Source organism: Phyllobates terribilis, unplaced genomic scaffold (genome assembly GCF_046119375.1).
Source record: "Phyllobates terribilis strain yellow unplaced genomic scaffold, ASM4611937v1 Scaffold_2__4_contigs__length_985480577, whole genome shotgun sequence".
Lineage (NCBI taxonomy): Eukaryota > Metazoa > Chordata > Amphibia > Anura > Dendrobatidae > Phyllobates > Phyllobates terribilis.
In genome coordinates this window covers 700,070,247-700,214,425 of record NW_027362762.1, presented here as the reverse complement: position 1 = coordinate 700,214,425, position 144,179 = coordinate 700,070,247, and the positions used below count along the sequence as shown (strand labels likewise).

At 43.9% G+C, this 144,179-nt stretch overlaps 2 protein-coding genes across 2 annotated transcripts; one reads left to right on the top strand and one right to left on the bottom strand.

Annotated features, from left to right (window-relative positions):
* Positions 1 to 31,970: 31,970 nt before the first annotated feature.
* Positions 31,971 to 55,190, top strand: LOC141225824 (uncharacterized). The gene is made up of 6 exons (XM_073667104.1): positions 31,971 to 32,151; positions 34,937 to 35,541; positions 38,087 to 38,227; positions 38,891 to 38,952; positions 41,887 to 42,150; positions 53,477 to 55,190. The coding sequence occupies exons 1-6, from the start codon at positions 32,048 to 32,050 to the stop codon at positions 53,516 to 53,518; spliced, it is 1,218 nt and encodes a 405-aa protein (XP_073523205.1). The 5' UTR covers positions 31,971 to 32,047; the 3' UTR covers positions 53,519 to 55,190.
* Positions 55,191 to 73,319: 18,129 nt separating this feature from the next.
* LOC141225840 (omega-hydroxyceramide transacylase-like) lies at positions 73,320 to 140,582 on the bottom strand. Its single transcript, XM_073667105.1, has 5 exons — positions 139,975 to 140,582; positions 128,744 to 128,976; positions 86,038 to 86,103; positions 80,464 to 80,673; positions 73,320 to 73,918 (listed from the first exon to the last, which is right to left on the bottom strand). Exons 1-5 carry the CDS (start codon positions 140,165 to 140,167, stop codon positions 73,736 to 73,738), a joined length of 885 nt encoding a protein of 294 aa, XP_073523206.1. The 5' UTR covers positions 140,168 to 140,582; the 3' UTR covers positions 73,320 to 73,735.
* Between the last annotated feature and the right edge of the window lie 3,597 nt (positions 140,583 to 144,179).

Here is a 144,179-nt window from a genome sequence, read left to right as displayed (position 1 = left end):
TCTGCCTCCCAAAAATCGGAATAGAGAGCGATCAAAAAATGTCACGTGCCTGAAAATGGCACCAATAACAACGTCAACTCATCCCGCAAAAAACATGACATCACATGACTGTCTGCCAAAATCTGGAAAAATTATAGCTCTCAAAATATGGCGATGCAAAAACTAGATTTTACAAAAAATGCGTCTTTTAGTGTGTGACAGCTGTCAGTCATAAAAACCCCATATGATTCTGGTATCACTGTAATCGCACCGACCCGAAGAATAAAGTCGTCTAATCACTTATACCGCACGAGGAACGGCGTAAAAAACAAACTCTCGTGTTAGGGTTGGGCTAGGGTTAGGGCTAGGGTTAGGGCTGGGTTTGGGGTTAGGGTTGGGGTTAGGGTTGTGATGGGGTTGGGATTTTTTTCAAAAGTAAGAAAAAAAGATGACGATATGGCGAATAGTGTTGAGCGCAAGTGCTCGCTACTTGAGTTTGCATCGGGTGCTCGGGTATGCATTGAGTATCGTGGGTATTTGAGTGACATGCTCGAGACTCCGCCCCATATGCTTCGCGGCCAAAAAAACTTTGCGGGGATTGCCTGCCATGCACGAGTGATCCCCGCATGTTTTTTTTTGGGTGTCTGATAACCGTGAAAAATGCGGGGCAGGGACTCGAGCATGTCACTCGAGCACACGCAGTACATGGTGCATACCTGAGTACCCGAAGCAAACTCCAGTAGCGAGCACTTGCGCTCAAGACTAATGACAACTTATTCAATATGATGATCTAATGTTATCAAATTCTGTGTCATACCTCTGGGTTCAAAATGTTCACTATACACCTTAATAAAATCCTTGAGGGGTATAATTTCCAAAATGGGGTCACTTGTGGGGGAGCTCCACTGTTTAGGCACATCAGGGGCTCTCCAAATGCGACATGGTGTCCGCTAACAAATTGAATGGAAAATCGGCTCAAATTGTTAGCGAACGCCATGTTGCGTTTGGAGAGCCCCTGCGTGCCTAAACATTGGAGCTCCCCCACAAGTGACCCCATTTTGGTAACTAGACCCCCCAAGGCACCTATCTAGATGCATAGTGAGCACTTGGAACCCCCAGGTGCTTCACAAATTGATTCGTAAAAATGGAAAAGTATTTTTTTTCCCACTTTTTCATTTTTACGAATCAATTTGTGAAGCACCTGGGGGTTCCAAGTTCTCACTATGCATCTAGATAGGTGCCTTGGGGGGTCTAGTTTCCAAAATGGGGTCACTTGTGGGGGAGCTCCAATGTTTGGGCACACAGGGACTCTCCAAATGCAACATGGTGTCCGCTAACAATTTGAGCCGATTTTCCATTCAATTTGTTAGCGGACACCATGTTGCATTTGGAGAGTCCCTGTGTGCCCAAACATTGGAGCTCCCCCACAAGTGACCCAATTTTAGAAACTAAACCCCCCAAGACACCTATCTAGATGCATAGTGAGCACTTGGAACCCCTAGGTGCTTCACAAATTGATTCGTAAAAATGAAAAAGTGTTTTTTTTTTTCACTTTTTCATTTTTACGAATCAATTTGTGAAGCACCTGGCGGTTCCAAGTGCTCACTATGCATCTAGATAGGTGCCTTGGGGGGTCTAGTTTCCAAAATGGGGTCACTTGTGGGGGAGCTCCAATGTTTAAGCACACAGGGGCTCTCCAAACGCAACATGGTGTCCGCTAACAATTTGAGCCGATTTTCCATTCAATTTGTTAGCGGACACCATGTTGCATTTGGAGAGTCCCTGTGTGCCCAAACATTGGAGCTCCTCCACAAGTGACCCCATTTTGGAAACTAGACCCCCCAAGGCACCTATCTAGATGCATAGTGAGCACTTGGAACCCCTAGGTGCTTCACAAATTGATTCGTAAAAATGAAAAAGTGTTTTTTTTTTCCCTTTTTCATTTTTACGAATCAATTTGTGAAGCACTTGGGGGTTCCAAGTGCTCACTATGCATCTAGATAGGTGCCTTGGGGGGTCTAGTTTCCAAAATGGGGTCACTTGTGGGGGAGCTCCAATGTTTGGGCACACAGGGGCTCTCCAAACGCAACATGGTGTCTGCTAACAATTTGAGCCGATTTTCCATTCAATTTGTTAGCGGACACCATGTTGCATTTGGAGAGTTCCTGTGTGCCCAAACATTGGAGCTCCCCCACAAGTGACCCAATTTTGGAAACTAGACCCCCCAAGGCACCTATCTAGATGCATAGTGAGCACTTGGAACCCCTAGGTGCTTCACAAATTGATTCGTAAAAATGAAAAAGTAAAAAAAAAAACACTTTTTCATTTTTACAAATCAATTTGTGAAGCACCTGGGGGTTCCAAGTGCTCACTATGCATCTACATAGGTGCCTTGGGGGGTCTAGTTTCCAAAATGGGGTCACTTGTGGGGGAGCTCCAATGTTTAGGCACATCAGGGGCTCTCCAAATGCAACATGGCGTCTGCTAATTATTCAAGCAAATTTTGCAATCAAAAAGTCAAATGGCGCTCCTTCCCTTCCGAGCCCTGCCGTGCGCCCAAACAGTGTTTATTCCCCACATATGGGGTATCTGCGTGCCGAGGGGAAATTGCACAACAAATTTTGGGGTCCATTTTTTCCTGTTACCCCTGTGAAAATAAAAAAAATTGGGTCTAAAGTAACATTTTTGTGAAAAAAGTTAAATGTTCATTTTTTTCTTCCACATTCCAAAAATTCCTGTGAAGCACCTGAAGGGTTAATAAAGTTCTTGAATGTGGTTTTGAGCACCTTGAGGGGTGCAGTTTTTAGAATGGTGTCACTTTTGGGTATTTTCTGTCATAAAGACCTCTCAAAGTGACTTCAAATGTGATGTGGTCCCTAAAAAAATGGTTTTGTAAATTTTGTTGGAAAAATGAGAAATCGCTGGTCAACTTTTAACCCTTATAGCTCCCTAACAAAAAAAAATTTGGGTTACAAAATTGTGCTGATGTAAAGTAGACATGTGGGAAATGTTATTTATTAACTATTTTGTTTGACATATCTCTCTGATTTAAGGGCATAAAAATTCAAAATTTGAAAATTGCAAAATTTTTAAAATTTTTGCCAAATTTCCATTTTTTTCACAAATAAACGCAAGTGATATAGAAGAAATTTTACCACAATCATGAAGTACAATATGTCACGAAAAAACAATCTCAGAATCAGGGGGATCCGTTGAAGCGTTCCAGAGTAATTACCTCATAAAATGACAGTGGTCAGACTTGTAAAAATTGGCCTGGTCATTAACGTGCAAACCACCCTCGGGGGTTAAGGGGTTAAAGGGAGTTTGCCACCCTCAAACTGAAATTGAACTATTTATACTTTCACATAGGGAACTTAAGCCCCATGAAATTCATACTTGTACTATAGAATTTAGTAAATGTGTTTTTATAGAAAAACAGTTGTATTACATATATAAATGAGGAGGCTTTGGTGCATCCTTGGCATTCACAAGGGCTCAGTGCAACTTTTTACCCTCTTAATTTCAGTACTCCACCCTCCTCTTATGTCTGATGTAGCCAAGCACCTGCATACACAGTGTCAGTGTGTACAGTGGCTGAGTTCTCATCCCCCTGTCCTGTGTATAGCAGATGCTCCATGCACACAGGTTTACAAAGCTGAGGTGACTGATTCTGACAGGAGTGGGATAAGAAGGCACGCAACGCCAGTGTATGTGCGCTCTGATCTCCTTCTTCTGTGTATAGCTGCTGCTGCTGCTATGTGATCATGTGTGTAGTGAGTGGCTGCTATACACAGAGGAGGATGAGAGAACTCATATGCTGACATGCAGGTAGTGATCGCATGCACACAGCGTCAGTGTTATGGGTTTACCGCTACAGAGAGGACCCAGAAGACCGCAGCGTCTGATTCCTCCCATTCCTGCACTCAATAGAAGCCTTTCGCCTTCATATTAAATGGTGCAGGTTTCTTTCAGCAGTGCAGGGTTAATCTGCTAAGTGGTGAGCTCCTGGAAGCTTACTTTCTTTTAGCCTCTCAGCTGTCCAGTGTTAGCCACTCCCCCCTCCTATATATTCTGGGCTCTGGCTTGGAGTCATTGTCAGAGCTAGCATTTGCTGCATGGCTAACGGAGGGAGATGACTACTTATGAGAAGGAGAGTTGGAGGAATTATTTTTGACAGTTGTTTAGTTTGTATGCATGGAAATTCCTTATTCCTTCTCCATTTTAGTTTATCCCCCTACCTTCACACCCCGGTGCTTTCCTCTGGTATATGGGAGCGAATATTTCTTGTGCCTGCAGTTTTCTGTTAACACCTGTCTGTGTTGCCTTGTTTTTCGGGTTGGTGTACTATGGTGCACAGTAGCACCCCTCTTCCCCGGGTGGGGGAGGTGAACAGACGGAGGGCTTACTCAGGAGTTAGGGCAAGGGTGGAGGCCCCGGCATCCTCACCTTCAGAGGTATCCCGGGAAATAGGGCAAGCTAGGGCGCCCCCTAATGTTAGGGACAGGGTAGCAGCCCCTGATCCCTGTTCACCCGACAGCTGTGTTGTGACATTAGCACTGACCGAAACCGTTTTTTCTGATCCATAATGGATCCTATTTCAGCTCTTACAGGGCAACTGTAGCAACTCAGCCTGGAGGTGGCAGACTTACGCACTGTAGTTTTGCAGAGCCCTAAGACGTCAGGTTTGGGGACCGTTACGCCCAGGCAACCCCTAGTGGAGCCCAAGATCGCTTTGCCTGAGAGGTTCTTTGAGGGGCGTGACATGTTTGTAGTATTCAGGGAAGCCTGTAAGCTATACTTCCGGCTACATACTACCTCCTCAGCTACCGAGGAACAACGGGTGGGGATAGTAATCTCGCTCCTTCAGGGGGACCCCAAAGGATTGGCTTTTTCTCTATTGCCCGACTCCCAGTCGCCCCGGACGGTGGAGGAATATTTTCTAGTGCTAGGTCATATATATGACGACCTCGACTGTGTCTCCCTGGCCGAGTCCACGCTACGTCAGCTTCAGCAGAGAGATCGGCCGGCAGAGGAATATTGCTCCGAGTTTCAAAGGTGGTCCACTGACACTAAGTGGAATGACCCCGCATTCTGTAGCCAGTTTTTTCAAGGGCTATCTGCGAGGTTATTGGATGCCCTTGACTCCAGCCTCCCTTGAAGCAGCCATGTCTCTGGCAATCTGGGTTGATCGCCATCTTCGCCAGAGACACAAAAAGATACCCCAATATGTTACAGGTCCAGAGCCAAGGGAACCCTGGTCTGAACCAGCTGAGGAGCCCATGCAGTTTGGTGGGGCAACTTGTTCAGGGGATCTAACTGGAGTTCAGCGTAAAAGGGGAGTGTGTTATTGCTGTGGGAGGAAGGGTCATTACTTAGGCTCTTGTCCTTCCTTACCTCACCGTAAGCAGCCGTCTTACCTCACCGTAAACAGCCGCCGGAAAACTAAGGAGCTGGGTTGCGGGGATGTTAGCAACCTGGGTGTACATGTCTCCTCCGTGGGAAGGTCACGGCTGAAATTCATGTGGGCAAAAATAAGGCATTTCTGCCTTTTTGGACAGTGGGGTGGGGTTTAATTTGATTGACGCCAGGTTCATCCAGGTCCTGGGACTCAAACCACAAACACTACCGAGACTCATACCCATAATTGCCATCCACTCCGCACATCTGAGCCAGGGGTATTTTTCACGAGTCATCCAAGGGTTACATCTACAGGTAGAGATTGTGGGAGCAAAATGTTTTTCAAAACTGGATCTCAGGGGGGAATATAACCTCATTCATATTAAAGAGGGGGAAGAGTGGAAAACGGCCTTCAATACGCCTGAGGGTCACAATGAGAACCTTATGATGCCATTTGGGTTGACAAATGCTGCCGCCGTTTTTCAGCATTTTGTAAATTAAATTTTTAGCCACCTGGCAGGTAGATTTGTGGTGATCTATCTTGACAACATTTTAATTTATTCACCTGACCTTGAGTCACATTAGGTACATGTCAGGCAGGTCTTACAGATACTCAGAGACAATAAATTATTTGTCAAACCAGAAAAATGCATGTTCTAGGTTGAGGAGATCCCTTTTCTAGGTTATATTTTATCGTCCACCGGTTTTCACATGGATCCGGCTAAAATTCGGGCGGTACTGGATTGAGATCATCCTGAGGATTTAAAGGCGTTACAAAGGTTTTTGGGTTTCGCCAACCACTACCGCAAGTTCATCAAAAACTTTTCGGTAGTAGCTAAACCTCTTATGGATATGACCAGGAAAGGGACAGACTTTTTCAAATGGTCTAATCTGGCCAGGGAAGCATTTAATACCTTAACCCCTTTACAACCCAAGGTGGTTTGCACGTTAATGACCCGGCCAATTTTTACAATTCTGACCACAGTCACTTTATGAGGTAATTACTCTGGAACGCTTCAACGGATCCCCCTGATTCTGAGAATGTTTTTTCGTGACATATTTTGCTTCATGACAGTGGTAAAATTTCTTCGATATCACTTGCGTTTATTTGTGAAAAAAATGGAAATTTGGCGAAAATTTAGAAAATTTAGCAATTTTCCAAATTTGAATTTTTATGCCCTTAAATCAGAGAGATATGTCAAACAAAATAATTAATAAATAACATTTTCCACATGTCTACTTTACATCAGCACAATTTTGGAACCAAAATTTTTTTTTACTGGGGAGCTATAAGGGTTAAAAGTTGACCAGCGATTTCTCATTTTTCCAACAAAATTTACAAAACCATTTTTTTAGGGACCACATCATATTTAAAGTCACTTTGAGGGGTCTTTATGACAGAAAATACCCAAAAGTGACACCATTCTAAAAACTGCACCCCTCAAGGTGCTCAAAACCACATTCAACAACTTTATTAACCCTTCAGGTGCTTCACAGGAATTTTTGGAATGTGGAAGAAAAAAAATTAACATTTAACTTTTTTCACAAAAATGTTACTTTAGACCCAATTTTTTTATTTTCGCAGGGGTAACAGGAAAAAATGGACCCCAAAATTTGTTGAGCAAGCAGATACCCCATATGTGGGGAAAAACCACTGTTTGGGTGCACGGCAGGGTTCGGAAGTGAAGGAGCGCCATTTGACTTTTTGAATGTAAAATTTGCTTGAATAATTAGCGGACGCCATGTTGCATTTGGGGAGCCCCTGATGTGCCTAAACAGTGGAAACCCCCCACAAGTGACACCATTTTGGGAACTTATCTAGATGTGTGGTGAGCACCTTGAACCCCCAGGTGCTTCACAAAAGTTTATAACATTGAGCCATAAAAATAAAATTTTCACATTTTTCCGACAAAAATGTTTTTCAGCCCCCACTTTTGCATTTTCATAAGGGTAACAGGAGAAATTGCATCATGCAGTTTGTTGTGAAATTTCTCCCGAGTAAGCAGATACCCTATATGTGGGGGAAAACCACTGTTTGGGCGCACGGCAGAGTTCAGAAGGGAAGGAGCACTGTGTGACTTTTTGAACAAAAAATCAGCTGGAATCGAGAGCGTACGTCATGTCGCGTTTGGAGAGCCCCTGATGTGCCTAAATAGTGGAAACCCCACACAAGTGACCCCATTTTGGAAACTACACCCCTCAACGATTTTATCAAGGGGTATAGTGAACATTTTGAACCCAGAGGTACGACACAGAATTTGATGACATTAGGTCATCATATTGCATAAGTTGGCAAGTGCTCAATACTTGAGTTTGCATCGGGTACTCAGGTATGCACCATGTATCACGGGTGCTCAAGTGAAATGCTCGAGTCCCCGCCCGCATGTTTCATGGTTATTAGACACCCCCAAAAAAAACATGCGGGGATCGCTCGTGCATGGCAGGCAATCCCCGCGAGTTTTTTTTGGCCGCGAAGCATATGGGGCGGAGACTCGAGCACCCGCGATACTCAATGCATACCCGAGCACCCGATGCAAACTCAAGTAGCGAGCACTTGCGTTCAACACTAGTTGCCATATCATCATCTTTTTTTTTTTTGTACTTTTGAAAAAAAAAAAACCCTAACCCAACCCTAAACCTACCCTAGCCCAACCCTAACCCCAACCCTAACATTAGCACAACCCTAACCCCAACCCCAGCCCTAGCGTTTATTTTTTACGCCGTTCCTAGTGCGGTATAAGTGATTAGACGACCTTATTTTTCAGGTCGGTGCGAATACAGAGATACCAGAATCATATCGGGTTTTTATGACTGACAGCTGTCAAACACTAAAAGACACATCGCCACATAGTTTTTTCATCGCCATATTTTGAGAGCTATAATTTTTCCATATTTTGGCTGACAGAGTCATGTGATGGTTTGTTTTTTGCGGGATGAGTTGACATTTTTATTGGTGCCATTTTCAGGCACGTGACATTTTTTGATCGCTTTCTATTCCAGCTTTTGGGAGGCAGAATAAACAAAAACCAATAATTTAGGAATTGTTTTTTTTTTACATTTTTTATTCTACTCCGCTGTGGTAAAATTGATAAGGTAGCTTTATTCCTCCGGTCAGTACATTTACAGCGGTACCACATTTATATCGTTTTTATATGTTTTGGCGATTTTACACAATAAAAGCTATTTTATAGAAAAAATTATTTTTTTGCATCGCTTTATTCTGAGAGCTATAACTTTTTGATTTTTCGGAAGATGGAGCTGTATGGTGGCTTTTTTTTTGCGGGACAAGATGACATTTTCAGCGGTACCATTTTTATTTATATTCGTCTTTTTGATCGCGTGTTATTCTATTTTTTGTTTGGCGGTATGATGATAAAGCATTGTTTTTTGCTCTGTTTTTTTTTTTTTTACCGTGTTCACTGAAGGGGTTAACTAGTGGGACATTTTTATAGGTCAGGTCGTTCCGGACGCGGCGATACCAAATATGTGTACTTTTATTGCTTTTTTTTTTTTCATAATAATATTTATTGATGGATACATTATATTTTATTTTTGGTGGATTATTTATTTATTTATTTTTTTAAATATTTTTTAAATTTTTTTTTTTTCTTTTCTTTCACTATCTTACATTTTTTTTTACTTTTTTACTTTGTCCCACTATGGGACTTTCACTTTTTTTATTGTGATCGCCTGCATAGCATAGGGATGGAGCACCATCCCTGTGCCATGCAGGCAGTTAGCGCTGCACAGTGAGAAGATTGTTTGGTCATGCACTGCGCATGACCAAAAAATCTTCCTGTTGTCTGGTGACCCGGATGTTGTCATGACGACATCGGGTCATCATGGCAACACCCGGGAAGCTGCGGCAGACAGCGCTGGAGGCCGGAAGAGGAGGTGAGTATTGCGATCACCTCCTCTTAGCCATCGCAATGCTGCGATCGACTTCGATCGCAGCATTGCGGGGGTTAATGTGCCGGGAGTGGTGCGGGACCGCTCCCTGCACATAGTACCGGGTGTCAGCTGTGACAATCAGCTGACACCCGGCGGCGATCGCGCCCGCACAACCTGTGTGCGTGCGCGATCGCCATGACGCACTAATACGGGTCAGGCTCTTAAGTCCCAGGGCACAGACGCATATTAATACGTCATGGGTTTAAAGGAGTTAAAGGAGTGTTTTGCATCTGCGCTGATTCTCATACAGCCTGTCGTCACTCAGCCATTCATTGTAGAAGTTGACGCGTCTGAAGTGGGGGTGAGGGCTGTTTTGTCACAGGGTGCGTCTCCTGGTAAATGGCGTCTGTGTGCATACTTTTCTAAAAAACTGTCACCCGCTGAGAAAAATTATGACATTGGTAACAGGGAACTGTTGGCAATCAAGTGGGCTTTTAGGGAGTGGCATCATTTTCTGGAGGCGGCAGTTCATCCGATTATGCTAATCATGGATCATAAGAATCTGGTATAATTAGAGTCTGCAAAATGTCTAATGCCTAGGCAGTCAAGATGGGTGTTATTCTTCACCAGGTTTAACTTTTTCGTTACATATAGGCCGTTGAACAAGAACATTAAGGCGAATGCCTTATCTCGTTGTATTCCTGGAGGTGGAGATAATTGTGAACCGGTTCCTATACATCAAAAAGGGGTGGTTATGGCATCTATATGCTCCGATCTTGAGAAGGAAGTAGTTGTTTAGGCTCAGGGAGACGCCATTGCTGCCTGTCCTTTAGGTAAACTGTTTGTACCAGTGAATCTCCGTCTTAGAGTGCTCAGTGAACATCATGATTCGGTCTTGGCCGGACATCCCGGTAATAAGGCCACTACAGATCTTCTTACTCAGCGTTTTTGGTGGTCAGGGGTTCATCAGGATGTTCGGGAGTATATAGCCGCCAGCAATGTCTGTGTGCATTCTAAGACCTCTCATACTCGTCCGCATGGGTCTCTTCAACCATTGGCGATTCCCAGTCGACTGTGGATGCATTTATCTGTCGATTTTATCACTGATCTACCCGTGTCGGCAGGGAATACTGTCATTTTGGTGGTAGTGGACAGTTCAGTAAGATGTCACATTTCATTGCTCTACCTGCATTACCTAACGCCAAGACTTCTGCACAAATTTTCATCAGAGAGATTGTAAAATTGCATGGAATCCCTACCGATATTGTTTCTGATCGGGGGGTGCAATTTATTTCCAAATTTTGGAGAGCGTTTTGCACTCGGTTGAGGATCCATCTGTCATTCTCTTCAGCGTTTCACCTGCAGTCCCATGGGCAAAACGAACAAACTGAACCAGAATCTTGAAACTTATCTTAGGTGTTTTGTGTCTGAGAATCAGGAGGATTGAGTTACTTACTTACCTCTAGCTGAATTCGCAGTGAATAATCGCTGTCATTAATCTACTGGTAAGTCCCCTTTCTTCAGGGCATATTGGTTTCATTCTCAGTTCAGCTCTTTTAATAGGACTAGTTTTTCAGGGATACCTGAAGAAGAACGGTTTTCATCTTCTATTACATCTGTGTGGCAAGGGGTTCTTAACAACCTGAGAAAGATGGGGTCGTGTGGTGGGTCCGGACCTGTGTGTTGGTGACTTGGTGTGGTTGTCCTCAAGGAACATTAAGTGGAAGGTTCCCTCTTGGAAACTGGGCCCCAGGTTCATAGGTCCTTAGAAGATTGTGGCCATCATCAACCATGTAGCATTCAGCCTTGCTTTGCCACCCACCTTTTGGATCCATAATGTGTTTCATCGGTCACTACTCAAAAAGTATGTACCATCACCGCTACTGCCATCTCCAGTCATTGTGGAAGGAAATTTTGAATTCCAAATTTCTAAGATTGTTGATTCTTGCTTTGTTCATCCGGCGCTTCAGTATCTGGTGCACTGGAAGGGTTACGGTCGTGAGGAGAGGATGTGGGTACCAGCATCTAATGTCCATGTGGCCAGGTTGATCCGGTCTTTTCATGCGGCACAACTGCATAAGCCCAGTTCTGAGGTTCCGGAGGTCCCTCGTAGAAGGGGGGTACTATAACGGGTTTACCACGACAGAGAGGAGCCAGAAGACCGCAGCGTCTGATTCTTCCCACTCCTGCACTCATTAGAAGCTCTTCATGTTAAATGGTGCAGGTTTCTTTCAACAGTGCAGGGATTAAACTGCTCAGTGGTGAGCTCCTGGAAGCTTACTTTCATTTAGCCTCTCAGCTGTCCAGTGTTAGCCACTCCCCGCTCCTATATATTCTGGGCTCTGGCTTGGAGCCATTGTCAGAGCTAGCATTTGCTGCATGGCTAACGGAGGGAGAGGACTACTTATGAGAAGGAGAGTTGGAGGAATTATTTGTGACAGTTGTTTGGTTTGTATGCATGGAAATTCCTTATTCCTTCTTCATTTTGGTTTATCCCCCTACCTTCACAACCCGGTGCTTTCCTCTGTTATATGTGAGTGAATATTTTGTGTGCCTGGAGTTTTCTGTTAACCCCTGTTTGCGTTGCCTTGTTTGTCGGGTTGGTGTACTACGGTGCACAAAAGCGCCCCTCTTCCCCAGGTGGGGGTGGTGAACAGACGGAGGGCTTACTCAGGAGTTAAGGCGAGAGCAGAGGCCCTGGCATCCTCACCTTCAGAGGTATCCCGGGGAATAGGGTGAGCTAGAGCAGCCCCCTAGTGTTAGGGACAGGATAGGAGCCCCTGATCCCTGGTCACCCGACAGCTGTGTCGTGACAGTCAGTATGTGAACATTCCTGTCAGCATCAGCTACTACTGTATTGTAATTCTGTGTGCAGCTGAACTGCTGCTGTACACAGGAGAGGGATGAGAGCTTGGCCCCTGTACATACTACACTGTGTATGCAGGCACTCAGCCTCTCCAGTGTTGGTATGTAACATATTGTACATATAATTTTGTTGGGGTTTAATTAAATGGGTTGCCTGAGATAAATGTAATGTTGCCAGAGGAGTTGAATTTGCCAAAAATAACAATCGATGATACACACCTGCTGCCACCGCCTGGTCTCAGCCGACACCAAAAGTCCCTAACCACATCACCGGTCCCAAACCACAGGACTACTGAGGCCTGTGATTGGATGAAGCAGTCAGGTGACTTAAAAAGCGGGTCATCAGAAAACAACCTGACCGCTGCGAGGTGTTATATATTTTGGCGGGGACAATAGGACAGGGAGTGGGGTTGGGCCATTTCAATTTTTATCTCAGGCAGCAGAAAAGCTAGAATTGACCCTGATGATGACTAGCTAAGACTATGTTCACATGTCCAGTAATCATCAGTTAGAACAGATCCAGTTGTGCTGATACAACTGTTTTGTCCAGCTGAAAAACACAGATTTCAGCTAGATCTGTTTTTCAGGTTTTTTTAGCCAGACAAAAAGTTATGTTTGCTGGATCCATTCTAACGGACTATTGCTGGACATATAACATAGCCTAAGTTGGGACAAAGCATACAGAGCAGTATAAATTCATACAGATCTTTAATGCTACAACTGCTGCACATGCACTATATCTTAGCTGCAGACAGAGAGGCAATGTACATGCACAGTATTTCCAGCCTATGCCATCAACAAATAATAGCAATAATTAAATTCCATGGCAGCAAGCCTTCTCATTAGACCAGTCAGACAAGCAGAGTATCAGTTTCTTTTGTTGACAGCCAACACCTTAGTGCGGTAATATGATGCACATGCCAACAAACGTCACACAAAGTGTATGACAGGAGGCTGCTGTACTTGTCAAAACAGCAGCCCATAATGTAAGGGGGTAAAGTCTCTGCTGTTTTCTATGATCTACAGGTCAGGGCTGGACATATTGCCCAGAGGGTCCTAGCTGCCCACCTGTGGTCATTACATTGCAATCATTCATTAATAAGATAAAACAATTATTCTGAGAAAATGATTGCTCAAACTCTGCCACGATCTGTGACTAGTCTGGCCATCCAGTGGGCAAAAATGATTACAATACCCAACACCTATAGATCCAATATGGCATATACACTTTTCAACAAATATCTAAGCTGCCGTTAGTCATCTACAGTGCTTGGCGATATCCCCTCTAGACATTGAAAACAGGGGTCTCCTCTCTGTACTCGAGAAGAGGTGAATTAGGAGATTTTATATATACATGTATACAGTATTGTATTTGGGACTGGAAAATGGACAGTTGTGTTCATATGGCAGTGCTCTTATGTCATTTACAGGGATCCGAGCCCTAAGAGTTAACTTAAACCAAATATTATTTAGCCATGTATGGTGGTATTCTTTTGGAACTAATTTGTGGTATCATGTGGGAACCATGCTCATTTTATTTGGGCATTAAACGATGGTAATGGTAATCATGTGGACTGAAATAATGAAAAAAACTGTAAAAACAACTATAATACGGCAAAGGGGAGGTCTTCTTTGATTTTTTTTCCAGGGTCTTAACTTCCAGATACCAGCCCTAGCAGTATGAATTAAGTGTATTTTGTACATGTGCACAGGAATATAGCATTACATATAAATAAGCTAATAAACGAGTACGGAGGGGAATGTTTCATCTGCATAGAAGGCTCTGTAGCAGAATCAGTAGTCATTGCCAAGAAATTTTTCCTATCAAAAAGGAAAACACGAGAACATGGCAGATACCGATGGACCCCCATTATAAGTCAACAGTGTCTGTACGGCACTGCCAAAGTCCTTCCATGGATCTGACACTGTGTCGTGGTTTACATTTATAATAGAAACCACAATGACGGGCCTAAGCCAATATCACAGGAACTCGGCTCAGATGTAAATACGAGTGTCCCAACTTATTTTGATTCAATTTTGTGTCCCTTTGCATGAGACAAAAAGTTCAAAATAGTAAGAGCTCATGAAAATAAAGAAGGTAAAATTATTTGTACGGGTAGGTGAATGTGAAATGTTTATTATCAACCTTACTAAATAGGGAAATTTTACCAGGTCATGAGTTTGTTTTTCAGTCTTCATGTTTACGACTGATGTTATTCATCATCATATGACAGAGGAAAAAAGTTCCACATTTCAATTAAACAGCTCATTGACAGCAGAAAGGAATGGTGACATTATCACTAAGGAATAAGGGGCATGACCTATTTACACAGATAGTTAGAAATGTTTAACCCCTTTATCACCGAAGGTGGTTTGCACGTTAATGACCAGGCCAATTTTTACAATTCTGACCACTGTCACTTTATGAGGTAATAACTCTGGAACGCTTCAACGGATCCCCCTGATTCTGAGACTGTTTTTTCGTGACATATTGTACTTCATGATAGTGGTAAAATTTCTTCCATATGATGGCGTTACTTTGTGAAAAAATCAGCAATTTGTCAAAAATGTTGAAAATTTTGCAATTATTTAAATTTTGAATTTTCATGTCCTTAAATAAGAGAGATATGTCACACAAAATAGTTAATAAATAACATTTCCCACATACAGTTGTGCTCAAAAGTTTACATACCCCGCAGAATTTTTGCTTTCTTGGCCTTGTTTCAGAGAATATGAATGATAGCAAAAAACTTTTTCTCCACTCATAGTTATTGATTAGGTGAAGCCATTTATACAACCCCTGGCAAAAATTATGGAATCACCGAGCTCGGAGGATGTTCATTCAGTTGTTTAATGTTGTTGAAAGAAAGCAGATCACAGACATGGCACAAAACTAAAGTCATTTCAAATGGCAACTTTATGACTTTAAGAAACACTAAAAGAAATCAAGATAAAAAATGTGGTACTCAGTAAGGGTAATTTTTTTCAGACCAAGCAGAGGGAAAAAATTATGGAATCACTCAATTCTGAGGAAAAAAATATGGAATCATGAAAAACAAACACCCAAAAGAACACTCCAATACATCACTAGTATTTTGTGGCACCACCTCTGGCTTTAATAACAGCTTGCAGTCTCTGAGGCATGGACTTAATGAGTGGCAAACTGTACTCTTCATCAATCTGGCTCCAACTTTCTCTGATTGCTGTTGCCAGATCAGCTTTGCAGGTTGGAGCCTTGTCATGGACCATTTTATTCAACTTCCACCAAAGATTTTCAATTGGATTGAGATCTGGACTATTTGCAGGCCATGACATTGACATTATGTGTCTTCTTTCAAGGAATGTTTTCACAGTTTTTGCTCTATGGCAGGATACATTATCATCTTGAAAAATGATGTCATCATCTCTAAACATTCTTTCAATTGATGGGATGAGAAAACAGTCCAAAATATCAATGTAAACTTGGGCATTTACTGAAGATGTAATGACAGCCATCTCCCCAGTGCCTTTACTTGACATGCAGCCCCATATCATCAATGACTGTGGAAATTTGCATGTTCTCTTCATGCAGTCATCTTTATAAATCTCATTGGAACGGCACCAAACAAAAGTTCCAGCATCATCACCTTGCCCAATGCAGATTCGTGATTCATCACTGAATATGACTTTCATCCAGTCATCCACAGTCCACGATTGCTTTTCCTTAGCCCATTGTAACCTTGTTTTTTTCTGTTTAGGTGTTAATGATGGCTTTTGTTTAGCTTTTCTGTATGTAAATCCCATTTCCTTTAGGCGGTTTCTTACACTTCGGTCACAGACATTGACTCCAGTTTCCTCCCATTCGTTCCTCATTTGTTTTGTTGTGCATTTCCTGTTTTGGGACATATTGCTTTAAGTTTCCGGTCTTGACGCTTTGACGTCTTCCTTGGTCTACCAGTATATTTGCCTTTAACACATTTCCCATGTTGTTTGTATTTGGTCCAGATTTTAGACACAGCTGACTGTGAACAACCAACATCTTTTGCAACATTGCATGATGATTTACCTTCTTTTAAGAGTTTGATAATCCTTTCCTTTGTTTCAATTGACATCTCTCGTGTTGGAGCCATGATTCATGTCAGTCCACTTGGTGCAACAGCTCTCCAAGGTGTGATCACTCCTCTTTAGATGCAGACTAACGAGCAGATCTAATTTGATCCAGGTGTTAGTTTTGGAAATGAAAATTTACAGGGTGATTCCATAATTTTTTCCTCAGAATTGAGTGATTCCATAATTTTTTCCCTCTGCTTGGTCTGAAAAAAATTACCCTTACTGAGTACCACATTTTTAATCTTGATTTCTTTTAGTGTTTCTTAAAGCCCTAAAGTTGCCATTTGAAATGACTTTAGTTTTGTGCCATGTCTGTGATCTGCTTTTTTTCAACAATATTAAACAACTGAATGAACATCCTCCGAGCTCGGTGATTCCATAATTTTTGCCAGGGGTTGTAGCTAAAGCAAAAGCAAAAGATTTTGATATTGATTGGGTGAAACCATTTATAGCTAAAGCACAAGACGGACACTGTGGGATCACAGGCCAGACAGCGTCCACGGTGCCTCCATCTGTCTCATTACAGGGAATCTTCTGCTGGGGTTCCGTATGAATCACTTATTTCAGAGATTTACACGGAAACCCCGGTGTAAGCGCTCAGCGCAAAGTGCAGGATAAATGTGAGCCGTCTTTATTCTTCGGGTCAGTGCGATTACAGCGTTACTAGATTTATATTCGGTTTTTATGTTTGACAGCTGTCACACACTAAAAGACACTTTTTTTTTTTTTGCAAAGACTAGCTTTTGCATCACCATATTTTGAGAGCTATAATGTTTCCATATTTCGGCCGACAGAGTCACGTAAGGACTTTTTTTTTTGCAGGACAAATTGACGTTTTTCTTGGTACCATCTTCGGGCACATGACATTTTTTGATCGCTTTCTATTACGATTTTTGGGAGGCAGAATACACAAAAACCAATTCAGGAATTTTTTTTTTTTTAATGCTTTTCCCTGTGTGATAGAATTGATAAGGCAGCATTATTCTTCGGGTCAGTACATTTACAGCAATACTACATTTCTATTATTTTTTATGTTTTGGCACTTTTACAGAATAAAAACTATTTTATAGAAAAAATATTTTTTTTACAATGGCTTTATTCTGAGTGCTATAACTTTTTATTTTTTGGCTGATGGAGCTGTATGGCAGCTTGATTTTTGCAGGACAAGATTTCAGTGGTACCATTTTATTTACCTTCGTCTTTTTAATCGACTTTTATTCCACTCAGTGGTCTGATGATAAAACACAATTTTTTGCTTTGATGCGACAATGCCAAATATGTGTACTTTTATTTTTTTTATTTCGTTCACAATATTTATTTATGGGTACAATATACATATGTATGTATGTGTATATATATATATGTATATATACTAGCTATTGAACCCGTTCTATGCCCGGGTGGTGAGCATTTTTATTGGTATATGCTGCCCCCATCCTGCGCCCCCATCCTCTTTTGTGCTGCGCCCCATTCTCTTTTGTGTTGCCCCATCCTGCTCCCCCATCCAGAGGCCGGGGGAGGAGTGTGGTGCCGGAGTACGCGCGTGCCCATAACACGCTGTCCGGCACCATTTTGATAAAGACACATTGCAAATGTGTCTTCACTAAAACGGTGCCGGACAGCGCGCTATGCCCATACGCCGATTCCAGCGCTGCACTCCTCCCCAGGTCCCAAGCCCGAACAGAGGCGCTGCGGCAGCACTCTTCCCGGTCAGGCATGTACTTATGGTGATGGAGAACACGGTATGCGTTCAGTGCCTATGCTATGCATACCGCGATCTCGGCGCTATACACTCCTCTTACCTGTAATGACTGGATGTCTTCTGTCTGGAGTCAGACTGCGCAAGAGCATCACGCATGCTCAGTCTATAGAGGCTTCGGACAGAAGGACACATCCCTGATTATATTATAGATGTCCCCCAATTCTGTTAATATCCCCCATCCTGGTAAATATGCCCCCCCTTCTTATTATACGAGGCCCACATCCCATCCTGGTATGCATAGCACCCCTGATCCCCATCCTGGCATGCATGGCACCTCTCCATCCTGGTATGCATGGCCCCCTCATCCCCAATCCTGGTATGCAAGGCCCCCTCATCCCCAATCCTGGTATGCATGGCCCCCTCATCCCCAATCCTGGTATGCATGGCCCCCTCATCCCCAATCCTGGTATGCATGGCCCCCCTGTTCCCTAATGCTGGTATGCATGGCACCCCTGTTCCCTAAAGCTGGTACGCGTGGCACCCCTGTTCCCTAATGCTGGTACGCGTGGCACCCCTGTTCCCTAATGCTGGTACGCATGGCACCCCTGTTCTCTAATGCTGGTACACGTGGCGCCCCTGATCCCCATCCCGGCACGCGTGGCGCCCCTGATCCCCATCCTGGCATGCGTGGCACCCCTGATCAACATCCTGGAATGCGTTGCACCCCTGATCCCCATCCTGGCACGCCTGGCACCGCTGATCCCCATCCTGGCATGCGTGGCACCCCTGATCCCCATCCTGGTATGCGTGGCACCCCTGATCCCCATCCTGGTATGCATGGCGCTCCTCATCCCTATCATCGTATGCATGGCACCCCTCATCCCAATCCTGGTATGCATGGCACCCCTCATCCCAATCCTGGTATGCATGGCACCCCTCATCCCATTCGTGGCATGCCTCATCCTGGTATGCAAGGCATCCCTCAGCCCCAATCCTGGTATGCATGGCATCCCATCCCTCATCCTGGTATGCATGGCACCCCTCATCCCCCAAGCCTGGTATGCATGGCACCCCATCCCTCATCCCTATCCTGGTATGCATGGTACCCCTCATCCTTATCCTGGTAAGCATGATACCACTCATCCCCCAATCCTGGTATGTATGGCCTCCTCATCCCTATCTTAGAATCTATAGCCCCTCATCCGTATCCTGGTAAGCATGGTACCTGTCATCCCCCAATACTGGTATGCATGGCCCCTCATTGCTATCACACTGTACACACACAAAACAATAAACACGTATACTCACCTTTTTTCCCTGTGCTCCAGCGCTGCATCCCGTTCTGCCAGAGGCCGGGGGAAGAGTGTGGTGCTGGAGTACGCACGTGCCCATACCGTGCTGTCAGGCTCCATTTTGTTGAAGACACACTGCAAATGTGTTTTCAGTAAAATGGCGTTGGACAGCGTGCTATGCGCATGCGCCGATTCCGACGCCGCACTCCTGCCCCAGTCTCCGGCCAGAACAGAGGCGCCGCGGCAATGGTCCTCCCGGTCAGGTAAGTATGTCCTTATGGTGCCGGAGATAGCGGTATGCGTTCAGTGACTACGTATACCGCAATCTCTGGCGCCATACACTCCTCTTACCTGTAACGGCTGGATGCTGTCTCCTGTCTGGAGCCAGACTGCGCAGTCTATAGAGGCTTTGGACAGAGGGACGCATCTAGCATTATATTATAGATATATCTCTCACTCTTTTTCTATATATATATATATATATATATATATATATATTTTTTTTTTTTATATATATTTTTACAACTTTTTTTTTACTTTATTCTCACTTTTTTACTTTGTCCCACTATGGGACTTTCACTTTCTGCAGTCTGATTGCAGTTATAATTATAGTAGTGCAGGATCACTGCTATACATTATGACCTGTCAGCCCTGCAGACACAAGTTACTTTGATCATGCACTGCGCATGATCAAAGTAACTTGCTGGTGACCCGGATGTCGTCATGACGACATCAGGTCCCTGTGACAACGATTAGGACCCTGCACTGACGCCACGGGGTCTCCGATCCAAGATCAGAGAGGCTGTTGTCCCTCTGCAGCCTCTCTACTCGCTCACTAAATGCTGCGATCGCAAAGATCACAGCATTTAGGGGATGAAAGTGCCGGGAGTGATGTGGGCACTGCTCCTGGCACTGAGTGCCGGGTGTCAGCTGTCAGAATCAGATGAAACCCAGCGACGATCGCGCCCGCACAGCTTGTGTGCGGGCTCGATCGCCATGTCGTAAGAGTACGCACCTGGTCTATAAGGCAAGGGGTTAAAGAGCAACCGTCATTTTAATTTTTTCATAACTCAATAGTACTCATGAAAATAATATCTTATCAGAGAAATCGACTTCTTTCTCTGCCAGAATTGATCAGTCATTATCAAAATTCTCAGTTCTGAGGTAAAACCTATATTCAGTGAAGACTTTCCCAATACTATTGTCTAGTCTAGTATTTCCCAAGACTATTATCTAGATCAGGGGTCTCAAACTCGGCTGGGTATATGGGCCGCACATGGAAAAAATTTGAATTTGGGGGGCCGCATTCTTTGTTCAATGTGACATTTTTAGTGATACCATTTTTTTTGTATACACCTTTTGAACATTTTTGCCGTGTTTATTTTTTTATGGCTTGGGTCGTTATGGATGTGGCGATAATAAACGTGCACTTTTTTGTGTTTACTTTAGTTTACATATAAAACAGCATTTTTAGTGCCCAATATTTTTTCATGCTTTATTTTATTTTTTATTTTTTTTACAATTTTATTTCCCCCAATTGGCCACATACAGTAATACTGTCTTACAATTAGCATCATATAGTAATAATGGAAAACATCTTGTAGTAATGTTCCCCATCCAAGTCCCCATCTTGTACTAATGTGCCCCATCCAGGTCCCCATCCTGTGGCTATGTGCCCCATCCAGGTCCCCATCCTGTGGCAACGTTCCCTATCCTGGCGCCCATCTTGTACTAATGTGCCTCATCCAGGTCCCCATCTTGGGGCTATGTGCTCCATCCAGGTCCCCATCCTGTGGCAATGTTCCCCATCCAGGTCCCCATCTTGTGGCTCTGGTCCCCATCTTGTGGCTCTGTGCCCCATCCAGGTCCCCATCTTGTGGCTATGTGCCCCATCCAGGTCCCCATCCTGTGGCAATGTTCCCCATCCTGGCGCCCATCTTGTACTAATGTGCCTCATCCAGGTCCCCATCCTGTGGCAATGTTCCCCATCCAGGTTCCCATCTTGTGGCTATGTGCCCCATCCAGGTCCCCATCTTGTGGCTATGTGCCCCATCCAGGTCCCCATCTTGTGGCTATGTGCCCCATCCAGGTCCCCATGTTGTGGCTCTGGTCCCCATCTTGTGGCTCTGTGCCCCATCCAGGTCCCCATCTTGTGGCTATGTGCCCCATCCAGGTCCACATCTTGAGGCTATGTGCCCCATCCAGGTCCACATCTTGTGGCAACATTCCCCATCCTGGTGCCCATCTTGTACTAATGTGCCTCATCCAGGTCCCCATCTTGGGGCTATGTGCCCCATCCAGGTCCCCATCCTGTGGCAATGTTCCCCATCCAGGTCCCCATCCTGTGGCAACGTTCCCCATCCTGGCGCCCATCTTGTACTAATGTGCCTCATCCAGGTCCCCATCTTGGGGCTATGTGCCCCATCCAGGTCCCCATCCTGTGGCAATGTTCCCCATCCAGGTCCCCATCTTGTGTCTCTGGTCCCCATCTTGTGGCTCTGTGCCCCATCCAGGTCCCCATCTTGTGGCTCTGTGCCCCATCCAGGTCCCCATCTTGTGGCTATGTGCCCCATCCAGGTCCCCATCCTGTGGCAACGTTCCCCATCCTGGCGCCCATCTTGTACTAATGTGCCTCATCCAGGTCCCCATCCTGTGGCAATGTTCCCCATCCAGGTCCCCATCTTGTGGCTATGTGCCCCATCCAGGTCCCCATCTTGTGGCTCTGTGCCCCATCCAGGTCCCCATGTTGTGGCTCTGGTCCCCATCCTGTGGCTATGTGCCCCATCCAGGTCCCCTCTTGTGGCTATGTGCCCCATCCAGGTCCCCTCTTGTGGCTATGTGCCCCATCCAGGTCCCCTCTTGTGGCTATGTGCCCCATCCAGGTCCCCTCTTGTGGCTATGTGCCCCATCCAGGTCCCCATCCTGTGGCTATGTGCCCCATCCAGGTCCCCATCCTGTGGCTATGTGCCCCATCCAGGTCCCCATCCTGTGGCTATGTGCCCCATCCAGGTCCCCTCTTGTGGCTATGTGCCCCATCCAGGTCCCCATGTTGTGGCTCTGTGCCCCCTGTGCTGTTCTTCACACACATAAAATAGAAAAAAAAAAAGATGATTCTCACCTGTCCTCCGTTCCCTCGGCGGCCTTCCTGCAGATGTGGCCCGCAGGCACAGACCCCTTGACGATCCCGACCTGGTCCAGGAGGAGCCGCCGACAGCAGCGCTGCATTGCTGCACAGAGACTGTCTCCCAGCACAGCATTTTCAATGTCAGCCGCCGGCCAATCAGAGGCCAGCAGCTGACATCTGCAATGACGTCATACTCGCTGCGCCGACACGCAGATATCAGCTGCTGGCCTCTGATTGGCCAGCGGTTGGCATTGGAAATGCAGTGCTGGGAGACAGTCTCTGTGTGTCAATTCAGCGCTGCTGTCGGCGGCTCCTCCTGGACCAGGTCGGGATCGTCAAGGGGTCTGTGCCTGCGGGCCGCATAAAGCAGCCTCAGGGGCCGCATGCGGCCCGCGGGCCGCGTGTTTGAGACCCCTGATCTAGATAGACGCGTGAGGAGGAGGGAGGAGTCTGAATCTAGCATATCCCTCCTACCATCTACATAGAATTGTATCCGTACTGTCATCCCCAGCTCAGTAATGGATCCCCAGCTCAGTAATGGAAAAGTCTGTCTGCACTGAATACAGATTTTTCCTTAAAATAGAGAATTTTTATAATGACTGATCAATTCTGGCAGAGAAAGAAGTCGATTTCTCTTATAAGATATAGTATATTACAAAGTTACTATCGATTTATGAAATAAGATTTAAAACGATGGTTACTCTTAAATGAATAAAAAAAAAAAAAAACGAAAAAATACTCAATCTAATTACAATTTTCCAGTATTAAGTGTCATAGAGAAGATAAAAATACAAGATAAAAAGAGAAATAATAAATATGGGCCAATCCTCTTCCATCAGTGGACTTAAAGGGGTTGTTCCGTCTAAGACATTTATGCAGTATGGGCATATTGCTGTCCTGCCATATAAATGAATGTAGGGGGCCGCGCATACACATCCACATCTCCATTCTTGATAGCACATGTACGGAGCTCACAGGTGATATCTGCACTTATCAGACTTTTAGGGAATATCCTGTCAATATGCCATAAATTTCTTAGAAGGTACATTTTTGCCTAGAGCAATTATCATCAATCCACAGGTGATAATTCTTAGATTGGTGTGGGTGCAATTAAACGACATGAGTCCCCAGTTCTCCCCTAACTCTCTAAGACCAAAACCAAGTGAGGTTGAATGGAGCAGAAGTTCAAGTGTGCACCATGCCGCTCCATTCAAAGTTTTTTGCACTGACAAAGATAGCTGGGTGCTGCACTTCACTATTATTGTAACTCACATGTAAGGAATATATACAGTTCTGGCTAAAAATAAGAGACCACTGAACAGTTTTCTATTGGAAAGCATGGAAAGACTGGTGGAAAGCATGCCAAGACGCATGAAAGCTGTGATTAAAAATCATGGTTAGTCCACCAAATATTGATTTCACAGTTAAAACATGAGTAATTTGAGGTCTGAAAGCACTGTTTCTTTTTTAGTATTTTGACGCTTTATCATTTGCTGCATATAAAATACAATACAAAATTTTTAGCTTTGAATTTCGGAGACATGTTGTCAGTAGTTTATTGACTAAAACAAAACAGACATTTTACTCAAAAATATACCTATAAAGTGAAAAATCAGAGAAACTGAAAATTTTGCAGTGGTCTCTTAATTTTTGCCAGAGCTGTATATATATACACTGCTGAAAAAAATAAAGGGAACACTCAAATAACACATCCTAGATCTGAATGAATGAAATATTCTCATTAAATACTTTGTTCTGTACAAAGTTGAATGTGCTGACAACAAAATCACACAAAAATCATCAATGGAAATCAAATTTATTGACCAATGGAGGCCTGGATTTGGAGTCACCACAAAATTTAACTGGAAAAACACACTACAGGCTGATCCAACTTTGATGTAATGTCCTTAATACAAGTAAAAATGAGGCTCAGTATTGTGTGTGGCCTCCACGTGCCTGTATGACCTCCCTACAATGCCTGGGCATGCTCCTGATGAGGTTGCGGATGGTCTCAGAAAAAGGGTATCTATTAGGGTAAGTCGAATGGTCCAGCATTATCTACACTGTGAAGAAATTGCAACATGGAAACCCTGCAGAATCTCGCTGTTACCACCGCTTGTGATGGATTCACACCCCGCCACCCGCCTGACGTCACAATTACGTCAGACGGAGCACATGGTACGAACCTGCCCTCTGCACCTGCGTGACGTTCCGCACCCCCCTTGAGGACGCGTAAGGTGAGAAGGGTACCGTTCTGCACAGACACCCCTGTCCATACGGGTACAGGAAGGCACCAGGGAGTGAGAAGAGGAGGCCCACTCAGTCACTGACGTGGCACCATGCTCGCTCATGCCCCTGACAGCTAAGAAGCGCTTTCACTAACTTCAATGAAGCAGAGCCTGGTCGGCCTGGGAGAGCTGCCCCCAGTTTCTATTTGATATAACGGACTTATATCGGGCTAGAAACCAGCCCGGTAGCGTGTTCATTGGACCGAACAATGGACGTAAGGTTCGTGGATCGAGATAACAGAACAGCCCAAGGTTAAATTATATATTTAATCGCCTTAGGGGCACACTAAATGATACGCTATATTAATAACGGTTATACATACACAGTGGTCAGAGTTACAAACACGAAAGTATGGATACAAAAGATATAAAGCAGTTATTATAAGTCAGTTACCGGTTAGATGGACGATCTGGCTTTCGGGGGAAGGGCTGCCACATGGGAGGTTTGGGGGCCTTCTCTTTGTTGTTGCAGGACTTTTCCCACACGAGTTGACGTCACGACCTCCCCAGGAAAAAGACGCTGGGCTATGGCAGGAGGGACTGTTAAACTCTTTGGTTCACTCCCACTACCGTCCCCTGGTTGAGCCCAAGTCTCCACCCCTGTTCTCTCCCAGCTGTAGATTCCCAAAAACTAAAAGCTAGAAGCTAGAGGCTATTCTTCCTTGCTGGACGCTCCTAAGGAGCTGGTTCTAGCATCATCGGACCCAGCCGGGCCCCTGCTACATGTGGATACCAAGCACCAGAGCCCTAGGGGCTAGACTGCGTTGAATGCTTGGGTGACATTCTCCCGGTTCGAGCGTTTCCAAAAATCTAGTTTGGTTATCAATGGGACGTATCGTATTCCCATAACTCAGTGTTGAATTATAGTTTCTTACACAAAGGACCACATGGCTGGGCTGTAGCAGCTTCACAGCTGCTGGTGGGGTTTTGTCACTTACGGCCTGTCGGCCCCCTCCTTTGCAAGCTGCAGTGTCGAATTACACTGTACATGGAGATCTCTATAAAATCTGCCAAACAGTGCACAGTGATTGACATGGGATTGTCTTGAATATTCTTCACATACACTAATGACACGTTAAAAACTCAAAAATAGTGTGTCAAGTGTCTTGTTAGTCCCATTTTAATAATATTTGATCAATAAAAGTTATACAATTTAAAATTAGGGGTTTGCACATGTTAGCTGAGGTACGCTCTTACGCCCTGTGAGGGCCTTACACCCGTGTAGGTTGCATGTAACTGATGATGCTGGTTTGCCAGAACCAGGTGTTGGACAATTCAATAAGGGAGACCACCAGTCAAAAATCAACTTTTTACTGAATGGTAACTTTGTAGGAAATATATACAAAAGATAACGGGTGCCCAGTCTTATGAACGTTCTCTTTACAACCCAAAGCATTTTCTACACAGTTTCCTTCCTTCTTTTCTCTCTCTTGTTCCCTATCTTCACCTTTCCTCTTTACTTGAACTTGGTATTCACTGTTTCTCACTACTTCAACACAATTCACATTATTAACATTACTAACATCATTAACGTACATCACAGTTCACATTACACCACATAACATTATACTTCTTTCTTCAAGGGGAAATGTGAGCAGTATGTCCATCTCCTTACACTTGCATGAGGAGAAATGCCTCATTCCCACCAGACTCCCATCCATCTTTGCCTTGGGATCAGTTGTTCTCTCTCAGTGCGCACCAGAAGGACTTCACAGTCACAACCAGAAGTTCTGAATAGGGGCAATATTTCACACCAATTTTCTTCAATACACACGTGGACTTTTATGTGGATAAATTGTCCACGGTAAATGCTGATCGGCGATTCAGGTAGTTTACAGGTATTTGCTTACATGTTACAAAGATCGGGAGGGATCATTAGTTCATTAGTAAGATTGCTTGTTCCTCCCCTCCTGTCATATATTTTAAATTTTTGCAAAAAAAAAATGCAATCAAAGGACTAACAAGACTCTTGTCGTTGCATCAATGGGCAGGTTTACCCAAAGCAATTATCAGGAATGAACGTTTGTACAAATGTTCGTTCGGGCAGAGTTATCATCACATGTAAAAGGCTCCTAGCCTTGATCATACACATGAAATATCTGTCTGCCAAACACTTGTTCAGTCACACATATGTCACCTCACTCTCCCATAAACATGTGAGCACGGATCAGTCGAGTGTACATTAGTGATAGGAAAATCTTCTGCTATTTGAATTTGCTAGTTTTGCTGAATCTGTCAGGGAAACTTTATTAGCAGCGAATCGATTCACCGTGAATTGAACCTGCTCCAAAACCTCCAACTGCCCTGAAAAAATGTGTATGACACCACAAGCGGACATAGACAGAAGACGGCCCCTATGCAAGAACATTATATGGGCTCTTTACTGTCCAACAACTCATCATCATGTACAATTCCACTTGCTTTGGAGGTAGAAGTGGGTCCCTTACCTCTTGGGCCCCTATGCGGCTGCACAGGTTGCATCAATGGTATGTCTGCCCCTGTATGATACTCAGAAATCTTCTATGTCTGTATACAATCCTTAACACAGACACAGTCTTGGTAATGTCAAGTTGAGATCAACATATATTTTTCTTTCAGCGATATTTGTAACTTGCTTCTGAATATATGGAAAAAAAAGATCGGGATTGAATATGCAGGAATAACTATGACGACGCTGAAATCTGAATGTTTGCCCCCAGTATAATAACAACACTTATACTCACTTCCGGTGCTGTGTCAGCACTGTCTCTCCAGGGGATCGCGTCACATTATGTCACGCAATCCCTGTGCCCCACAAGCGCTGGTTTCACTCTCCCCTCCTTCAGACGTATCAAACATCAAGAACAAATGAGCGACCAACCACAGCTCTGACTTCCTCTTGATGTCTTATTCGCCTGAAAGTGGGGAGAGTGAAGTCAGTGCTGATTGGGTGCAGTGCTCATGACGCGCCCCCTGGGCCGTGGGGTACTCGGTTGCCGGGCCGGTCCTGTATTGGAGTAGTCACGGTGGCAGTGACCCGGTCCGTGACCCAGTCAATTAAAGGAAAAGTAAAAGGGGAATAAAGTTTTTAGAGATAATGTTCGTGACGCTGTGGCGCCCTGCTCCGCACAGGTGCCACAAAACCCAAAAGGGCGCATGGATGGACTTCTCCACAAGAAGCCCTCACACATTCACACACCTCCACCCTACCACCTCAGACTAGCAGAGGGAGCCCTGATAGGGATATATATAGGGAGGGTGGAGTTATGCAAGTAGTTAGTTCAGTTCCTGCTCAGAAACAGAGAGGAACAGAGCTCAAAGTGAGCTGAGAGCGTGCTTATGCTCAGAGAGCAGCGAAGAGGCAGCACGCTGGCTGCTGTGCTTAGGCAAGCCAAGGCCTACAGCAGGTGTGAAGGCCTAGTGAGGGCCTTGAGTGGGCCGAAGGCGAGAGGAGAAGGAAGAAGTAGCAAGGGGGGCAGAGGAGCATACCAGGCTCACCCCGAGATATATACCGGACACTGGGTCCGCACCTACAAGGACTCTTTACACCCAGTAGGGACTACCGGAACCCCTGGAGGACTACAGGTCCCAGGTTTGCCTAACGCTGACTACAGTACCAGGGCTAGGAGTCACGGAGGCCCCAGCGTCCAGGGAGAGTGATCTCCAAAGAGAAGGCCCTACCACCAGGTCAGCAGGTGCAAGGGAGAGAGAGACAGTAACAAAGCTAGGCCTAGTTCCAGGCAGGCCAGAAGCTTAGCGAGAAAAGCCACGGACCAGGAGGCCCTATACCCGCTCACTGGCGAGAGTCCAAAAGTGCACGCTTCGCCCGGAGTACCCTGGACCGTGCCTGCACCATCACCAGTAAAAGTACTGAAGCTTACCCCCGTGTGAGTGTCCGTCTTTCCTCCGGGACCGTCCTGCCATCTCTCCCCAGCATCCTCCATTACACCCCACGCTGCCCTGGAGCTAGCTCTACCTGTGGAGAGCCACACCATCCCTGCTGCCGTAACACCCGCTCCAGAGGACTGCTCCGCAGCGGTGGCACCCCTTTTGCCGCATTCCACAGGTGGCGTCACGAACTTTCCAAATCCCCTATAAATTCCCCTTTTTACTGACCACCCTGGGTCACGGACCGGGCCAGCCACCGTGATATCCCCCACCGGCATACGCAGAGGCCCGGCTGCCGAGTACTCCCATGGCCCAGGGGGCGCGTCAACGCCACCTGTGGTATGCGGCTATATGGGGCCGCCGCTGCGGTGCAGATCCACTGGAGCTGACGGTGACTCAGCAGAGTTGGTTCAGCTCTCCACAGGCAGAGCTTAGCTCCAGGGCAGTAGATGGTGATTTTTTGAGGTAGATGTTGGTGCGGTGTAGTGCAGGTGATGGCGCAGCAATTATTCAAGGACACAGTGGGGTGCAATCTTCAGGTTTTACTCACAGTTGTTAAGTTCCTCAGGTTACAGTCACCGGTGTGAAACTGCCCACGTCGTCCTGTGTCCTCCGGGGTAGTGATCCAGCAAACTCTCAGATATCTCAGGAACACTTGGTCGGGATCCCGTTCTATGTACCTTTCCAGGTCGTCTCACTGCGCTGGCTCTCACACTCCTGCCCTGCGCCTCACAATCAGTGTCCCAAGCCAGTGGCTTCGGGCCTTGTCGGGCGACTTACTCTCAGTCCCCTGGACCCTATGTGGCCACCTTTTCAGCGATGTAATTGTGGATTTCGGCTGCAACACCTTGAAAATGCTGCAGCCTCTGGTTGGCTAGCTGAGCCTGATTGTTCTCCACTAGTCTGGGGCCGGTCCCCTTCTGCGGCCTGATCCCTCCACGTCAGCGTGAATTCGGGCGCACGGGTGGCATCCTGCACTCGCCGTGCCCCTGGGATCCCTTCTATATCTGGAGCCTTTCCCACTGCTCCTGTCTTCTCTCCTCATTCTCCTCCTGAGCCTCTCTCACTGGGTCCCACTCCTCTGCTCTCCTGAGCAGGACTGAACTCAACTGCTCCCCTGAGCAGAACTGACAGAACTCCTTCTAGATCTTTCCACCCTTGCTTATATACTGCTCTTTCAGTGCTCCCCTGAACTTCTTCCTCCACCCACACCCACTACATGGTTCCCCCCCTTCCAGCCAGGGACAGGGCTCAGCAGTGACCAAGTGCATCTTGCCCCGCCTGCTGGTCTGGAGTGGTGTAGTGTTGGATGTAGGTGTGTGGGTCCCGGGTAGTGCTCCCTCCTTACCTGAGAGTGGGGTACCACACCTCTGGCTGAGATGCAGTACCTCTGTGGAAACTGGACCCGCAGGAGCGCCACACTCACATGACATAACAATGTGATGCGAGCCCCAGGAGAGGGAGTGACAACACCCTGGAATTGTGCCTGTACTGGTGGTGAGTATAAGTACTGATTGATAATCCCTTTAAGTATCTCTGTGGCTAATGGAAGCAACTGTCTCCTTGAGCTCCATAAATATAAAAATTTTGGAGGTCAGACATTTATCAGTAACTGTGAGCTTTCCCATGTTAAGAACTCCATACACATTAAACTAAAGTTGCCGGAACTCAGCAATATCAGTGACCGTTTAATGTATATTGGGGGTATGTAAATGGAATTTTGCAATTGCAATGGCCCATCCTTATTTTCTATACAAAAATAAGTTAGTGTCAGAGGAGTGTGCCAGTGACTTTCTTATATGGAACACAGGAACGCTCGGCTGAGCTGAGCGTCCCTGTGTATTGGGGAAATGGGAGAGTTCGCTTACATTTCTTTTGCTTTAATGCAAACTATATTTGCTCCAATCTAAACTAAACGTACAAGTGTTTAAAGGGAACTAACAGTAGTATTTACCTCCTTGCTGCCCCCGTTCCATGCAAGACGTTCATACCTCCATACTGTGCCCTCACACTGTTCCCCAATGCTGAACTCTTTCTAAACTGTTTCCAATACTGACCCCTCACACTGTGTTCCCCCACACTGTCCAGTCTCAACACTGTTCCCCATATTTTCAATTTTTCCCTTATACTGTCCCCCCACGCTGCTCCCCTCTATACTGTCCACCCCACACTGCCTTGTCTCTATACTGCGACCCATCACACTTTTCCCCTTCTCAATACTATCCTCCCCACGCTCCCAGTCTCTATACCGTCACCCCTCACATTCCCCTCCCTCAATATACTGTCCTCCCTATACTGCTCAGTCTCTATACTGTAACCTCTCATATTCTTCACCCCATACTATTCTCTCACACTATCCTCTTCATGTATCTTCAGCTCCATTGGTGTCCTTACCTGACTGCCGTGTACACCTCTAAGGCAGAGCAGTGATGTCAGCATTGTAATCAGGTGACCTCATCACTCTGTTGTACATCTCCTTGACTCCAGAAGTTCTGGTGGTAAGAGCTTCAATTGTAGTTGTGTCTGAAAGATGAAAATACTGTTGAACGCAGGCATTTTACATATTCTCTGAGTCGGCTGTCAGATGAACAATGAGCTTGGAGAACAATGAGCTTGGAGAATGGCTGAATGCTCATTGTTCAAGTGGCTTCTGGTGGAACGTCAAAATGCTGGCCTCTGGGAGACACATTGGACCGCTGCATGAGGTGGCCCAATGATGCCCCCTTGCCTACCCTTGTTTCTCTCCTGCATTACTGTCAGTAATGTTGATATAGTTGATAGTGTGAGTATTATCGGTATAATTGGTATTGTCAGCACTGTCAATATTGTCAGCATTGTTTTGTGTGTTTTTTTTCAATATTACAGCAAATACATTGCGATTCTATTGTGGCAAAATAAATCACAAGCACATTTGACCTAACGATCAATTAAAAAATATGTGGCAGCTGCACCAGGACCAGGAGATGACCATTCCACCTAAACTGTGTATAGGAGGGGTGACACTGAATATTTGCCCCATGTCTAGGAACACATAGATTCGCCTCCACATAAGTCAAAAAGATGAAAATTAAATAGTTAAGAAAATATTGGAAAGTTACCTAAAAAGTTGTTTTTAAAAAGAAGCACACACCTGTATTTGCAAAATTCATTAACGATCGTTCTGTATATTCACGTATTCAATCAAGTGGACAGTTTCTCTTCTAACTGAATGGTTTCTAGGAACAATAAAGGCACGTATCTGCTAATAGTCTCAAAACCATATACTGTGTCTGTCAGTGTGGAAATTTGCAAAGGGTATAAGGTCAGACAGGCTTACCAGAAATGATGCCTTGTGCTAACAGCTACTTATCATTTATCACTGTCATGTTAAACTGGTGTTAGTTCACTTTACAGTTCTAAGGCAGCCTGTGGCAATAAGGAAGCAGAAATGAATGAAGCTCCGGAAGTTTGTGTGAGCTTTCTATGTATTGTTGGGAAAGCACGGAGGCCGAGCTTCTTATCTCAGCCTTACCTGCTCATTGGTAGCTTATAAATAGGGACTGAGATCACCTTTATGTACTCAGGTTTTACTGTACAGGTAGGGAAGAAGCGGGCCAGAGGCACACAGCTAACAGCAGCCAAACACACACATTCGCAAGTTATGATGGAAACAGAAAGGTGAGTTCCATAGACGACAAAATAATTTTACCTTCAGAATTTTGTTATTCGTCTTTCCTATGACCTTACTTGATAGCTACAAGCAGCGAAACTTCTCCAGAAGGCAACCAGGGTTGCCAAATGCCAACTTGATTTTTTTATTATGTTTATGGATGCCTTATCTGGACAACTTTTTTTATGGATTCTTTGAAAAAAACATATATAAGGCATAAGGATTATAAGTTATATACACTACAGCTTAGAATATCAGTATCAAGTTACGAACATATTAACAGCATTTAGTGTGAACTGTAAACTTCTGATAACTAAATTCGCAATAAACTGTACTAAGTCCTCCAGTATGTAAAAAAAAAATCACTGATGCATAAACGTTTTTACATTTTTTTAGGGACATTGGGAAAAAAAAGTGCTCTATTTTTATAGATTGTTCAGGAATTTCTGGACGGTTGGCAACTCTGAAGTATACTTCTTCAGATTTTCAACTTCAGCATATATAGTGCATGCTGGAAATCTCGTTTGGGGAAGATCACCTGTAAACTTGCATCTAGGTGGCCTCCAAATTACTCCTTAGTCTACTTGTTTGGCTTTTCTGTACTTTGTTCCTATGCAATGGGACTAGAAACTTTGATAGTGGAGAGGGAGACACGTTAGGGGCGATTTAGTGCAGATATTCTCCTTTCAGCACTTAACAGGATATCACTGGATGTACCTCTACATTGTCTATCTCCTACACTGTACCGTCAACAATAACTCCTCCAGTACAGTTGTACCCAGCACCAGTAAGATTAGGCAGTGCTGGTTCTTGAAACCCCTAACGCATGCACAACGGCGCTGCCTAATGGATACAACCATGCTGGAGGAATTACTGCTGATGGCACAGTGCAGGAGACACCCAATATAGTAGGGCTTATGAAGGACACCCAACACAATCCTGCAGAGCGCTGAGAGGAGGATACCTGCACTGAATACTTTACAGTGAACCAAGCACACTCTTATGGTGCCTCCACCTCCACTGCCAGTGTTTGTACTCCTAGCGAACAGTAACGAAGCACAGAAAAGCCAGACAAGTAGACTTTGGAGTAAGCAGTGGTTTGGAGGCCACTTACGGTATATACAAGTTTTTCACAGGACTGTAGCTAAATCGCTTAATAAAGTAACTTGCAAAGTCAAATAACTAAATTTTGGATAAAATTAGGAAAAAAGTGCGAACTTTTAGTTATTCTTTAATAAATAAAATAAAAAGCTGAGATGATTATAACTATGAATTCACTGTGTGATTTACATTTTAGTAAAGCCATGTACAAATAATATAGGGCATCGCTATCATAGGCTATGAATATGTTACAAGGTCAGGTGCATCAAAAGGAGCCCCCAATGATCATGGGAATGAAATACAGAATATGCACAAAATAGTTAATTTAAAACTATATATACACACCTTATTTTTTATTTCATATTTTAATCTATTTTGAAATCTGCATAATGAAATAATGAAAAAATGTATTTATTTTTTATCTGGAAAATGTAAGTTGTTTGTACTTTATTCTTTATGGCTTCATCAGCAGTAGTGTGACGTTTTAAAGGGATACAGGTGTACTCCTTTTTCATTCTCTGCGTAGTTCTTATAACATATATTGGAAAAGGTCATTTATTCTTTATAAATATGGGGATAAGAATTCTGGAAAACCCCTCTAACGTATCATCTGTCCGTAAAGATCATCAATTGTTTGCACATATTAGAATGAACATAAATGTCCCTACATGACTAAATGATAAATCACTCTGTCGTAGCTTTAGTTACTGTGTTGTCTTTAGTTACTAAACACGACATATATAATGACCATCCTGCTAAGCTCAGTGCTCCTGCTATAGTTAAAAGCTGACCCTTGTATTGTATATGGAAAGGCAAGAAATGCAAGATATGTTTTATTTTCAAAAATGTCTCATGGTTTATTTGATATTTAATCTTAATTGATGTAACTGTAATAATTATATTAATATTATAAAACAGTAAACAACTCAAAATGCCAATGTTTGGGTGTTATACTAACACAAAGTACAATGTTTGCATAAATTCACACCATTCTGCCAAACATATGCTGAAAAGGAGTCCCTTTAGCCTATCCTAAGTCAGGATACATTAGGATCCCCTATTTTAAATAGTCAATGACAGAGGTATGCGAGTTGCAGATTGCTGGACATATGACCCACCAAAAAAACGCTTTTAAAAATATCCTTCTATGGCAGTAGTTCTTTCAATGAAATTGTCCAGTATGCATAGATATGAACCAATTTTTCTCTAAAAGTCTTCTCAAAAATGTAATCTTTTGGAAACCAACCAAGAAATGAGGTTGCATTATCATGGCAGGTGGGCTCACACAATTTGATCAAAATGCACACTAAGAATCGCACATTTATATAAAAAGTATCAGTAATGCAATTTAAACGGATTTATGTATTGCAGATGACTTTGTGCCTCAAGGATGTTGCTGATTTTTTTTTGTTGCCATATGGCATTGCAAAAATTCTAGAATGAATACATTGGTATTATTTTCTCCTCTCTCAGAAACTACATTGGTAACATGTACACCCACACCTAGAGCCAGTGAAGGAAACCATTGTGTGAATGTGCAGAAACAATATTAACCGCATGTGAACGATGTTTGGTTTACAATAATCCGAGGCTGCAGAGGAGCAATGTTAACCCCTATCAGGAAGCAATCTCCACCCTTCCCCTTTAGTATATGTGACGTGTAGTGATATATTTTGTTTTGGTTTCATACAGGCAAAATAAGGAAGAGGAAATAAACAACAGCCCAAAAATGGAGAGAAAACAAAGAGGGAAATTTGTTTCTTTAAGCGGACAAGAGGCAAAAATTGTACTGGAAACATACATTAAAAGAAGCTTAAGTCACCATGAGGCAAAAAGGACAGGGTGTAAGAAGGAGGCAAAGGTGCAGAGGTCGGTTAGTGATATCACCAGGTTCACACACAGAGTGAATAAATATAAGACTGCGGTGGTACCTCAAGCTGAAGTGCAGGCGACGGAGAAGAAAGACAGTGATACCGGTGTGACAGTGCACGAGCCGGCAGCCATCACTAAGGCCAAAAATGTCAAAAAACAATCATGGTTCAAGAGCTTTCTAAATCAGCTATTTAAAAAAGAAGAGAATATTTCTGAACCAACTGTATCTGTGGTTACTAAAGTAGCTGAAGACTCAGTGGCCTCTTCTACTGAAGGACATTCAGAACAAACTACGAAGAAAAATAGTTTTAGAAAATCTGGCATCCGAAAAGCACTTTCTTTTAAAAAGAATGCCGATGAAAAGTTAAAAAGACCCACTCATCTCCCATTGAAGCGCAAACCTAGACCACTTCCATTTCAACCACGTAAGTAGTTGTGATACTTCTAGAAATATCATGATTTATCTGTTTTTTAGTGCGTCTCAAGGAATTACTTTGGACTAAACTATACATTTATTTCAAGGGGTATCAGGAATTTACCATACATGTTTTATAGATTAGAGTCCCACGCTTGCTCAGCTAGTTTTGACCCTTAGTGACTTGAGCCACCCTTGCATGTTTTACTACTTCTCCATTTAAAATGGTGCAGCATAGACTTCATTCTGTAGACAGATGAAGGGCGTGCTTCTATGAGACATTTATGACATATCCTGAGGACTGAGATGGAAAGCTATGTTATTTTTTTGCAGTATTTTTATATATATATATATACATATACATACACATATATATATATATATATATATACACACTGCTCAAAAAAATAAAGGGAACACTCAAGTAACACATCCTAGATCTGAATGAATGAAATATTCTCATTGAATACTTTGTTCTGTACAAAGTTGAATGTGCTGACAACAGAATTACACAAAAATCATCAATAGAAATCAAATTTATTAACCAATGGAGGCCTGGATATAGAGTCACCCCCAAAATTAAAGTGGAAAAACACACTACAGGCTGATCCAACTTTGGTGTAATGTTCTTAAAACAAGTCAAAAGTATTGTGTGGCCTCCACGTGCCTGTATGACCTCCCTACAACACCTGGGCATGCTCCTGATGAGGTTGCGGATGGTCTCCTCTGGGATCTCCTCTCAGACCTGGACTAAAGCATCCGCCAACTCCTGGACAGTCTGTGGTGCAACGTTGGTGGATGGAGCGAGACATGATGTCCCAGATGTGCTCAATCGAATTCAGGTCTGGGGAATGGGTGGGCCAGTCCATAGCTTCAATGCCCTCATCTTGCAGGAACTGCTGACACACTCCAGCCACATGAGGTCTGGCATTGTCCTGCATTAGGAGGAACCCAGGGCCAACCGCACCAGCATATGGTCTCATAAGGGGTCTGAGGATCTCATCTCGGTAACTAATGGCAGTCAGGCTACCTCTGGCGAGCACATGGAGGGCTGTGCGGCCCTTCAAAGAAATGCCACCTTACACCATTACTGACCCACTGCCAAACCGGTCATGCTGAAGGATGTTGCAGGCAGCAGATCGCTCTCCGCAGCATCTCCAGACTCTGTCACGTCTGTCACATGTGCTCAGTGTGAACCTGCTTTCATCTGTGTAGAGCACAGGGCGCCAGTGGCGACTTTGCCAATACTGGTGTTTTGTGGCAAATGCCAAGCGTCCTGCACGGTGTTGGGCTGTGAGCACAACCCCCATCTGTGGACGTCGGGCCCTCATACCACCCTCATGGAGTCAGTTTCTAACCGTTTGTGCGGACACATGTACATTTGTGGCCTGCTGGAGGTCATTTTGCAGGGCTCTGGCAGTGCTCCTCCTGTTCCTCCTTGCACAAAGGAGGAGGTAACGGTCCTGCTGCTGGGTTGTTGCCCTCCTATGGTTCCCTCCACATATTCTGGTATCTGCTCCATGCTCTGGACACTACGCTGACAGACACAACTACCCTTCTTGCCACAGCAAGCACTGATGTGCCATCCTGGATGAACTACACTATCTGAGCAAATTCTGTGGGTTGTACTGTAGACACCGCCTCATGCTACTGTACCTCTAGGGGTGAGAGCAATGGCAAAATGAAAAAGTGACCAAAACAACAGCCAAAAAGGATGAGAACAGAGAAATGGTCTGTGGTCACCACCTGCAGAACCACTCCTTTATAGAGGGTATCTTGCTATTTGCCTATCATTTCTACCAGTTGTCTGTTCGATTACACAACAGCAGGAGAAATTGATTCACAATCAGTGTTGCTTCATAACTGGACAGGTAGATTTCACAGAAGTGTTATTGACTTGAAGTTACATTGTGTTGTTTAAGTGTTCCCTTTATTTTTTTGAGCAGTGTATATATATATATATATATATAATTTTAATTTTTTTTTCTTGCTGAGACTTTCTTGAGTTTGAGAACATCCATAACATTATAACAGAGTATCTGAACATACACAGGGAACCTGTCAGTAGATTCATGCTGCCAAACCTCGGGCAGCATGAATGAGAGCCTGGCTGCATGATTGCAGCCTTATATACTTTTCACTGAAACTCTATATATGACTAGAGGGTCCTCACTATAACTATATCCTAACTGGTCTTGTCTCTAACCATTATCCTTACCTAGCTTCTTTTAGCTGTGTTAGAGGTGATTGACAGGTCTTTCACTATGGCAGAAGACTGTCAATCACCTGGAGTGGACTAATCTCGTTTCTGGCTATGGTCCCTGACCGACTTCTCCCTAAACTGCTAGAGATGATTGACAGGTCTCTCGCAACAGGAGAGACCTGTCAATCTCATCTCCATCTATGATCCCTGGCCGGATCTCCTAACTATATTTTCTCTGAAATACCGGTGCCAAATTTACCTTGCAGCAATCGTGCAGCCAGGCTCTGATGCATGCTGCTGTGGTATGGGCAGCATGAATCAACTCACAGATTCCCGTTAACATTCTGTTTAGGTGAAAAGAATGAAGATTGCTACTATGAACAAGTATCTGCAGAGATTGATCTACTTGTGAAAGGAACTGAAAGCCTGGACATTGGAGAGAGAAAAGAGAGCTTGAGTGGAGATTTAAATGCAAATGGATCACATGACATGGGTAAGAAATGGAAGAAAATCTAGTCATACACACAGATAGGTTATTGTAGGAAAAGATCTTTCTGACCTTAGAAACCATTGATATGGTGGAAAATATAATACGTTTTCCACAATAGTTCAGTGGACTTGGCACAGGAGTAGGCTGCCCTTAAAGGCTACTGGCAGGAGATTTACTGTAGGGTCACCAAACTAATTATGTTGTTGGGAAAGATAGTAAAAGTTAAGCTCAAGCATGTTGTCCTGGCCACAAACAACAATAAAGCCCTATGTAATTGAAGCTGCAAGTGCACTGAGGGCAGGGATCCTGCACATTATTTCACACCTAGTGTCACTCTATGTGCTTGAATGACGTCAGTTCAGCACTGCTGATAATAACAGTGACATAATGGTGCTGAGTAGACATGAATAAAGTCTTTGGGATAGCTCTAGACGTTGAATAATACAGAGCATCAGTGAACTTGCAGAAAATTGACGGCACTTGGTGCACTTGCAACCTCATTTGCATAACAATTCATTGTTCATTTTGTCAGCATTTAAATATCTGTTTCAGGTATGTTTGAACTTGTCTTTCACTACTCTACCCAGCCATGTAGTTAGTTGGGTGACCCAAAAGCTCCTGAAAGGTTTCATTTTAATCTATTGAGTATTTTTCGTTTTTCTGTAGATACAATGATTAAGAAGATTGTTGCTATTCTTCAAAAGGAAGGTGATGCCTATAACAGAACGGTATGGAATAAATATTGTGAGATCTAATGACAATGTCTGACCATGTGTCTATTACCATCCACACAGTTTTGCAATATGTAATAACTATTGTTGTTTGTATGACGCTCCTCATATACAAGTGTGTTTTACCTTGACAGTTATAGCAGTTATAGCAGAATACTTTCAAAATAAGTCGCGTAAGATATCATCAATTTTCTTATGTAAATTGTATATTGCATGATCAGCATCACCTGCCATGTCCACAGAAGCGGTGGCCAGCAGAGAGATGAACTGTATTTTGTAGCAGGCATAATATTACAACCCATACTGTATTTCCCAAGTGGCTAGATGCAATGATGATAAAAAAGAAGAAACACTCTTCAACATTGAAATTGCTAAGCCAAGAAGGGAAAGTCATGGACTTCGATATCTTAAGTAGGGTTGAGCGAGTATGTTCTGTCCGAGTATGCTCGACCCGAGCTCCGAGTATTTATAGCTGCTCGGTGATATGGTTGAATCGCTCCCATGTGCATGATTTGCAACTGTTTGACAGCTTTATTACATGTGAGGAATGTGTAAGAAATAGACATTCCTCCCATGTAATAAAGCTGTCAAACAGTCGCTTATCATGCACATGGGAGCGATTCAACCATATCACCGAGCAGCTGTAAATACTCGGAGCTCGGCCCGAGCATACTCGCTGAAAGGGTTAATAGAACATACTCACTCAACACTAATCTTAAGCTATGTTCACACGTTACGTTTTTGCAGCTAATTTTTTTTTGCTGCGATTTTTATTCAAATTAAAAGTTAGTTTTTACAATACCAGCAAAAGCTATGAGAGTTCAGAAATCTCACTTACACGCTTCTTTTTTTTTCCTGACTGAATTGGAAAACTGCTGCATTTTTGAAAACAGCATGTCACTTTTTTCAGCATTTTTGCAGCCTTTTTTCACCCAAAGAAAACAATGAGTAAGTGCAAAAAGCAGCAAAAATGCAACCATCAGTTTTTTTTTTTTTGAGGTGTTTTGGGTGAAAAATACACAGGTACAGCAGGATGTGAACCCCATATGATCTTTCCCAAATTTAAACCATAATGTCTGCTATCCCCATATGAGCATGGCTGTTAGTATTAATACAGTTTAATTAAATTAGCGATATGTGTGAAAGAAAGCAATGCCCTACCAATTTATTAGGTAAACAATGCCCCACCAATTCAACTTCACCCTGCTGTTTTTACATTTGCAATTGTGTATTTTTTCATGAACTCAAATAACCTTAGTTCATGGCTGCACTTCATACATTAATTCAGCTTTTTTGGTAAGAATAGTCAACTTTTCTCAGACATAAAAAAATAATTTGATAATTTTGCCCTTCTAAAAATGTTTTATGCTTTCACATACATCTTGCGTTAGTTCCCTAACACCTTGTATTGGTCATGTTTGCAAGGTAGAAGCAAAGCTGAACTTTGGGGTCCTAAAAAGTGCAGCACAAAAATGCATGAAAAATGCAGAAAGAAAAGCAGCACAAAAAGGCAGCAAAACCTGTGCCAAAAGATCAGATTTTAGCTGCAGAAAAAAGCAGTAAAAAAGCAATATGTGAAAATTAATTATGAGAAATGATGATTAATAATATGCCAAGGATGAAAAAAATGGAAACAAAATTTTCAAAACATTTTGATTTATTCACTAATGAGTACGATTGCCACCTGTAGAAATACACACACTTACATGCTTTGGCATGCTATCAGTGAGGTTATTAATGATTGTCTGACAAATGTTCTGCCAAGCTGAATGCACTTGGGCAAATCATCAAGATCCGTGGCTGGCAGCTTCCTTTGCAATTGTCAGTTAATGACATCCCAGATGTGCTCGATGGGAGACAAGTCCAGAGATGCTGCAAATCATGTAGCCCATTTAGGCCAAGCAGGCTACTTACTGTTGCATGACCAATCTGGAGAACATGTGAGCAACACCATGCTGAGGCCTTTATGAGGGAACATTGGTCCTATTCCAAGGATTATTGTGTGGAATAGAATAATATATAATAGCCGTACTCCTATAGTCTTCATTCCAGATACATTAACAGCTCAGTGTTACATTGATTTGGTGGGAAAACCAGTGGTATGGCCATTCCTTCAAAGTGTCACACTTGCTGTTTTTCAGCAACAACATCAGATAGCATTGCTAGTGTTACCTAGAGCCGCCTGTGTGGCCTAAACATGTTATTATGACCTGCAGCATCTCTGAACTTGTCTCCCATTGAGTACATCTGAGACATCATCGGTTGGCAAGTGCAAAGGGAGCAGCCAGCAGCGGATCTTGATGATTTGCATACCCAAGTATTCATTGTAGCAGAACAATCATTAATAGCCTCTTTTATAGCTGTCAAGCTGTGCAAGTGTGTGTATTTCTGCACATGGCGCTCATATATGATACTGAATAAATCAAGATGTTTTGAAAAAGTTGTTTCCATTTTTTTCATTATTTAGATATCATTAACAAGTCTATCAATCCTGTGATTTTGATATTTCCATGACTTTCCCTTCTTGTTTTGCAATTGCAATGTTATGGGTGTATATGAGTGTGTATTGTGACAACTAATTGAAAAAATATTGTAATTAACTGAATTCATTTTCATAAGACCTGCATTTTAGGTCAAAATCTTATTTTTGTAATACATGGGACAATATATTCAAAGGTTCAAACCTTTTTGACTAGAGATATAGTCATAGGTAGTTGCAGTCAATCATAGTCACTGGTTACGCAAACACATAGACAAAGACATAAGGAGACACCAGTATTATAAAAGGTGCATGGTAGGTAGCAGGTACTGTTACCAATTTTACTTTGGAGAACTGGTGTTAAAAGTTATGCATCTGGTTCCAACAATTAGGGATGAATCATTTGCATCTAAAAGAAATATTGAAGTATGTCTAATTTATCATCTCTGCAGATTAAAGAAGATCTAACCCTAAGCAACTTTTTCAGAGATATATCATACAATTCATTCAAGCAGCTCGCTGATGTCTATGTTGACCAAGGAGTCAAAAAGACGGAGTCAGAGGCGACTCCTGAGGACATGAAATTTGCATTTTCTGTTCACTTTACAAAGCAGGTTGTAGGACTCTCTAATCACCCTGCGAAGAGGATCATGGGCTTTGGGACACAGTACCTTCATGATAGTTGTGCATGGCTTTCATATAATAGAGAAATTATGGTAAGTGATCCATATAAAAATTCCACAGGTAGGGCTAGGGGCTAAAAAAAGATTTAATGAAGCCAGTGCATCACCACTCATGCAAATCTGCGCACGTGCGCTGCTCATTCCGGCAGCATCACTGCGTCTCTAAAGAACGGTGTACGCTTCCAGGCTTCAGAGGCGCATGTCCGGTAGGTCAGAAGATAGCTTCCGGTCATGCACAGTGCGTCTCTGAAGCCGGGAAGCGTACACCTGTCTTCAGAGACTCAGTGACCCTGCCGGAATGAGCGGCGCACATGTGCAAATTTACATGAGCTCGTACAAATCATGTTATCACGCCCACAGGGCTTCTGGAGGATCCTATACCTTGACCTCAACGGGACTCCAGAGGCACCAGCAGCTTCAAATATCTGTTTAGTGCTTTGAAATGGTATTTTAGCAGCTACTCTCTTAATCCGATGACTTTTTCTGTCAGAAAACTTCCTCATTATGCCTTTATCTGCACAAACCTGTCTATGCTCTGTATCAGCTACAAGTATCTTCACAGTACTATGATCAGGCTAAAGTTTTTAGTAAATATCCAGTTTTTTCATACCTTGTCCAAGGCATTACACTATTTCATGCTTTTGGCCGCAGAGAGATCCTTTTTCTTTCCCATATTGCTTGAAACCTGTGGCTGCTTAATAATGTGGAATGTCCTTCTTAAGTAGTTTTTCTTTAATTGGGTTAATCTGGCAAGCTAATTATCGCACATGTTTGAGATTCATTTCAGTGATCCAAAGAGCCCTGAGACACAACATCATCCATAAGTTTATCTGAAAAACAAAAAATGACATCTTTATGACAATTAAATCCAACTTGCATAATAATTTGGGACCTGGTGTAGAATTCAATAAGTACTCCTGGAGTTATGCAGCCAGTATTCTGTCATCCGTGCAGACAGAGGTCTACCTCTCAAAGGTGATCAAAGCAGCAGAAGAAAAAATTATGGAGTTTGGACATATTCACAAGCTTCAGTAGTAAATACCTTGTGGGCGCAAAATCACCAGGAAGTGCAGGAATGTTTCATTTCTAATACCAAAAAAAGTCCTTTATTGACTTATTAACATGGGAATTATAATAAGTTTTGCCAAGTGGAAGATGTTGGTAAAAGAGGGATTGGGCTTATTGTATTTAAATATGCCTGATCCTTTTTTTCCAAAATTAGGTGCTGCTTATGGTGTCTTGAGTGCATGGTTATGGTAAAGTTTAGAGAAAGAGCTATCATGCTTTAGTACTACACAGATTATCATATTGAGGTGTAGCAAGTGGGCAGTTTTGAGCCAGATCCTGGAGAAATAGTGGTTGAAATGTCCTTGTGCCATACAGTGCTGGACAGATCAAATAGTTAATAAACTAATATTTTTTAAAACCTTATGTTGTTAGGTCTTACTAGGGTTTGAGACAGGCAAAAAAGAAGCAAGACAAAAATATATCTCATACCCTACCATAATTATATATAAATGTAAAGCAAAATTGCATAATAAATATAGGGTACTTAGTGAACTATTTTTGATCAAAAAAAGTATACAAGCCGTCCCACCAGCGGCAAGGTGACCCTAAATTGGGACGGTACCTATACTGCCTATATTAAAAACCTTACTGTATATCAAAGTTGAAGCAATGCATATAAAAGGGTAGACAAATAGGACCGGGTCCCAACTCCAGACCACCTAGGCCCGTGGTAAGCTACATATATACCAATCAGCTCAACAAAGGGCATGCCACACCCTTAAATTGCACCTTGCCGCTGGTGGGACGGCTTGTATACTTTTTTTGATCAAAAATAGTTCACTAAGTACCCTATATTTATTATGCAATTTTGCTTTACATTTATATATAATTATGGTAGGGTATGAGATATATTTTTGTCTTGCTTCTTTTTTGCTAGTGTGAACATGCCTCTGTTTCTTGTATGTCTGCCATCTTAGACCTCAGTTCACATTGTCTGGTTTTTTGACTTGTTTGCATTCTGTGCAATTTAAGGGTGTGGCATGCCCTTTGTTGAGCTGATTGGTATATATGTAGCTTACCACGGGCCTAGGTGGTCTGGAGTTGGGACCCGGTCCTATTTGTCTACCCTTTTATATGCATTGCTTCAACTTTGATATACAGTAAGTTTTTAATATAGGCAGTATAGGTACCGTCCCAATTTAGGGTCACCTTGCCGCTGGTGGGACGGCTTGTATACTTTTTTTGATCAAAAATAGTTCACTAAGTACCCTATATTTATTATGCAATTTTGCTTTACATTTATATATAATTATGGTAGGGTATGAGATATATTTTTGTCTTGCTTCTTTTTTGCTAGTGTGAACATGCCTCTGTTTCTTGTATGTCTGCCATCTTAGACCTCAGTTCACATTGTCTGGTTTTTTGACTTGTTTGCATTCTGTGCAATTTAAGGGTGTGGCATGCCCTTTGTTGAGCTGATTGGTATATATGTAGCTTACCACGGGCCTAGGTGGTCTGGAGTTGGGACCCGGTCCTATTTGTCTACCCTTTTATATGCATTGCTTCAACTTTGATATACAGTAAGGTTTTTAATATAGGCAGTATAGGTACCGTCCCAATTTAGGGTCACCTTGCCGCTGGTGGGACGGCTTGTATACTTTTTTTGATCAAAAATAGTTCACTAAGTACCCTATATTTATTATGCAATTTTGCTTTACATTTATATATAATTATGGTAGGGTATGAGATATATTTTTGTCTTGCTTCTTTTTTGCTAGTGTGAACATGCCTCTGTTTCTTGTATGTCTGCCATCTTAGACCTCAGTTCACATTGTCTGTTTTTTTGACTTGTTTGCATTCTGTGCAATTTAAGGGTGTAGCATGCCCTTTGTTGAGCTGATTGGTATATATGTAGCTTACCACGGGCCTAGGTGGTCTGGAGTTGGGACCCGGTCCTATTTGTCTACCCTTTTATATGCATTGCTTCAACTTTGATATACAGTAAGGTTTTTAATATAGGCAGTATAGGTACCGTCCCAATTTAGGGTCACCTTGCCGCTGGTGGGACGGCTTGTATACTTTTTTTGATCAAAAATAGTTCACTAAGTACCCTATATTTATTATGCAATTTTGCTTTACATTTATATATAATTATGGTAGGGTATGAGATATATTTTTGTCTTGCTTCTTTTTTGCTAGTGTGAACATGCCTCTGTTTCTTGTATGTCTGCCATCTTAGACCTCAGTTCACATTGTCTGGTTTTTTGACTTGTTTGCATTCTGTGCAATTTAAGGGTGTGGCATGCCCTTTGTTGAGCTGATTGGTATATATGTAGCTTACCACGGGCCTAGGTGGTCTGGAGTTGGGACCCGGTCCTATTTGTCTACCCTTTTATATGCATTGCTTCAACTTTGATATACAGTAAGGTTTTTAATATAGGCAGTATAGGTACCGTCCCAATTTAGGGTCACCTTGCCGCTGGTGGGACGGCTTGTATACTTTTTTTGATCAAAAATAGTTCACTAAGTACCCTATATTTATTATGCAATTTTGCTTTACATTTATATATAATTATGGTAGGGTATGAGATATATTTTTGTCTTGCTTCTTTTTTGCTAGTGTGAACATGCCTCTGTTTCTTGTATGTCTGCCATCTTAGACCTCAGTTCACATTGTCTGGTTTTTTGACTTGTTTGCATTCTGTGCAATTTAAGGGTGTGGCATGCCCTTTGTTGAGCTGATTGGTATATATGTAGCTTACCACGGGCCTAGGTGGTCTGGAGTTGGGACCCGGTCCTATTTGTCTACCCTTTTATATGCATTGCTTCAACTTTGATATACAGTAAGGTTTTTAATATAGGCAGTATAGGTACCGTCCCAATTTAGGGTCACCTTGCCGCTGGTGGGACGGCTTGTATACTTTTTTTGATCAAAAATAGTTCACTAAGTACCCTATATTTATTATGCAATTTTGCTTTACATTTATATATAATTATGGTAGGGTATGAGATATATTTTTGTCTTGCTTCTTTTTTGCTAGTGTGAACATGCCTCTGTTTCTTGTATGTCTGCCATCTTAGACCTCAGTTCACATTGTCTGGTTTTTTGACTTGTTTGCATTCTGTGCAATTTAAGGGTGTGGCATGCCCTTTGTTGAGCTGATTGGTATATATGTAGCTTACCACGGGCCTAGGTGGTCTGGAGTTGGGACCCGGTCCTATTTGTCTACCCTTTTATATGCATTGCTTCAACTTTGATATACAGTAAGGTTTTTAATATAGGCAGTATAGGTACCGTCCCAATTTAGGGTCACCTTGCCGCTGGTGGGACGGCTTGTATACTTTTTTTGATCAAAAATAGTTCACTAAGTACCCTATATTTATTATGCAATTTTGCTTTACATTTATATATAATTATGGTAGGGTATGAGATATATTTTTGTCTTGCTTCTTTTTTGCTAGTGTGAACATGCCTCTGTTTCTTGTATGTCTGCCATCTTAGACCTCAGTTCACATTGTCTGGTTTTTTGACTTGTTTGCATTCTGTGCAATTTAAGGGTGTGGCATGCCCTTTGTTGAGCTGATTGGTATATATGTAGCTTACCACGGGCCTAGGTGGTCTGGAGTTGGGACCCGGTCCTATTTGTCTACCCTTTTATATGCATTGCTTCAACTTTGATATACAGTAAGGTTTTTAATATAGGCAGTATAGGTACCGTCCCAATTTAGGGTCAACTTGCCGCTGGTGGGACGGCTTGTATACTTTTTTTGATCAAAAATAGTTCACTAAGTACCCTATATTTATTATGCAATTTTGCTTTACATTTATATATAATTATGGTAGGGTATGAGATATATTTTTGTCTTGCTTCTTTTTTGCTAGTGTGAACATGCCTCTGTTTCTTGTATGTCTGCCATCTTAGACCTCAGTTCACATTGTCTGTTTTTTTGACTTGTTTGCATTCTGTGCAATTTAAGGGTGTGGCATGCCCTTTGTTGAGCTGATTGGTATATATGTAGCTTACCACGGGCCTAGGTGGTCTGGAGTTGGGACCCGGTCCTATTTGTCTACCCTTTTATATGCATTGCTTCAACTTTGATATACAGTAAGGTTTTTAATATAGGCAGTATAGGTACCGTCCCAATTTAGGGTCACCTTGCCGCTGGTGGGACGGCTTGTATACTTTTTTTGATCAAAAATAGTTCACTAAGTACCCTATATTTATTATGCAATTTTGCTTTACATTTATATATAATTATGGTAGGGTATGAGATATATTTTTGTCTTGCTTCTTTTTTGCTAGTGTGAACATGCCTCTGTTTCTTGTATGTCTGCCATCTTAGACCTCAGTTCACATTGTCTGGTTCTAGGGTTTGAGACAGTCTGATTTTTATCTATAAAGAAAGAGGGAAAAAGGTTCTTCACACAACAATGAGAACTGAGCTTTAAAATAGCCTTCTGGTTGGCATTTAAAATTTGGGTCACATACTCAGGACCAAAAATAAGTTAGAGGGACATAGTGGTCTCAACTACACAAATAAGATTAATATGAAAGCGAATAAATGTCTGTAAAACTTTATTTATTATTTTCCAAGATTCTACACTGGCAAAAACGCTAGAAGTTGTAGATAGAAGTAGCTTTTCTTCTTTTTCCATTATAACATACCGGTTTGTAGCTCAGACATCATGGACAATGTTATATGCACTGGGAATGAGTTCTAATACTACAAGTAGTGTAACCGAGTCATCTGTGCTGAAAATAGCATAGCAGTGAGTCATACACAATAACACGGCCAATTCCTATATGTTGTAACATGAGGTATTGCATATACAACACTCCAAGTGACTAGTGGCGGCCTCTGATTAGATCGGTACCAGAAAGACAATGGCAGAAGAAGTAGGGCAAGGTTATTATTGCAACTGGGGAATCATTGTCAAACATTCATGTTGTTTGCGATCAGCTGAGCTTCCGAGCCCATCCCATCTAATAGACATGTGTAATGAATGTTTGATCCACATGATCTCAAATTAATAATGCAATATCATCTTTGAATGGCCAAAAAGGGTGTCTTATAGACTAATGCTGGAACTACATTTATCAGCATGAGATCTCTTAAAGGGAATCTGTCAGCAGGATTTCACCCTCCAACAGTTTAGATGTAGCAGTACAGACCAAAAGTTTGGACACACCTTCTCATTTAAAGATTTTTCTGTATTTTTATGACTATGAAAATTGTACATTCACACTGAAGGCATCAAAACTAAGAATTAACACATGTGGAATTATATACTTAACAAAAAAGTGTGAAACAACTGAAAATATGTCTTATATTCTAGGTTCTTCAAAGTAGCCACCTTTTGCTTTGATGACTGATTTGCACACTCTTGGCATACTCTTGATGAGCTTCAAGAGGTAGTCACCGGAAATGGTCTTCTAACAATCTTGAAGGAGTTCCCAGAGATGCTTAGCACTTGTTGGCTCTTTTGCCTTCACTCTGCGGTCCAGCTCACCCCAAACCATCTCGACTGGGTTCAGGTCTGGTGACTGTGGAGGCCAGGTCATCTGGTGTAGCACCCCATCACTCTCCTTCTTGGTCAAATAGCCCTTACACAGCCTGGAGGTGTGTTTGGGGTCATTGTCCTGTTGAAAAATAAATGGTGGTCCAACTAAACGCAAACCGGATGGAATAGCATGCCGCTGCAAGATGTTGTGGGGTAGCCATGCTGGTTCAGTATGCCTTCAATTTTGAATAAATCCCCAACAATGTCACCAGCAAAGCACCCCCACACCATCACACCTCCTCCTCCATGCTTCACGGTGGGAACCAAGCATGTAGAGTCCATCCGTTCTCCTTTACTGCGTCGCACAAAGACACGGTGGTTGGAACCAAATATCTCAAATTTGGACTCATCAGACCAAAGCACAGATTTCCTCTGGTCTAATGTCCATTCCTTGTGTTCTTTAGCCCAAACAAGTCTCTTCTGCTTGTTGCCTGTCCTTAGCAGTGGTTTCCTAGCAGCTATTTTCCCATGAAGGCCTGCTGCGCAAAGTCTCTTAACAGTTGTTGAAGAGATGTGTCTGCTGCTAGAACTCTGTGTGGCATTGACCTGGTCTCTAATGTGAGGTGCTATTAACCTGTGATTTCTGAGGCTGGTAACTTGGATACATTTATCCTCAGAAGCAGAGATGACTCTTGGTCTTCCTTTCCTGGGGCGGTCCTCATGTGAGCCAGTTTCTTTGTAGCGCTTGATGGTTTTTGCAACTGTACTTGGGGACACTTTCAAAGTTTTCCCAATTTTTCGCACTGACTGACCTTCATTTCTTAAAGTAATGATGGCCACTCGTTTTTCTTTACTTAGCTGCTTTTTTCTTGCCATAATACAAATTCTAACAGTCTATTCAGTAGGACTATCAGCTGTGTATCCACCAGACTTCTGCACAACACAACTGATGGTCCCAACCCCATTTATAAGGCAAGAAATCCCACTTATTAAACCTGACAGGGCACACCTGTGAAGTGAAAACCATTTCCGGTGACTACCTCTTGAAGCTCATCAAGAGAATGCCAAGAGTGTGTAAAGCAGTCATCAAAGCAAAAGGTGGCTACTTTGAAGAACCTAGAATATAAGACATATTTTCAGTTGTTTCACACTTTTTTGTTAAGTATATAATTCCACATGTGTTAATTCATAGTTTTGATGCCTTCTGTGTGAATGTACAATTTTCATAGTCATGAAAATACAGAAAAATCTTTAAATGAGAAGGTGTGTCCAAACTTTTGGTCTGTACTGTAGCTCTTGAAAAAACAAGTCGAACCTTACCTATAATTAGCCAAGCTACCAAGAAATCGCCGTTTAAATCAATATGTAAATTAAGCTGAAGTGCTTTCAGGATGTGGAAGCACTTGCCCATTTTCAGCTCTCCCCAGCTCTATTCCCCGCGAAGCGCCACCTTCTGCTGCTTGACTGACAGTTCCTTTGCTTGCAGTCATACAACAAAGTGAATAGAGCTGGGGAGAGCAGAGGATGGGGAAGTGCTTCCAGGAGCCGAAAGAACTTCAGTCTCATTTACATATTGACTGAAATGTTGATTTCTCGATGACAGAGGAACAGATTGGATAGATAACCAAATTGATGAATTTGCCTTTACAAAAGTTATATACCTACACATGTGGTCAAAATTGTTGGTACCCCTCACTTAATGAAAGAAAAATCCACAATGGTCACAGAAATAACTTGAATCTGACAAAGTAATGATAAATTAAAAATCTTTGAAAATGAACAAATGAAAGTCAGACATTGCTCTTCAACCCCGCTTCCACAGAATTAAAAAAAAATTAAACTCCTGAAATAGGCCTGGACAGAAATGATGGTACTCTTAACTTAATATTTTGTTGAACAACCTTTTGAGGCAATCACTGCAATCAAACGATTTCTGTAACTGTCAATGAGACTTCTGCACCTCTCGACAGGTATTTTGGCCCATTCCTCATGAGCAAACTGCTCCAGTTGTCTCGTGTTTGAAGGTTGCCTTTTCTCATTTGTCCATAGGACATTCTGCCAGAACCTTTGTGGCTTGTCAACATGTAGTTTGGCAAATTCCAGTCTGGCTTTTTCATGATTTTTTTCAACAATGGTGTTCTCATTGGTCGTCTCCCATGAAGTCCACTTTGGATCAAACAATGACGGATGGTGCGATCTGACACTGATGTTCCTGGATCTTGAAGTTCACCTTTAATCTCTTTAGAAGTTATCCTGGGCTCTTTTGTTACCATTCGTATTATCCATCTCTTTGATTTGTCATCAATTTTCCTCCTCCGGCCACATCCAGGGAGGTTGGCTACAGTCCCATGGATCTTAAATTTCTCAATAATATGTGCAACTGTAGTCACAGGAACATCAAGCTGCTTGGAGATGGTCTTATAACCTTTACCTTTAACATGCTTGTCTATAATTTTCTTTCTAATCTCCTGAGACAACTCTTTCCTTTGCTTCCTCTGGTCCATGTTGAGTGTGGTACACACCATGTCACCAAACAGCACAGTGAGTATCTGTAGCCCTATATACAGGCCCACTAACTGATTACAAGATTGTAGATACCTGTGATACTAATTAGTGGACACAACTTGATTTAACATGTCCCTTTTGTCACATTATTTTCAGGGGTACCATCTTTTCTGTCCAGGTCTATTTCAAGAGTTTAATTTTTTTTAAATTCTGTAGAAGCAGTGTTGAAAAGCAATGACTGACTTTCATTTGTTCATTTTCATAGATTTTTAATTTATTATTACTTTTGTCAGATTCAAGTTATTTCTGTGACCATTGTGGGTTTCTCTTTCATTAAACAAGGGGTACCAACAATTTTGACCACATGTGTATATAAACAATTTGGGGCAGAGTGTGTGTGGGGGGCTCCATCTCCCTTTAAACAGTGGAGGCGAGACTCTTTATGCTGCGTACCGTATTTTTCGGACTATAAGGCGCACCGGATTATAAGGCGCATTAACAAAAAAACTCTGCTGAAATGTTTTGGTCCATATATAAGGCGCACCGGACTATAAGGCGCATTAAATTAAACAAGGCTCAGACCGCAAATCAAATTTTATTTAACTCTTTCACAATAGCTGCAAATCAATACATTTGCTTTTTCAGATCATTCTTCTACCACAAATCCATCAAACTCTTCATCTTCAGTGTCAGAGTTTAATAGCTGGGCGATTTCGGCATCAAGCATGCTCGGGTCCTCCTCATCATTATCCGAGTCGGTCTCGCCGCTGATGTTTAGCTCTTCTTCAGTGATAATTCCAGACTTCCTGAAAGCTCGGATGACACTGGAGACTGATACCTTCTCCCAGGCATCCACGATCCACTTGCACATAGTGGCATAACTCGCCCGGCGTTGCCTCCCGGTGTTGGTGAATGTGTGGTCCCCTTCTGTCATCCAATGCTCCCATGCAGCTCTCAATTTAACTTTAAAAGACCTGTTGATGCCAATATCTAGTGGCTGGAGCTCCTTGGTTAATCCACCCGGAATGACGGCAAGCTCCGAATTAGTTTTCTTCACTTGGTCTTTGACAGCTTCGGTCAGATGGGCGCGCATAGAGTCACAGACCAATAGGGATGGGGATCTGTGAAAAAAGCCATCCGGTCTCCTGACGTAGACCTCCCTCAGCCACTCACTCATCTTCTCCTCGTCCATCCAGCCCTTTGGATTAGCCTTGATGATGACACCAGCAGGAAACTGTTCCTTTGGCAAAGTCTTCCTCTTGAAAATGACCATGGGTGGTAGTTTCTGGCCATTAGCCTGACAGCCGAGAACTACAGTGAAAGATGACTTCTCGTTTCCTGTGGTACGTATAGATACCGTACTGGTCCCTGTTTTCTCAACAGTACGGTTTACGGGGATGTCAAAAGTGAGGGGGACCTCATCCATGTTAGTGATGTGTTCTGGTTGGATCTTCTTTTCATTTATTTTGGTTATACAGTAGGTGCGGAAAATGGCCAGCTTCTCTTCATAATCCTTTGGCAGTTGCTGGCAGACAGTAGTTCTGGTGCGGATAGAGAGATTACGCCTTTTCATAAAACGAAAGCACCATGAAGGACCTCCTCGAAAGTCCTTGATCTCCATGTCGCGTGCTATCACTGTGGCTTTTAGGCGAATAGAGACAGTGGAGACGCTTCTACCTGCGGCTCTTTGTTCGATAACCCACTGTTCTATTTTGTCCTCCAAATGTGGCCATCTTGCTTTGTTTCCTCGGAAACTCAGTTTGGTCTTCTTTCCCTGGCGTAGGGCATCTTCTTGTTTCCTCCACTTACGCACCATAGATTCATTTATGTTGAATTCTCTTGCAGCTGCTCTATTTCCATGCACTACTGCATGACTTATAGCTTTAAGCTTAAAATCTGCATCATAAGCATGTCTCTTAACAGGAGGCATTTATGGGGTAGTCGGTATAGAAACTTAAGCACGGGGCTCCTGCGCACAGAGCTGTATGTGTCACCGCTCAGTGAGGATCCTGACTACAGTAGCCGTATTGCTTAAGCCAGGTGCGGGTCCATATATAAGGCGCACCGGACTATAAGGCACACTTTTGATTTCTGAGAAAATTCTGAGATTATATGTGCGCCTTATAGTCCGAAAAATACGGTAGCTTGCCAACCTAAAAATGTGACAATTGCTTTGATACTTGCTATAGGAAGAAAATTACTAATATGTAGTATAACTGGAGCTCCACTTTAGATATTTTTATATTAAGTCATTGAATAATATTTTTTCACTTTAGTAATATGCACATTTTTTTTAATTTTGGATATTTACTTACCTTTTACTTGCTTTGCATTTTTCTGCAGAATATCACTGATGATCAAGAAGCATGTCTCAGCCCTGACTGACAACAGTGGTCCTAACATACCATCCATGATGCTGGCACATGGCAAATTCATTTCATCAATGTGATATATTCATAATATTATAATACATATATATTTTACTGCTGGACGAGTATTGCATTTTAGACTGTCAATATTCAAAATTAAACTAATGTCGTTGGGTATTGAAATTAATTTTCTGAAGGATCTTGCATTTGTTACCTGGGAATTAATAAATTTCCCTAGTTTTAATGCCAAATTAATTGTCTACCCTACTTTGTATGTGGAATGCAAGTAAAATAAAAGAGAATACACGATTTGTCTTTTAAATGGAAACTGTCAGCAGGTTTCTGCTGTATATTCTGTAATCTGAAGGCAGCATGAGATACTGATTTCAGGAATGTGTCACTTATTAGGCTGTGTGCTGTTGTTTCAATACAATCATTGTTTTATCAGCATGAGATTATCACTGTTGGACTAGCAGCCCATGTACCTCCTGGTCCAACCAAGCCCCCAGCAATGATTAGCAGTTTACTCTAAATATACAACGTACATAGAAAGCTGCTAATCAGTTGTGTGGGCGGAGTTAGCTTTCTGAGCTCTGCTACATCTAAAACCTCAGATTGTATCACAACTGCTGCACCCAATAAACTAAGTGATACATCGCTGGAATTAGATTTCTTTCCCTACATTATGCTGATCTCAGATGAGGTATCAAAAACCTGGTGACAGATTCACTTTTAATCCAAGTGATATCAACATCTTTCAATGCAGAACATCAACTTCTCTTTATTTCTTTTTTCAAACCTGTTATATTTGCTATGTGTTGTATCTGAAGACATATTTTCCATATCTTTCTGTGATGTTTCATTGGGTACCATTAATTCAGAATTGTTTTGGTTATAAGTGATAGTACCTAAAGATTTTTGAAGTCAGGGTGGCCAATGCCATACACATTATTGTTGGCTGATCCTGCTGATTTTTGCCCGACCGGTCGGCCGTGTAAAGTGTATGGTCTTCCCGATTTTCCACTTTATGGTGGATGGTAGGATACAGGAGGATCAAACAGTTGGATTTCAATATGCCCAAACGCTTTGTTCTTCTGGAAGAAACCAGGCAGAACAAATACACAACCGGCCAAAAGATTGTTGATGGCAGAGGCTGTTAAAGACATGTCTACAATGGCCTGTACCAGTCTACTTTTATCAATGGAAAGTTTTCTATCAATGGATAAAATGCTTCAATATCATCAAAACAATCTGATAATGGACCTGTAGGTGTGTCATAAAATCATATGGAAAATCTCAGATGTATGTATGCTTGCTGTCTTGTTACTGGCATTGTTTGTAAATTGATATAGATATATTACATTTTGCTTCTGTTTAATTGTGCATAGCAAGGAAGGACACAATATTGAGTCCATGAGCTGCGCTTGCTTTTGACAAAAATAAAAAAAATGTAGGTAAAATGGTTAAAGAGTTGACTGCACTACACTTTTATTTCCTAAAATCAAGCACTTTATAGAATTATATTTTGTTTTGTTGTCCCTGGTCTTTTTTTTTACTGTGTTTACATTGTATAAATATTCATGTACATAATATGTTTTGGAGAAATAATGTATTTTATGATTTTAAAAATGATGTATATAAATGTTATTGAGTAAAAAAATAATAATAATAATCACCCCAAAAAGTTACATTTTTTCCATTTTGATTTGTAAAAATAAAAAAAAGTGGAAGCGTGCACCTACGCAAAATAAAAATACAAATGACTAGGCAAGCTGTAGCACAAAGGCATAAAATCTACAAATGCAGAACTAATGTGTAGCGCATTACTACAAAGTCATAAAAGAGAAATGTACTACACGTGGGTTGACCTCTCTGCCATCTCAACCGCAGAGTTTTAGGCTAGGGTCACAAGACAGTATAAAAAATCATTCAGTGTTTCATCTAGAAAAGTGGGACAATTTTTTTTCTCGCTTGTCACCCATCTCCAATCCATTTTTTTTTTTACTCGGCAGCTATTAATCATTTACAGTTTCTTATGATACATAATTGCAATGTAGCCGTAAAATTTGGATACTATACTGTGGCTCCATTTGGCATCCAATTTTTTTCTCACACCCATAAACTTGAATGGGTGAGTCTCATCCACTTTTTGGAGGAAAGAGGAAAATTGTGCAGAAAAAAAAAAATCATTTGCACTGCCCCAATGAATAACATTGGTCTGAGTGTGATCGGTTAATGGATAAAAGAAACAGGTCACCTGCCCAGAAAGTGGAAATGATCTTACATGACCAAAATATATAGAAGGATGTTTCTCAGTTTCTCCACATCTCCAGCAGGTCAAGTCAAACGATGGTATTAAAACATGTGACCAGGAAGGCACTCTATACCATTTTTATAGTATTTAATAGACCAGTCCCAAAAGCATGAGCTTATGTAAAATTCATGCATTAGAAAAAATATATATCTTTGTCCCGGAGCGAGTGAAAGCCTGAGATCAGCGGTCCATTGTAGGAGATAGATAGGGGGAGGCTATTTCAGGGGAAAATGCAGCATTCAGTAAGACATAGACAAATTGTGTTGTAATGGTTCAGTACCAAGGTACGGTATTTCAAATTGTGCCTTATCCATTAAAAAGTGAGAACTAAGGCGGAGTGTTGAGAAGAAGTGCCTCAAATGAAGTACTCTCCAATTCCCGAGAGGAGCAGTGTCAAAGGGTTACCATTGACTCTACAGTTGGCCAGTGAATGCCTACTATTAAATGCGTAACATTTGCTCTTACTGGCTGAAATCCATATTCTGAAAATAAGGTATGTCAGACCTGGTCGAGAGTCAAGGTGGTCTATAGTCAGAGACAGAGATGATAGAGAGAGAATAATGTGTGTACGCCCCACAACATTACCACAGCACCCGATTCTATAAAGTTCTAAAGGTGAGACCTACGATTTAGTGGAAGAGGAGAACATCTAAAGCAGAACAAAGGAGAAACTTTATGTAAACTGGACCAAAGAGCTTATATGAGATAAGACCGCACCAATCAATTAACGATGTTAGAAGAGTAGCATGGTGGTACAGTTTGAAGTTGGGTGAACCTATTCCATTTCTGTCCTTGGGTTTAGATAGCAAAGCCTGTGCAAGGCATCCAAGGCTTGCAGTTGAAAATGCTCAAAGCCATAGATAAGGGAATCTTGATCTTGTTTTTTATGATGGGTACTTAAGTTAATTTTGAAGTTGCAACTCAATATGAACCAGCAGGAGAAACAAAGGTGGCGAAGGTGTAGGTGCAATCAGACAACTTAGAGGTCAGTTTATGAAATACCCAAGGTAGTGATTCCATTTATTAGGGAGAAGCAGATGTGGGAAGCCATACTTAAACGTGAGTAATTCCACAGATAGGACAGAAGATAGTGATTGGCACCTGCCTCAGCCTGAGTGACCTGGAGGAGCCTGCAGATGAGTTTGTGCCTTTTGTTGTTTTAACACCAGTTTCTCCCAGCTTAGCCTAAATCAGTGGAGCTAAGACAGGACCAGGGCACCATGGGGGCATGATGACACAGCTTGTCTATATTTAAGGACTCTGTTGAGACTGGGTCTGTGCCACTTGATTGGCGACAGGCGAATGTAGTGCCAATATTCAAAAAGGGAGCGAAAAGTGACGCCGGAAACTATCGGCCGGTGAGTCTGACGTCCGTTGTGGGCAAAATTTTTGAAAGCTTCATTAAAGAGGCAATTACGGAGCATCTTGATGCTAATAATCTTTTAATCCCGAACCAACATGGATTCACGAGGAATCGCTCCTGCCAAACAAACCTGATTGACTTCTACGAGGAGGTTAGCTCTCGAGTAGATCAGGGGGAACCAGTGGATGTCGTGTATCTCGACTTCTCAAAAGCGTTCGATAGCGTGCCACATAATAGGTTGGTATACAAAATGAGAATGATGGGGCTGGGGGAAAATATCTGCAAGTGGGTAGCTAGCTGGCTAAAGGATAGAAGGCAGAGGGTGGTTATAAATGGAATATACTCAGATTGGGTAAGCGTCACTAGTGGGGTACCACAGGGGTCTGTACTAGGCCCAATGTTATTTAATATCTTTATTAACGACATAGTCAACGGGATAAATAGTAAAATATCAATATTTGCAGATGACACAAAGTTATGTAAAACAATTAATACAAAAGAGGACAGTGCAGACCTACAGAGGGATTTGGATAAGCTGGGTAGGTGGAGCATTAAATGGCAAATGAGGTTTAACGAGGAGAAATGTAAGGTCATACATATGGGAAGGAAAAATGGAAGTCACCAGTACTCACTGAATGGGAAACCATTGGGGAATTCAGAGATGGAGAAGGACTTGGGCATCTTGATTGATAGCAAACTAAATTGGAGTGCCCAAAGTCAGGCCGCTGCTGTAAGGGCAAACAGGGTAATGGGATGTATCAGAAGAGGTATAGCTGCAAAGGATGAGAACATTGTTCTTCCACTGTACAAAGCACTGGTCAGACCACACTTGGAATACTGTGCTCAGTTATGGGCCCCAATATATAGAAAGGATATAAATGAGCTTGAAAAGGTACAAAGGAGGGCAACAAAATTAATAAAGGGAATGGAGGGACTGCAATACCCAGAGAGGTTGGCAAAACTAGGACTATTCAGCCTGGAAAAGAGAAGGTTGAGGGGGGACATAATAAATGTGTACAAATATGTTAGGGGACAGTATAGAGATCTTGCCCGGGATTTGTTCAAAAGGAGGGATATTACGGTAACAAGAGGGCATTCACTAAGACTGGAAGAGAAAAGGTTTCAGCACCAGCATAGGAAGGGGTTCTTTACAGTAAGAGCAGTGAGAATATGGAATTCACTGAGTGAGGAGACGGTAATGTCAGATTCACTAAACCAGTTCAAGCGGGGACTGGATGCATTTCTAGATACCAGGCAGATTTCAGCATATACTTAAAAATAAAATAAAATAGTAGGTTGATACAGGGATTTATTCTGACTGCTGGTTTCAGAGTCGGGAGGGAATTTTTCCTCAGGTGAAGATTGGCCAAATCATTTGGGGTTTTTGCCCTCCTCTGGATCAACTTTAGCAATTACAGAACTAACAGGTCGAACTTGATGGACGCAAGTCTTTATTCGGCTTTACAAACTATGTTACTAAGCTGTGGTGTTCCATACTCCAGAAATCTTTCTCCAGTCCTTTTAGTGTAAATTAGGAAATTCCTTCCATAGTGAATCTGTAATACATGATGAACATAATGAACCACTGATCTCCATAGATAGGGCCTAAGGGTGCACAGCCTGACACAGGCATTCTGTCTTTGGGTATTCTTTGTCAGACACCTTCTTCTTAGTTTCTGTACATGAGACAAAGGTGGTAAACTGAATTAGCAAAGCTTTTTTTTTCTGATTTTAAAATCAGTGTCATATCTGACCATAGTTGCATCTAGTATTTCAAATCAGGAATAATTAGTTCAATGTTGCTGATCTGCAATGCCTAACACAGCCATACATGAGAATGCGACTATTTCAGAAAGAAAGCAAACATGTTTTTTGATAAACGTTGTGGTAGGAATTGTCAAGTTATCAGTTGAGAGCCTCGTGCATATGTTTAAAATTATAACTACGTTTTATATGGAGTCATAGTAGTGCATGGAGCCATTCACGACCACCCTTGCTGGAGCTGGCGTGTGGGTGTGACTGAGGGAACCAACTACAACACTGCCTAGTCTAAATAAAATGATTACAGCTCCCACGCATGAATAATCACCCAACGCTGCCACAACTAAGGTTTGGTTCAGGAGCTAACACTCTTAGACCCCTTTTACATGTTCGTAAGATACCGGTACCGATGTCATCAGTGTATTCGATCAGTGTGCCATCACTAAGTAATGTGTGACCTCTCTTTTTTCCGGAATGGCTTAAGAGAAATCAATTCCAAAAATTCTCCTATACTTTGCAATGTTAAACATGGACAGCACACAAATGGCACACGAATGCTATCCGTGTGCTGTATGTGTTTTACACGGACCCAAAGACTTGTATTGACCCTTGTCATCCGTGCTCGTAGTAAAAACAGACATGCCTCCGCGTGGTTTGCATGGACACACGGTCCATGCATGAACATGGACGTGTGTGCAACACCATAGGTTAGAATGGGTACGTGTGGTACTGGAAACACGGACATGTGAAGGAGGCCTAATAGGAAGCTATCAGTGACTCCCATACTTCTCTCACAATTACATAATCAAGTTTAGTACATGGAATCATTTAAGAACACAAGACAGAACATATCAAATGTAGTTTAAAATGAGGAAAACAGACACAATGCCTAATTAATGCAAAAATGCACTAACAAATGACTTACAGTAAAAAGTTACTACAATTTTTTTTTTAATGAAACAAAACTACCCAAAAACCTAACACCCACATCTCGTGGGTAAGATAAAGTGTCGAAGTGAAGCAGAAATCGTGACAAATCTTCTATATGATTGACCACCAAGAAAACTCGAACTCGTCAATATTGACAGGTGTGGGTGACGCGCCCCCTGGGCCGTGGGGTACTCGGTGCCGGGTCGGTCGTTGCTAGGGGATATGTCACAGTGACGGTGACCCGGTCCGTGACCCAGGGCGGTCAATCAAAAGGGGAATATTTACAGAGGATTTATAGTTTTTATATACAGTTCGTGACGCCACCTGTGGTATGCGGCTAGAGAGAGACGCCGCTGCGGAGCAGGTCCTCTGGAGCTGGTGTGAACGCAGCAGAGTTGGTTTAGCTCTCCACAGGTAGAGCTTAGCTCCAGGGCTGTGCTGAGTTGTTATGGATGTTGCGGTGTAGTGCAGGGGGTGATGGCACAGCAATAACTTCACAGACACAGTGGGGTGCAGTCTTAAGAGTTTACTCACAGTTGTTAAGTTCCTTAGGTTGCACTATCCAGCTTACAGCCTCCCACGTCGCGCTGCGTTCACCAGGCAGGGGTTCATCAAGCTTCCAGGTGTTTCAAGAGTGCCTGACAGGACCCCGTTCTATATGACCTCCTCAGCCATCTTTCTGCGCTGGCCCTCACCCTTCTTGCCCTGTGCCTCGCCAAACAATGTCCCAAGCTGGTATCCTCTGATCTTTCTGGGCAACCTTGAGTTCCCTGGATCCTATGTGGTTACCTTTTTGGCGACTTGAGTGCAGATGTGGCAACTGCACCCTGAAAGTACAGAAGCCTCTGGTTTCCAGTTGAACCTTGTAATTCTCACTGGTCAGGGGCCGGTCCCCTCTGCGGCTTGATCCCTCCACTGCCTGGCAGATTCGGACGTACGGGTGGCCTCCAGCACTGCCCGTACCCCTGGGATCCCTTTTCTGTTCCTGGAGCCTTTCTCTTGCTCCTCTCTCCTTCCTCCTCTTCTTCTCAGTCGTGGGCCTCTCTCCTAGGCCCTCCTCCCGAGCAGAGCTCCTGCAGATCTCCTGCTCCCACTCACTGTCCTCCTCTGACTGATCTGTCTGACTGACTTGTCTTTCCAAGATGGTTCCCTCTTTTATATCACTTCTAACAAGTGCTCCCCTGATCTACGTCCTCCACCCACACCCACTACATGGTCCCCCCTACTTTGGTTCCCCCCACTCCAGCCAGGGACAGGGCTCAGCAGGGAAGCGACGCATCTTGCCCCTCCTACTGGTCTGGAGTAGTGTAGTGTTGGATGCAGGTGTTAGGGTCCAGGGCAGCACTCTATCCTTACCTGAGAGTGAGATACCACACCTCTGGTAGAAATGCAGTACCTCTGTGGCGACTGAACCCGCAGGGGCGCCACATGGGCACCCGTTTAATGTGTGTGGGGGCCCTGGACAAGAGAGTTGTCGATCAGGCATGTCCGATTTCAGACTGCCTTTATCTTTGATCTCTAAGAAATAAGCTGCTGCCAGACATGTTTGGTGACGGCTCGCTCATGGAGAACACCAAACAAATGTCCGAAACATCATCTAAAGTGTATGGTGGGCTATACACATATATTATATCTTGGGTTTTGGTGCTCATCCCCCATCATCGTGTGATGTCACCTCCAGGCCTGGGTCGGGATAATTCCATTTTATGACTTTTGTTGTGGTGATGGGTGACTTCAAAGGAATGCAATTCTTAGGACCAATTAAAGAAAAACAAACAACAGCCCACACAGGATCTTTACCAATAAACCCTATTACTTACAATTATATTACATTTTCCATGACAAGGTCTTTACTGCACTATGAATAAGATTGTAGAACGAGGCATACAGAGATTTTTTTCTCTCGGAATCCGTACTCATCCAACATGTCATACGCTGTATGTACTTACCTTTTCTTAAAAAGAAATTTTGGGACTGATTCATCAGAACCAGCTTGTTCACACCAGTCTTGATGAGGAGATGTGTTAAAGTCAGATGCTCCTAGTTCATGAAGAGGCATGAGGAGCATTCGTGTGCACCTTACCACAAATTGTTCTTCAGTCCCAACGCTTGTCATGAATTTGAGAGTTACCATTCCCTGGTCCCACCCACATTGATAGAGGTGGCCGAAAATGGTGAGAGAATGCCAAAAAGTAGCAAAAACTTTAGTGGAGCCTCGATTTGCACCAAAATTCTGCAAATGTTCACACCTTTTTATGCCAGTATGCTTTGATGAATCAGGCCCATTGTTTCTAGGCAAGGCTGGCGTCCACAACCAGCAAACCTGAGTGTGTACCGGAGACCAATTGGCCCAGGTTTCCATTGGCAACATCTGCCATATACATACAACAAATGTGCGCACTACGTGTATGGAGCGACCTCCAATCTGATCTGATTGCAGAACTTCTTAAATGCAACCATCAGTCATGACAGCAGCATTTAAGAGATGGAAATTATGGCGAAAGTGTCCCTTTCAATGTCCATTGCCCTCCTTTCCCTTCCACACCATCTTCAGTAATGCAAAGAGTAATTGATGGTATAAAATAAGTACCCATTACCCAATGAATCCAGAACCTCTGCTCTGGGGTCTATCAGTCTAGCAGTGCTTACGACCCATTCAAAGTTCTTTAATGACTATTTGACTATAATGTTTCATTATTAATTTATGATTTAACATGTAAAATAGAAACTCTTTGAGTTCTATCTTTTCTGATATGTCAGTAACATTCCTCCTTTTGAAATTCTAGTCTAAAGGAAATATTGCTCAATTTCTATTAATGTCAATTATCTCTGGCCACTACATGGTTATCGCTTTGTTAGTTCTCGGTGCTTTCCTGTCACGTCTCTTCATACCACTGTGAGTAATCTCCCCGAGGCATCTGCATTATTTATTATTTCATCACAGTCATACCTCATCTACCTTCACGCAGACTATATAGTGGTGATGACTCAATGAACCTGCATGTACATAGAAGAAACTGGAGTTCTGCAGGAGCTCCTCAGCATGAACCTCACATCGTACAGCAAAGGTCTAGTCCAGTGAAACAAGGAAATGCATTTAAGGATGGACAGTCAGTTACGAAACCAGCGTCTCTTATTTTAACTTTTTGTATGACTGCTTTGACCTATTTTATGTAGATACCCACTGCTCTAGCTTTATACATCTCTTTAATTAACATAACTGGCTGCATTTTAGTACTAGACCTTGTCATGGTCTTTGCTTATGGGGGCTGTTTTAATTTTTTGCAATCTATAACAACAAACTGAACACTAAGGCTACATTCCCATGATGAGTTTTTGGTGAGTTTTTTTGCACAGCATATGTTTGAAAAATGCTAGTAACCTATTTTACTTAAGGGGTGAAGAAATGGTGCAGAAAATCTGAAACATCAAAAACTCACCAAAAGCTCATTATGGGAATGCAGACTTACTCACCCTCAATCAATGCCTCTTTGCCCTTGCTCCAGTCTTTGTTGATCGAATGCAGCAGTGACGAAACATTTACATGCTCGTAACTACTGCAGCCAATCACTAGGTTTAGGAGCTAGTGTGGCGCCCTGCTATGCACAGGCGCCACAGAACCCAGAAGGGTGCATGGATGGACTTCTCCACAAGAGGCCCTCACACATTCACACACCTCCACCCTACCACCTCAGACTAGCAGAGGGAGCTCGTTAGGGATATATTTATATATAGGGAGGGTGGAGCCAGGCAGTTCTGAGTTTTAGTATTAGTCAGTCTCTCAGTCAGACAGAGAATGTGCTGGCACTTAGACCAGTGAAGAGGCAGCACACTGGCTGCTGTGCTTAGGCGAGCCAAGGCCTACAGCACGTGTGGAAGCCTAGTAAGGGCCCTGAGTGTGGCTGAAGGCGAGAGGAAAAGGAAGAAGTAGCAAAGGGGGCAGAGGAGCATACCAGGCTCACCCCGAGATATATACCGGACACCGGGTCTGCGACTAGGGGGTCCCTTTATACCCAGTAGGGACCACCAGACACCTGGAGGACTACAGGTCCCAGGTTTACCAAATGCTGATTACAGTACCAGGGCTAGGAGTCATGGGGGCCCCAGCGTCCAGGGAGAGTGATCTCCAAGAGAAGGCCCTACCACCAGGTCAGCAGGTGCAAGAGAGAGACAGTAATCAAGCTATGCCTAGCTCCAGGCAGGTCAGAAGCTTAGCAAGAGGAAGCAACAGATCAGGAGGCCCTACACCCGCTCACTGGAGAGAGTCCAAAAGTGCACCCTTCGCCCGGAGTACCCTGGACCGTGCCTGCATCATCACCAGAAAAGGTACTGAAGCTTACCCCCGTGTGAGTGTCCGTCTTTCCTCCGGGACCGTCCTGCCGTCTCTCACCAGCATCCACCATCTACCCCTACACTGCCCTGAGGCCCGCTCCACCTGTGGGGAGCCGTCCTAACAAAGCTGCCCAAACACCTGCCTCAGAGGACTGTCGCAGCGCTGGTAATCCTTACCAGACACCACAGGTGGCGTCACGAACTTACTATAAATCCCCTATAAATTTCCCCTTTTTGTTGACCACCCTGGGCCACTGACCGGGCCAGCCACCGTGATATCACCCCCAGCATCTACCGGCCCGGCACCGGGTACCCCACGGCCCAGGGGGCGCGTCACTAGGGTCGGAGGAGTCCAGCTGCTAGGATCCCTACCAATTGCCAGAACAAGTGATCCTAGTGGTCTATTCCCTCTAGCCACATAATTAAGGCTGTTTCTATCAGAACCATACACAGTAGTCTATTAAAACTTCTGTAAGCCATGCACTTGTCGTTGGCAGCCCTATTCTGACAATTACTGAGGATCTCAATGGTAGAACCTACACTGATCCATCATTTATCACTTGCCTAGTATATGGCTATGTGCACACAGTCTTCTTGTTGCAGAAACTCCAAGTTTTTGAGCCATTTTGCATTTTTGATAAGTATTTGGAGAGTTTCTGCTTAGTTTCAGCTCAGGCTGGAAAATGCCTTCAAGACCCCAAGGCTTAATACTGTACGGAGTGCTATGTGGTGCCCATGATACCGTATGGAGGACTATGTGGTACCTTTAATACTGTATGGAAGACTATATAGGAAGAAAATGACTTTGTAAGGGCTGCAAAGTTGTGAGATATGCTCTTCTGTGACTAAGCGGAATATTTTTATTTTATTTATTCTACTCATTTATATAGCGCCATTAATTCCACAACACTTCACAGACAATATCAGCACTGTTCCCTTTGGCGCTCACAATCTAGATTCCCTATCAGTATGTCTTTGGAGTGTGGGAGGAAACCAGAGAACCTGGAGGAAACCCACGCAAACACAGGGAGAACATACAAACTCCATGCAGATGTTGTCCTTGCTGGGATATGAACCCAGGACCCCAGCGCTTAAAGGCTGCAGTGCTAACCACTGAGCCACCGTGCTGCCCATATTAAGGGTTTTTTTTGGGGGAGGGTGGAAGGGGCGGGCAAACAGCACTTCTGCTATGGGGTCCCATGATTTCTATATATGCCCCTGGTGGAGGACTCGGGTATTTGACTTACAGTATATGCCAACTTCATAATCTGGCCCAACATTAAGGGCAAAAACCTACAAAAAAAAACTGAAAATGGTAGAGAGGCAGCCCTCAACCAATAGCACAAACAACCCACCAACTCACAATGAAAGAGAGCAAACGCTCTAAAAATATATTTTTTTAATAAAGGTCAAAAAATAGTATAAAACAGGACACAAAAAGGAGATCGCAAATACTACCTAGATGGGCAAAGCGGAGAGACACAGAAAATGTAGGTTGAATAGAATCCAAAGGACAGACACACCTTATATATTAGTATACAAAACACGTCCCCAATGTATATATAGAGTGGATAGTAATATAGCACATGCATACACAAATATGATGTACTTCAATACAAAGAAATACACAGCGCGACCATGCAGATGAAATGATGTTGATGTAGCAAGAACTCAGCAGTAGGTGGCGATATAAAACCTCTAGTGTATTAGGAGAATTCTATGCAGAGTGTATTGCCTAAATAAAATGCAAAATAGCAAATGATCTACTAGGATTTATAAAACATATACATAAATAACCAGCTATTAACACTCTGCTAGAACACGACTACATAATGAATAGGAAGATATTAGTGGATCTTTATTATTGTCCAGTATTTATTTACATAATTTTAGGTTTTACTAATATGGCACCATCATATACCGCAGCGCTTTACAGACATTATCATCACTATCCCCAGTGGGGCTCACAATCTAAATTCCCTATCAGTATGTCTTTAGATTGTGGGAGGAAATTGGAGAACCTGGAGAAAACCCACACTAACTCCTTGCAGATGTTGTCCTTGGTGGGATTTGAACCAATGTCCCCAGGGCTGCAAAGCAACAGAGCCTATAACCCCAAAATTAAATGTCTGATGGAATAGTGAAGGCTGTTGCCAATCAAAGGCCACTGACTGGCAAGAGTGATCATGTAGCATAACATTACAAGACCACTAGGTCTAAGAAGTACGTTTTGTACTTTCCTCTGGAGAAATTAAGAAGGGCATATCCAGCAGTGGAAACCCCATTTAATGGCAGGTTATTTATGGTAATATTTTAGAAACATTAATAAATAAAATGCAAAATAGCAAATAAGCTCTGCATACAATTATCCTTACACACTAGTGGTCTTATATCGCCACCTACTGTGGAGTTCATGCTACGCCACCATGAGTTCATCTGCATGGTCACCCTGTGTATTTAGTTATATCAAAAGTGTTTTAGATTTCAATATATAAAAGTAATATATATATATATATTCATATATAAGTAAATATACATAAATTTCCATTTTACATGTGAAATTAGCAACCTTGTTTCTGCATTTAGGGCCCTGCCAACATGGCTATATTAATAAATATGGTCAATGTTCTTTAGCTATTCTAGATCAGCTTAATTTGTAGACCTAGTATGTGTCTTTATTCAGGGCAAATTACTTCATAAGCAATAAATAAGTGAATGGGCTGATTATTGATATATAAATATACACACAGGGTGGTCCAAAAGTAGGTGGACAGAAAGTGTAATAAGGTTATGAAGGGGGAGATTTATCAAACAAAATCCAGTAATTTTACATAACATTATGTGCAGTGATGAAGCTTCTTTCAAATTCTCCGGCCATATTAACAGACATAATTGTATTTACTGGTATAATGAGAACATGCATTTACATTAGAGCAACAACTAAATGAGCCTGGTGTCAATGTTTTGGGTGGTATTTCAAGTTTTGGTGATTTAGGACCAATATTTTTTGATGGAACAGTCACAGGAGGTAAGTGTCTCGAAATTCTAATGAATCAAGTTGTTCCCCAGTTACAGCAACAGCCTAATTCAAATGATCTTTATTTCCAACAAGATGGGGCCCCTCCACATTATTCAAGAGTAGTCTGCGAGTATCTTGATGAAACATTTCCTAATAAATGGATTGGCCGAAGAGGCCCACTTGATTGGCCGGCACGTTCACCAGACTTGACCCCAATGGATTTTTTCTTTTGGGGAGTACTAAAGGACAAAGTTTATAGTCGAAAACCAAAAAGTGTCAGTGATTTGAGAAATTACATAAGAGATGCATTTCAAGAAATTAATACTCAAAGAGACTTGTGCAAAAAAGTTTGTCGGAGCGTAAGAGGCGACTTCAAAGCTGTGCAAATTGTAATGGAAAACAGTTTGAGCACCTGCATTGATAAAATTTAAGGGCTTTTGTATTATTCTTCAGAATAAAATTTAATTGTCAATGTTATACTATGCTGTTGTGCTAGTAAATATAATTTTATATATAAATCAAAATAAATGTTATTATTTTCTGCCCACCTACTTTTGGACCACCCTGTATATATATATATATATATATATATATATATATATACGTACACATACACACATATATACATACATATACACACACTGCTCATAAAAATAAAGGGAACACTTAAACAACATAATGTAACTCCAAGTCAATAACACTTCTGTGAAATCTACCTGTCCAGTTATGAAGCAACACTGGTTGTGAATCAATTTCTCCTGCTGTTGTGCAAATGGAACAGACAACTGGTAGAAATGATAGGCAATTAGCAAGATACCCCCTATAAAGGAGTGGTTCTGCAGGTGGTGACCACAGACCATTTCTCTGTTCTCATCCTTTTTGGCTGTTGTTTTGGTCACTTTTTCATTTTGCCATTGCTCTCACCCCTAGAAGTACAGTAGCATGAGGCGGTGTCTACAGTACAACCCACAGAAGTTGCTCAGGTAGTGCAGTTCATCCAGGATGGCACATCAGTGCGAGCTGTGGCAAGAAGGGTAGCTGTGTCTGTCAGCACATTGTCCACAGCATGGAGCAGATACCAGGAGATGTGGAGGGAGCCATAGGAGGGCAACAACCCAGCAGCAGGATGGTTACCTCCTCCTTTGTGCAAGGAGGAACAGGAGGAGCACTGCCAGAGCCCTGCAAAATGACCTCCAGCAGGCCACAAATGTGCACGCGTCTGCACAAACGGTTAGAAACCGACTCCATGAGGGTGGTATGAGGGCCCGACGTCCACAGAAGGGGGTTGTGCTGACAGCCCAACACAGTGCAGTACGCTTGGCATTTGCCACAGAACACCAGGATTGGCAAAGTCGCCACTGGCGCCCTGTGCTCTTCACAGATGAAAGCAGGTTCACACTGAGCACATGTGACAGATGTGACAGAGTCTGGAGATGCCGTGGAGAGCGATCTGCTGCCTGCAACATCCTTCAGCATGACCGGTTTGGCAGTGGGTCAGTAATGGTGCGGGGTGGCATTTCTTTGGAGGGCCGCACAGCCCTCCATGTGCTCGCTAGAGGTAGCCTGACTGCCATTAGGTACCGAGATGAGATCCTTGTGAGACCATATGCTGGTGCGGTTGGCCCTGGGTTCCTCCTAATGCAGGACAATGCCAGACCTCATATGGCTGGAGTGTGTCAGCAAGATTCTACTCTGTGTGCCGCCTCCGTTTTTGCATGGATATTTAAAGGACTGGTATGTACCTGGGGGGCTTTTTTTGCACCAAAAATAATTTTTGTGCCGTTTGGTATTTTTTGATAGATATATATATGGTAAAGCGACTTGCTCAGCTCTCCAGAGGCAGACACAGGACACACGGTTTTGGTAAACTTCCTGCGGGTTCATTGTGCTGCAATGGGAAAACAAAATATAACAGAGTCCTCTAGCCAGCAGGGTCTTTGCTGGCTGCAGATAGTCCTTTGAAGTTTCAGCAACACCAGTCCTCTGGTGTTGCTCTCTGGCATCAGCCACACACAGCCTGGAGACTTCAATCTCCAGATCACACACTCCACCCAGGAAAACAAACTGACTGAACATTTAACCCCTGTTCCGTCACACCCTGAGGCGGAGGTATGGGGAATGACTTCCCTCCCATCTCTATGTCATTCCCATAAAACCACAACCTTTAAAAGAGCAACACTCCCAGCATATAACATGCTGGCAGAAATTCAGTAGGTCTTAATTCACACAGGAGAGCATCCTGAGTGACACATACCTTCCCTCGCATATAACACCAGTGACTCTGTTACAAATTTTATATATGTATATATATACACACACACATACATACACACATACACATACATTTATTTATTGGAAAGGACGGCCTAGATGGACAAAATACTCCTTAGAAATGCAGAACACATGGGTCACATAGAGCATTTGGTTTGGGGAGGGCCTGGAGGCACAAACTGTGAGCTGTTTTGGGTCATATGAAGGAAAGACAAACCTGGGATTGTATGTTCCAGAAGCGGGTGGTTACCCATAGCAAAAAGGACTGTGCCATACGTTATGGTTAAGTTTTGTTTTTCCTGTTAGCAAAAACAAACACTGCCTTTCTGGCCTAACATTTCTGTAGTTTATGCAGTGCTCTTAATAAACTCAGCAGAAGATTTAAAGAGACAGTGTTCCTGTGTACCTCTATGTGCAATCACGCAAGTCGATCTACGACATATCCAATAAATATACCATAAATAAATACATGGCAGCACCTCTTTTAACCATTTTACATATGGCACATTTTAAAGGGGTTATCCACTACTAGGACAACCTCTTCTTGCTTGGTCCCGATAAAGCCTATACTCCCCTCCCGTGCTGGCACTCGCTCTCCCCAAGGCTCTTGTGAGGCGTAATTGACTCGCCCCCTGGGCCGTGGGGCACCCGGGACCGGGCTTCTGTGCGATGCTGGGGGTAGTAGTGGCAACCCAATCCCGTGGCTCAGGGTGATCAGACCAAATGCTGTGGCAGTCTATTTGTAGAATTATGAATGTCCGACTACGCCACCCGTGGATTGCGGTCAAGAATGACCGCCGCTGCAAGGCAAGACCGCTGAGGCTGGTGTTAGTGTGCATCACAGGGATAGGATAACTCTCCACGGAAAGAGTATAGCCTCAGGGCAGTGTAAGAGGATGCTGGGGGTGGTGGTGCAGGCGCAGCATAAATAACACAGAGTCCAATGATGCAGTCCAGGGTTTTACTCACAGTTGTTATCCATGTCATTTCTGTCAGCAATGACTGCCCAAGCCGTGCTGCGTCCACCAGGTGAGAGGCTCGATCAACCCCCAGGTAGTTCAGGAATATGGCACAGGACCCCCTTCTATCCTTTCTCCGGCCTCTCGTGCCCCACCAGTGACCACTCTTCTGTCCAGCTGCCTCGGGCCTTCTCTTGGTGAAACTTGGCACCAGTTTCCCTGACCCTATGTGGTGCCTTCCTAGCGGGTGTAGCAGGAGGTCGCACCAATAGATGATCACGACCTCCGGTTTTTGGCTGAGGGATAATTTACCTCCACCAACTTGGGAATCCGGTACCCTTCCACGACCTGACCCTTCACCCGATATAACGCGGGTTTGCAACGGTTGCTGTCCATTCTGCTCTCTCTTAGGGTCCCTTCTGCCTTCTTGTTTCTGGAGCCCTTCTACTCCTCTGTCTCTCCTCTTTCCTTCCTTCTCCTCTCTGGCTCCGGCCTTCTCCCCAGGCCTGCCTCGTGGAGCTGAGCTCAGGCTGAGCCACAGCTCCCAGTCAGCCCTCTCTGGCTGAACTACTTCTCTCAACTGACCACTGACTAAAGATGGCTCCCACTTTTTATCTGCCTCTGTGTCTGAGCTCAGGTGACCAGCACCCAATGAGCTCCTTCCTATGCCCCCTTCTGCTCCTACATCACTGGGTTCTCTCCCCCCTCCCCACTCCAGCCAGGGACATGGTCAGTTGTGCCCGCATCTGGGAGCACCGTCGAGCTGTCCCCCGGAAATGGGGTGTGTGTGTGTGTGTGTGTGTGTGTGTGTGTGTGTGTGTGTGTGTGTGTGTGTGTGTGTGTGTGTGTGTGTGTGTGTGTATGCAGCTAACTGAGCACTGGTCCACACTCCATCCTTACCTGGGAGTGGAATATCACACCTCTGGTTGAGGTGCAAGACCCCTGTAGCAACCGAACCCTCTGGGCGCTACATTATGACACGTGAGCCCGGCACCCAATCAGCGCTGATGTCACTGGCCCCATCTTCGTATGAATTGAACATGAAGAGGAAGTCAGGGCTGCAGCTGTTCAATTTGTACTAAAGTGGGGACAGTGACACTGGAGCTGATTGGGCGCCGGCATCACGTGTAAAAACAACAGCACGAGGGCCCCGGGAGAGCGAGTGCCGAGACCACGGGAATGACGCCAGCCCGAGAGGTGAGTATAGGCTTTTTTATTTTATCGGTGCCAAATATTTGGATCAAGAAGGGGTTGTCCAAGTAGTGGACAACCCCTTTAAAACTTATGCCACATACAAAACACATTAAACATTAAATTGATGTTCTGATCTCAGCAAATAAGCACGAATCGGTGATAGTAAAATTTTGAAAAGTGTCCAATATTTTTTGTTATATTTCCTTGCTTACTTTCATCCAGTAGAAACCTTCATTGCACACTGCCAGTTGATAAAAATCACTCCTGGTCATGGTATGAACATGTAATAAAAAAATTCTTATTCAATAAGATCTTGGGGGGAAAAAAAAACTGATTCACAAAAAAAGAAAGGAAAAAAAACAAAATTTCCTGAAACATTAAGAATGGAGATTAGAAGGGGAAAAAAAGTGGATTGAAGGGACTCAAAGCAGCTTGATCCAAAGTTTTATTCACAAGGGTCTTCTGTTAACAATTATACTAGTACTGTGGATGAGACGCCCATTCTGCCCCGGTCTTATGATCACACTAGGGATCCAGTCTCTCTGCCCTTGTCCATATGTATGTCATTTGACAAATGGTAAGGTTTTTAATATTAGAGTTAGGACTGTCCCATAAGGGTTGCCGTGAAGTGGCGGGATGGCTTTCACATTATTTTGATCATAATTATGTTAACTAAATACCCTTTATTATTTATCATTATTTTTGCACTGTGCGATTTATACATTTACTTTCAGTTATTTGGGTATTTTTCTTGTCTTTGGTTTCTCTCTGTTTAATGGCCTTGTGTGAACATGCATTTACATTTTGCATGCATATCTAATTACGTTTCAGTTCAGACCTTCATGTTCTTTCTTTGCAGTCAGTATGCTTAGTGCATATAAAAGGGTGTGGCCGTCCTTTGTCTGGGCTGAGACGCCCATTCTGCCCCGGTCTTATGATCACACTAGGGATCCAGTCTCTCTGCCCTTGTCCATATGTATGTCATTTGACAAATGGTAAGGTTTTTAATATTAGAGTTAGGACTGTCCCATAAGGGTTGCCATGAAGTGGCGGTGTGGCTTTCACATTATTTTGATCATAATTATGTTAACTAAATACCCTTTATTATTTATCATTATTTTTGCACTGTGCGATTTATACATTTACTTTCAGTTGTTTGGGTATTTTTCTGGTCTTTGGTTTCTCTAGTACTGTGGATGGTAGGAAGTTTCTGCTGCCCTACTATAACTCCTCCAGCCATGCACTTAAAAGGAATATATCAGCAAGTTTTGCTGTGTAATCTGAGAACATCTCGATGTAGGAATTTAAACACAAATTTCAACAATGTGTCACATGTCAAGCTGTGTGGTGTTGTTTACTTAGACTGAAGGTTTTATCACCTGGTGATGATCATCGTCAGGACTACAGCAGCACCTGAGCCCTGGTCTGACTCCGCCACCTCCTGTTATAAACAGCTCACTGTCTATAGCTATGTACATACAGAGCCTGGTGCGGGTGGGGTTAGCTTTCTCAGCTCTGCTGCATTACTAAATGTAAAAACTCTGATTGTGTCAGAACAGCTGCACCCAGTAAACAAAGTGATACATTGTTGGATTCAGGGTCTCTTTGCCTGCCCTCACATGAGGTAGCAAAAGCCTGGTGACTGATTCCCTTTAATAAACCACACAGACAAAATTTGAGAAAAAAAAATTTAGTTTATAGGTTTTAGTCATACGAGGTTTACAGTTTATAGGCATATCAGTGCTATCATAAATTAGTAATAATATATCATATGGTCCTTTAATTTGGTGTCACTAGGAGCATAGAATACATCTAAGTAGCCAACAGTACAATGAATTTTCTTGAATTGTGCTGCAGCAGTTATCCCACTAGAGAACCATGAAAGAGTTAACTTTCTGTTCAATATTTTTGGGGTACATGATAGAAACATCCAGTTGTATTAAATAGCAAAATATTTGGACCACTTCATGAGGTGCATAGACTGGTGGGATAGAAAATACAGTAACACCTGAATAGAAGATCATTGGCTGGAGATTTTGTATGTCGCTGTATCCAAAATCTTGAATTTCTTTTTCAGTATATGTAGCTGCTTAAATACACAGTTCAATTGGCAGCTTTTTCATAATCATTTCTTGTGGTCTTCTTCTAGACTTCTTAGGTTTTGTGAAGGACTTCTCAGATATTGGGTATGCTGGGTGGAGGTGCAATTTGCCATTAGAAAGGAGATAAAGAACAGCATCTTTATAACCTTGGCGATAAAAATTATGGAGTGCCTGTGGATGCAAGATAAAACCCAAAAACAAATATAAACTACGGTACGTCTCCATTAAAGCCTCTTGTAACATACATAATCACCACATTACATCTGTGTGTATTTATACACTGCACAAAAGTTTTAGGCAGGTGTGGAAAAAATGCTTCAAAGTAAGAATGATTTCAGAAACAGAAGTGATAATAGTTTTAGTTCATTTTTTTATAAAACGCAAAGTGAATAAACAAGAGAAAAATCAAATCAATATTTGGCATTACCACCCTTTGCCCTCAAAACAGCATCAATTCATCTAGACAAAACCCAAGACAGAAAACAAAATGAACATATACCCTGCTGTAAGTAAAAGCAATAATGCATATAAATAACATTGGGTACTTATTAAAGACTGTTTTTGATTAAAAAAAAGTGTAAAAGCGTCAAAGTTTACCACAATCAGGATGGACCTAAGCTCTAGTAGTAAAACCTTACCATGTGTCAAAGTGACGTTAATGTGAATAAGGTCAGAACAGGACCGGACCGGGTCCCGAATGGATACCCAGCAAATGGGAAGATATGTAAACGTTCTGTCCATCTCGAAGAAAGAGAGACCACACTTCTAGGTACAATTGCACATAGTTTTTGAAGGAACTGGGTGGGGGCTGTTCCATACATCTTGCAGAACTACCCACACCTCTTTTGTGGATGTAAGCTTGTGCTAATAATTTTGGCTATTGATGTAATTCAACACAGACTTGACTATGATAAGATCATAGCTCTGTGGTGCCATATCATCGCTTACAGGACTCCTTGTTCTTTAAGCTGAAGATAGTTCTTAAAGACATTGACTGTTTATTTTTTGGGTAAATTTGGAGCCAGTCAGATGCCTCCCTGATGTTATTGCATGATGGATAAGCATCATTCTGTATTTCGCAACCTATGTGCTTGCAGAGACTTATTATTAAACCACTCTACAGATCTTTGGGAAAAGAACTACCTCCTCTTACAGCCAAATATTTAAAGTTTTGACTCTTCAGTTCAGAGCACCTGTGGCCATTTTTCTGCACCACAGTTCGTATCTTCTTGAGCATAATTGAGTCATCTGGCCTTGTTTTCATGTTGAACACATGGTTTTTGATTTAAATTCTTCCATGAAGATCACTTCTGGCCAGATTGTTGCCAGTTCTGAACTGATGACACGGCTGGACCTCTTCCGATTTCGAAGGAAAGCATGATGCGTCTTTCATCTGCTGCATTAACTTTCCTTGGCCAACCACTGTGTCTACAGTCCTCAACGTTGCCCATTTCTTGGTGTCCTCAACGCTGAAAAAAATCAGGCAGATACCTATCCATCATGCACTACCATCTGACTGGCTCCAAATTTATGCTGCAGCTGGTCAGTAACCCTAAACATATAGCCAAGGTCATTAAGAACTATCAAAACAACAAATCAAGTGAGCAACAACTGTCTTACTAAAAAAAGGGAATCTGTCAGTAAGATAGACTTTCCTAAGCCTTCTATATGGGCATGTAGGTCATAAAAAGTGGAAGAAAATTATACCTTGATATCTGCCACCAATATCTTATTCCAGAGAAAAACACATTTTTCTTAATATGTAAATGAGCTGTTAAGATCTATAGGCCGGACACAGATCTCCCCGAGAGTCTTCCTCCAGAGCTTATTTTAAGTGAAAGGGAAAACTCCCCCCAGTGTGAGACATGTAGATGAGGAGAGCAGTCATTACTCATCTCACACTGGTAACTCCCCCTTTCATTTATAATAATCTCTGGAGGCAGACTCTTAGGGAGATCGGGGTCCGGCCCATAGTTCTTAATAGCTCATTTACATATAAGAAAAACATGGATTTCTCTGGAATAATACATCGGATTGCAGATATCAACCTATCATTTTATTCAGCTTCCTATTACCTACATGCCCATATAGACGGCTTAGGAGATTTGACCCTACTGACTGATGCCTTTTAAAGTTGATGAACAACCATAGGGGAGAGGAACTTCATTGAAGTATCAGATACAAGTTAGAAAAACATTAACTGGCCTGACCAGTCAATTTCAGCTTCAACATAATGTCATTAGACACAAACTAACATGTATCCTGTCTTGTGCAAATGGTTCAGGCGGATAGAGGCGTTATAAAGTTGTGGTAAGGTTTTAACTGATCTGTTGAACATTGTTTAAAGGGAATGTGCACATTGGCAACCAATTATTTTATAGCTGTAATGCATCTAAAATAAAGGCATAAAGCCAATTTACAGCAGCCGATCAGGAGGGACGGTAATAACCTGAATAAAATCCTAAGCAGGGAATGCAGCAGCTATTGGACGGCAATTATAGGGTAGAGAAAGGGTGTCATAGCTTACAACTCAGCAACAGAGACATAAAAAAAGGTTTAAATACTCAAGCAATAATGTGTTGAAAAACAGAAATGAAAGTAGTAGTCCGAGAATAACTAATGCAAAGATTCAATTGATAGGGGTAGATAGAAATAGGGAAAATGCTGGCCACGGTGCCAGAATCCATGTGATTGATCAGTGATATGGTGGCTGCATCTGTCCTGCTGCATTTTAATTAAAATTACACATTTTTTCTTCATTCTTAATGCACTAAAAAGCAGAAGCAAGGCAATACAAGAATTTTTACAGAAAAAGTCTGAAATCAGTGTGAGATTGCTTGTCAAAATGACTGTACTGAGTTTGTGCATTTCTTTAGCATACTTCGTAAAGGGGGAATAATTGTTTTTAGAAATACAAAAAAACTCTCTCTACATCCAGGCTAAAAATTGCGACTCTCTACTTTACGAAGTGTGTGTGTAAGCAGACAATTTTTTTTGCACATCTGTTTCATTAGTCAAATTTTATATCTGTACATGCCACATATAACCTGTATTAGGGCACTGTATCTGTTTTTGCACATCTGTATTACTAGCTCATTTGACAACTGTACAGCAGCCTACTGCCACATTTTTCTTTCTGAACATTTACCTACCCACCTAGCATTTCTTATTACATTCTTTTTGGCATGGTGTAAAAAGATTATCAAAATTTAATTGTAGGGTTGTACAAAATGTATAGAAAGATAAAAAATGGTAATGGCAATGCATGGGGTAGTGCAAAATAAAAAAAAAAAAACACACCACGGCTAAGAATGTGGTAGCCGATAGCAGTAGAAGCATCACCACTATCAATTGCACCAGCCGTCCAGGCAGTAGTACTACCTAACACAGGCCATAATTGGTCTCCTCTGTCTCTGTCAAGCGTATTAAAGGGAAGACAGTGGAGGGCATTATGGAATATAGGACATGTCACTCGTCTCAGTCATAGCAGGATGATATTACCTCAGAGCAATCATCAGTTTGAGTCAGTGTTCTACAAAGAACAGTGTCTGATCATAAATGACTAAGAGGAATAATTTTTGGACCATTTTTCTCAATTAACCCCTTTACAACCCAAGGTGGTTTGTACGTTAATGACCAGGCCAATTTTTACAATTCTGACCACTGTCACTTTATGAGGTAATTACTCTGGAACTCTTCAACGGATCCCCCTGATTCTGAGACTGTTTTTTCGTGACAGATTGTACTTCATGATAGTGGTAAAAAATTTTCAATATCACTTGTGTTTATTTGTGAAAAAAACAGAAATTTGGCAAAAATTTTGCAATTTTCAAAATTTGAATTTTTATACCCTTAAATCAGAGAGATATGTCACACAAAATAGTTAATAAATAACATTTCCCACATGTCTACTTTACATCAGCACAATTTTGGAACCAAAATTTTTTTTTATTGGGGAGCTATAAGGGTTAAAAGTTGACGACCAATTTCTCATTTTTCCAACAAAATTTACAAAACCATTTTTTTTGGGGACCACATCATATTTAAAGTCACTTTGAGGGGTCTTTATGACATAAAATACCCAAAAGTGATACCATTCTAAAAACTGCACCCCTCAAGGTGCTCAAAACCACATTCAAGAACTTTATTAACCCTTCAGGTGCTTCACAGGAATTTTTGGAATGTGGAAGAAAAAAAATTAACATTTAACTTTTTGCACAAAAATGTTACTTTAGACCCAATTTTTTTTATTTTCGCAGGGGTAACAGAAAAAAATGGACCCCAAAATTTGTTGTGCAGTTTCTCCTGAGTAAGCAGATGCCCCATATGTTGGGGAAAACCACTGTTTGGGCGCGCGGCAGGGTTTGGAAGGGAAGGAGCGCCATTTGACTTTTTGAATGTAAAATTTGCTTGAATAATTAGCGGACGCCATGTTGCATTTGGGGAGCCCCTGATGTGCCTGAACAGTGGAAACCCCCACAAGTGACACCATTTTGGAAACTATACCCCTCAGGGAACTTATCTAGATGTGTGGTGAGCACTTTGAACCCCCAGGTGCTTCACAGAAGTTTATAACATTGAGCCGTAAAAATACAATTTTCACATTTTTCCCACAAAAATGTTTTTCAGCCCCCACTTCTGCATTTTCATAAGGGTAACAGGAGAAATTTCACTATGCAGTTTGTTGTGCAGTTTCTCCTGAGTAAGCAGATGCCCCATATGTTGGGGAAAACCACTGTTTGGGCGCGCGGCAGGGTTCGGAAGGGAAGGAGCGCCATTTGACTTTTTGATTGTAAAATTTGCTTGAATAATTAGCGGATGTGCCCCTGATGTGCCTAAACAGTGGAAACTCCTCACAGGTGACACCATTTTAGAAACTAGACCCCTCAGGGAACTTATCTAGATGTGTGGTGAGCACCTTGAACCCCCAAGTCCGTTACAGAAGTTTATAACATGGAGTCGTGAAAATAAAAAAAAAAAAATCAAACTTTTTCCACAAAAATGATGTTTTAGCCCCAATTTTTTTTATTTTCACAAGGGCAAGAGGAGAAAATGGACCCCAAAAACTTTTGTGTATTTTCTCCTGAGTACACCAATACCCCATATGTGGGGAAAATACAGTGTTTGGGCGCATGGCAGAGTTCAGAAGGGAAGGAGCACTGTGTGACTTTTTGAACGCAAAATCGGCTGGAATCGAGAGCGGACGCCATGTCGCTTTTGGAGAGCCCCTGATGTGCCTAAATAGTGGAAACCCCCCACAAATGACCCCATTTTGGAAACTACATCCCTCAAGGATTTTATCAAGGGGTATAGTGAACATTTTGAACCCTGAGGTACGACACAGAATTTGATGACATTAGGTCATCATATTGAATAAGTTGTCATTAGTCTTGAGCGCAAGTGCTCACTACTGAGTTTGCATCGGGTACTCAGGTATGCACCATGTATCACGGGTGCTCAAGTGAAATGCTCGAGTCCCCACCCGCATGTTTCACGGTTATTAGACACCCCAAAACAAACATGCGGGGATCGTTCTCAGAACAAGGCTCAATAGGGTTACTCGCGGTCAGCGGCAGACCCGAGCGTGAGAATTTCTGTGCCTGTTGCTGAACTGGAGTGAACTATAAAAGATCTTGTTCTAACAACGAGACTCCATAGGATTCGATGGGCATCGTGGGACATTACACTCTAGGATTTCCTGGATTTATAATTTTTTTAAAGGGAGTGGGGGAGTCTTTATTCCTTATTGGATCATCATCGAAGCTTCGTGGGACCATTTTTAATAATAAATTGGTGAACGAGGGAGTGTGGGGGGAGTCTTTATTCAAAAAAAAGTATTTTTTTCCTGTGTTTTTTTTTTTTTTAACTAATCAATTACTGGGTTAGTAATGGGGGTGTCTGATAGACGCTGCCCCATTACTAACCTCTGGGCTTGATATCAGCTGTCAATATCAAAATATTACCCCATTTGCCAACGCACCAGGGCCCAATAACCATAGACCTTCCCAGCCTCAGAATAACAGCTCCTAGCTGTCTGCTTTACATTGGCTGGTTACCAAAAATGAGGGGACTCCAAGCTGTTTTGTTAAATCTTTAAAAAAACGGCGTGGGGGGGGCCCTTTTGATAATCAGCCAAGATAACGCAGAAAGCTGAAGGCTGCAGCCCGCAGCTGTCTATTTTACCTGCGCTTATTATAAAAAATAAGGGGGACCCCACGTCTTTTTATTAATTTTTTTTCACATTGTGCGCCGGCCAATCACAGCCATGCAAATACTTGGCATGGCTTTGATAGGGCTGGAAGTGCCCACACCGGAAAAGTTTGTTAATTGGCTGTGCTACAGCCTTTCAACAAGCTTTGTTTGAGCTGCCGAACCTGAACAGTAATCCGGACTAATAACTCAGTGTTCGGAGTCCGTGCACGGACACTAGGTGTCAGATATGTACCCTGAACTTTACCGGTCGGGTTCGCTCATTACTATTATACACATCTTTTTAAGGCCACTGGAGAACCTACGAATCGTGGAGAATTTACTGTGAATAGAAGTTTTGGGAAAAATTCTCCGAACCTGGAAGATTTGACCATCTTTAGGAACCAGGGCTCCAAAAAAATTAAGATTATATTTGTACAAAATCTGTAAAGTCAAAGGTTATCTAATGAATAGAGACCTCCCTGTTTTCTACATATAGATATAATAATTAAAAAATAAATACTTACATCGGTTGGTGGTGGGAATAGAGAATAGATCACTCTACTCAGGTTCTGGACCGAGAACTGGAAGCTGGTATTACAAACCTGAAAGCATAGATGGCTGACAGGGCAATCTCTGGGACAAATGTCAATCTCTCCAGTGAAGGGGGATATAGTTATCAAAGACTTTAAACCAAACAAAGGTTGGAAGTTTGTGAGTCCACCATCAATGTATCTCTATGGGAAGGAAAAGTAAGGGTAGATAAAAAATAAATACCACTCATGTACTATTAAGCCTGATTAAAAAAAAAAAAAAGTAAACTACTGCTGCTACTACTCTTTTAGGTAATGTGTCATCAAAAAAAGGATTTCTTGTTTAAAATCAAGTTTTTGTTTTAAATATACTTTTATTAAAGTTTTTGGCTTTTTTTCTCCATATAACAATCAATATTAAAAATAAAAATTAAAAATGTTGTGATTTTCACAATGGCCACTGGGGTTATTCTACAGTCTTGTTTTAGGAAATCCACATTACATAGCCACAATGAAGTGATAAAAAAATGAGTTTGAGTTGCCCTTTTGTTAACAAAGTTCTGAATTTTTTTGACCTTCAAAATATAAAATATTTCGTATTGCCATGCTCAACTGAATAATTATGTTTGCTGGTCATTTTTACTGCATAATGAATGTAATAAAAACAAACCATCCCAAAAATATGTTTTTCATAATACCTTGATTTAAACAACAGCTCATTTTCTGTTGGCAACAACACAACCCCTTTATAATATATGGGTTTGCATTAGAATATTTGAGTTGTTCATTAAATGATTAGCACAGGATTATAAATGGTTATGTTCTATCAGGTTATTACTAGTGATGAGCGAGCACTAAAATGCTCAGGTACTTGTTGATCGAGTCGAGCAAATTGGAATGCTCGAGTACTCGGACGGAGTAATGAGCACAATGTAAGTCTATGGGAAATTCGAGCATTTTTCCGGCGGCTCTCCCCGGCGGTCTGCAGAGGGCCTAACAATTGCCCAAATCAATGGGAACAGTGCTGAAATGACATGGGAACAGCATGGGGAAGACCCCTGGAAGCATTTCTGACTCCCAGGTCACTGCTGTCAACATAGAGGTATTACGCCACTTTTACAGACTCACAATAAAACATACAAAAACGAAACCAAAATGGATTTTCCTGGGAAATATGTTAAGGAACATCCTTTCCAGGGTAATGACTTGTATAGAAGGCAAAATAAATAAATATCCAAAAACAAAAATGCTCCTCCACAACTTGGGCTATGTTCACATGTAGAGCTTTGGATGCGTTTTTGCAATTTTGCATTGCTTCCAACCAAGACAAATGCATTCAACAGGAAATGTGATTTTAACACCTTATCTGGCCATGGGGTGTGTGACACATCATCCGACACATCCTGTTTCATTTATGATGGAGAAACTCTGAAAATCACAAAGACTATTTTTATTGGGCCATCAGGCGGCCCTTACTATTCTTAAAGGGCCAGCAGTTGGCTATGCTTTGTTGTTCCCATTATTAACAAGTGGGTCTCCTATACTGTCATTGCATATGCAGTGACTACCAAAAATTTGGAGGAACTCCAATGCCCCTTGCAAGAGACGTAGATATGTTGATATGGTACATATGGTGGTGGAGGATGAGGATGCGTAGAAGGAGGAGGACAAGAGCAAAAACAAAATCAGGAAGCGTATACCCATGTCTGGGTGTGAAGACAGAAGTGCATGGGAATAGAGTTCGACCTCCCATAAAAAAGACACTGGATTTGAGTTTATGTTACGCTGCTATCATTCGGTGGTGTTGAGAAGTCTGGCCCAATCCAGCCCTTGTTCATTTTTATAAGAGTCAGCCTGTCAGCATTTTTCAGTTGACAGGCGGATGCTCTTATCAGTTATAATTCCACCAACGGCACTAAAAACCCGCTCTGACAAAACGCTAGCGGCAGGGCAGGCCAGGACTTCCAAGGCATAGAGAGCCAGTTCATGCCACGTGTCCAGCTTGGATACCCAATAATTATAAGGCACAGAGGAATCACGGAGGACGTTGGTACAGTTGGCAAGGTTCTCCCTTCACCATCTTCCGACACTTTGCACTTCTTGTAAGAGTACCCAGCGCATCAAGGCTTGTGCGATGGGATGGTCTGAGAAAACTGTCCCAGAACTTTGATAGTGTTCCCCTGCCTCTGCTCGATTGCATGTGTCTCTCTCGCTTGTACTCCTTGGTTGTCCTACGAACTGTGATCTGCAAGGGAATAAGAGACAGAAAGTTCTCCTTGTAGCGTGGGTCTTGAAGTGTCACCAACCAATAATGACTGTGACCCAAAATTTTAACAACACAAGGGTCACGGGAAAGGCAGCGTAACAAACTCAGCCATACGTGCCAAGAGGCAAGACTTCCGTGTCCTCACCAAGAGTACGACTGACCATGCTCTCCTCCTCGTCCTCCTCCTCTCTGTCCTCAGGCCATCCACACTGAACAGACGGTATGACAGTTGTGCAGGTAGTACAGTCTATAGCGCAGGAAACTAGCTCCTGTTCTTCCTCATGGTCTCCCAATCCACATTGGGATATGAGGCTGGGCTGTGTGGAATCACCTTGTATGGTTCCTTGCTCCATCTCATCGTGCTCCGCCTGCAATGCATCCTCTTTAATTGTGAGCAGAGAGCGTTTCAGAAGACAGAGAAGCGGGATGGTGATGTTAATTATGCCGTCATCGCCGCTCACCATCTTGGTGAAATCCTTAAAGTTTTGGAGGATGGTACATATGTCTGACATCCATGTCCACTCCTGAGGTTTTATGTGTGGCGTCTGACCTGAATACAGACAGCCTTGTTGATGCTGGTACTTAACAACTGCCCTCTTCTGCTCACAAATCCTTCCCAACATCTGTAATGTAGAGTTCCAATGCGTGGGGACATCGCAGATCAGTCGGTGAGCTGGAAGCTGCAAACGCAGCTGAAGCATGGCAAGAGCGGCGGAAGCTGTAGCAGACTTTCTAAAATGGGCACACAGGCGGCGTACTTTGACAAGCAGATCCGACAGATCCGGTAGGTTTTGAGAAACCGCTGAACCACGAGGTTAAGCACATGGGCCAGGCATGGTACGTGTGTGAGCTCGCCTTGCCTCAGAGCCGCCACCAGGTTCCGGCCATTGTCACACACGACCATGCCTGGCTGTAGGGTCAGCGGTGTCAGCCACACATCTGCCTGCTGTTTCAGAGCTGTCCACAACTCTTCAGCGTTGTGCTGTTTGTCACCTAAGCATATTCGCTTCAGCACAGCCTGTTGCCGCTTGGCCGAGGTAGTGCTGCAGTGCTTCCGGATGATGGATGATGATGAGGAGCTTTAGAATGTGGGGGCACCCCTGATTGACCCAGGGCCCACAATCCTCGGTGTCGGGAGGACGTGTTCCGTCCCAAGGTCTGACTGGGTCCCGGCTTCCATTATATTAACCCAGTGTGCCGTCAGCGATATGTACCATCCCTGCCCACAAGCACTTGTCCACGTGTCCGTAGTTAGGTGGACTTTCCCAGTAACTGCGTTGTTGAGGGCACGTCTAATGTTGTGGGACACATGCTTGTGTAATGCGGGGACGGCACACCGGGACAAATAGTGGCGGCTGGGGGACCGAGTACCGAGGGATGGCCGCCGCCATCAGGTTGCGGAAAGCTTCAGTCTCCACGAGCCTAAAAGGCAACATTTCGAGTGCAAGCATTCGCGAAATGTGTGAATTTAGTAGTGTGGCCTGTGGGGTATTGGCTGCGTATTTGCACTTGCATTCCAAGGACTGGGGTAGGGACAACTGAAGGCTGCGCTGGGACAAAGACGTGGACGTGCTTGCTGATGGTGCTAGTTGAGAGTGTGCAACAACAGATGCAGGGTGGGAGGCATCTTGGCATGCGCCATGGACAGGGGATTGGCATGTACGCACAACAGCGGAAGAAGCAGTGGTGTCACCCGCAGACACTGTTGCTGGACCCTGGGGTTCGGCCCACTTAGTCAGGTGCTTTGCTGCCATGTGCCTGATCATGCTGGTGGTGGTCAGGCTGCTAGTTTTGCTACCCCTGCTGATGCTGGCCTGGCAGGTAGTGCAAATGGACTTTTCTGGGTTTTCTGCAGAGTCTTTAAAAAACAACCAGACTCGGGAAGACCTAACAGTTGTACTGGCAACTTCCGTCGTGTTGGCGTTACGAGGAACGCTTTCCCGCCTTGCGTCTGCGGCCACCACACTGCTTCTTCTTGCCTGTTGTGGTGCTAAGCCTCCCTCCCACTGTGTGCTGCTGTCGTCGTTCTGTATGTCCCCCTGCCAGGTTGGGTCAGTTACTATATCATCCACTTCCGCACCCTGGTCCTCCTCCTGACTTTCTGGCAATTGATTATTAATCATCATCATCCATCATCATCTTGAGACAGTATGGCTGTGTGCCTACGATGCATTTAAGAGTTTCCGCAGCGGCAAAAACTCTGCAGAAACGCTTAAAAAACGCATGGTAGAAGGCCTGCCATGTTCCCCAATGATAATCCGCATGTGCTACTGATACTTGACCGTGTGGAAGACAGGGTGGTGGTGGTGGTGGTGGCTAAGTGACTGGAAGCATTATCTGCTATCCAACCAATAACCTTTTCACACTGCTCTGTGTTCAATAGTGGTGTTCTGTGGTCCCCTATTAATTGGGACAGGAAGGTCGAGCGACAAAATGTGGGTGTTTGTTGTGACACAATTTCAGCTTGCCCACGGCCACGTCCTCGACCTCTGCATGCACCATCACATTTACTTCCCCTCCCTTACCACGCACCTTGCCCATTTTTAATGGAGGGCAATATTTTCCACGTTCACGAGAAATGGCTGATTTTGGAACGCAGTTATATGTGATACGTCTGACAGAGAACCATGGTTTTAAATAGAAGGCCTTTAATTTGCTAATACTATCCTTCACAGACACCTAGTGTGAATAGCTTGACCGACACACTGCAACAGAATAGAAAAGGAGGCCAGTATTTTCCACGTTCAGTTTAAATTTCTGGATTTTTATCGCTGAAATATGGATCTGGCTCTATTCTGCAGTGAGAACAAGCAAATGGACAAGAAAAATGGTGTACTCTGGACTGCTTTTTAAGCAACCAACAGACTTGTGTGGCACTGTTATTCATGTACACTGACAATCAACAGAGGGTGCTGTCATGGAACACAAAAAGTAATTACCATGATGAGCAATTTCTACCAGTAGTGTGATCATCATAATAGCATAGAACAGGCAGGTACAGCTCTGATAGTTAGTCTGCAGGGCAATCAGACAGTGTGCTGGTTACCGCATAGGTGCCGACAGCATTATACACACATCATTTCTCATAAAGTATGGGGATTATTCTCATAATACTTCACTTAAGAGAGAACAATTATTCAGTAGGAAACGGAGTATAATCTAATTCCTTGATGTAACTTCATTTGAAAATTAATTTATAAAACCGCTCAATCAAGTACAAAATATGTAGTCAAAATATTAATTATAATAACAGATAGATGTTAACAATATTTTCTACATTAAAAAAAATCAGTTTTACTTACCACTCCCTGGAATATCGGTGGCAGAAACCCACAATAAAAAGGAACAAAACAGCTGCAGATAAGAGCCTGTGAAAACAAGCGTTAAAACAGATTGACTGAACACCGTACTATGTTTGAGATTGTCAGTTTGTCATTTGTTGAGTACTGTTATAAGAGCAGAAAAACTAGATTAAGGGTATATGTACAACTTGCGTTTTTGTTGCATTTTTGCCGTTTTTTTTTCACGCAGTTTTGTCACAAAACTTGAAGCATTCCTTAGTCCCAGCAAAGTGAATGAAATTCTTGAAATTTCATGCACTCGTTGCTTATTTTTTCCTCGCAGATCTACAACAGATTTATATCTGCGCCATGTCAATGCTTTCAAGGTTTTTGCTCCAGATTTAATTCATACTAACGAGTGGGGAAAAAGCCGCAATGAAAACGTATGTAAAAAAAATGCAACAAAAATGTGCTTATTTTATGCAGAGTTTTTCCTGCCAAGAGATGCATAAATCTCTCTTGCAAATACTTAAAGTGGTTGTCCGGTACTTTTAAAAAAAATGCCAGTGTGTTTTAATGATAAATACACCCTTCTTTCTAATTACCTTGTGCTGCTGATACTGCTTTACGTGACCCCCGGCTGACGTCACAAAGTGAGGTGTGACCCCTGGCTGCAGCCGCAGCTTGTCGTGATGTCAGCGGATGTCAACGCCGGCTGCAGCCGGGGGTCACGTGCTGCCTGTGAGCGGCCAGCGATAGCGCCGCTCACAGGCAGTATCAGCAGGGCAAGATAATTAGAAAGAAGGTTGTTTTTATCATTAAAACACACTGGCATTGACAACCCCTTTAACCTGGGCACATACGCGAAGGCCAAGATCAAAGAAGCACATTTAAAAATCGTCTGATTTTCATCCAGAAAACTCAGACATTTTTCATTTGTATTGTCATCCGTGTATCTGTATTTTTCATCTGTGTGATATAAGTTTTTATATAATCAACATTTTAAAATGTACATGATCAAAGACATTACCATTATCATAGGGAACTATCTAAAAAAATGGATGCAGTACAATGATCCATGTGTTGGAATAATGCTGATTAATGTATACATTGCATCAACTACAGTTTACTATTGTTGAATAGTGCATGAGTTTCTGTCTCCAGCAATATAGTGTTATATTGCCAATCACTGTTAAAAAAACAAGTTCCTGTTCACTCAGTGTGTGTGCGCGTGTATGTGTGTGTATGTGTGTGTAGCTGAAGCACACTTTCACTTTGCAAGCTGACAGACAAGATGCCAAGATCCTAAGCTATAAGAAATACCAGTTGTCAGCGGTGTTATCTTTGTTCCTGAATAAACATATATTCACTGCTGAACGGCTGGACAGTACAGAGATTAATCCGCTACCAACAGGTTATGGGCCCAGAAACCCAAAGACCCAGAGAACAGCCCAGAGGAGAGAGAACAACAGTGTACTAAGAAGGAGGAAAGATGGCTGCCAGCAGCAACTCTGAAGTTCACAGTGCCAAATCTGACTCACCAGAACTACCAATCCTGGAAATTCAAGGTAAAGATGCTGCTGATAAGAGAATTACATGAAAATACACACAGTAGTCTAGACCTGACCCGCTACCAGAAGACTCGGTAGTGAAGGATCAAAGAGCAGAAAGCACCATCTCCCTCAGCATAGATGAGGATCATATTGTGCATGTATGTGAAACTGCAAAAGAAAGGAGGGAACAGCTGCAGAAATTGCATGAAAGGATAAATCTCAGTAATAAGCTCTATTTAATGAGAAAGCTATATCAGTCTAACCTAAATAAGGGTCACGATATGCAGGACTACATAAGAAATACCGGATAATAAAACACACTTGTTTTCACAAATTTGGAAGGAAAATGGGGGTGCCTCTTATAATTTGAATGTATCTTACCGTGGAAGGGCAGAACTTTTATTAAATAAAATGTTGGTGCATCTTCTAGTCCGATTTTACAGTAGCTTACCGGAGGGGGGCATCTGCGGTGGAACAGGGTCACAGGAGGCAGGGTCGCTATTGCAGGAAGCTGGCAGTGGCGATAACAGGAGTGGGGCGATGCTGCGGGTCCATGGACTGGACTGGAGGAGGGGGGTTCGGCGGTACGAGGCTGCGGAGGGCCCGGGGTTTTCACAAAATGACGGCGGAGTCCCCGTACTTCCCATTGTTTCCACTGCAGGGAAGATTTAGTGCAACGGGTGTGGAAGATTTGAGGACACAAGTTTGGGGAGTAAGGAAGGGACAGGTGCAGACACAATATAGGGAGCCGGAGAAATTTCAAGGTACAGTATGAGGAACAAGGGTGGAGATGGGGGGCACGTATGGGGAAACAGTATGTGTGTGGACACAGTATTCTGAATGGGGAAAGCGAGCGGACACAGTATGCTGAGTGGGTGGATGGGGGTGGACACAGTATGGCAAGTGGGGGGATGGGGGTGCACACAGTATGGTGAGTGGGGGGATGGATGCGGACATAGTATTAGGAGCGAGAGAGGGAATGTATGGGAGGAAAGGAATGTATATGTCATGCAAGGTGTGGGAAAGACTAAGTGCAACACAAATGGAAGAGGGGGAGGAAGCCCAAACACAAGGCAAAGGGGGAGTGGAGACCCCTAGGCTGATCTTATATCAACCTGCCTACCCTACCGTCCCTATATAGGTTCCACACCCATCGCTGAGCAGGAACCTAAGCCCTGGATGTCCCTAGAGCTTGGCCCTAGATAGGGAGGGGAAGGGGTGAGCACTGGTCATGCCCCACTACAAACTAAAGACAACAAGGTAGACAAACAAAGGGGATAAACTTAGCTTGAGCAGACACCAAAGAAGTAATGCCAACTGTCCTCCAAGGGCACAAGAAAAGAAGCTAGCCGACTGCTAGTGCTCCAAGCCTGCACAAAGGTATATAGAAGTATCACTGGCGATGCCCTGGAGCAAACTGAGTTTTTAACTCCCAGGCAAGGGTGTGTCAGTCATCAGCAGGAGGAAGGTCGCCGCTGGGTCCTAAAGGAAGAAGGATTAAGAAGGCATCTGTAATGCCAAGCGCAGTGACCTTCTACAGCCAGATCCAGAGCGACTGCTATTACACCTGACACACCCATGACAGTATACGGAGTTCAAGCCACCGGGACTCATGGCAGCTCTAGAGCCAGACTGTTGAATGCCGGTTACTGAGTGCAGCTCACATCATTGTTGCCGGGTCTCCCTGAGATCAGAACAAGCAGGGGACATTGATGGCAGTTGTCTTCATCACCCACAGTGTACATTATGTGTAAAATCAATAATTATAAAAAAATAAAATTAAAAAAAACCCACAGCGTGGGCTCCCGCCGATTATTCATAACCAGCAGAGGGAAAGCCAACCACTGGGGGCTGATATTACTAGCCAAGGAAAGGGGCCATTGGCCAAAGATGTTCTCTGGCTATTAATAACAGCTCACAGATGTCCGATTAGCCTTTAATGGCTAAATAACATGGGGACCCCTGAAAAAAATTGACGTTAGGTCCCCCTATAAAATGTAACCAACAAAGGCTAGGCAGACAGCTCAGGGCTGATATTAATAGCCAGGGATGGGGCCATGGATCCTGACCCCCTCCGAGGCTAATAACATCATCTCTCAGTGGCCCCAGAAATAGCGCATCAATAAGATGCACCAAATCTGGCACTTAGCCTCCACTCTTCCCACTTGCCATGTGGCGGTGGCAAGTGGGGTAATAGGGTTGGGGTTCATGTCAGCCTTGTCTGGGCAGCTGACATGAAGACCAGGTTAGTAATCGAGAAGCGCCTATCCATTACTAATCCTAAGTTAAGTCAGATATATAAATCAGTGTTTGTAGCTTACTGTACATGTAATTAAATCAAGCAAGCCAAGTCTGGCACAGACGGGTCTGACTTTTAAAGGGTTGCTTTTTAAGGGGCTAAAAATGAAATATGCCAGAAATATAACCCCTCATCACCATTCTTCATCTGACAATCTGTTCTGCTTCACCCACAGGTACGTCATCTGACCCTACCTGCAAACCCCATGCTGCACATCTGACTGTCTTTCCAAACTGTTTCTATTTGTCTCCCGGTACGTTCCCTGTATCCATTATCTGCTGTATATCCACTGATCTCTGCTAATTTCATTCTATCTGTCCTTGGTATGTTCGGTCCAATCTGCATGTTCATCACCTCAGTCCTTCTATCCCAATACACACTGGTCCCTATCTGTCTGTTTCCTGAATTAATTTAGCCTCTGTGTCCTAAATACTCCACCCATGCTTTTGTGAGCAGTGTCCCTGCGTCTCCTCCCCTCCTGCACATCTGACCCACAGCTCCATAAATCAAGCAAGCCAAGTCTGGCTTTTTAAGGGTTGCTTTTTAAGGGGCTAAAAATGAAATATGCCAGAAATGGGCCAGAAGTGACCAGAACGTAAGGATAACTATCTACTATTGGTACTTAGATTCTTTTTCTCATTCTACCTTAGACGTTGATCATGCTTACATATGCCCTTACTGTTTTTGCCCCACTAATCCTCACTCTCCTTCGCTATCCCCAAACCCCAGCACCCTCTAACCAAATCGTCATCTCTCCTTCCCTCCTACCTCGCCACCTAACCTCATCTACAGACCTGCTCCTGAACCTCAGATCGATCCTACCAAAACATAGCACAAGCCGGACACCCTCCTTCTCCCACCTGCTCTCCCTCTCTCTGCTTCTCCTCACTGCTGGCGACATATCTCCCAATCCTGGACCCCCATAGCTTGCACCTTCCACCAATTCCCCCACCTATCGCATCAAACCAACTGTAAACTACCACAACCTCTATTACGCAAAACCGGTCCCCCTGACGCCCACCCCGCTGCTCCCTCTCTCTAGAGCACTGTGGAATGCACGCTCTGTCTGCAACAAGCTCCATTTTATCCACGACCTCTTTACCTCTCGTCATCTCTCCTTCCTGGGCATCACAGAGACATGGCTAACACCCTCTGACACTGCCTCCCCTTCTGCGCTGTGTTACGGCGGCCTCCACTTCACCCACACTCCTCGCCCTGGAAACAGACATGGTGGAGGAGTGGGTCTTATCCTCTCTAACAACTGCACCTTTAGCCCTACTCCTCCTCTTCCCTCCCTTATTCTCCCTTCTTTTGAAGTCCACTCTGTCCACCTTTACTCTCCCTCCAACCTCCAAGTGGCTGTCATATACCGACCCCTAGGCCCGATCACTGCCTTTATTGATCAATTCTCCACCTGGCTTCTTTACTTTTTCTCGGCTGACATTCCCACAATCATCATAGGCAATTTCAACATCCCCACTGACACTCGCCAGTCAGCAGCATCCAAACTCTTGTCACTTGCTTCATCCTTTGGATGTTATGATCTGCAGCATAAACTAAGGAAAGATAGGGGAAAGCTATCCCTACAGTAAGACTAAGCTGAATCCCTACGATGTAGCGGGCTGACTGTTCCTTGTGAACAGACCCGCCTTAGTCCTCGGCTAGTCTGAACGAAGACCTATAGAATTAAGGGAGGGGTCCCTAAATGAACTAAGGACTGGGACAAAAATGGGACACTTCCTAAACAGAAGTTGTTGCAGAGCACAAAAGACAAACTGACAAAAAGTACTAGAGGTCCCAGAGGACCAAGCGAACTAGACAGAGATAGGCACCAAAGCACCTGGCTAGAGAGACAGTCAAACAACACTGAAGTCCAGCAAAGCCAGAAGGGCGGAGCTGGAATAAATAGGCAGATGGTCACGTAACCGCAAAACACAAGATAGAAAAAACTAACAGGAGGGTTCTAACATTGGACTTACTCAGTGGCCCTCCTCAGCCACTCACACAGACGGACACACTAGACCTTATCTTCACCCGACTCTGCTCCCTATCTAAGCTCACAACCTCCCCCTTACCCCTATCTGACCACCATCTACTCACATTCTCATCCCTGTCCTCCTCACCTGTCACCCATGTCCGGCAACTAGCACACCCCCGCAGAAACCTTGCACATCTAGACACTCACACACTCTCTGACTCTGTTCTACCACCGACATCCATATCCTCACTCCATGACACACAGCACCACCGCTTTCTACAATGCCACTCTCTCACCAGCTATTGACTCTGTCGCCCCTCTTGTGCATGGCAGAGCGCGACGAGTCAACAGGCAACCATGGCACAACAACCTCACTAAACAGCTTCGACAAGCATCCAGGGTTGCGGAGCGGCGTTGGAAGAAAACACATACTCAAGATGACTTCACTGCATTCAAACAAGCAACACTCGCCTTCAAATCAGCACTCACCTCTGCTAAACAGGCCTACTTCACAACCCTCATATCCTCCCTATCCTACAACCCCAAAGAGCTATTCAACACTTTTAACTCTCTCCTCCGCCCTCCACTAGCCCCTCCGACCTCCGTCATCTCTGCTGAGGAGTTTGCCACACACTTCCAAAACAAGACTGACCAAACACGGCAAGTCTTTACTGTCCGACCTCCACAACCCCTTTGTTTTCCACACCATTTCCCTACCCCCATAACCTCCCTTCCCAACATCACTGAAAGAGACCTTACTGGTCTCCTCTCCAAATTACACCTCACCATATGTGCACTCGACCCCATCCCATCCCACCTCCTCCCCAACCTTACCCCCACACTCATCACATCCCTAACCCATCTCTTCAACCTATCACTATCTTCTGGTACTTTCCCCGCTGCCTTCAAACATGCCACAATCACGCCCATCCTCAAAAAGCCATGCCTCGACCCAACCGCCTTGTCCAGCTATCGCCCCATATTGCTGCTCCCATTTGCCTCCAAACTCCTTGAGCAACACGTTCACGCTGAACTTTCCTCCCACTTTTCATCTAACTCTTTCAACAACCGACAATCTGGCTTCCGCCCCCACCAATCCACCGAAACTGCCCTTACCAAAATCACCAAATGACTTACTTACAGCCAAAGCTAACAGACAATTCTCTGTACTCCTTCTTCTTGACCTGTCCTCTGCTTTCGATACAGTTGACCACTGCCTCCTACTACAAACCCTCTCAATTTGGCGTCAAAGACCTTGCCCTATCCTGGATCTCCTCATACCTTTCTAACAGCACATTTAGTGTCTCCCACTCCCACACTACCTCCTCACCCCAGCCCCTCTCTGTTGGAGTCCCTCAAGGCTCTGTCCTAGGACCCCTACTCTTCTCAATCTATACCCTTGGCCTGGGACAGCTCATAAAATCCCATGGCTTCCAGTACCATCTGTACGCTGATGAGACCCAGATCTACCTCTCTGGCCCAGATGTCACCTCTCTGCTGTCCAGAATCCCAGCATGTCTAGCAGCCATATCCTCCTTCTTCTCCTCCCACTACCTCAAGCTCAATGTAGACAAAACTGAACTCATTATCTTTCCCCCATCTCGCATATCTTTCTCACCTGATCTTTCTATCACAATAAATGACATCACTCTTTCCGCTGTACCGACAATCTGCTGCCTCGGAGTAACCCTTGACTCTGCCCTGTCCTTCAAACCCCACATCCAAGCTCTCGCCACCTCCTGTCGCCTCCATCTCAAAAATATTTCCAGAACCCTTCCTCCGTCCTTTCCTCAACCCTCAATCTACTAAACTGCTTGTGCATGCCCTCCTCATCTCCCGCCTCGACTACTGCAACATCCTCCTCTGTGGCCTACCTGCTAACACTCTCACTCCACTCCAGTCCATCCTCAACTCTGCTGCACGAATTGTTCATCTCTCACCTCGCTACTCCTCTGCTACCCCCCTTTGCAAATCCCTTCACTGGCTCCCATTCCCCCAGCGTATCCAGTTCAAACTACTAGCACTGACCTACAAAGCCATCCATAACCTCTTTCCTCCGTACATCTCTGAACTAATCTCCCGATATATTCCTTCACGTAACCTCCGGTCCTCCCAAGACCTCATTCTCTCCTCCAAACTTATTCATTCCTCACGCAATCGCCTCCAAGATTTCTCCCGAATATCCCTCGTCCTATGGAATTCTGTGCCTCAACACGTCCGATTATCCACCACACCTGGATCCTTCAGACGGAACCTGAAAACGCATCTCTTCAAACAAGCTTACAGCCTGTCATGACCTTGCTTGCTGCCACCCCCAACAACACCGGAGCTACTGCAATCCCTCAACCTACTGTCTCCGCCCCATTCCTGTAGAATGTAAGCCCGCAAGGGCAGGGTCCACTTCCCTCCGTACCGTTCTATCATTGTTAGTTTGTTTACTGTGATATCTGTATTTGGTATGTAACCCCTTCTTATGTACAGCACCAGGGAATCAATGGCGCTATATAAATTAATAATAATAATTCATTAATAAATTATTACATTTCAGAAAAAAATGGTGTGGGATCTCCCTAAATTTTATTAACGAGCAGAGGGAACAGCTGGGCCCGATGTTTATAGCCTGGGAAGAGGGTAACACCCATGGAGTTTCTCAGGCTATTAATATCACCCCACAGCTGTATACTTAGCCATCACCGGTTATTAAAATGGGGGACCCCCAAAAAAATTTGACGTACCCTATAATTAATAACCAGCAAAGGCTAGGCAGACAGCTGCAGGCTGATATTGTAATTTGTAAAATGGGGTCACTTATGGGAGATTCTGCTGTTCTGGCACCTCAGGGGCTTTGCCAATGTGATGACGCGCCCCCTGGGCCGTGGGGTACTCTGTGCGGGGCCGGTCGTTGCAGGGGATATGTCACAGTGGTGGTGACCTGGTCTGTGACCCAGGGCGGTCAATAAAAAGGGGATTATTTACAGGGGATTTATAGTTTTTATATACAGTTCGTGACGACACCTGTGGTATGCGGCTATATGGAGCCGCCGCTGCGGAGCAGGTCCTCTGGAGCTGGTGTAAATGCAGCAGAGTTGGTTTAGCTTTCCACAGGTAGAGCTTAGCTCCAGGGCCGTGCTGAGTTATTATGGATGTTGCGGTGTAGTGCAGGGGGTGATGGTGCAGCAGTAATTCACGGAGACAGTGGGGTGCAGTCTTCAGAGTTTACTCACAGTTGTTGCAATCCAAGTTACAGGTACCGGTGTAACTTCCCACGTCACGCCGCGTTCACCAGGCAGGGGTTCAGCAATCCCTCAGGTAATTCCAGAGCACTTAACGGGACCCCCTTCTGTGTACCTTTCTCAGTCGTCTTCCTGCGCTGGCTCTCACCCTCCTGCCCTGCGCCTCACAATCAGTGTCCCAAGCCGGTAGCCTCGGGTCTTGTCGGGTGACCTGCAGTCCCCTGGACCCTCTGTGGCCACCTTTTTGGCGATGTAATTGTGGCTGTGGCAACTGCACCCTGAAAGTACAGAAGCCTCCGGTTTCTAGCTGAACGTTGCAATTCTCACTAGTTAGGGGCCGGTCCCCTCTGCGGCTTGATCCTTCCACGTCCTGGTAGATTCGGGTATATGGGTGGCCTCCAGCACTGTCCGTACCCCTAGGATCCCCTCGTTCCTCCTGGAGCCTTCTTTCCTGCTCCTCTCTCCTTCACAGCCTTGGGCCTCTCATTAGGCCCTCCTCCTGAGCAGAGCTCCTGCTCCACACACTCTCCTCCTCTGACTGATCTGACTTTCCAAGATGGTTCCCTCTTTTATATCACTTCCTTTCCTGTGCTCGACTGAACTACTTCCTCCACCCACACCCACTACATAGTTCCACCCTTCAGCTAGGGACCAGCGACTGTGCTCTCCCTTAGGAGCAATCTCGCCCTGCCCCCACTGAAGTGGAATGTGTTGGTTGCAGGTGTTAGGGTCCCGGGCAGCACTCTATCCTTACCTGAGAGTGAGATGCCACACCTCTGGTCGAGATGCAGTACCTCTGTGGCGACTGAACCCGCAGGGGCGCCACAGTGACATGGCCCCCTCAAACCAGTCCAGCAAAATCTGGACTCCAATAAGGTGCTTCTTCCCTTCTGCGTTTTGCACTGAGCCTCAAAAGTAGTTTTCGACCACATATGGGGTATTGGCGTACACAGGAGAAATTGCACAACAAATTTTGGGGTCTATTTTCTTCTGCTATCCTTGTGAAAATGAATAAAATTGGGTCTAAAACAACATTTTTGTGGGAAAAGTATATTTTTTTCATTTTTCAGATCCACGTTGTAAAATTATGTGAAGCACCTGTGGGTTAAAGAGGTCACCACACATTTAGATAAATTCCTTGAGGGGTGTAGTTCAAAAATGGGGGGGGGGTTCTACTGGCACATCAGGGACTCTCCAAACGAGACATGGCGTTCGCTAATTATTCCAGCAAATTTTACATTCAAAAAAATCAAATGGCGCTTCTTCTCTTTCGATCCCAGCCGTGCCCCCAAACAGTGGTTTTCTCCCACATATGGGGTATCAGCGTGCTCAGAAAAAATTGCACAACAAATTGTTTATTTTCTCCTGTTACCCTTGAGAAAATCAAAAAATTTGGGTCTAAAGTAACATTTTTGTGAAAAAAAAAGTTAAAATGTTAATTTTTTCCTTCCACATTCCATTAATTTCTGAAGTACTTGAAGGGTTAATAACATTTTTTAATGTGGTTTTGAGCCCCTTGAGGGGTGCAGTATTAAGAATGGTGTCACTTTTGGGCAGTTTCTGTCATATAGGCCCCTCAAAGTCACTTCAAATGTGATGTGGTCTGGACTTGAGGAAGAATTTTGCCGACTCACATCCCTTCTCGTGCTCGATCGAATAAAAATATCATCAATAAAGCGACGCTAGCGGACCAGGTCCGCCAGTAACTCTCCTCCCGGGAAGATGACGTGGGACTCCCATCTACCCATAGAGATTGGCATAACTAGGGGCGAACGTGGTCTCCATGGCGGTGCCCCACATCTGAAGATATACAGGTGCATCTCACTAAATTAGAATATCATCAAAAAGATAATTTATTTCAGTTCTTCAATACAAAAAGTGAAAGTTCTATATTATATAGAGTCATTACAAATAGAGTGATCTATTTCAAGTGTTTATTTCTGTTAATGTTGATGATTATGGTTTACAGCCAATGAAAACACATAAGTCATTATCTCAGTAAATTAAAATAATTAATAAAAAACACATGCAAAAGCTTCCTAAGCGTTTAAAAACGTCCCTTAGTCTGTTTCAGTAGGCTCCACAATCATGGGGAAGACTGCTGACTTCACAGATGTCCAGAAGGCACTCCACAAGGTCCCAGAGTTCCAATTTTCATTTGGAAATCAAGGTCCCAGAGTCTGGAGGAAGAGTGGAGAGGCCACAATCCAAGCTGCTTGAGGTCTAGTGTGAAGTTTCCACAATAAGTGATGGTTTGGGAGCCATGTCATCTGCTGGTGTAGGTCCACTGTGTTTTATCAAGACCAAAGTCAGAGCAACCGTCTACCAGGAAATTTTAGAGCACTTCATGCTTCCCTCTGCCGACAACCTTTTTGGAGATGGAAATTTCATTCTCCAGCAGGACTTGGCACCTGTCCACACTGCCAAAAGTACCAATACCTGGTTTAAAAAGCAACAGTATCACTGTGCTAGATTGGCCAGCAAACTCGCCTGACCTTAATCCCATAGAGAATCTGTGGGGTATTGTCAAGAGGAAGATGAGAGACACCAGACCCAACAATGCAGACGAGCTGAAGGCTGCTATCAAAGCAACCTGGGCTTCCATAACACCTCAGCAATGCCACAGGCTGATAACCTCCATGCCACGCCACATTGATGCAGTAATTGATGCAAAAGGAGCCCCGATCAAGTGTTAAGTGCATTTATTGAACATACATTTCACTAGGCCAACATTTCAGATTTTAAAAACACTTTTCAAGCTGTTGTTATAAAGTATTCTAATTTACTGAGATAATGACTTTTGTGCTTTCATTGGCTGTAAGCCATAATCATCAACATTAACAGAACTAAACACTTGAAATAGATCACTCTTTGTAATGACTCTATATAATATTTGAGTTTCACTTTTTGTATTTAAGAACTGAAATAAATTAACTTTTTGATGATGTTCTAATTTAGTGAGATGCACCTGTAGGTCATTATGATATGAAAAATAGTATTCAGTTCTCCTATCCCATAACTATCAATAAGGAACTGGATCTGATTATGGTGATATTTTCTACTGGCCTCAAATAATTTTGCCACCTTACATCCATTCTTGTGCTTGATCACGGTGTACAATGAGGTTACAGCCAATGTTCCTAAAATAAAACCGTCTTCCCATTTTATGGTTTTCAATATTTGAGTAATGTGACCAGTGTCCTTCAAATAGGCTGGTGATTGACTGACACATTGTTGGAGGTGAGAATCAACATATCTAGATAAATTGGCAGTGAGGCAGCCAATTCCTGAGACAATTGGCCATCCCGGTGGATTAACAGTGATCTTATATAATTTTGGAATAGGATAAAAAAAAACTGCCAGTCTAGGTGCTTTGTTAAGTATACATTCAAACTTTAGTATTGAGTAGGTCTTCCCTTCATACTCTATCAGCCAATATCTCCTATTCCTTTCTAAATTTCTTTATAGGGTCGGATTTAAATTTTCTCTGGGTTTGAGTGTCACAACAACTGTATTGATTCACTGTGGTAATAGGAAGTGTCCATGACTACTATCCTACCCCCTTATACGCAGGGTGAATAGTAATATCTTTGTTTTGAAATTGTAATGAAAATTATAGCGCTCTGTTCCCTACTGGTCAAATTTGATAGTGGGAATCTAGATTTTTTTGTAATTCAATTGCCGTATTTCATTAGGTTACCATAGATTCAAAAGTTTTGAAAGCCACTGAGTACTTAATAGGGTTAAATTTTGATTTTGTTGTGTGAATATACCGAGATCTAGTGGCATCATTATAACTAGCACAATTGGAATTAATGTGACAGTTTGATGCAGTGTCGGACTGGAGTACCTTGGGCCCACCATGCAGTTATGTAAAAATACCACACAGGATAGATCCTATATGCTACACCACACAGGAGAGCTGACAGATCCTCTATATACTACACCACACAGGAGAGCTGACACATCCTCTATATACTACACCACACAGGAGAGCAGACAGATCCACTATATACTACACCACACAGGAGAGCTGACAGATCCTCTATATACTACACAATACAGGAGAGCTGACAGATCCACTATATACTACACCACACAGGAGAGCTGACAGATCCTCTATATACTACACCACACAGGAGAGCTGACACATCCTCTATATACTACACCACACAGGAGAGCTAACACATCCTCTAAATACTACACAATACAGAAGAGCTGACACATCCTCTATATACTACACCACACAGGAGAGCTGACACATCCTCTATATACTACACCACACAGGAGAGCAGACAGATCCACTATATACTACACCACACAGGAGAGCTGACAGATCCTCTATATACTACACAATACAGGAGAGCTGACAGATCCTCTATATACTACACCACACAGGAGAGCTGACAGATCCTCTATATACTACACCACACAGGAGAGCTGACAGATCCTCTATATACTACACCACACAGGAGAGCTGACAGATCCTCTATATACTACACCACACAGGAGAGCTGACAGTTCCTCTATATACTACACCACACAGGAGAGCTGACATATCATATATATACTACACCACACAGGAGAGCTGACACATCCTCTATATACTACACCACACAGGAGAGCTGACAGATCCTCTATATACTACACCACACAGGAGAGCCGACACATCCTCTATATACTACACCACACAGGAGAGCCGACACATCCTCTATATACTACACCACACAGGAGAGCCGACACATCCTCTATATACTACACCACACAGGAGAGCCGACACATCCTCTATATACTACACCACACAGGAGAGCCGACACATCCTCTATATACTACACCACACAGGAGAGCTGACAGATCCTCTATATACTACACCACACAGGAGAGCTGACAGATCCTCTATATACTACACCACACAGGAGAGCTGACAGATCCTCTATATACTACACCACACAGGAGAGCCGACACATCCTCTATATACTACACCACACAGGAGAGCAGACAGATCCTCTATATACTACACCACACAGGATAGCCGACACATCCTCTATATACTACACCACACAGGAGAGCTGACACATCCTCTATATACTACACCACACAGGAGAGCAGACAGATCCTCTATATACTACACCACACAGGAGAGCCGACACATCCTCTATATACTACACCACACAGGATAGCCGACACATCCTCTATATACTACACCACACAGGAGAGCTGACAGATCCTCTATATACTACACCACACAGGAGAGCCGACACATCCTCTATATACTACACCACACAGGAGAGCTGACAGATCCTCTATATACTACACCACACAGGAGAGCTGACACATCCTCTATATACTACACCACACAGGAGAGCTAACACATCCTCTAAATACTACACAATACAGAAGAGCTGACACATCCTCTATATACTACACCACACAGGAGAGCTGACACATCCTCTATATACTACACCACACAGGAGAGCTGACACATCCTCTATATACTACACCACACAGGAGAGCTGACAGATCCTCTATATACTACACCACACAGGAGAGCTGACACATCCTCTATATACTACACCACACAGGAGAGCTGACACATCCTCTATATACTACACCACACAGGAGAGCTGACAGATCCTCTATATACTACACCACACAGGAGAGCTGACAGATCCTCTATATACTACACCACACAGGAGAGCTGACAGATCCTCTATATACTACACCACACAGGAGAGCTGACAGATCCTCTATATACTACACCACACAGGAGAGCCGACACATCCTCTATATACTACACCACACAGGAGAGCAGACAGATCCTCTATATACTACACCACACAGGATAGCCGACACATCCTCTATATACTACACCACACAGGAGAGCTGACACATCCTCTATATACTACACCACACAGGAGAGCAGACACATCCTCTATATACTACACCACACAGGAGAGCTGACACATCCTCTATATACTACACCACACAGGAGAGCCGACAGATCCTCTATATACTACACCACACAGGAGAGCCGACACATCCTCTATATACTACACCACACAGGAGAGCCGACACATCCTCTATATACTACACCACACAGGAGAGCCGACACATCCTCTATATACTACACCACACAGGAGAGCCGACACATCCTCTATATACTACACCACACAGGAGAGCCGACACATCCTCTATATACTACACCACACAGGAGAGCCGACACATCCTCTATATACTACACCACACAGGATAGCCGACACATCCTCTATATACTACACCACACAGGATAGCCGACACATCCTCTATATACTACACCACACAGGAGAGCCGACACATCCTCTATATACTACACCACACAGGAGAGCCGACAGATCCTCTATATACTACACCACACAGGAGAGCAGACAGATCCTCTATATACTACACCACACAGGAGAGCCGACACATCCTCTATATACTACACCACACAGGAGAGCTGACAGATCCTCTATATACTACACCACACAGGAGAGCTGACAGATCCTCTATATACTACACCACACAGGAGAGCTGACAGATCCTCTATATACTACACCACAGGAGAGCTGACAGATCCTCTATATACTACACCACACAGGAGAGCTGACAGATCCTCTATATACTACACCACACAGGAGAGCTGACAGATCCTCTATATACTACACCACACAGGAGAGCTGACAGATCCTCTATATACTACACCACACAGGAGAGCTGACAGATCCTCTATATACTACACCACACAGTAGAGCTGACACATCCTCTATATACTACACCACACAGGAGAGCTGACAGATCCTCTATATACTACACCACAGGAGAGCTGACAGATCCTCTATATACTACACCACACAGGAGAGCTGACACATCCTCTATATACTACACCACACAGGAGAGCCGACACATCCTCTATATACTACACCACACAGGAGAGCCGACACATCCTCTATATACTACACCACACAGGAGAGCTGACAGATCCTCTATATACTACACCACAGGAGAGCTGACACATCCTCTATATACTACACCACACAGGAGAGCCGACACATCCTCTATATACTACACCACAGGAGAGCTGACAGATCCTCTATATACTACACCACACAGGAGAGCTGACACATCCTCTATATACTACACCACAGGAGAGCTGACACATCCTCTATATACTACACCACACAGGAGAGCCGACACATCCTCTATATACTACACCACACAGGAGAGCTGACAGATCCTCTATATACTACACCACACAGGAGAGCTGACAGATCCTCTATATACTACACCACAGAGGAGAGCTGACAGATCATCTGTATACTACACCCCACAGGAGAGCTGACAGATCCTCTATATACTACACCACACAGGAGAGCTGACACATCCTCTATATACTACACCACACAGGAGAGCCAACACATCCTCTATATACTACACCACACAGGAGAGCTGACACATCCTCTATATACTACACCACACAGGAGAGCTGACAGATCCTCTATATACTACACCACACAGGAGAGCTGACACATCCTCTATATACTACACCACACAGGAGAGCTGACACATCCTCTATATACTACACCACACAGGAGAGCTGACAGATCCTCTATATACTACACCACACAGGAGAGCCGACACATCCTCTATATACTACACCACACAGGAGAGCTGACAGATCCTCTATATACTACACCACACAGGAGAGCTGACAGATCCTCTATATACTACACCACAGGAGAGCTGACACATCCTCTATATACTACACCACACAGGAGAGCTGACAGATCCTCTATATACTACACCACACAGGAGAGCTGACAGATCCTCTATATACTAAAAGAAGGAATAGGATAGAGAAATTACTTGACTAGAGTCCCTAATTATTCAAAGATTGATTACCCTTCTATGATAGCTTCAATAAGGTATAATATCAGTTAGAGTTTAAACTATAAAGATTTTATGTCCTTAATGTTAATTTTGTTCTATGTGCTTTACTAGTTAATCCTATATATAATACTATTACTATATGCCCAGTATGCATGCGGGCACCGGATTATCTTCTCAAATCTGGATTGTTTATATGTTTTATGAAAACGCCAATAAAAATGATATATTTAAAAAAAAATAAAAAAAAAAACATGCCCAGGAGCTGTGGTATGGTCAGACCATGTTCCTGCATAGTCAGACACAGCTATTACACAGTACACAGCAGGGGCACATTTATAAGATCTCAGTACAGGGACATTTTATTTAAATACATCCAATAGTGGAACTTATTATCATTCCAAGATCTATTGATTAAAAAGAACTTTTATTCGTGGGAAAATCCGTTTAACCCCTTAAAAGCCCAAATACGAACATGCACCCTGGGCTTTAAGAGCTAGGTATGTATTAATACGCCCTATTGACTTCGCCTGCACACATATGCTGTGCGGGAACGATCGCCGCCGGGTCTCAGCTGATTGTCACAGCTGACACCAAGTGCTATGTGCAGGGAGTGGTCCAGCACCGCTCCTGGCACATTAACCCCCGCAATGCTGCGATCGAAGTCGATCGCAGCACTGCGGGGGCAAGGGGAGGTGATCGCGATACTCACCTCTCCTGCCGGCGTCCAACGCTGTCTGCCGCGGCTTTCCAGATGTTGCCATGATGACCTGATGTCGTCATGACAACATCCGGGTCACCAGATAGCACGAAGATACTTTGGTCATGTGCAGTGCATGACCAAAGTATCTTCTGCATCTGCAGCGCTGACAGCCTGTATAGCACAGGGATGGTGCTCCATCCGTATGCTATTCAGGCTATCAGAGTAAAAAGAGTGAAAGTCCCATAGGGGGACAAAGTATAAAAGTAAAAAAAAGTGTTTTTTACAAAAAATTTTAAATAAAAAAAATAAATAAATAATCCATCAAAAATAAAAATATAATGTACCCATCAATAAATATTATTATGAAAAAAAAACACAAAACAATAAAAGTACATATATTTGGTATCGCCGTGTCCGGAGTGACCTGACGTATAAAACTGTCCCACTAGTTAATCTTTTTAGTGAACTCTGTATAAAAAAAAATAAATTATATTTTATTTATTTATTTATTTATTTATTTATTTATTTATTTATTTATTTATATATATATATATATATATATATATATATATATATATATATACAGGGGCGGAACTACCGCCCGTGCAGCCGGTTCATTGAACGGGGGCCCCGAGGGAGAGGGGGCCCCTCCAGCCGGGCCGCCATCAGGGCAGACGCCCTGACTCCAGTGTGGGGCCCAGCCGGTAGGGGCCCCCTCTTGTGATTCTCTCTCCTCACGGGTCCGGGACATCTCAGCGCTGCGCTCCTGCGGCAGCACCTTCATGATTCCCCTGATTTCCGGTCATGTGACGGCGCCGTCACATGGCCGGAAGTCAGGAGAACCTGGTGTTAGCGATTTGGACGAGCGCCAGGATTCTGCAGGGATCGCATGGGGGTAAGTTTTACAAGTTTTGTTTTTTTCAAAATACAATTTACTAGGAGTGGGGGAATGGGAGGTGTGTGTGTGTGTGTGTGTGTGTGTGTGTGTGTGTGTGTGTGTGTGTGTGTGTGTGTGTGTGTGTGTTAGTGTTATAAGAGATGCACATGGGGGGGGGAGATGATAAAAGATGCACATGGGGTGGGGGGGATGAGAGAGGTGCACATGTGGGGGGAGGGGGATGAGAGAGGTGCACATGTGGGGGGAGGGGGATGAGAGAGGTGCACGTGGGGGGGGGGAGATGATAAAAGATGCACATGGGGTGGGGGGGGTGAGAGAGGTGCACGTGGGGGGGATGAGAGATGCACATGGGGGGGATGAGAGATGCACATGGGGGGGGATGAGAGATGCACATGGGGGGGATGAGAGATGCACATGGGGGGGGATGAGAGATGCACATGGGGGGGATGAGAGATGCACATATGGGGGGGTGAGAGATGCACATGGGGGGTGAGAGATGCACGGGGGGGGTGAGAGATGCATCGGGGGGTGAGCTGCACATTGGGGGGATGAGAGCTGCACATGGGGGGGTTATGTTTACATAACTTTGTTGCCTTATGAAGCGCAGGGGGGGGGGCCCCAAAAAATTTCTTGCACAGGGGACCACTACAGTCTGTGTCCGCCCCTGTATATATATATATATATTATATATATATATATATATATATATATATATATATATATATATATATATATATATATATATATATATATATATATATATATATATATATATATATATATATATATATATATATTATATGGCAAAAAACAATTCTTTATCATACCGCCAAACAAAAAATGGAATAAAACGCGATCAAAAATACAAATTTAAAATAAAAATGATACCGCTGAAAACGTCATCTTGTCCCACAAAAAACAATCATACAGCTCCATCAGCCGAAAAATAAAAAAAGATATAGCTCTCAGAATAAAACGATGCAAAAAAAATATTTTTTTCTATAAAATAGCTTTTATTGTGTAAAAGTGTCAAAACATAGAAAAACAATATAAATGTGGTACCGCTGTAAATGTACTGACCCAAAGAATAAAGCTACCTTATCAATTTTAGTACAAGCAGAACAGCATAAAAAATAAAAATAAAAAAAATAAAAAATTCCAGAATTGTTGGTTTTTGTTTATTCTGCCTCCCAAAAATCAGAATAGAAAACGATCAAAAAAGGTCATGTGCCTGAAAATGGTACCAATAAAAACATCAAGTCAGCCCACAAAAATCAAGCCATCACATGACTTTGTCGGTCAAAATATGGAAAAATTATAGCTCTCAAAATATGGCGATGCAAAAACCAGATTAAGCAAATTAGGGTTGGGGTTCAGGTTTTTTTTTTTTTTTTACTTTTGAAAAAAATCCCAAAGAGGACGATATGGCGACTAGTGTTGAGCGCAAGTGCTCGCTATTTGAGTTTGCATCGGGTGCTCGGGTATGCACAGAGTATCGTAGGTGCTCAATTGACATGCTCGAGTCTCTGCCCCATATGCTTCGCGGCAAAAAAAACCTCGCGGAGATTGCCTGCCATGCACAAGCGATCCCCGCATGGTTTTTTTTTTGGGTGTCTAATAACCGTGAAACATGCGGGCGGGTACTCGAGCATGTCACTCGAGCACCCGCAATACATGGTGCATACCTGAGTACCCGATGCAAACTCAAGTAGCGAGAACTTGCGCTCAAGAATAATGACAACTTATTCAATATGATGACCTAATGTTATCAAATTCTGTCGTACCTCTGGCTTCAAAATGTTCACTATACCCCTTGATAAAATCCGTGAGGGGTGCCGTTTCCAAAATGGGGTCACTTGTGGGGGGTTTCCACTACATAGGCACATCAGGGGCTCTCCAAACGCGCCATGGCATCCGCTCTCGATTTCAGCCAATTTTGCGTTCAAAAAGTCACACAGTGCTCCTTCCCTTCTGAATTCTGCCGTGCGCCCAAGCACTGTATTTTCCCCACATATGGGGTATTGGCATACTCAGGAGAAATTGCACAAAAGTTTTTGGGGTCCATTTTCTCCTCTTACACTTGTGAAAATAAAAAAATTGGGGCGAAAACATTTTTGTGGAAAAAGTTTGATTTTTTAATTTTCACGGCTCCATGTTATAAACTTCTGTGAAGCACTTGGAGGTTAAGGGTGCTCACCACACATCTAGATAAGTTCCCTGAGGGGTCTAGTTTCCAAAATGGTGTCACTTGTGGGGGGTTTCTACTGTTTAGGCACATCAGGGGCTCTCCAAACGCAACATGGCGTCCGCTAATTATTCATGCAAATTTTACAAAGAGTCAAATGGCGCTCCTTCCCTTCCGAACCCTGCCATGCGCCCAAACAGTGGTTTTTCCCCACACATGGGGTATCTGCGTGTTCATGGGAAATTGCACAACAAATTTTGGGGTCCATTTTTCCTGTTACCCCAGCAAAAATAAAAAAAAATTGGGTCGAAATTAAAAATTTTTTTAAAAAAGTTAAATGTTAATTTTTTTCTTCCACATTCCAAAAATTCCTGTGAAGCACCTGAAGGGTTAATAAAGTTCTTGAATGTGGTTTTGAGCACCTTGAGGGGTGCAGTTTTTAGAATGGTGTCACTTTTGGGTATTTTCTGTCATAAAGAAGTCAAAGTGACTTCAAATGTGATATGGTCCCTAAAAAAATGGTTTTGTAAATCTTGTTGGAAAAATGAGAAATCGCTGGTCAACTTTTAACCCTTATAGCTCCCTAATAAAAAATAATTTTGGTTCCAAAATTGTGCTGATGTAAAGTAGACATGTGGGAAATGTTATTTATTAACCATTTTGTGTGACATATCTCTCTGATTTAAGGGCATAAAAATTAAAATTTTGAAAATTGCAAAATTTTTGCCAAATTTCAGTTTTTTTTTCCACAAATAAACGCAAGTGATATCGAAGAAATTTTACCACAATCATGAAGTACAGTATGTCACGAAAAAACATTCTCAGAATCAGGGGAATCCGTTGAAGAGTTCCAGAGTAATTACCTCATAAAGTGAAAGTGGTCAGAATTGTAAAAATTGGCCTGGTCATTAACGTTCAAACCACCTTGGGTTGTTAAGGGGTTAAGACCATTACGTAACAAAGACTTTTTCTACACAGAGTTTCTAATTACTCAAATACATTTTCTGGTCCTTCTCCAAAAAATATGTATGCCTTCTTCCTAGTGACCCCCATGACCTCTTCTCCGTCGCTTTGTTTTTTGGTGTTTTGTTTTCTTATCCCCAAAAAATCCTGATTAACGGTGCGTCTGCTACTCTGGCCGCTCATTCCGATTGTTACTCTTAGTTCCAATCTAGGAACTAGGGATACTTTTATTACTTATTTTAAAATGTATATTTTTATTTGTGTTATTGTTAGTGTTGCCATTTAACCATTTCGGTTTTCAATGATAAGGTTGTTCTGTCCTGTAGATTGTTTGTTCCTTATTGCTGATGTCGGCCTAGTGTTCAGTGGAGTCGTAGATATAATAAGCATCTTGATCTATCTCGCTATCTTCAAAAGGAATGTTAGATAGGGTTTTATTGCTGCCAAAGGTTAAGCAGGTCCGTGTGATGAAGGTGTTATTATTGGACATGTTGCCTGAAGAAATGGGATCACATTCCTCAAAGATAATGCAGTTGTTTTTGATAGATCCCTGATTGTTATGGAAAGATTTGGAGCTGGCTGTATCCTTCATTTTAGAAATAATTATTTGTGGAGAAAGAAGCAATGGATTGTGTACAGGACTAGCATATTCCATGCTAATGCTATCATTAATGAAATTTTCATTAATTTATAAACATCATCATTCCCCTCACAGGAAAGGCGATATTCATCCAGAGTTAAAAATTGTGGCGAGAGTTGGGAGCAGTCACAAAGATCATCCCCGGGTAGCTTAAAATTATAAGGAACATTGTCTCTTCTAAATTTATTTTCTTTTTTCGTTAAAAAGTTCCTTTTCTCATGTTAATTTGTTTTAAAATAGTGTTGGACATGTTAACTACCTCCTCATCATATTTAAGCGGTTTAAGTTTTTTAAATAAATCACTAGTGGATTGATCCGTCCTTAAAGGGATCCCATTGGACATACCTAACCTATTAATATGGGCATACATTTTATAGAAGGCTTAAAATAATCATACCTGTATGCCTCATATCAGCGGTCTTGATGTGCAGAAATCATTTTTTATCAGGTAATGTTAATGAGTTCTTATCGGACGTGGGGTGCCTGAAAGCAAAACTCATGCATAAAAAGCTGTCCAATAAACTCCACAGGGTTCACTTTTATTATGTGTAGGGGGGTTATGCAATTATAAGTCTATCTAAAAGAGGACTTCTGCACAACAAGACCGCTGATATGAGACATACAGGTATGACTATTTTAAGCATTATATAACATGTATGCCCATATTATTAGTTTACATTTTTTTCTCTCACACATCTTTCCATATATTTTACATTTTAGCACATTTATTATGAAAGTCTCCCCATAATCCCTTTGGGTAATTCACATCACGTCAGGAATCTCCGAAAGAATTTGGAAAAACTTCTTTCCGAATTGAGAGACTTGTGGGAAATTTCCTCTTTAAACCAATATATTAAACATGATCGGATACCCAAAGGGTTGATTGTTTATAAAAAATTAGCAGGTGATTTTGGGGATATGACCATCCAACAAGAATGGAACAAAATGTTTTTTTGATTTTTCTAAAAATACAGTCCCATTTATTATTATTCAGAAAAGACGTGAAAACGACTTAAGGACATATCAATCCATTAGAGATTTATTTGAAAAACTTAAACCGCATAAATATGATGAGGAGGAAGTTAGCATGTCCAACAATATTTTCAAACAAATAAAAATGAGAGAAAGGAAACTTAACGAAAAAAAAAAAATTAAAAGAGATGATGTTCCTTTTCATTTTCAGCTACCCAGGGATGACCTTTGTGACTGTTCCCAACTCTCGCCACAATTTATAACTGTGGATGAATGTCGCTGCTCTTGTGATAAATTATTGGAATTTTTCATCTATGATAGCATTAGTGTGGAAGATGCTTGTCCAGTACACAATCCATTGCCTCTCTCTCCACAACTTGTTATTTCTAAAAGGAAGAATGCAGTCAGCTCCAAATCTTTCGAATACAATCAGGGATCTATCAAAAAAACTGCATTATCTTTGAGAAATGTGATTCCATTTCATCAGGCAACATGTCCAATGACACTTATCACAGTGCATACCTAACTCGTTAAAGGGCACGACTCGTTAAAGGGTTGATTGTGACTTGTAGGATCGCTACTTCCAATAGGTGGCGCTGAAGAGATCAAGTCCTCTTTTTCTCTGAAGAGGCAATTTGCATATTAAATTTCCCAGAGGAGCATTGCATGGCGAATAAGCCTCCTTACCTTGACATGCGAGAGCTGGTGTGTCACTCTCCATAAGGAGAAACGTTACCCCTTAGACCTCAGTCCAGAGCCTCTCACCTAGCCAAATCAGTTCTTGTACTTTGCACTGACGAGGGCCAACAGCCCGAAACACCGTGTCTGCAAATTGAGATTCTTATTTGGCTCTTATCCTAAGTCATATTGCACGACTCGTTAAAGGGTTGATTGTGACTTGTAGGATCGCTACTTCCAATAGGTGGCGCTATAGAGTACAAGTCCTCTTTTTCTCCGAAGAGACAATTTGCACGTTGAGTAATTAGAAACTTAGAGTAGCGTAGAGATGAGGGAATATTTCAATATTCGGTTCGGATTACGATGGCCGAATTTGCAATATTCGCCGAACGCCATTGGATTCAATGGGGGGCAAAACCAAACGCATTCACAACACCTTCAAATGGGCCCAAAGGCTGCCACAACACATCAAATTAGGGGCAGACACCAGGAAAGTGCCATCAATTGACCCAGAGTAGAAGTAGTATAATTATTATAGCGCCATTTATTCCATGGTGCTTTACATGTGAAAAGGGGTCAGCGACTGGTACAAGAGGAGAGACAACCCTGCCCGTGAGGGTGCACAAAAAATCTACAAGGGATGAGTGAGGATACAGTAGGTGAGGGTACAGCTGGTCGTGCAGTGGTATCGTGGAGCGAGGGTTACTGCAGATTGTACGCAAGAGTCTCATATGTTTAGGTACAGAGTTACACACCAGGGGAGATGCACGGCACAAATCAGCTGAGAGCCTAAATAAAGGTAAGCTTCCAGGAGCTCACAACTGAGCAGATTAACCCCTGCACTGCTAAAAGAAAAGTGCACCCATTAATATGAAGGCGAAAGGCTTCCAATGACTGCAGGAGTGGGAGGAATCAGTTGCTGCAGTCTTCTGGCTCCTCTCTGTCGCGGTAAACCCGTGATAATTTGCAAGCTTCAACACAATGCTCACAAGGTAGACAGCAGTGGTGGTCGGTCTCCTAGACAAAGAGCAAACTCCTCCAAGATAGAGGCCACCATTTCCTTAGCTTGTTGGTTCTTTTTTGTGGGAATGAGCTTGTCTCCAACCAGCCAGGAATATCCAGTGAATGGCATGCCATGGTTTGGTATTAGCATCCAGTACCAGAAGCGAAGCCATCCACAATTTCCATATCTCAGAAATTTTATTTGGTAGACTGGCTGCCCAAAAAGTTTCTCACAAAGGAGCCAAAGACACTGAGTGGCAGTAGGTGAAGTTTGTCCAGCATGACCTGTTTGTTAGTATCACGCTAGGTATGGGGAGAACCCAGCGTATAACGACGGAAACAGGGGAAGGAGCCCTACAACTAGGGAAAGGGAGAGTGGAGACCCCCCTAAGCAGATCTAACGACACCCTGACTCCCCTATTGACCCTACATAGGTTCTGCACCTATCGCCGAACAGGATACCTTAGCTCTACTTGACCCTAGAGCTAGGCCCTAGGTAGGGAGGGGAAGGGGTTAGCACTAGTCAGCCCCACTGCAAACAAAAGTACAAACCAGGGAAACATACAAAGGAATACACTTAGCTTTAAGATTACACGGGAGAGAACACTGCTACAATCCACAAAGAAACTCCAAGGAAATTCTAGCAGACTACTAGAATTCCAGGCCTGAATAGAAGAGGAAACTATTTTGATGCCTCTACTCAGAGAAGCCCGTGTTGTACCCTGGGTGTTGGGGGACTCGATGTCGGGCCCTATGATGGAGAGGTGGGATGCAGTCGTGGCCCGGGCCCGACCCGTGCTCAGGGCCGTCACATTAGAAAAAGATGGTGTGGGCTTGTCCGGGTTGAGTGGCTGATTAACGACTACGCCACCTGTGGTGCCTGGTGAAGGGTCACCAGCGCCGCTACACAGTCCGCTGAGGCCCGGTGTCATGGCGGCCAAAGTTCTCACTGCTCCCCACAGGTGGAGCGAGGCCTCAGGGCAGAGGGACAGGAGGATGGGGGTAGTAGTAGAGGGAGACGGGCGCCGCGTCTCGTGGTGTGGCGCAGAATAAACAGTCCGGAGGCCATAGGGGTGAACTTCCAAGGCTTTACTCACTTTAGAGATGGCAGAAGGAAGGCGACTCCCTGCTCCTCGCGGAGTCCTGCAGTCACCAACCTCCGAGTAAGTCCAGCATTCAGTCGAGACTTTACATAAGAGTGTTCCTGAACTACAGACCAAATCCTTTCCTGTCCGTGTGTGTGCAAATAGGCCGGGTCTCCCTCTGAGCTCCTCTCAGAACAAGGGTACGGGTGGCAATTCCTCTCCATCCGATACCCGGTGGGATCCTCTGGGCCTAACCGGGCTTTCCCGTCCAGGACGTAGAGTAGCAAGGTCGGGTGTCGGGGGCCGGTACCCCTCTTGCAGCCGGAGTCCCTCTGAATATATCAGGTTGGCGAGGACAGGTGGCGTATACCGCTCCATCTGCATCCTGCCTGGGATCCATTTGCTGTGGAGCCACACTCTTAAGCTCCGGGCCTTCTTGATCCTGGTCCTTGGCCGGGTTGAGACATTCCTTGTCTGCAACCTACCTCTCGTCCCAAGGCTGGGGTACGAGGGCTGAGTCCCTTGCCGGTGCAGGCCCACACAGGATCTGCACTCCCGGAGGGAGGTCACATTAACACAGTACATGACAGCACACAGCAACCAAGGCAGACTAGCCAGGTTGTGCCAAGATGCACCAAAGACTAGCAACAAGACCGCTTGACAGACAGACTGCCAGAGACCAAGATCAAAGATGGCTTTCTTTTAAATATGAAATTTAAGTGTAACTAACTTGTACGTCCTCCACCCTCACCCACTAACTGGTTCCTACCACTTTGTGTTCCCCAGTCTCCCTGTAACCAGGGGAGCAGCACCTAGTGCATACTAGCTCCCCCTGGTGGAGAAATGTGGTGTTGGATGCAAAAGGTTAGGTCACGACTATCACACTGGCCTTACCTCAGAGGAGGAACACTACACTCCATTAGAGAAGTGCAGCATTCCTGGGGCGGTCGAACCCTCAGGGGCGCCACATTATCACTAGCAACTCTCTGGAGAAACAGTGTATTTAAGGATCAGGAAAGGGTGTGGTAATTAGCAGCAGAAGGTGAAGATCACCGCTGGGTCCTAGAGAGAGAGGGATAATGCAAACATCTTCCTGATGCTTTCAAGGCCAAACGCAGCGACCTTCTACAGCCGGATCCCGTATGACTGTCTGTCAAACCTGATGATACACCCGTGACAGTTCGATATCAGAGGGAGAACAGAATTGGGCTTTGCCAAGGTGCCAGATTGCTGGAGCCAGTCCCCAGTAAAAAAAGCAGTCATAGAGTGTCCGGGAATCATTACACAGACTTTTCTTAGCCAGGGCTGCTTCTAGGTGAGAGTTTTATTTAACCACAGCCATATTCCTTAGGTCGGTGAAAGGACTGGCATAGAGGGAAACCGTATCTACTCCGGCTGTCATTTCTCCCAGGAAGTCCTCTAATGCAACTTTTTCCATAAGCAATGGCAGCCCGTCCAACATCGGCTCACACTTCTTGGTGCTTCAACACACAAAGATCTCTTTACGCCTTGAATTTCATGACTACACAGTTGGGCAATGGCCTGATCTGCAATGTATTTTGAGAAATAACGTGCATAAGCAAAGCCACAGTCTAAGCCAGTGAAGGTCATCATGAAGCAAAACTCATACAGCCTTCCCACAGACTGAAAGAGGGTTATCAAGACTTCCAAGACAGCCAAAACTTCCCTGTCCTCACCAAGAGGATGACTGTCCATGTTCTCCTCTTCATTATTACCCAAATCTGTGTTGAGATGAGATGAGGCTGGGCTGTGTAGCATTACCCTCTATAGTTCCTTGCTCCACCTGCAATGCCTCTTCTTCAATTGTAAGCAGTGAGCTGTTCAGTAGACAGAGAAGCGTGATGGTGACGCTAATTATGGCGTAATCGCCACTCACCATCTCGGTGGAGTCCTCAACGTTTTGGAGGACCCCACAGATGTCAGACATCCATTCCCACTCAAGCCCTTATGTGCGGAGGCTGACCTGAACTCCAACGGGCGTGTTGAAGCTGGTACTCAACTGCCCTCTGCTGCTCACAAATCCTTCCCAATATCTGCAACGTTGATTTCCAACATGTGGTGACATCGCACACCAGTCGGTGAGCTGGAAGCTGCAAACACTGCTGAAGCACTGCCTGGGTGGCAGAAGCTGTAGCTGACTTTCTGAATGGGCATTCACGTGTTGTACTTTCACAAGCCGCTCTGGCAGATCTGGGTAGGTTTTGAGAAACCGATGAACCACTAAGCTGAGTACATTTAGTACCCCTGTATGGAGAACAATATCAGCAGCAAGGAATTAAAAGATGAAATGTAGCCTGCTTTCTATACCATGGAAGTAAGAAAACCAATTTAGATTTTATCATGTGTAACCCTGTGAGTACAATATCTGCACCAAAGAATTAATTTCACTAGAGTATAACTATTATAACGGGGACCAACACCTCTTCCACTACAGCCAACCCAGCAGATTGAGAACCAACCAGGAGTGTTCACATTTCCCTAAATTAGGACCTGACACCACCGAAGTGGCATCAATTTCAGTAGAGTAGAACTAGTATAATGGGGACTGACATCTCTTCCACTACAGCCAACCCAGCAGATGGAGACCCAATCAAGAGTCTTCAAATTTAAAAAAATTAGGGCCTGACACAACCATTTCCATGGCCAATAGATTGGAGATGGTGTTCAACCTCTTAGCTTTCTCATGTGTAGGAGGAAACAATATTTTATGTTACCACAACTGCGGGACTGAGGGCTGGCTGCAGTGCTGAGAGAGGGCGGAGTATGGTGAACCAGACAAACTGCTGGACCGTGAGTGAGGTGCAGGCGAAGAGGTTACAATGGATTGATAAAAGTTGTGGTGTGACCGTTCTCCGAGATCGGCCAAAAACAACAGGCATGTCCACTTCCGTTACAGCTCACGGGCTCTCACTCAGCCTGACTCGAGGGGGAAAAGAACCGGAGGTTCTGTGGTCGGAGACCTGTATGACAATACTTTGCACGGTAACAGAAAAGGAGGAAGCAGCAGCAGATATGATTGATGGTTGTTGAGGTCCGCTGGTCCGCATTTTACCGCAGTGAGATTGCCAGAGTAATGCATGTTGATTGCGCACGTGAAGGTTCATGCATGCAGTAGTCAAATTATTGCACTTTTTCCCCTCTGAGTCTTTTCTTGCAAAGGATGGCTCAGGCTAGGCAACCCTTGCTGCCCCTGTGAGTTGCAGACCCGCGACCGGTGCTGGTCACTGCCACAGTTGTGGCTAAGAATGCGGTGCTCGTTGTAGTTGCACATTCAGTGTCTGCGCTGTAGGATGCAAAGTATCCTCCTCCTCCTCCACCTCCTCAGATGAGCTACTCAGCTGTGTGCCTCTGGATTCACACCAAGTGGGATCTACAACCTCATCATCATCCTGTCACGGGTGTGTCAGATGTGACAGACAGTCGCTCTGCATTTGGTTGCAGAAGATCTCTTTGTTTGCGATTACAGACACCTTCTTAGATCTGTCTCACTCTAGGACCCAGCGGTTACCTTCCTCTTGCTAATTAACATGCTGGACTGGCTGTACAAATACCTTCACTTTGCAATAGGGAGGCGCCGGGGATATTCACAGGACCCCTTGTGAAGGCTTGGAGCAAGAGCAGTTCTTACTTCCTCTTTGGTGCTAAGAGGACGTGTGTGCAATCTCTCTGAAGTCTACTCAAGCTAAATTATTTCCCCAGTGTCTGCCCCCCCTTGCTGTCTTTAGTGTTAGTGGTGACTAGCGCTCATCCCTCCCCTCGTTCCCTAGACAGACCCTAGCTCTAGGGAGAGACAAGGTTTTAGGTTCCTGCTCAGCGATTGATGAGCAAGCAATATAGGGATGGTAGGGAAGGATCAGGTGATATCAGATCAGCCTAGGAGGTCTCCACCCCCTCTGTCCTTAGTGTCTGGGCTCCCTTCCCCTCATGCTGCTGTTTCCTACACGGTGCATGACACATCCAATGTGTTATCCCATTTCTCGCCCTGAGAGTCACTCTCGTCCTCTTCTTGCCCTGACAGCACAATACAGTCCGCATGAGCCTCAGGTATCTAATAATGGGGACCAACACTTCTTCCACTACAGCCAACGCAGCAGATGGAGACCCATCCAGGAGTTTTCACATTTCCAAAAATTAATGTTAACATGTGCAGCAGCAGCAACAGCAGGCACAGAAACCACACTAAACATATCACAGACTGCAATTACGCGAGATCAGTGCAGCACACTAAAAACTACAGGATCGTCTAGTCTGCACAGTCTGCGATTGGGGTGCAAAAGTCTTTGGAGATCCATGAATTGTTCATCTTGAAAGTTAGGCGGTGTACACTTTCAGCCGGCTGCGCTTATCCGGGACACCACCAGCAGCGCTGAAGACACGTTGTGAGAGAACGCTGGCTGCCGGGCATGATAAAACCTCCAAGGCGTAACAGGAGAGCTCAGGCCACTCCATTTTTGAAGACCAAAATGTCAAAGGGTCCAAACCCTTCCTGATGGTATTGATATTGAGTTCTAGATACTCCTGCACCATCCTCTCCAGTCGTTTACCACGTGTTAGACTTGTACGCTGTTGTGCTGGTGCATGAGCTGGTCTAAAAAAAAAAAATGTGTGAAATAGCTAATTTGGCATTGACAAATTGACGTGCCGGAGGTTGTAAGTGTAGAGCTGCGATGCACACTGTGTGCCTCACTGCGGTCTTGGGGAAAACCTATCTTAAGGTTGTGTAAAAGAGTGTTTCGATACTCCAGCATTCGCAGGTCCCTTTCCAGGGCGGGACGCATCTGCCAAAATTTATTCTTATAACGAGGATCTAACAGAGTGGCAATCCAGTAGTCAGCACTATTTTGAATCATAACTATACGGGGATCATGTTGAAGTGCAGGAAGGCACTCATATGTCAGGCTCCTCCATGAGGTTCAAGCCCATGCGGTGTTGGTGGCTGAGTACCTCTGATGCTTCTTTCCTCAGTGCCCTCCGGCCAACCATGAACAACAGAGAGGGGATGATTATCTTCTTCATCTCCTGACAGTTGCTTGTCCATCACCTCTTCCTCCTCCATTTGTTCCTCGGCACTTGCACCTTCACTAATAGTTTGTCTGGTATCACCAGCCCCCCTCGATCACAGTAATCCACCCTCCCTTGGCACCCTGGGATGTCCCCTACTGTATCACGTTAGTAACAGAAGAAAGTATTTTTTTTTCACTGTGGATGAGGCCTGTATACAATAGAATATATGCTCCAAGAAATTTAAAACTGAGATATAGCCTGCAGTATCACGTCTGTCACAGAAAAAATAGATTTTTGCACTCTGACCAGGGTTAATCAGACAGTGTAGCAAAAAGGTGTTAAGAACTCCAAGGCAGCCTCTATCAGTAAGTGTACCTTTGGTAAGCACAGAAAACAACTGAATTATACTTGATGCCGCCATAAGGCCATATTGGAACTCTTGAATATAGTCTATTGTACACAGGAACTAACACACAGCTGAGTCCTCCAAGAAAGAATATTCTTGGTCTGTAGACACAAGTGGGTAAGCCAAGACATAAGGGGGCCAGCACATTAGGCAGATTAACAATAACACATAATATAAGTAAACTTAGGGATAGTGGTTACAAGACCATGATGCAAACAAAGATTTTTAAACCTGGAAAATTGGTTTAAGGTTCTAGCGGGTTGGGTTTCCATCATAAGGGCTCATATCTTTATGTATGAAACAAAAAGTTCCGATATCTGGACCAAAAAAAACAGACAAGTGTCCTGCGATTTTCATGCGAGAACAATGCAATTTTTCACACATAGCATCCGATTTATATCAGATTGTCATGCATATGCATTCCGACTGCAATGAGATTTTAACATGGGCTTTTACATAGAGGAATTTTCTATGCAAAATTTTAATGTAAAAGCCCATGTAAATTTACAGTTTTCCAAGGAAAGATTCTTCCCTACATATATACACTGCTCAAAAAAATAAAGGGAACACTCAAGTAACACATCCTAGATCTGAATGAATGAAATATTCTCATTGAATACTTTGTTCTGTACAAAGTTGAATTTGCTGACAACAAAATCACACAAAAATCATCAATGGAAATCAAATTTATTAACCAATGGAGGCCTGGATTTGGAGTCACCCCCAAAATTAAAAGTGGAAAAACACACTACAGGCTGATCCAACTTTGATGCAATGTCCTTAAAACAAGTCAAAATGAGGCTCAGTATTGTGTGTGGCCTCCACGTGCCTGTCTGACCTCCCAACAACGCCTGGGCATGCTCCTGATGAGGTTGTGGATGGTCTCCTGTGGGATCTCCTCCCAGACCTGGACTAAACCATCCGCCAACTCCTGGACAGTCTGTGGAGCAACGTGACGTTGGTGGATGGAGCGATGTGCTCAATCGGATTCAGGTGAACGGGCGGGCCAGTCCATAGCTTCAATGCCTTCATCTTGCAGGAACTGCTGACACACTCCAGCCACATGAGGTCTGGCATTGTCCTGCATTAGGAGGTACCCAGGGCCAACCGCACCAGCATATGGTCTCACAAGGGGTCTGAGGATCTCATTTCAGTACCTAATGGCAGTCAGGCTATCTCTGGCGAACACATGGAGGGCTGTGCGGCCCTCCAAAGAAATGCCACCCCACACCATTACTGACCCACAGCCAAACCGGTCATGCTGAAGGATGTTGCAGGCAGCAGATTGCTCTCCACGGCATCTCCAGACTCTGTCACGTCTGTCACATGTGATCAGTGTGAACCTGCTTTCATCTGTGAAGAGCACAGGGCGCCAGTGGCGACATGGCCAATCCTGGTGTTCTGTGGCAAATGCCAAGCGTCCTACATGGTGTTGGGCTGTGAGCACAACCCCCATCTGTGGACGTCGGACCCTCATACCACCCTCCGAGTCGGTTTCTAACCATTTGTATAGACACATGCACATTTGTGGCCTGCTGGAGATCATTTTGCAGGGCTCTAGCAGTGCTCCTCCTGTTCCTCCTTGCACAAAGGCGGAGGTAGTGGTCCTGCTGCTGGGTTGTTGCCCTCCTACGGCCCCCTCCACGTCTCCTAGTGTACTTGCCTGTCTCCTGGTAGCACCTCCAGCCTCTGGACACTACGCTGACAGACACAGCAAACCTTCTTGCCACAGCTCACAATGGATGAGCCGCACTACCTGAGCAAATTCTGTGGGTTGTAGAATCCGTCTCATGCTACCACGAGTGTGAAAGCACAACCAACATTCAAATATGACCAAAACATCAGCCAGAAAGCATTGGTACTGAGAAGTGGTCTGTGGTCCCCACCTGCAGAACCACTCCTTTATTGAGGCTGTCTTGATAATTGCCAATAATTTCCATCTATTGTCTATTCCATTTGCACAACAGGATGTGAAATTGATTGTCAATCAGTGTTGCTTCCTAAGTGGACAGTTTGATTTCACAGAAGTTTGATTTACTTGGAGTTATATTCTGTTGTTTAAGTGTTCCCTTTATTTTTTTGAGCAGTGTATATTATGTAGATAGATATACAGATAGATACATACAGAAATATGAAAATATATATAAATCGATATAAATATGTGAGTGAAATATAAATTCAGTGATTTGCTTGTGTTGCTTACTGTACATGTCAATTCTTATTAAAGATTTTTTTTCTAAAAAAATGGCATTAGGTCCCCCTAAATTTAAATAACCAGAAGAGGGAAAGCAGACAGCTGTGCCTGGGAAGGGGGGGGGGGGGGTAATACCCATGGAGGTTCCTAGGCTATTCATTTCTGCTCTCAGCTGTATACTTAGTATTTACTGGTTATTAAAATGGGGGACCCCCAAAAAAAATTTGATTAGGGTCCCCCTATTTTAACAACCAGCAAAGGCTAGGCAGACACCTGGGGGCTGATATTAATAGCCTACGAAGGGGCCATGAATATTGGCCCCCTCTCAGACTACAAACATCAGCTCTCGGCCGCCCCATAAAAGGCGCATCCATTAGATTCTGGCGCTTAGCCTCTGCTCTTCCTACTTGCCCTGGTGTGATGACAAGTGGGGTAATAGGATTGGGGCTGATGTCAGCTTTGTATTGCAAGCATGGGCAGCTCAGTGTCTCTGCAGGATGGCAGCCTGTATAGTCGCATCAAGCAACAATGCAGCCTTCCAGATTAGATTATTATTTTATTTTTATTGCAGGTGACATGGGCTTCAGTGGAATGGGCATAACGGTAAGTATAAGGCTTTTGGTTAAAGGGGTTGTCCAGTACTTTATTACCCCCCAAGGTATCCCCCCGGGGCCCCTAAGGATTTTTGTAATTACCTTATGTTGCAGATAATCCCTGTGAGTGGCGCTATCACTGGCCGCTCACAGGCATCACGTGACCCCCGGCTGCAACCGGCTCTGACGTCCGCTGATGTCACGACAGTGCTAGCAGCAGCCGGGGGTCTTTGTCTTCCGTGTTCCAGGTGGATGCCAGGCTGTGGGCGGGGTTACCCCCCCCCCCCCCCCCGTGTCACAGCCGGCATCCACCGCACGCTTTCCCAATGAATGGGGAGAGGCAGAGCACGCTGTGAGTGTGACGCGGGGGGTAACCCCGCCCACAACCCAGCAGCCACCACGGGGACCCCAGCGCTGAGTCACATGATGCCTGCGAGCGGCCAGTTATAGCGCCGCTGACAGGCATTATCAGCAATGTAAGGCAATTACAAAAAGTCTTAGGGACTCAGGGGGGATACATTGGGGGGAGTAATATAAAGTACTGTACAACTTATTAAAGGAGTCTGTGTTTATTTCATAAAAAATTATTTTAGTCTGGGTGTTTCACTATGGGGTTTAGTAATGAGGGTGTCTTATAGATGATGTTTCTCCATTACTAACCCCTGGGCTTGATGTCCGCTGCCAATGCAAAGCTGACATCAACCCCAACCCTATTATCTATTTTTTTTTCAGAAATGTATTTTAGCATTAAATTAATACATGTGTAACACGGGTACTTTAGATGCAGCAACACAAACACAGAGCAGCCAACACAGGGTTAATAAACAGGGGAAGTTTATAATAACAGGGTAAATCTCCACGCAGGGAGTATCAGGGGAAAATATGCGGGAAAACAAAGGAAGGTAAAAGTCTTTAACTGACAGTTCACAGTTTAACTAGATGTAGCAGAGTTGAACCGGCTGTAAATGACAGTTTTTACACTTAGCTGACTCTTTTCCTCCACAAGGCTGTTGCCAGCTGGGGCCGGTGCTGATTTCTTCAGGCTTCCCCGCCCAAACAATGCTCCGTCTTCTTGCGGCAGCCGGCGGTCTCCGGTTTTACCCGCTGAGCCCCTAGTCCACCTCACGTGCCCGACACCACCGACCCTGCGTCTCTTCTCTTGTCGGCTTGACTCCTCCGGTCCACTGCACTCGGCTCTTGCTCCCAGTCCTGGAGCCAGGAGCCTGGACCCTCTCACAATGCTCTGCTGAGCAGGACCCAGATCCGCTTTCCCGCGCAAAACGTCCTCCTCTCTTCCTCCCTCTACCCACGCCACCAGTCTCTCGGTCACCTGACCTCCCAGCTCTCACTCTGGACACGCCCCCAGCTCCCAAGTCACCTGACTCCTGTGCTCTCAGTCTGTCTTCCCCCTGCAACCAGAGGGGGAAAGTACTTTACACCCCGGTCTTCCCCCTTACACATGTACAATAAAACTACAAAGTCACTGCACTAATTATATATGTCACTGACATCTTTCTAACTATCTATTCTATGCATATATCTATTATCTCTATTCCATAATGTCGAGTCCCGCTGTGATTTTACTGTATGCGGCAGATGAATTGTTGGGTTTTCAAGGAAACGGGTGCTTAAAAATCCGACGGCACTCATGGTCCGAGTGCCATGTGATTTTTTTTCCTCGCACCCATTGACTTTCATTGGCGAGTCTCATCAGAGACACGCGGCAAAACGCAGCATGCTGTGATTTCTCAGTCCAATTTCAGCTGGGAAGAAAAATCGCAGATGAGCTGTAACCCATTGAATAACATTGATAAGAGTGATAAGAGTGTAATCCGATTTATTTTTGGATTGCACTTGTCCGTTTTTCTCGTAGATCAGTATGAGCCCTAATACAGACTTGCATATATTATTTTGCCTATTGCTCTATATAGCTGTAAAAGGTGCTGATAGACTGTTGAATAATTTGGGTAATACATATATGTGTTAAAAGTTCCAATAAGGAATCTGTGGTGTATTATAGGCCCTGGATGTCCATTAGTGATGAGCAAGCACTAAAATGCTCGGGTGCTCGATGCTCGGATCGAGCACATTGGAATACTCGGGTGATCGACGCGAGCAACGAGCCCAATGTAAGTCTATGGGAAACTCGAGTATTTTTCAGGCGGCTACCCCCGGCGGTCTGTAGAGGGCTTAAAAATTTCCCAAATCGATGGGAACAGTGCTCAAATGACATGGGAACAGCATGGGGAAGACATCTCAAGTATTTCTAACTCCCAGGTCACTGCTGTCAACAACGTTGACAGAGGTATTACGTCACTTTTACGGACTCACAATAAAACATACAAAAAAGAAACCAAAATGGATTTTCCTGGGAAATATGTTAAGGAACATCCTTTCCAGGGTAATGACTTGTATATAAAGCAAAATAAATAACCAAAAACAAAAATGCTCTTCCACACCTTGGGGTATGTTCACACATAGCGTTTTTGATGCGCTTTTTCACTTTCAACCGTGACAAATGCATTCACCAGGAAATGTCATTTTAACATTTTACAACCCTATTTGGCCATGTAGTGTGTGAGATATCATCAGACACAGTGTTTCATTTATGAAGGAGGGACTCTGAAAGTCACAAAGGGCCATCAGGAGGCCTTTAATATTCTTAGAGAGCTATCAGCTGGCTATGCTTTATTGTTTCCATTACTAAAGAGTGGGTCTCCTATACTGTTTTTGCGTATGCAGTGAGTGCCAGGGCTGCTCAAAATTTGGCTGCACCCCAATACCCCTTTGAACAGACTTAGAGGAGGGCCTCCTGAAAACAATGTACCCATTATTAGGAAGTGGGTCTCCCATTGTGTTGACCTATGCAGTGAATGCAAGGGTTGCCAAAAATTTGGAGGCACTCCAATGCCCCTTGGAAGAGACGTGGAGGAGGGCCTCATAAAAAAATGTTCCCATTTGAAAGGAGCGGGCCTCCTATACTTGTAATGCCCATGCACTAAGTGTATGGGCTGACAAACATTTACCCCTGGGGGATATACATGAACCTACTGCATAAAAATTTTTTTTTACGGGCATCATAAACACACTTTAAAAAACATTATGTGGGTGTTGCATCACGGACCACCGTCACCCTGGTGATATGGTGGTGGAGGATGAGGAGAAGGAGGAGGACAAGAGCAAATAGCCAAAATCAGGAAGCGTATACCCATGTCTGGGTGTGAAAAGGTGCATGGGAATACACCTCCCAAGAAAAGACACTGGATTTGAGTTTATGTTACGCTGCTATCATTCGGTGGTGTTGAGAAGTCTGGCCCAATCCAGCCCTTGTTCATTTTTATAAGAGTCAGCCTGTCAGCATTTTCAGTTGACAGGTGGATGCGCTAATCAGTTATAATTCCACCAGCAGCACTAAAAACCCGCTGTGATAAAACGCTGGTGGCAGGGCAGGCCAGGATCTCCAAGGCAGAGAGCCAGTTCATTCCACGTATCCAGCTTGGATATCCAATAATTATAAGGCACATAGGAATCACGGAGGATGTTGGTACGGTCGGCAAGGTACTCCCTCAGCATCTTCCCAAACTTTGCACTCCTTGTGGGAGAGCCCCGTGCCTCAGGGCTTGTGCGATGGGAGGGGCTGAGAAAATTCTCCCAAAAATTTGACAGTGTTCCCCGACCTCTGCTGGATTGAAGTGGTGTCTCTCTCGCCTGTACTCCTTGGTTGTCCAACGAAGTGTGTCCTCTGCCGCCAGCGTTTTCAGATGGGAATTTTTTTTAATAGTTCCACAACAAGGGCCTTCTGGTACAGCCCCATTTTTGTAGACATGTCCGCCTCAGGAATAAGAGATATAAAGTTCTCCTTGTAGCGTGGGTCTAGAAGTGTCACCAACCAGTAATGACACCCAAAATTTTGAGAACGCGAGGGTCATTGGAAAGGCCGCGTAACAAACTCAGCCATGCGTGCCAGACTACTAACAGGCAAGACTTCAGTGTCCTCACCAAGAGGATGACTCACCATGCTCTCCTCCTCCTCTGTCCTCTGTCCATCCACGGTGAACAGACTGTATGACAGCTGTGCAGGTAGTACCGTCTATAGCGCATGAAACTAGCTCCTGTTCTTCCTCCTCCTCCTCTTCCTCATTGTCACCCAATCCACGTTGGGATGAGCTGAGGCTGGGCTGTGTTTAATCACCCTGTATGGTTCCTTGCTCCATCTCATCGTGCTCCACCTGCAATGCATCCTCTTTGATTGTGAGCAGAGAGCGTTTCAGAAGACAGAGAAGTGGGATGGTGACGCTAATTATGGCGTCATCACCGCTCACTATCTTGGTGGAGTCCTCAAAGTTTTGGAGGATGATACATATGTCTGACATCCATGTCCACTCCTGAGGTCTTATGTGTGGAGTCTGAACTGAATACCAATGGCCTTGTTGATGCTTGTAGTCAACAACTGCCCTCTTCTGCTCACAAATTCTTCCCAACATCTGCAGTGTAGAGTTCCAACGCGTGGGGACATCACACACCAGTCTGTGAGCCGGAAGCTGCAAACGCTGCTGAAACACGGCAAGGGTGGCGGAAGCTGTAGCGGACTTTCTAAAATGGGCACACAGGCGGCGTACTTTAACAAGCAGATCCGGTAGCTCCTGGTAGGATTTGAGAAACCGCTGAACCACGCCACCAGGTTCCGGCCATTGTCACACAACCATGCCTGGCTGTAGGTTCAGCGGTGTGAGCCACAGATCTGCCTGCTCTTTCAGAGCTGTACACAACTCTTCAGCATTGTGCTGTTTGTCACCTAAGCATATTAGATTCAGCACAGCCTGTTGCCACTTGGCCGAGGCAGTGCTTTCAGCTTGTGACTGATGTGGTCATTTCAGAGATGGAGGCTGAAGAGGAGGAGGAGGCTGAGGTGCAGGAGCTGTAGACCATGGGGACAACCCTGATTGACCTAGGGCCCGCAATCCTTGGCGTCGGGAGGACGCGTTACGTCCCAAGGTCTGACTGGGTCCCGGCTTCCACTATGTTAACCCAGTGTGCCGTCAGCGAGATGTACAGTTCCTGTCCACAAGCACTTGTCCACGTGTCCGTGGTTAGGTGGACTTTCCCAGTAACTGCGTTGTTGAGGACACGGCTAATGTTTTTGGACACGTGCTTGTGTAATGCGGGGACGGCACACCGGGAGAAATAGTGGCTGCTGGGGACCGAGTACCGAGGGAAGGCCGCCGCCATCAGGTTGCGGAATGCTTCGGTCTCCAAGAACCTAAAAGGCAACATTTCGAGCGCAAGCAGTCGTGAAATGTGAGAATTTAGTAGTATGGGCTGTAGGGCGTTGGCGGCATATTTGCGCTTGCGTTCCAAGGACTGAGGTATGGACAACTGAACGATGCGCTGGGACAAGGACATGGACATGCTTCCTGATGCTGCTACTTGAGAGTGTGCAACGACAGGTGCAGGGCAGGAGGCATCTTCGCATGCACCATGGACAGGGGATTGGCTTGCATGCGCAACAGAGGAAGAGGCAATGGTGCCACCCGCAGTATTGGTGTTACGGGGAACGGTTGCCTGCCTTCTGTCTGCGGCCACCACACTGCTTCTTCCTGCCTGTTGGGGTGCTCTGTCTCCCTCCCCCTGTGTGCTGCTGTCCTCGCTCTGCATGGCCTCCTGCCAGGTTGGGTCAGTTACTATATCATCCACCACCTAGTCTTCCACTTCCGCACCCTGGTCCTCCTCCTGACTTTCTGGCAATTGTGTCTCATCATCGTCCACCTCTTGTGACACTTTCCCACCGTCGCCTTCGTATGACAGTGGCTGCTCAAATATCTGAGCATCGCTACAAGCGATCTCCTCTTTCCCCGCTTCAAGTGGACCGGGCGAAATGCCGGAATCTATAAATGGAAAAGTGAACAGCTCTTCAGAGTGTCCAAGTGTGGGTGGAATCAGTTGTCACGGGCACTCGGCATGGTGGGAGGAAGGAGGATCAGGGTGAAGAATATGCGGTCCAGACTCACAGCTACTGAGACTTGACCGTGTGGAAGACAGGGTGGTGGTGGTGGTGGTGGCTAAGTGACTGGAAGCATTATCTGCTATCCAACCAACAACCTTTTGACACTGCTCTGGGTTCAATAGTGGTGTGCTGCGGTCTGTAGCATCGGCGTCTCTGCCTCCTGCCCGGCAGAGACGCCATCCCCCTTACCGCCGCGGTCCTGCTCCAGCGTCTTCTGGCCTCGCTGCAGCATGTGCACGCAGCTTCCCTGGCCCTGTGCTTAGGGCGCGTGTGCGCACCCGCCCTCTTAAAGGGGCCGCACGCGGTCCTAAAATGTCCCCGGCCAGTGGCCGGAGGACTTCCCCCTATAAAAGGCACCTCCTCCAATATGGAGGTGCCCGTGCAAGGTTGTAGCTTTGTGTGTGATACTCTGCTTCAGCCCTCAGGTCCAGCCCGATAGCCAGACTACAAGTCCAGCCCGCCAGCCAGACTACTAGTCCAGTCCATCAGCTTGTCTGCCCATTGCCAATCCACCAGTCTGTCTATGGGCTCTGACCGCCTGCTTACCTGGAAGCACCTGCCCGTTACCTGCCGTGCCTGCCAGCCAGCCTGCCTGGAGGCTCCTGCCTGTTACCTGCCATGACTGCCAGTCCGTCTGCCCGGATCACCTGTCAGCCTGTCTGCCGTGCTCATCTGCTGTACCGGTCAGTCCCTGCCTTCTGACCCGTGGGAGTCACCTGCTCTCATACAAGGTCGGTCCCCAGAGTAGCACCTGGTCCCTCTGCTTGGTCCCTCCCTGATCACGAAGTCGATTGAGCCGCTGTACGACCTTGGTCAGCCCGAGTTGATACCTAGTTACGCCCCTCTGGTCCCTCCTTGCACCGCAGCATAGAGGTTCCACCATCCGGATCCATAACTTGGTCCCCTAGGAATTGGGACAGGAAGGTTGGGCGAGAAGATGTGGGCGTTTGTTGTGGCACAATTTGAGCTTGCCCGCGGCTTTCTCCTCGGCCTCTGTATGCACCATCATGTCCAGGACAATATCTTAAACACTTACTACAAATGATTGAATTTGGAGCGAACTTATATGTGATCCGTGTGACGGAGAAAACAAGAGTTTTAAATACCCGGCCTATAGGTAAGTAGTTTGAACAGCAAACTGGTGTCAATTGCTTCACTGACACACTGAAAGAAATTTTTAATGGAGGCCAGAAATGACAGGATTTTCTGAAAACGTCCAGTTTTAAGTAGCTGGATTTCTAGCGCTGTAATGTGGAAAGGACCTGGCTGTATTCAGCAGTGCCAACAAGCAAATGGCGCAGAAAAACCTGTGTTCTCTGGACTGCTTTTTAAGCAAATAATGAGGATTAAGATCCAAAAAAAAAAAAAAGTATTCCTGGCCCCTGTGTAATGTACGTTTTTTCCTCCCTACACTACCTAATACACAAGCAAATCTCTCCCTGACGCAGCCGCACCTCTCCCTACTCTGCCTGATTCCGGAGTGACTGTGACAAGCACGGTGGCGCCAGGTCTGATATAGACCTGATGACGCTGTGCAGCCAGCCAATCACTGTAATGCCACAACCCCCAAGAGAGCCAAACATGCAGGGAGGGGACCCGAGCATCTGCCCGAGCATCTCGCAAGTACTCGGCGAGCTCAGAGCATCTCGAGTACTGAGATGCTTGGGCGAGTACCGAGTACTTGTGAGTATGATCGCTTATCACTAATGTCCATTATTACTGAGGTGTAGGTGTCCACACTGAGCGTGGATGGATGAAGCAAGTCCCCTAATGGGTACCTTCACCTATCAGGCAGAAGCCCCTGATTGGATACCAAGCAACCTTATGGTAGCGGTTATACAATTTACAAAATGAAGAAATTGATATAGAAGGGTTAAGATTTTTCTAATCTCATATTTTTTTAAATAATTTTCTTATATATATTATATTGAGAACTAACTTCTGACAGGGTAGGGCGAGTTGGTGGAAGTTCTCATGGGAACTTTGCATCAAATGTTACTTTGTCTGTAAATAGTAAAAGGACTCTGCTTACAGTCTGAATAAACAGATCTTTGCTCACCAGCTGTATGAATCCAAGTTCTCCAAGTGCTTGCCTACAGCCACGCTTAACTTACTGAATTAGGGTTTACTGGTGATCCCGTGCCCCCCAAGTCTGACCGAGTCAGAACCGCAGTAATTACGATGTCTGAAAAGTGCTACGGAATGTCAACACTTTATAAGCAAGCACAATAAATTGTGTTCAATAGTGAGTGGTAGCCATTAAATAAGCAAACAGCTGTAATTACAGAATGTGTAGCTACACAAGTAAACCATGCTGAAAACAAATATTCTGCATTTTGTGGAAATAGGTCACAAAAAAAATAGGCTGTTCGAGAGAATATATTTTACATGAATGATAAGATTCAATATTCTACCTGTACAACTTCCTCTTTGGACTTGAAATCAGAAACCAATGTGTTTTTTCCATTTGATAGGCGTGTGAGAGCTACGTTGAGCCTTCCTGTTGCAACCAGATGTGCGTTGTCAGGCAAAAGGTTTAGAAGAGCTCTTCGGAAAATTGTTCCCAATTTAAAGGTTCGAAAAAATGGGCCAAATATGGGTTTCCTAGCTTCAATGGCTGCATCTAAGATTATGTTCTGTAACTCATCTGTAAGGATATAAAGAGCAAAACAAATATAAAGTTTTAGTAAAATAATCATAAAACATAAGAAATGTCCAAGGATACTAATTTATCAAAGATTAACCCCTTTTTATTGGACACAATTTTATGTGCTTTTGTTTTTTTCATTTGTTCTTCTTGTAAGAGCCAAATATCTAACAATTTAAAGTTCCATATTCTCTACATTACATGTACTGTATGTAACGTCAGAAAGGAGTTAAATAGGTTTGCGCCACTGATCTTTCACAGTATTAGGGCTCGTTCACACTAGCGTAGAACACGGCCAAGTGCCATCTGATGTTTTATTGGATAGCATTCGGCCCAGTGTTATACTGTTGAGGAGAGCCATAGGATCAAATACTTCATTAACCTCAAGACATAGGAGATTGAGAGAAAAGACCCATAAAGTGTATTATTTCACCTTACATAAGCTTGTTTAGATCAAAAGATGGCTGCCATTTCCTGTTTCATCACACCATGCTCTGTTATGCAAGATGGAGACTGGACCTATGACTACATCCTGTTGTACATGTGGCAAAAGTGGAGACTTTATTTATAACTACACCCTGTCATACAAAGTAGTTCCGGGAGGAAGCTGAATTCTATAGAAGGACTAACCAATCACAGAGCGACACGTTTCTTGAAGACACCGGATCGAGACCATGCCCCCTGATGACCTCATGGACCAACCCACCCTGATGACCTCATGGATCTGCCCATTGCCCAATCCATTAACCAATGAATACATCTGGTTACTCCCATTCTAGGGCTAACAGAGCCCCTTTACAGACTTTATATAAGTCTATGTTGAGGTTGAATAAAGACACTTGGAGATGTGCTATAGCTGATCAAGGAGAGCTTACATCTGTCTGTGTGTGTGTCTGATGTTATTCTTTCTTGCATGCACTTGATCATATCCATTAGAGCAGGAGCAGGCAACTAGTGAACATACCAAAGTGTTCACCCTAACAATAATATGGGGCAGTGCAGATTTGCGATTATTTTCGCATGCCGATTCGGCATGAGAAAACAATTGCAGCATGCCGCCAGTGGCTTGGATATTCAGATCACGCTCACCCATACAAGTTTATGGGTGTGTGAAACATTGCACTGCACTAGGATGTCATCCGAATGCAGTCCGATGTATGCCCACAGAGAATGCAGAAGATAGAGAAATTAAGTTCTCCGCCTTTTCCGCACCTGTGATGCGATTCTCTTGAAGAGAGCATCCGATCACACTCAGATCAAACTCTGACAGAGTTTGAGGGGAGTATCATTAGCATAATCAGCCCAATCTTCTCGCAAAATGCCTGTGCTGGGACCACTACTCATCACAAGAGAAGGGGCATCCTAAAGGAATCGATATGAATTAGACCAACATTGGCTTAACTCACCGATATTAATGGGTTCAACCGACAGTCTAATGTGTATGCGGGCCAACGACAGATGATGTCGGGAGGGGGCGGGGGAAACCGGCATGTCTGATGATTTCGAACTGCGAATACTTTTCTAATGCATATAAATTGGATGTGTGCTCTCCAATTTAGAATTGGATAAGACACCGACAGGACACTGACCCATCTTTTTCAATAATGCAGTTCAGATGAATCTTTTTGTTTTTTTCTTGATCCAAGTTTCCACAAGAAAAAAAAATAAAATTGCAGCATGCAGAACTTCCATCCATTTCTCGGTTGAAACCCACAGGTTCAAGTTTGTGGGTGCAAGAAAAAAAAATTAAATTGGATCACACACGGGCCATCAGAGTGGCATCCAATTTTTATGGATAGATTTCTATTATAAACTAGGGAACTGTATGTGATCATGTACATGTTTTATTGTAGTTGTATGAAAGCAGATCGCACACGGACATCACACGAATGTAATGAATGGACACACGGATAAAATGAGAAAAAATATCGTCCGAGTTTTCTGGATGAAACTCGGACGATTTTTCATACACTCATCTGCAGGCACCCTAAGAAATAAGCTGTCAGATGTCTGGCAGCGACTCTCAAAGCGAACACAGGAGCGCTCGGCAGAGGAAGGTTCCCGCATATGGGAGAGATGGCAGAGATTGTTTGGCCAGCAGCTATCTAAATGGTATGTGGAAGTTTTAGTCCCTTGTTTCAATAGAGTGGTGGTCAATAATGTGAACTACTGCTGTCAGACAGAGGGGCCAGAAGATCACAGTGTCTGATTTCACATACATGCACTGATTAGAAGCACTTCACCATCATATTAAGCAGTGCAGATTTCTGTTAGCAGTGCAGGGGTTAAACTTTTCAGCTGAGAGCTTTGAAGGTCTCAGCTGTTCAGTGTTGGTCACATCTCTCTACTATACATACTCGAGTTTGTCAATCAGGATTGCCAGTGTTAGGGTTCATACCCATGTGTGTGAAAAAAAAATACGTTCCGATATCTGAACCGAAAAAGTGCCATGCGAGTGTCATGCAATTGCTGTACGATTTGCTCACCTAGCATCCGTATGACATGTGCATTCAATGCGATTTTAACATGGGCTTTTACATAGGGGAGTTGTCTAGGGCAATATTCTTCACCACACACACACACATATACATACATACATACACACACACGAGGGTCAGTCAATAAGTAAGGCCTCCTATTATTTTTCTCCTTTTAATTGGCAAAAAATTCAAATGCAATTACATAGGTTGAAAACCACAACATTAACGATTAATTTGTCACTTTTCAATATAATCTCCATCCATTCCCACAGTCTTGGTCCACCGTTTAACAAGGGCATGAATTCCAGCATGGTCAAAAGCATTCTTGGGACCCACCGTGCACAGACTTTTCTGTATCCCAGTTGTCCAATAATTTTCATCACACTGCCTTTACTGAGGCAGATAATGCCACACAATTCTTCTGCAGTCACCCGGCGGTCACCACGAATGATGTCATCGACTCGCTGAATGTTGCTTGGAGTCACTGCGGTTACTGGCCTGCCACTCCGCATTTTGTCAGCCAACGGTGATGGCCCTTCAGCTGTGTTACAGCGACGAACCCATCGTCTAACAGTACTGACATCCACTGTTGCATCACCGTACACATTTTTCAGTCTCTCATGAATTCGAATGTGCGTTTCACCTTCTGCATGCAAGAATTCATTCACAGAACGTTGTCTAATACGAACATCAATGTCAGCTATTTTGCAAACGGATACAGTCCTGCCACCTGTTGGTGCAGGAAGTTGCAATTGCTGTGGATTGGAGAAAAAGGTTTGAGGAATTGTGCCAAATTCGAATATTTAACATAACTACCTTATTTAAGGAGAAAAAAAATAGGAGGCATTACTTATTGACTGACCCTTGTAATATATACATATATATTACACAGTGTGTGTATGTATGCATGTATGTGTATATATACGCAGAGGTTAAGCAGACGGCTGGGGCAGATGTTTGAAGCCTGGGAGGTGGGGGGGGGGGGAAATACCCACAGAGCTTCCCAGGCTACTAATATCACCCCCCCCAGCTGAAAACTTAGCCTTTACTGGCTATTAAAATGGGGGACCCCCCCAAAAAATGACATGAGGTCCCTCTATATTAACAGCTAGCAAAGGCTATGCAGACAGCTGGGGGCTGTTATTAATTGCCTAGGAAGGGGCCATGGATATTGGTCCCCTCCGAGGCTAGAAGCAGGAGCCCTCAGCCGCCCCATAAGATTTGCCAATTCTGGCACTTAGCCTCGCTCTTCCCACTGCCCTGTAGCGGTGGCAGTGGGGTAATAGGGCTGGGTTTGATGTCAGCTTATAATGCCAGCTGACATGAAGCCCGGGTTAGTAATGGAGAGGCGTCTATAAGACGCCCCCATTTCTAATCCCATAGTGGAAGTCAAATGTAAAATAAATACACCCACACTGTGAATAAAATAAACACAGACACCATCCAGCCTGTCATTCTGCAGAGACACTGAGGAGCGCAAGCATGCGGAGTTCATGTTACATGAATTCAGTTCACCTCATTGACTTCCCTACGAGCATGGGAAAATTCTCACTGCGCTTGCATTGAAATCATTTGCCGACACAGCGAGTGCGAGATCATGGTCATGCTATTCCCTTAGCTCATTTTGTTAATGGCTATACCTCAGGATGTATGCACAGTATACTCAGCAGAGGTATGTAAGGGCCCCGTCACACTAAGCGATGCAGCAGCGATCCCGACAACGATACGACCTGTCAGGGATCGTTGCTGCATCGCCAATACATCGCTGGTGAGCTGTCAAACAGGCAGGCTCACCAGCGATCAGGGGAGCAGCGATATCGTGGAAAGAATCGTTCCACGATGTCCTGCTCCCGTTACCAGCCTGCTGCAAGCAGGAGCAGGCTGGTAACTATGGTAAACATCGGGTTACTAAGTGCGCGTGTGCCCCTAGTAACCCGCTGTTTACCATGGATACCACTCTGCTACGGTGCGCGGGAGCCTCCGCGCACCGTAGCAGAGTGGTATCCATGGTAAACAGCGGGTTACTAAGTGCGCGCGTGCCCCTAGTAACCCGATGGTTACCATAGTTACCAGCCAGATCGTTGGTCCCGCTGGTCACACACAGCGATGTGTGCTGGCCAGCGGGAGGCCAACGACCAAAAAATGGTCCAGGACACTTTGCAACGATCAGCGACCTCACAGCAGGGGCCTGATCGCTGCAAAGTGTCACACATAGCGACATCGCTGGTGAGTCACCAAAACCGTGACTCAGCAGCGATATCGCTATGTGAGACGGGGGCTTAATCCTCTTCCAGACAGCTTATCTCAAGTGAAAACAAAAGGTCTGACCCCTAACAGGATATTCAAGAATTTGTAGTTTGTTTACATGCCATTTGTCCATACGCTCTTATGCCAAGTGTAAGGAGATGGACATATTGTCCACATTCCCCCTTGAAGAAACAAGTATAATGTTGTGTGATGTAATATGAACTGTGATAAATAATGTGAATTGTGATGTGTGTTAAGGATGTTAGTAAGGTTGATAATGTGTGTAGTTTGACAGTAGAAATAGTGATAATTAATGTTTGGGACTAGCCCAGAGTGGGAGGAGATAAGTTGAAGAGAAAGTGACAATTTCCTGGTAGGTAGGCAGAGAGCTTCTCTTTCTATGCACTTCAGGCCCTAAGGTCCAAAGTGAGAAGTGCCATATTTTGGGTGTCCCTAAGCGAGTGGAGACTAAAAGGAAAAGATGGCGAGATCCGGAGCAGAAGTGGCTAAGAGACCGAGCAATCTACCGGAGACATGTCCTAGGAGAGGACGCCAAGTGATAGGAGAAAGAAAAGGCGTAACCACGAGTTGAGCAAAAGACTCTTGCTAAACAGGACTGTAGTGTCGAGCTGGGTTGTGGTGAAGTAGTGAGAATCAGAGGAAACAGAAGACAAGTAGAGAGAGTAAAGAGGAAAGGTGAAGATGGAGAACAACAGAGACAAGAAGGAAGGAAACTGTTTAAAATACTTTAAGTTTTAAAGGAAACGTTCATAAGGCTGTGTACCCGCTTTCTCATATATATTCCCTACCAAGTTCCCGTTCAGTAAAAAGTTTATTTTTGACTGGTGGTCTCCCTCATTGAACTGTAAAACACCTGGTCCTGGCAAACCAGCAACATCGGTTACATGCGGCCTGGATGGGCGTAAGGCCCTCTGAGCACAAGTCCACACACCCAGGCAGGACCTCCACCTTCATGTAACGTGCCAGGGCATAGAGTACCTAGACGAGTACCTGGCCCATGGCTACCGCTCCGCTACACTGGTATATTGCCTATAACCAAGCCCAAGTTGTGGATGTAGTCAGCCTTCACTGCTGATTTTGTCACAGGATATTAGAAGTGAACTCTACATCATACCATAGAGTCTCTGTATTTAGGTAATATATAGTGCCTGTGCAGATATATTCCCAAATGGACTACTTTCTTAGATTTGCTCTATTACGAAATTATTGACTTCACATCATAAAACATTAAGCAATTGAATAACTTTTAGTCTGTGCTTAGTTTACACACACGGGTCAATGACACGGGGTCATTTGAATGATAATTGGCTGGATGAACAGAACAGGAAGCAAATATTTATATTAACTGGGACATTTGTATCTTATATAACATTATTGTATAATACTCTTAGCCGTGGTCTGCATATATGTCAAAGCTTAGGGTGCTCTATTCACAGATACACAAATGTTTTTTGGTTTATTAATGACAAACAGGATTTTCAGCTAATACTGTAAATGTATGTATGTACCAATTAATTTCTATCCAGAGGCTTTAACCTCCATAACTGACATGCACACACACATCTGATGCCTTCAGCACCGGTTTTTGTGTGTCTTCGTGGTTTGTAGGAATTTGCACTAGCTGGGACATTGTAGTGAAAGGAATTTTTACACGTTGCATCCACACAATTTACCACACGATCATGGAAGTTCACTGAACCTGGTGTTTTTTAGGTTTTGTTTTTCTATTTTGCATGTGCAGTACTTTGAGGTAAATTTGTGTCAATTTTTCCAAATTGCCAATATTTGGCTCTGGTAAGTTAGCTCTCCACTTAGGTGTTGATTCATTTAGACCGGCGTTTACATGTTAGTCTTAATGAAAGGGTGTTTTGGAGTAGAAAGCGCCAAATTCATTAAGAGCCGCAGGCCATCAAATTATTTTGATATCTGGCATGCGCCTCCTTGGGTCTCGCCAAGGATGCTACTCCACACAGTGTTTGCAGCTGAGTGCTCATTGGCACTCTTCACTACATTTTCAACTTAAAACCACTGCGAAGAAATACTACATTAATCCCTTCCCGCCATGGCTAATTTTCATAGTATTTTTCTCCCTTTCTTCCAAGAGTGATAAAAAAAAAAAAAAAAAAAAGTTATTTTTCCATCAACATAGCTAAACGGGGGCTTGTATTTTTGTGGGATAAGTTGGAACATTCTACCAATGTAATAGAAAAATGAGGAAAAAAAAACTGCAAGTGCAATTTTGAAAATTATGAAAAAAAAAATAATAATGCAATTTCTTCATTGTTTATCAGATTTTGTTTTTTCCAGTGATCATTGACCTGGCAATGTGATTTTCCAGGTCAAGATGTTTATGGCGGTACCAAGCTTGCGTATAATTATATTATATACTAGATGGTGGCCCGATTCTAAAGCATCGGGTATTCCAGAATATGTATGCGGCCGACCGGGCGTAATCAGCAAAGCGGTGTTTAAATTTGGCGCCAAAATCGCTGATCGGCCGCCGGCAGCGACCAATCAGCGAATCGTATTAGTGAGGACCGGGGAGCGGCGCTGCCTGTGCGGGTACTTCCGCTGCGAGCAGCCGGGAGATGAGCGGCTGCTCGCAGCAGAAGTATCCCGACCGGCGGCGCCGCTCCCTGGTCCTCCCTTCACACTTGCGGTTGGGAGATCAGCAGCCCTAGCCGCTGATATCCCGACGGTAGCCGCATGGAGGTCAGCGGCGCCGCCGGTCGGGGTAATTCTGCATCGAGCAGCCGGGAGATGAGCGGCTAGCACCGGTCATCTCCCGGCTGCATCGCCGCTGACCTCCTTGCGGCAGATGAGCCGCTAACGGCCGCCATCTTTTTCGGAAATCCCGCGTCGCTGACTGGCCGCGGCCGGACCAATCAGCGAGGCAGGACTTCCTGGACAGACAGACAGATACATACATACATACATACATACATACATATATATATATATATATATACACACACACACACATACGCACATTATATAAATACATAAAATTATTAATAATATTAAAGTTGTGAAAAAAAAAAAAAAAAAAAAGTTATAGGTTTTCACTTTCTGAGACCATAACTCAACAGACTTATTTGAAAGCTTGTTTCTTGTTTTGTGGGTCAAGAGGGAGTGATGGGTACCCAAACGGATGCTCGGGGAGTATTGTGTACCTATGATATGTTTATGGTGAGTTTCTGACGTAGTGCATTATCACTGTGTCAAAAACACAGCGTAGTAGACGGAATTTATAGAAATCTCATGCTTATTTTTTTTGCAATTAGCGTAAACTGACCTGCGGTAAGTGGTTCAAATTCGAAATATGTCAATTTCTCTTGCAGGTACTCTGAATTTTATGTGTGGATTTTCACACTATATACAGTGCCTACAAGTAGTATTCAACCCCCTGCAGATTTAGCTGGTTGACACATGCGGAATTAACTTGGCATTGTGACATTTGTACTATAGATCAGCCTGGAAGTGGGAAATGCACTGCAGCAAATTTTTTTTATTTTTTTTGATTTTTTTATTTTTTAAAAACGTTAAAAGTTAATTCAGAGTGTCATTTATTATTCAACCCCTCAAACCACAAGAGTTCTGTTTGGTCCCCCTAAAGTATTAAGAAGTAGTTCAGGCACCAAGAATAATGAGCTTCACATGTGTGGATTAAAGATCTCTTTTGCCAGCCTTTTCTGACTATTTAAGACCCTCCCCAAACTTGTGAACAGCACTCAGACATGGTCAACATGGGAAAGACAAAGGAGCATTCCAAGGCCATCAGAGACAAGATCGTGGAGGGTCACAAGGCTGGCAAGGGGTACAAAACCCTTTCCAAGGAGTTGGGCCTACCTGTCTCCACTGTTGGGAGCATCATCCGTAAGTGGAAGGCTTATGGAACTACTGTTAGCCTTCCACGGCCTGGACAGCCTTTGAAAGTGTCCTCCCGTGCCGAGGCCAGGCTTGTCCGAAGAATCAAGGCTAACCGAAGGACAACAAGGAAGGAGCTCCGGGAAGATCTCATGGCAGTGGGGACATTGGTTTCAGTCAATACCATAAGTAACGTACTCCACCGCAATGGTCTCCGTTCCAGACGAGCCTGTATGGTACCTTTACTTTCAAAGCGTCATGTCAAGGCTCGTCTACAGTTTGCTCATGATCACTTGGAGGACTCTGAGACAGACTGGTTCAAGGTTCTATGGTCTGATGAGACCAAGATTGAGATCTTTGGTGCCAACCACACACGTGACGTTTGGAGACTGGATGGCACTGCATACGACCCCAAGAATACCATCCCTACAGTCAAGCATGGTGGTGGCAGCATCATTCTGTGGGGCTGTTTCTCGGCCAAGGGGCCTGGCCATCTGGTCCGCATCCATGGGAAGATGGATAGCACGGCCTACCTGGAGATTTTGGCCAAGAACCTCCGCTCCTCCATCAAGGATCTTAAGATGGGTCGTAATTTCATCTTCCAACAAGACAACGACCCAAAGCACACAGCCAAGAAAACCAAGGCCTGGTTCAAGAGGGAAAAAGTCAAGGTGTTGGAGTGGCCTAGTCAGTCTCCTGACCTTAACCCAATTGAAAACTTGGGGAAGGAGCTCAAGAATAAAGTCCACATGAGACACCCAAAGAACCTAGATAACTTGGAGAAGATCTGCATGGAGGAGTGGGCCAAGATAACTCCACAGACCTGTGCCGGTCTGATCAGGTCTTATAAAAGACGATTATTAGCTGTAATTGCAAACAAGGGTTATTCCACAAAATATTAAACATAGGGGTTGTATAATAATTGACCCACACTTTTATGTTTAAAATTTAATAAAATTCAACTGAGCAACATAACTTTTTGGTTTGTAAGATTTATGCTTCTGTTCATAAATCCTACTCTCGTTTGCAGTTTGAAGGCTCTAACTTATTTGCATCTTATCAAACCAGCTAAATCTGCAGGGGGTTGAATACTACTTTTAGGCACTGTATTTGCATAAGGCTATGTTCCCGTGATTAGTTTTTGGTGAGTTTTTTTACTCTGCATATTTTATTTTATTTTTTAAAATGCAATTTAACTATTTAACTGGGTGCAGAAAATCTGCATCAAAAACTCACCAAAAGCTCATTGTGTGAATGTAGCCTTAGATGTGGAAAATTTTCAGGTAAAAAACGCATATGTACTTTTAGTGCGTTTCTGCGGCGGAAGCGTAGCAAAAATGCATGTAATCTGCATATGACTATATCAATAAAGTTCTCTCAAAGGGAAATACCAGGAAGTATCAAAAAACAAAACCGCTTTATTTAAAACATGACACCAACAAAAGACAAAAAAAAAACCACAATGAAAAATACGCAAGTAACCTAATTCACTTAAGGCCACGTGCACATGTTGAGTATTTGCTGACTATTTTACCTCAGTATTTGTAATCCCAAAATAGGAGAGGAACAATCAGAGGAAAAGTATAATAGAAACACGTCACCACTTCTGTATTTATCACCCACTCCTGGTTTTGTCTTACAAGTACTGAGGTAAAAAAAACTGCCAAATACTGATCATGTGCACATGGCCTAATGGGTGCAGAAATCTGCATCATCAAAAACTTTGCAAAAAGCTCATCGTGGGAACGAAGCCTAAATGCAGGCTCAGCGCACTCCTCACACCCTCCTCCGGCATAGGACATACTTTTACTGGATGATAAATCTGGTGTCTTTGTGGAACTTTACATGACCTCTTGCTTGGCTTAGTTTACACCAATATTTTGTGCACGTTCAATTGTTCAGACGATCTCCATGCATACCATAGAAACTAACGGCGTATAGTACAGCAGCACGTAGTGTCCACCGTACAGTCTCCGTGCCATAGTCATAGGACCGAAGTCTTCTACATAGTATCAGGTCTGGTGTAAGCCCATGAGGGTCCTCTTCCCTTCTGTACCAGTCTGCCAGTATGGTTGCTTTATGTTATGGTGCTTTAAAAATAAATCTGCAATAGTTTTTTTTGTATTTTATGTGGCTTTTTTGTTGCAATAGCAGCTTTTTAGCTCACCACCAAGCAATGCTATAAATTAAGTACTTGTTTGAGTTACTAGCACTACCCTGAAGGATCAAACACGTGCAAAAACGTAAAGTCTCGCATTTCCAAGGTGTTGTCCGTGTCCCTACAATTGCATGGGTACAATAATAAATATTCCATCATGAAGTCCAATAGTATAACAACGCTGTGTACTTGACTCCGTGGTAATTAAGTAACTGCATTACTTACCAAGATTGACTTGAAAGACTACAGCAGCTGCGACAAGAGACCCGGCTGAAGCTCCATACACCTTGGGCGCGGACCCCAGTATGTCTGGGGCCAGGTGAAGCAAAGCTCGGACTGCTCCAATCTGGTACAGAGACAGAAACCCACTGCCGGAGAAAGAGAGAGACAGAGGGCTCCTTCCAGGCTCATCTTCCATGGCATGAAGACAGCAGAGATTTCCCTGCCTGTGTGTACAGGAAACACTTCTTTCTGCTTCATGAAATCTTTCTGCGGAGGATTTATGTAGTGAAAATAGAAAGTAACACTCCCTCCACAGACCTTCTGCAGGATTAGGATCAGACACAGTCAACAAAGGGTCTCTTTGTAGTGACCGATCACTTGGCTGCTGCGATCGGTTACACAAACTGATTGACAGGCTTCCTAGATACAGGCTACTCACATTGGTGTCAGCTGTTGCATATTGAGTACTACAAAAATGGCAGATGTTTCACATAAAATTAGTGATGCAGATTTATCCCATCTCCGTGTTCACAATGGGAAGCTTTCTGCTATTATATATATATATATTATTGAGTATGAGCACTACTACAGAAATCCCCACTCTTCCACGCCTTGGCTGCCATCAATGAGGTTATTAATGGCATACCTCCAGACTTTTGAAGAACAGAAAGAAGGACAGATGTGTAGTCAAATTTTGGCCACACCCCAATCCACTCCCATTTACCATTTCTTTCTCCCCTGGCAGGAGGAGATGTCAGAGGGGTGGTGGTGGTAGTGAGGGACATTCAGCAGACATCTGACGCTACAGGGTGTAGACCTAAATCCAGGACTGTCCGCTGTTTCCGGGACAGTTGGGACTAGAGATGAGCGGATGGATTCACGGGTCTCCGGTACAGCGTGCAGGTCAGTGCTACCTGCCGGCGCAGCTTTTGACTAGCCAGAGCTGGCGGGACATCATCTGTGCATCCAGCTCATCTCTTGTTGGGACCTGTGGCTTTAATTTTTGTTCCTTCATTCACAGTTGGAGCCGCCAGAACTTTCTCATCTTTAGGGTCCCGTGCGCATGATGCGTTTTTCAAGTGTTTTTGCTGCGGAATTTTTGCCGCGTAAACGCTTGTAAAACGCTTGGTAATCCTTTCCCCATGGTCCCCAATGTAAATCCGCAATTTCAATGCCCATGCTGCAGAATTTTCCGCAGCGTTTTTGATGTGCGGAAAATTCCGCAGCATGTCCATTATTTGTGCGTTTACGCATGCGGAATTGCCTTCTCAATGCATTAAAAAACGCAAGGCAATTTCGCATGTGCAAAACGCTTCAAAAACGCGCGAAAAATGCGTGTCAAATTCCGCATGCGACTTTTCGGGCAAGGACATGCAAAAATGAAGCGGAAATTTTCCGCTTCATTTCTGTATCGTGGGCACATAGCCTTATGTAGCTTCACTATACGAACAGCTGACTTTTTTGTGTCTGTAAGGCCGTGTTCACACGTTGCAGAAATACTGTGTTTTTTGCAGAAATCCGAATCAAACTGCACTAACAATCGTCTCCCCCTTATTTGATGCGTTTCTGGTGCAGATGTGAAGCAGTGTTTTTAATGAGCTTTTTATAGTACAGAAAAGCTTTGATTCTGCACTTAAAAAAAGTAACTGCAGTTCTTTACAAAGAAGAGAGGGAAAAAAAGCACCAAAACCACGCAGTTTTCATGTAATCACATCCACTTTGCTTGGACAGTTAAACACAGCAGAATTTTTGCGCAAAAAAAAAGCAGCAGAAAATACACAGCATTTACACTACATGTGAACAAGGTCTAAATGTTGAAGCAAAGTGGATGTGATTCCATGAACTCTCCACCCCCTATGGTCTAAAGATGCTGCTGAAGCTTGTTCTGAAAAAAAAAAACACACTTTCATTTTTAAGCGCAGAATCAAAGCTTTTCTGTACTATTAAAAAAGCGTTTAAAACTCTGCCCAAAATCTGTCCCAAAATCGCATCAGTAAGGTTGAAAACGCATAAATGAAACCCAGCATGTAAAAATCAGAGAAGATTCTTATTGCGTCGTGTGGTGCGGACACCTGCAGAAGAAAAGAAGCAGAAAGAAGGCATACACCACCAATGATGTCCCATATGTGCTCGATAGGAGACAAGCTCAGAGACACTGCAGGACATGGTAGCACATTGAGGCCATGCGGACTGCTCAAAGTAGCATGAGCAACATGCTGCATGGCATTGTTGTGTTGAAAAATGGCTCCTGGGACACTTTGGAGAAACAGCCGCACCACAGGCTCCACAACCAAATCAATATTTGATGCTGAATAAATTGAGATGTTTTCAAAATTTTGTTTCCATCTTTTCCACATTTGTATATCATTAAAGAGTTATTCCCACAATTGCATTATTTTTCACGAAACACAGTAACTACATATGAATTGTTAATATACAAAGTAAGCCCCACATGAAGTTTCTTGTACCTTTGTCTTTTTTTCATCTCCATCTGGGTGCGTCCAACTTCATATAATAGATTGGGCAGTCTTATTATCTGCTAAAACTACATTTCCCAGTAGCCCTTGCTTCTCCTAAGTGCTGCAGGCCCCTTCCCAGTGTGCTCCTAAATAGCCTGCCTCTCATCAAGCTAATGTAAGTGTGAAATTCACCATATGCTTCTGTGTGCTGTGCTCCTATACAGCATCCTGCCTGGCCAATTTTATCTTCTACCTTCTACATCATTATCAGGCTGTGTGGTTTTACATCATTAGCTTGTTCTAGTAGAGCTCAACACTCCTCCACACCAGCACAGAGCTGTGCTTGTTGCCGCCGCTGACAGACCAGTGTTGTGACACAGCAAATGCCACTCTATTGATGCATATGGCAGAAGATAATATATGTCATATGGATCAATAGCAGTTTCATAACACTGGTCTATCAACAGTAGGCAACAAACACAAATCAACTAATCTCAGCACCTGTATAAAATCCCATTCTGCAGTGTATCCTCTCAGCCCCTGTACACAGTCCCATCCAGCAGCATATCGCTCCTTTCAGCCCTCTTCTGCAGTATATTTCTCTTTGCAGGCCACTGAATACAGTCTCATCATGCAGTATATCACCTCAGCCCCTCTATACAGAGGCCCATGCTGCAGTACATTACTTCTCTCAGCCACCTATGTACAGTGCAGCCCCCTCCTGCAGTAGATCTGTTCTCTCAACCAGCCTCCTGTATATGACGCGCCCCCTGGGCCGTGGGGTACCCGGTGCCGGGCCGGTAGATGCTGGGGGAATGTCACAGTGGCGGTGACCCGGTCCGTGACCCAGGGCGGTCAATAAAAGGGGTTATGGATAGGGCATTTATAGTGTTTTTATAGAGTTCGTGACGCCGCTGCGGAGCAGTCCTCTGAAGCTGATGTTACTGCAGCAGGGATGGTGTGGCTCTCCACAGGAAGAGCTAGCTCCAGGGCAGTGTGGATATTGCAGGTTGTGCTGGGCGTTGTAGTGCAGGGGTTGATGGCACAGCAAGAAACACAGAGACAAGGAAGTGCAGTCCCAGGGTCTTTACTGGTGCTGATTAGACAAGCCGGGACTAGAGTAATGGCTAGAAGTGGAAGTCCGGGCAGCCTGGAAGCAAGTAAAGAATCCTCCTTGCCAGGTAAAGTTGGAGGCCTTCCCTTTCCACTAAACTCTTTGGCCCTGCTGCTTGTAGCTGTGCGGTGGCCCTCGTTCCTGAGTGCAACGTTTCTGTGCTCACCCGTATGGCAGGCAGCTCGGGCCTTGCTGGTGCGTCGCTCCCAAAGTGGCGGTGCTGGACCCTGCGGTGCTGCTGAGCCCCCGGGCGTCTGATGGGGCCAGGAGACCTGCAATCTCCTGCCCTCCGGTCTCTACTGCTGGGCCTTCGGTGCCCCACAGCCTCGGACTCTGGTGTCCGGTTCTTCTGTGCTAGTGCTTCTTATGGGGTGAGCTGCCGCGCAGCTCCAGTCCCCAGCTCCTCTCTCTTCGACGTCCTCGCTTCAACTCCTCACACTAAGACTAACTAACCCTGCCCCCAGATCCCAGTTGCCAAGGGGAGGTGCTCCCCTTGCTGGTCTGGAGCCGGGAAAGTGTTGCATGTTTAGTATACCTGACTAGGGAATCCCTGCTTGCATCCAGGCATGGCATTACCTCTTTTGAGGGAGGCAATGCCACTGTGGCAACCAGACCCCTGGGGTGCCACATATACA

What these genes read in the sequence shown, in the direction of transcription:
- LOC141225824 (XM_073667104.1), top strand. Translation starts at nt 32,048, where the DNA reads ATGTACTCAGGTTTTACTGTACAGGTAGGGAAGAAGCGGGCCAGAGGC. An exon ending in AAATGGATCACATGACATGG is followed by an intron (nt 38,228 to 38,890) that starts GTAAGAAATGGA and finishes GTTTTTCTGTAG; the next exon opens with ATACAATGATTAAGAAGATT. An exon ending in GTGATGCCTATAACAGAACG is followed by an intron (nt 38,953 to 41,886) that starts GTATGGAATAAA and finishes TCATCTCTGCAG; the next exon opens with ATTAAAGAAGATCTAACCCT.
- LOC141225840 (XM_073667105.1), bottom strand. Translation starts at nt 140,167, where the DNA reads ATGGAAGATGAGCCTGGAAGGAGCCCTCTGTCTCTCTCTTTCTCCGGC. An exon ending in AGTCTTTCAAGTCAATCTTG is followed by an intron (nt 128,977 to 139,974) that starts GTAAGTAATGCA and finishes ATATCCTTACAG; the next exon opens with ATGAGTTACAGAACATAATC. An exon ending in CACCGATATTCCAGGGAGTG is followed by an intron (nt 80,674 to 86,037) that starts GTAAGTAAAACT and finishes TCCTTCCCATAG; the next exon opens with AGATACATTGATGGTGGACT.